Genomic DNA, 121,851 nt, shown 5'->3' with positions numbered 1-121,851 from the left:
TTGGGGAACCCGAGGGGGCCGAAACCCTGGAAAACTTCGGCTGGTGGCAGCGAGATAAGATCCAAGCTGGGTATAAGCTTGGGGAGGTTCACAGTAAGCACCCAGATTTTGTACGCTAAGGTCCAGATTTGGGACAGACGTTTACCACACGTGGGAGCAGCTTCGAGACACAGTCTAGCCACTAAAGGGGGACAGAGAGATGGACCGTGCTAGTGTAGTTCTGCTTTTCTATGTAGCAATGGCTGAAATAAAGACAACCTCCCCCACACACACACGCTGAGAGGGGTAGAATGAAGGGGAACACTCCCATCTCCACCAAGAAGAATGACCAAAGCTGTGCTGGAGCCCAATGGGCCTTCACCATGAGGCTGTGTCCTGAGTCGATTCAGGGCAGGAGGAGAGAGGCGGCGCATTTCAAATGGGCACCCGAGTGAAGGAGCGTCAGGGGAGCCGGGAGTCCCTGAATGGGTGCAGGACAGGGCTGGGTGTGCCCAAGAACTTGGCAAGAGGGAGCACGTGGAGAAATACTCTGAATTTAGTTGGGTGTGTGCATGCATGTGTGAAGTGCTGGACTGGGCACTGAAGAACCCTCTCTCCCCGCTGTATAGGTACAGCGAGGCAGTGACAGCACAAGCCTCTGTTACCCTGCCTGTGCAAGAGGCCAGCTAATTCCCCATGGCCCTTGGTGCCAGTCCTGACGTGCCATGGCCCAGTTTGTTCTGCCAGGTAGGTACATCAACTGGGAACTTGAGACACCCAAATTCATTAGGCTCCCTCTTGCTCTTACTTATGCCTCTGTAAATCAAGGTAATGCCACTGGCTTTATGTGAGTTCTTCTGGACTCACACTGAGCTAACGGAAAGCAAAGCCTTTTCCATTGCATGTCTCTTCGTGAAGGGTCTACTCGTGATCAACACTGGGCTCATGCTTTGCTGGACTGGGGCCTTGGCTCTCTCTGTCTGAGATGAGCTCAGGTGCCAGAGTTTGTATCTGGACATGAATCTGGGTCACCCCCCTGGGTTCTGGGATAAGGGAGTGGGGTGGGGTGTGGGGGGCACTTGGCTATTGGGTTTTGGTTTGGGCTTTGGCTATAAGACTGCAGCTCTACAACCAACAGGAAAGCATGTATTTAAGAAAAAGCCCTTTAAGCTGCAGAAAACTATGAAAGTGGTCTAAGAATAAAACATTTATGAAAATAATTAAAAGAAATATGGGCCAGGGAGTCAGGCTTACAGGAGGTGATTTAAACGTGCACAGGGATCTTTCTCCATATTTTATAGCAGGCCACTCTCAAAGGCCTCCAAAATCTGGAAGAAAGTGTTTTTGTTGCCAGGAGGAATATAAGCATGAACTCAAAAAGCTTGGTACATTCTCCCAGGCCCACAATGGTCCATGCGAGTTGGGGAACCTCCAAATTCACATGCTCAAGCTTTGTATGGTTTTCCTGGGACAGGATTATATTTCCTGAAAATTAAAATGGAAAGGCATTGTTCAAAAGACTGTTCTGGGGGGCGGGAATAACCTCATTTCAGAGTTTATGAAACCAGTGTATGGTTTGGTTTTTGCTGGTTTTGCAAGGACTGTCAATATTCCTTTTGCACTCTTTCTTCCTCGTGTGATTATTCATTTTACCACTAGAGCTGGGCCCAAACTAAAACCCCAAAGCCAAAAGCCTTTGAATGTGAGGGAAATGTGGATCCTGATCTGGATCTTGATCTACATTTTGCAAATCTGTGTCACAGCATAACATGAGGGCAGAGCACACTCTGCTCCTCCATGCTCCAGTAACGATTAGCCAAGAACACTCTCCTCCTCCTCATTGGGATGCCATTAGTCAAGGAAGCAACCAACATGTAGCCAAGCCAACAGCATCGGCCCTTGTGCCAGCAGAAACCGATGGCTCAGCACTTGACACGACTGGCCAAGGAGGACATGTTGTTTTTCAGCTCCTGAAAGGGGGTCTGAAGCAACAGAGGTGAACAGGAAAAGCAGGGGGGCCAGTGCCATTTCCGTCTAACCCCTTGTTTCACGCTTCCATCACCTCCTTTCTTTCCCCAGGCCCCACTTCTCAGCCAAATATTTTTTCATTCGACAGAGGCTATAAACAAGAATCATCCTTCTCTTTCTGGAGTCCGTGACGGAGAGAACTTTTGGTCTCTCCATTGAGCAGTACAAGGTGTTCCAGTGATTATTACCTTTAAATAATGTGGCTTAACAATTAACAGCTTGTTTGAAGAACATTTGCATTTTCCCTGCTGCTAAACAAGAGAGACTTTAATCTCCATGCAGCAGCTCTTGTTGGAACCAGCTACTGAAACCCTGGGCCGCACAGGTGAGTGCAGTATGTTTTGCATACCTCATTGATGTTGCTTTGTAGGTTTAATAATCAGTGAGCATGGCATCACCAAGAACTACTTTAACGTGCTCTGGGAACATCTGGATTTACATATTCCCCTTCAGAAAAGGGAACATCTTCTTTGTAAAAGAGAAGAGCCAAGCTCCCTCCAGGCCTGCAGGACCTGGACCTGTGCAGTCCCCTCTTGGCACAGATGGGAACAGTGCTGTTCAGTTTCTGCGCTCATTGATTGCTTGGCCTCCTTTGAACACACACACACACACACACACACAGAGTCAATTATCTCTAATGACGTGGGGTGTCTTTTGAGCCAGAATCCTTTGAACCTAAAAGAGAATTTGTGCCATTTCAAGGTGAGGAGCAGCAAGCCGACTAAAGCCCATTAAAAGTTTATATTCTGAAACTATTAAAGAAATGCCTTTTAACAATTTAATATAATAGTCAGTGTAGAAATGATTTCTCTCAGATGTCAAAAATCCAATCCAATAAATTATTGGTCTGACAACCAATTTCCACAGATGTATCATCAGGGAATGATTTTCTGAGACAGCCTGAGATGTCAATAATAATGGAGCCAAAAGAGACCTCGGCGTGGGTCATTATTGCTTTTACCTGTGGTAATGAAGGAATTGAGCCACGTTCTGTGCTGACTGAGGCCTGGGATACAGCGAAGGCAGCATTTTGATCTCCTGTGTTCTCTTATTTAGTCATTCTGTTTGATGGGGCCTTGTACCATTCCTGCTTTCAGCACCTTTCCCTCTCGTCTTGAAGAGACATGGGAACTGGTGTTTCAGCAGATGCTGGAGGCTGCAGCATATTTAGAGGCATAATGCTAGGGTAATATTCCTATTTATTTCAAGGACACTAGTGACCTTTTACAGATAACGCAGACAAATGCTAGACCCAAGCTGCATCATTCTCGCTTAAACCAAGAAATAGAAGCATTAATCATCTAACCAGTCATTTATCATGGTTTGGGAGCATTAATTTGATGGTATGTCATTTTCCATTTGGTTTGTGTGTTGTGGAGGTTGCATTCCAAGCACCGTCAATTAAATGTAACTAATGATTTGGAGCTATTTTTAGGAATGATGAGTCCTTTAAAAAAAAAAAAAAAAGAAAGACACTAACATACATAAAACGTTCCAGTAATTGACGTGATCGTTAAAATGCTCACCTCTGCCACCTATTTAAACTCTCCTCCACTAGGAGAGAGGCTGACAAGGTGCCTGCTGTGGTGTAGGCAGCCTGAATGCACAGGCATTGTTGCTTTGGTTAAAAAGACATTTTTAAGGCCTGCACAAGTGATCTACTGTTTCCAAACTGTATTGTGGAAAAGCTCATTCCAGGCTCTGAGTAAGCCGATGATTTCCTGGGGGAGAGGATGGGAGAAGGTCCCGGCCTGTATCCAAAAAGTAAATAAATCTCCCAAGGCCCCAGAACCGTGTAAGAGGTTCAGCCCTATGGGCTGAAGTGGAATTTAAGTGGTTTTTGGCCCTTGTACCAGGCCAGCTGCATGAGGGTAAATTTCTGCCCAATAACTTACAGTGACCAGGAAGAAAATCTGGTCTAGACAGTCTGTATGTGGGAGTTTAGGTACAGAACAGAAAATTAACCGGCCACTTCACCTTGAATGGTCCCTTAGATAGAATATGGGCTAACTACTTAGAATAAACAGTCTCTTCCCCCTTGTGAAGCTCTGAGCATCTTTTCCAGCCATGCAGAAGAGCCTCTCTGTAGCTCGGAAGCTTGTCTGTCTCCCCAACAGAAGTTGGCCCAATAACAGATATTCGTTTGCCCACCTTGTCTCTCCAGAACAGACGGTTGGCATTCAGGCCGAAAATCCTTTGCACTCCTAACCACCATTTTTGAGGCTAATTGAGGTGCAAATGTAACTGTTGCTTTTTGAGCTATAGGCTGTCTGGATTACCTGATGCAGAGAGGATAGAAGCATGGGTCAAAGTCGAGGGCCAAAGCACCTGAAGAGAAGAGCAGTGGCCTTCTCCCCAAATGCTGTCCCACAGGAGTGGGGCTCTGTAGGTCAAGGAGACAGTGATGGGATGGATAAGAGAGGGAAACATGGTGCACCTGCTTTCTGCAGCTGGAGGCTTGGCAGGTGTCTCGGTTGCTTAGTTCTAGCACCAATACGGAACATATTAGGTTCCATGGGTTATTTGAAGAAAGCTAGTCCAGTGGGAGACCCCAGTTCAAGTCTGCTACACCACAGATTCTTTACAAGTCACTTAGCGTCTCTGTGCCTCGGTTTCCTCTCCTGGGGATGATAAATGCTGCTGTAACTCACAGGGGTGTTGTGAGGCTAAATGCATTAAAGACTGGGAGGTGCCCAGATACTGCAGCGATGCGGCCATGTGCCTTAGGCTGTGTCTACACTACAGACTGCACGGCTGTGCCATTGTAAGGTCTCCTGTGTAGCTGCTCTTTGCTGGTGGGAGAGCATCTCCTGCCAATATAGCTCTGTCCAACTGGCACTTTTGTCGGTGAAAATTATGTCAGTCTGGGGGGGGAGGTGTTATTTTTCACACCTCTGACTAACAAAGGTTTTACCAACAAAAGTACTAGCGTAGATCTAGCCTTAGATAGAGGAATCCCAGCTTGACTCCTCTTTTTCAGACATGTCAGTGCGCGCACGGCTGCACCTCACGGGCTAGTGATTGGGGAATGGGGGTTCTGTGCCCTGCTCAGCTGACTTGCCCAGCTCCTGTAAAGAGCTCTTACACTGCTGAATGAAAAAGCGCTCCAATGGCTAGGTCTTCTTAACGATGGCTAAGGAGCAACAGCACCATCAGGCAGCCTGGAGAGAAACACCTTGCCATTGCATGCCACATCTAGCCTGCAACACCCTTATCTTCCCCAGCCTGGGACTGCCGCTGGGTCAGACTGCACAGTGAGGCAAACAAGCATTCGTTAGGCACTAGGTGGAGATGACCAAACCCATATTCAGTGGAGACCTGAACCACTGGACATCAACTTGAACTGTCAGCATCAATGGGAATAGCCTCCCTGCTGTGGGCTTCAGCCAAAGGTTTGCCATCATCTGAGCGGGAAAAGGGAGCGCCCTCCCACGGAAGTGGAGGTAAGTTACATACATGTCACCTTGCTGCGCTTGGAAACATCCAGAATGCTCACTGGAGAGGCCTCTTGGAACTGGTCCAAGCTAGTGACAGGAGATGCAACCACAGGCATTTCAGAGAGAGAGATGATTTCATGAGGATTCAACAAGGGCTGTGTTAGTGGTTTGGTCAGGGCCGTCTCACAGGTTCCTTGCCAGGCTCTTCATTCCTCGTTGGCCCCAAAGCCCTTGGGAGCTCTAAGCACTAAGACATTCAGGTTGGCCCCTGCTTGCCTGTGCCCTAAGTGAAATTTTTAACCAACATTTTCTGGTTTTAAATCCTTTCCTAGAGAAGCCAGAAGGGCAGTACGCTTTGGGGACCTGGCTAATCATTGGGTGTATGTCCCCAGGGCACTGGCTAATGGACAGGATTTAGGGGTGGACCACGTTCTACGTTGCCTCGTCCCTGCTCAGAACCACCCTCCTGCCCTGGCTGCATCCCAGATTAAACCTACCTGCTGCCAACTCCTCCTGAGGGCTCCCTTAGGCTGGCAGTGAAGGGAGCAGGGCCAGCACTTCCATTTAGGTGACCTAGGTGGTCGCCTAGAGCGCCAGGATTTGGGAGGGCGGCATTTTGCGGCCCTCGGCGGCAATTCAGTGGTGGGGGGTCCTTCCGCACTCCGGGTCTTCGGCGGCAATTCTGCAGCGGGTCCTTCACTTGCTCTGGGACCCGCCGCCGCCAACAACCAGGAGCGCGGAAGGACCCCCGCCTACGGCGCCAAAAACCCTGGCACCGTTCCTGGAAGGGAGAAAGAGGCAGGTTGCATCAGGACAGATCCGGTGAAGTAGAAAGAAACCCACGTTGAGCCCCGAGTGGCCTGTGTAGGGCTGCAGGAATGGTGGCTGAGATGAGTGGGCAAGGGAAGCAACCTGCTGGCCTGCATTGGCAGTCTGCAGACAGGGAGGAGATGGAGGTTATGGACCCTTCAGGCAAGCGAGGAGTGAGCATTAGTGAAAGCCATTGGACTCATCCAGCCTGTTGTAAGGGCTTGTCTACGTGGGGTAATTGACCAGAATAGCTAGTGTGAAATAAGCTATTCCACACTAGCTATTCCGGTTCATTTCCCTGTGTGGATGAGCCCATAGCCTTAATTCACATTGCAGGATGACGTGGTGATGCTGGTGGGGTTGGTTTGTTTTTTAAATAAAGCAACTTTGGATTAAAAGAACTGACATGCTCACACACGTTTGGCACACCAGCTTCTGGCTTGTGCTAAGTAAATGTGGGTGACTTGATTTCTGTAACTAGATAGAAAGAGAGAAACTCAGTCTTGTGTTGGGACATCGTATGCCAGGTCCGGCTCCTTGCAGTTGTGCGTGGATGACATGAAAATCCCTGTGAGCTGGGACTTGTCATGGGAACCCTGAACTGGAGGCTTATCTTCAAAATTAGGTGAAGAGTGTTGGCCAAGCCTCTGAATTTTTTCAATCTGTTCAGGCTGTTTCCAGAGTGCAAGAACAAGTCATCATTGGGCTGTACACCCATTCAAAGACATCCTTCGGTCTCTGCAGTGGGCAGTGTCTTACACGGGTAGACATCAGGTGTCTGTTTTCATGCCAAGATTTACATGGCTTTTCCTGCAGGTGCCAGAACTGGCAGCAGCATGTTGACAAGTGGGCTCGGATGCATCTGCGACTGGATGTGTCAGAATGCGTCAGAACTCAACTCTGAGCAAGGCTTGAGTTCTCCTCACTAGCCTGAGTTTCTGCTTGTGGGTTTTCTTCATTTTAATTATGTTCACATAGCTCCATCATCTTCATTCAGAAACTTGTGTGGCACCATGAAACCCCTTCTTCCAGATGAATTTGTGATAGGTGGTTGAGACCGGCCCTTTAAGACATTTGCAAAAATACTGATGATTTTCTTAGGCTCCTGGCAAAGGAAACACCAGCCAGCCTGGATCTCTTGACCTTTACCTGCTCTGTTCATTCCCTCTAAAGCACCTGGCATTGGCTACTCTCAGAAGACAGGATACTGGGCTAGATGGACTTTTGGTCTGACCCAGTATGGCCGTTCTTATGTTCAGACTTAAACCTGCCCATCTCTGATGGTCACTAGTTTGCTTGGACACAGGTTGATCAGATACGTTCCGCAGCACTGACTGTTCAAATCCCATGTTCGGGGGCCTTCCTGCCCAGGTATTGTAAAGGCTTCAGCTGCTTCAAAATTCCACAATAACGCTGCTGTTGTTCACAAAACCACCATGTCATGTTTGCCCCTGCTCCGGGCAATGGATTAGCTCCCTATAAAGGGTTAAACTGATTTTAAAACTTCCCAGTGAACATATAAAGCCCTTCATGATCCAGTGACCCCAAGTATTTTCTTGATCTTTTGTTGCCATGCATTCTTCCAAGCACAAACACCTAAACACACATGCATCATTCTTCCCAGGAAAGCTTGCTTGTTGTCTTCAGTTATAAACTAAAGTTGACAAGTGTCAGACCTCTTGCCAAATTTACAGGGAGACTGTGGCATTCTCTCACGAGTGGTGGTCAAACAGTCAAGTCTATTCATTTTTTTAAAAGCAAACTGACAACATTCTCCTTGTCTCAGGCTTAAATTAAGTCCCTGCGTGTCTGATATGAAAGCATTTCATACAGTTTGCTGGGCTGTAGAGTGTCAACTGGATCTTTATTTGGAACCCTTACATCAGTGATTGCATTGAAGTCTGGGCAGGGTATTAAATGCAAAAGGCGAAGGGACAATGAGTTCCCTCTGGTTAAAAATGTTCACAGATCCAAGTCGATTAATGTTGGCAAAGTCCTTTGAGATTCTTATTTGAATTGCTCATGAATTAGGCCCCTGTGAGGCAGATGAATGTGATGATCAATGGTCCTTCTAGCCCAATATCCTGTCTTTGACAGTGACCAGTACCCGTCTTCCCCTCCTGTCTACTGGCAGTTAGAGAATTAGGGTCACCCCAAGCATGAGGTTACATCCCTGACCTGATTCTATCCTCCAGGAATGTAGCTAATTCTTTTTCCAACCCAGTTGTACTTTGGGCCATCACAACATCCCATGGCAATGAATTCCATACATTGTGTGTTGTGTGACTAAGCGTTTCCTCTAGTTTGTATTAAAGCTGCTGCCCATTATTTTTGTGGGATGACCCCCTGGTTTTTGTATTGTGGGAAAGGGTAAATAACACTTCCCTAGTCCCACACTGGCCATGATTTTATAGCCCTCTATCATATCACCCCTTAATTGTCTCTTTTCTAAACTGACCAGCTCTACGCTTTTCAGTCTCTCCTTGTATGGAAGTTGTTCCATTCCCTCGAGAATCTTCGTTGCCCTTCTCTGAACCTCTCCCAGTTCCACTATATCCTTTTTGAGATGGGGTGACCAGAACTGCACGCAGTACACAAGCTGTGGGCGCACCCTGGATGCATATAGTGGAATTATGATATTTTCTGTCTTCTTTTCTATCCCTTTCCTAAGCGCTCCTAACATTCCATCTTCAACACAGAAACTGAGGCAGGATGATTAGGTAACATTCTCATGGTCACATAGGCTCAGCTCTTCGACCCTAACCGCTAGGCATGTATCCTCTCATTCACCCTAAGGATGGAATTTAACCCTTCAAAGGTTGTTTCCTCCAACTGACAAGTTCTCACTAAACAGACACTAGACTCCTCACACTGACACACTGATGCTTCTCCTTTCATTTAGCAAATGAAGCCAGGCAGGTGCTTTGATCTCTCCGACCACAGACATTTTAGGGAGGGTTGCGGCTCCATCTATTTATTCTCGCAAATTATGTAAGGTTTGCTTGAATCTTCATAAATGGCTTTGCTGACAGCAGACAACAGGAATTGATACTTCCTGCTGCAGGAGATTGATGTGTTGCACACTCTTTACATTTGATTCAATGCTTCTGAAGAGTGAACTGCTTAGATTTCAAAACCAGCAACAGAAGCTTGCGCACGTCTTTTGGACTGTGTATCCTTCTGGAGGTTTTACGATGTGTTCGGAAGAGGGCACAAGTAGCAGGAAAGTTCTCTTTTCACCAGGCCACTTTAGCGAGCAGCTTGAGCTTAGCTTTCAGCTGAAATAAGCCATGACTCTGGAGGCCAGCCTGCCAGACCCACTGCTCTTGGTGCACTAGAAGTCGGATTTGCATCCTTTCCTTGGAGGTTGAAAATAGTAACTGTGGTAGGTGCAGAAAGATCCCATCAGCTTACCTGGCAAGCGGGAGATCTTTCTAAAGTGCTTACTGGGGGCATGGGTGCCAGAAGTGAAGTGGCTTGCTGCCCTGTCACTTGAGGAAGCCACTGAATAAGAGCCAACTCTGGCAGCTGGGCCCCTGGCCCTGCAGTCCCTGGAAAGGAGAACAATGAATTGATAACTAGAAACCCTGGGGGCAGGGGGTGGGGTCACTGGCCAGGGAACAACTGAATTCCATCAGCAGACCCCAGCAAGAGGCAGCACCCCTGTCCCAGGCCCCGTGGGAGCCATCAGGGGGTATTTCTGAGCTCCGATGGATACAGCTGAGCTGTTTCAGAAGCAGGGGTTCTCTGGGGAACATTTTGACTTTTCATAAAAAAAAAACTCCAGACCCTGAACATTTCCATCCGCCAGCTCTTTGGTGTTTGTGTCTCTGAGGAAATGTCTCAGTTTTTCACAGAAAGCAGACCTTGGTCACGAAACAAGTCATCTTGTCGAGAAACTAATTTTCTGAGGAAAAGCATTCCCCACGAATAGCTCTCGTAAAAAGTTTGCTCGATATAACAAAGTGGGAACACTGCTATCAGGCCTGGGCCTGGCTTGGGTTCTGTCATGTCCCTCCCCTGGGCCAACGGGGCTGAATCTCTCCAGAGGGACATTCTCCCACCATGAGGGGATCACTGGCTGTCAGGTAGTTGCTGAAACTGTCTCCAACCATCCCCTTCCCGAATCCTCAGATTATGGGACAGATGGCATGACCAGAGCACGGCTGATCCACCAATGGCCACAGGGTCCCAGGACTGGAAAGCGGCACATGGCTTCTTTGTAAGTTACACTCAGCTGTACCTGGCAGATGTTGGGCACATCTGGAGACTGAGCCCAGTATCTCTTATTTCAGCCAATTAGCCCTTCACCTCTTTCTGGTAAATGTTAATGACAACTTCAGCTCCCCTGTGTGGGAAGGTAGGTACTAGCCCCGAAAGAAAGGCAGAGTATTGAAGTCAATTGACCGGTGTCCCAGAGACAAGGGACCTCATGGGCACCCTGTCCCGTTCTGTACTCAGCCCACGCCTCTCTTCCAAGGACCAAATCCTCCTCCCTGTAACAAGCCCAAGGGTTTGCTGTGGCGAGTGCTGCTGGAGGGGCGAAACAATCAGAAAACTGACATTTTTTAAATTAGGGTTTTTTTAAAAATAAGTTTGAGTGTGTCCCTTCCACCTGTGCCCAAGTACTCCTTGCCTAATGCTGGGGGTGAGAAGAGAATGTCTGGTAATGGTTTGTTTGCACATCGAATTTGTTAGTCCCCAAACTTTAGACTGGGCAAGGCAACTAAAAATACCCAACTAGAGCCCTCTGTATAAATGTCAGCCGGCTGGTGAATGTGTGGGCTGTCTAACTGGGATCCTTTGCAGACAGGGTTGCTTTAGCATGGAGGAGAGAGAGAGAGGGTCTCTGGCAAGCGTGGTCAGAGCCTGACCTGTAAACACAGACCGAGGCCCCTGCAAGCGGATCCATGCAGGTGGCTCTCTGCCCTCATTAACAGCTATGCTCACTTCAGTTCCACCTTCTGCCCAGCTGGAGGATTGGCGCCTTGAACTGTTTGTTCCTGCATAAGGAGGGAAGGATGAAAAACTACCCAGTAACTGACTGACAGTTCATACTACCTCCTCTACCCTCAGGCCTTGTCTCCACACTACAGTTCTGGCATCCGGATTTCTCGGGGAATCCCACCCCTTTGTTTAACCTTTCCGAGTGGAATTTCCAGCAGTGCTAGCTGCCTGAGAGGGGCTTTCCTACTCCTTCCAGCCAGCTTGGCACCAGGTGCAGAATTCCAGGTGCAGACTCTTCACACGTTTACTTTTAAAGTCACTGATTAGTGGCACAGCAAAAATAACCCTTGTCTTATTGGAGCAGTCAGTGATCCCCTCCCCCACAAACATTTTGCAATGCCCTCTAGTGTTCATCAGCAGCAGAGAGAGAATCCACAAATGCCTGAGAAGAGAGAGAGCCTTGGCTGTGGAAAAGCAACGGCCTCCCTGCCAGGGATTTGAACAGTCATTATTCCTATAAAAAGAGACCGCAAAATAGTTGTTATGGGACAAATACTTGTGGGGCTGCAACCAATACTGAAATATTACTAACACCAGCTCTGCAGTCGTAAACCCAGATGATTGTGTGCTGCTCGCCTGTGTCAGTGGTAACTGTCTTCCTGTTTCAAAGCTCTCCAAATCACAGGGGTAGGTGGTTTTGACATTTGATTAGCCACAGAGAACAACTTGTGCGTGCTTGACAAAGTAAGTGGGCAAGCTCAGAAGCAATCATGGTGCTGAATACTTGAGCCTGTTGGAGATTGGGCCCTATCAAGGGAGAGTCATGGTGGGCACGGCTCCAAAGGGAAGACAAGTGGGCTGCTGGAAGAGATGAATATGAGGAAAGAAAGCGGTGAGTGAAGTCAACTGAAAACAGTTTCTTATGCTCTCCATGACTCATACGTTTCATTAACACAGGGGCTTGCACCGGAGTGAGCAGACTATGGCTGCTAGAAATACCATCTGGGGGCCGGAGGTGGGGAGCAAGCCAGTATTCTTTATCCTTAGCACCAACCTTCACAACAGCAGAGCACTGCCCCACACAGCCTGAGCCGCTCCGTTGTTATTCCCGTGGATTCCCAATGCAGGGCTGGCCGGGGGCCATCACGCTGTGCCAGATGCCGGTGAGCGATATTCTGTAAGGTGGATTTATTAACCCATGCGGTGCAGCTGCTTTGCACTGAACCATCAGCACAGCCTGGGCTTAGTCCCAGCAATAGCCAGCTTCAGGGGGGTCTTTGGGTGTAAGGCGATGTCAGGGCTCTTGGGGAAAGACACTTAGCCTGGATGCCCCTGCATGACAGTGAGATCTGGCTGCAATGTAGGCCCCTGGGGGCTGTTTGCAGCCGCCACACGCTAGTGCAGCCCTGCAGCTGCTCTAAGTTGATTTAATGGAACCAGCCCTTCACACAGCTATAGCTGAATTAGAGGAGTGAAAAGACAAGCTTTTGTATGCACACACAGCCCCGCCCAACCCTAAACCCTGTGTGATTTCACTGTAGCTAAGGCCCTGTCCTATCCTCTCCTAACAAGTCACAGTAATCCTTCCATCCTGGCCTGAAGGTCTGTAGGCAGAGAGGGAGAGTTCAGATAATCATGGCGGAGCCTCCATCTGCTTTCCAACAGAACCAACCCCAAAGACAGGGCCCAAGCAAGGGAAGAATCAGATCATCGGTGTTTTTTATGCTCCCTGCTGTAGAACCCTGACAGTGGCCTTATCGACAGCAGTGACTGGCTGTTATTCTGGTGTAACTCCACCAGTGTAAAACCTGTTGCACTGGTGGTAGTGGTGTCGCTTCGAGTGCCACCTACCCTGTGAGCCTTAAAGGCTTTATGGGGGAGGGATAGCTCGGTGGTTTGAGCATTGGCCTGCTAAACCCATGGTTGTGAGTTCAATTCTTGAGGGGGCCATTTAAGGGTCTAGGGTGAAAAATCTGTCTGGGGATTGGTCCTGCTTGGAGCAGGGGGTCGAACTAGACGACCTCCTGAGGGACCTTTCAACCCTGAGATTCTATTATAAACAATCCGGGATCCCAGCTTCAAATACTTCTGTGTTCCTGTGCAAGTAGGGCAGATGCAGCCTGACTTTAAAACCCAATCAGAGAATACAGGGAATCTCACTTATGTGCATAGGAGTGGTGGGGATTCAGTGCCTGGGCCAGGAATGCTTTGCTGGAGCGGGGAGTTAGCAGTGCTAGGTCGCTAACTCAGGAACCCAGCAGCCCAGGCCTCTCCTGAACAGCCAGATCATTTGGCCACATGATCTGCTGGGCTTTATTGGTGGGCACATGTCTTTCACAGACAAGACTGAGGCCTTCAAACCCTTTCCCTCTGTGAGTGGAGCCAGGCAGTCAAATCTGGGTCCCATGAAGAGAAAAGCTAGTGTTGTCTCCTCCCCTACTCTGCATTCTCAACCCTGGTCAAAGGTATTTTAAATGACTATTAAATGGATCTGAAAGTATCTCTGAATTCAGGCAGCAAAGCAGCCTCATCAGTTCATCTTTGCAGAGAGAGATTGACTGACTGATACGGAAAGTCCCTGGTGCAACATAACCAAATACCAGCCCAGACAGTCATGAACTCTGGCTCTCTCCCCCCCCCGCCCCCGCCCAACCTAAAACCTGTTGTGTCAGGCTGGTCATGATACTGTAGGGTTGTTTTCTTTTCTCTTGCTATCGCTGCTATCAAGTAGGACTTAACAGCTCTTGTTTATACAATGACAATCTGGCCAGAGGCTGATTTAATACCTCCCACTTCTTTTAAGTGCAAATAGACTCTAATGTGTGTATTAGGCTACTTGAATGGCTGTTCTGGTGAAATAGTAGGTTTCCAAATAATTTACTCCCAGTTAGTACTTGGGTGGTGCAGGGAGGATCTATATAATGTATCTAAGCAGCTCTACAAAGCTCCAGTCTATGTACCCTGAACAGAGAGAACCAGCATGCTAACGGATTGCCATACAAAGATTGTTTATTATCTTTTATCAGAATGATAAACTAACCAAGTCAGCAGTACACCATGATACCTCCTGTTAGATATGTCTGGCTAATGCACTGTTTTCTCTATGCACCCTACTTACATGCGGTAATGACCAACCTATTGGCCCCGTTATGCTGGGGAACAAACAGAGCTACCGTTATAATATCTAGCTCTTGTATAGTGCTTTTCATCAACAGCACCTCACAAAATCCCCATTTCTCAGATGGGGAAACTGAGGCACAGGCCATGTCTACGTTGCCACTTACAGCGTTGAAACTTTCTTCGCTCAGCTGGTAGCTATTCCCCTCGCAAAGGTAATTTTATTACAGTGCTGGCACAGCTCTCCCAGTGCTGGAGCCGTGACTTCACAGCCACATTAAATTTAACATCTGCTGTGTAGTCATACCCACAGATGGCGAAGTGACTTGCCCAAGGTCACCCAGCAGAGCAGGGCCAGAACCAAGACTAGAACCAGGTCTCCTGAGTCCCAGTCTAGTTTTCTGTCCACTGGGCCATGCTAACTGTTTCCCAGTAGACAAGCCTTACCCCGAGGAGCTTAAAATGGAGATAGCCAAATGGTAGAGGAACGGGATTGTAATATACAAGCATGGTGAATAGTGTATGACCTGAGGTTGTAATATACATATATAAAGATATGTAGCTTACGTGATACAAATAAAATATTCTGGACATTGAAGCATAAGACTAAGAAAAGTCAGCAGAAGAGCATGATCCACTAAAGACTTCCTTTGGGATCCCACGTGATACACATTATTATGCACAGCCGAACAAAGCTGCAGTAATGCCATGGCAGGAGTAAAGATGGCGCCAGGGTGGAGAGATGCAGTTAGTGCCAGCAGCACTCCTTCAGGTACTCGCTGCTGTTTGGGGGTGTGATTGAGTCAAAACGTATCTTTGCCTTAAGCTTTTAAAGCCCTTGCTATTTAAAGCAGAGATTGAGGTCAATGCAGAAAAATGTTCATACATTAAAGTGCAAACCCTTACAGGATTCCTAGTCCCCTCTGTAAGCTCTTTCTCATGTAGGGCATGATCTGGCCCTAGATAAAATAACTCTAATTGCCAATAAAATGCAGGTAGAAGTGACAGATTTTCACTTAACACGTGTTTTAAAAGGTATAATTTCTTTGCCTGGTACTTAGAAAATTCATACCTATAAAATTCAGCTTTCTGTTCCATGGCAATTTAAAAAGACAAAACCGGGGGGTGGGGAAGGGAATCCTTAGCAGAAGTGTGTAAACTCTCCTATCGCTAACTTGTGCGCAATTTGATGGACATTATGGCTTCTTCAAGGTCACTTTGACCTATTATATGAATAGGAAGCTAGCATTAAAAAAAAGCGAAATCTGCTCTGTAATTCTATAATAAGTGCCCAGTAAATATATGTATTGAAAAGTCTGGTAATACAAGTATGATGTGTGTGGTGAACAGACCTCTTAAACCTTCCATGCCACAATCATTTTCTTTAAGACATCATATGCATACAGAACAGCCTCCCAAACTGGAGTGCCAGAGGAAGTTGCTATGGCATGGTTAATCAGCCTGAGCTATTCTCAGAGTTGAAGACGAATTTGCCATGCAATGTTTGTGGTTGGCATCGCCCAGTGACCTAGTCCTTTTACAATCAAACTCCCACTGCCTTCACCTTGTCTGATGTGCTGGCGTAAAGACTGTCGGGGCCCAGCCCAATGTGTTTTTCTATCAGCAAGATCCCAGCCACAACCGAGTGACCTTCATGAGTGGCTGTGCAACGAAACCTGCCCGAAGGAGCACTTGAGGGACTGAGGAAGAGTGGGTGCTTAGTAAAGATACAGCAGAAAGCCTCTTTATTTGGCAGCGTCAAAGGGCCTTAAAACAGGTATGAATGTGATTTACTCCAGCTTTCAGGCCCCTTGGTGATGCAGTGGTGTAAAGGGGCCTTTGTATAAATAAGAATCAGACCCTAGAACTTCCATTCCTTGCACCAGCCCTTCTCCCTCTGGCACTTCCCTAGGGGGTGAAGTTTTTTAAAGGAAAGGAAACCCACTGTCCCCTGAAATACTAGGAGAGAGGCGATTCTTCCTCTCTCTTTAAGAGAACTCTCTCATTCCATGGTGTCCATTTTGCATGCGCGTCCACGCTAATTCCTCCTCATCTCTCTGGATGCAGCTTTCTTCCTGAATGCAGTTTCTTGCTGTGTATAGTATACTGCCATTACTGCCATTGCCTTAAGCATGTGGGAATTTCAAATGTAGTGAATTCCACTTCTGCCAGAAACAAAGGAAATCTAGCTCTGTGTGCCATCAAAGTTAGGAGCACTGGGGTGTTTGGAGCGCCAGCTCCTGCCAATTTTCTTTTCTTCCTTTCTCTCTAGTTGTTGGGGGAGACTGCAGAAGGTTCTCTCAGTTTAAGGAGGTTAGTTTTTCAGCTCAAGGGAAGTCCAGCATCTTGAAGGATAAACATGGTTGGGCTCAGGATGGCTTTAAGCCTAGCTCCTCAGAGCCCTTTGTACCCACTGCTCTTTTGAAAGCCCACCTTAGTAGCTTGTTTTGCTTGAATTGAAGTCCAAGATACTCCTCCCTGATAAATTCTAGACCTTACCCACAAAAGTGTCCAATCTGCCAAGGAGCATGCATGCTCCTGGGTGGGGAACAGTGGCATCCTCTTTTACCCTGATGCTGCAGCCAAACTGAAAACTGCCTGCTGCCTATGGAGCACATGACTCCAAGCTCAGAGAGGCATGTAAAGCCAACAGGTGTGTACGCAACATGCTAAACAGCTGAGAAAATAAGGCTTGGGATCTGTGCCCTGAGAGTGGTGGAAAGGCCTGGGAACAGCAGCATAGTGACACTACGGAGGGCCATCTCTGTCTCCATGGATCTTTACCTTGCAGCTGAGAATAGCAGCTTACCTCATGCCCTGCGTACACATCGTGGGCCTTCCAATGGATACTTCTCCCATTAAAGCCTTGCTCTCACCAGACAACTCTCTAGGCTTACAATGCCCCCAGAGAAGATTCAAAGCCTCCACACGTCCCATCCCTAGCCAGCTGCAGGAAAGAGGTTTGCTCTTACAAAAGTTCTCAAGGGGCTGAAGTGAGTCATGTACTGACAAGATATCCCCAGACCCTGTTTAAAAACAAAACGCTAGTTTCATGCACTGTAGGAGGTGACTGCTGGATTGTTTTCAATCAACTGCATCAAAACTGTTTGTACATTTGAGAATTCTACATTGTTTTTCTAAAACAACAACTGCAACAAAAACCCAGCATGTGCAAGACATGGCATAGCAATCAGTTTCCAATGTATGTATGCAGCAGCCCCTCCCCATCCACCGGGCCATTGAAAATACTTGGGCTTTTCACCTGGTGCCTCCCATCTGCAGATCTCTAGGCACCATACAACACTAACAAAACCAGCTTCCATCCCAGCACTGTGGGAGACAGGGGGATATTGTTATCCCCCCTGGACACAATGGGCAGGTGAGACTTGTCTTTTCGGGTGTCCCAAGTTGGGACCTAAAGATAAGGGGCTGCTCTTGAAAAGATTGGGCTAAGTGACTTGTCCAGGAACAGAATCTAATCTCTTGACTCACCTGTCTGTGCTCTCAGCGTTCGGTCCTGTGCCCCTTTCTCCGATACCCATGACATTAAACAGTGGGCCTTCCACTGTGCATGACAGTGCACACTGGATATCTTTAAATATAGAGATCTGGGAACTGTTAAAAGATACAGCGAAGGACAAATGGAATTGTGCCGAGGAAGTTCAAATGAAACTTCACGGCGAGTCGAGTACCAGGAGCCAAGATTCCTGGATTTTGGCCCCATCCTCTGCCATTGACTCACATGGGGATTCTGAACAAGCTCTTTAAACCCCACCTCATTTTACGCATCTATGAAATGCCAGGTGTAATAAATACATCTCCTCCCTCACAGCCATATTGTGAGGCTGAATTGTTGGTAAGTGCTTGGAAATCCTCAGCTGAGAGGCATTACAGTACACGTGTGAGTTCAAATATCATGACTACACCTGAAGTCCAAAAAGCAACACTTCCTGGACAAAGCTTTCTCATAAATGTATTTGGTTGTTGTTGCTGCAGCGCTTAGAGTGCTGAGAAAGAGAAAATCTTGCTAGACTCCAAAAGGAGATCAGGTTCATTGGTGCTCATATCCTGCAACGCTGCATCTGGAATTTGGATGCACTAGATTTATTTTTCAGTCCCAATCGGAGACTTCAGCATTCCCTAAAAGTGAAGAGGGAAGTTGCACCGGAAAATCTCAGTAGTATGGTACGCTGTGACTCAGATGCTGTCTGAAATTGATTTACTTCTGCTAGACTCTGAATTGGGACAGATCTATATGGGACCCATGCGTTGGAGCATCATTGTCTTGTTTTCAAACTGTTGACCGTGAAATGTTAGATTTTGTTCACTCTCCTGGATCTCATTTATAGCTGCAGTGAACCTTTTGCCAAATGTTTGTGTGTGGTTCTGGAGTAACAACTGTTTGAGCTACATTCCATTAGCTCATGCACAGTGTGTAAACATGGCCAGACATTCAACCTGAGCACTTCTCTAGGGACATGACTTGGCTGCTCTTCGGACGGCCAAGAATCACCTGCAGTTTGTTTCAGAGTGAATAGCTCAGCTCAGTCTTTGCTGTATGTTGTCTAATTATAGACATTATGTTGCAAATGGCTTTTGAAGCTGTTAATGGTATTACTGGTGTTATTCTTCTAACTTACAATTATAACAGATTTGTTTGGGATGCTTTCCTGGTTTTCAGCTGTAATTGCTCTCCATGTTCCCTGATGTCTTGCAGTTCAGGGTAAGCCCTGTAGTTTTGGCAGATGATGTTCACCTCCCCTGTTGAAAATGGTTGTATAGTGTTACTTGTGAAGAATGGCTGCCATGTTCTACCCCAGAGTTGGCTGCATTCCTGCAATGGGCAAGTGCTGCAGCTATAGGCCCGGATTCAGCAAGATCCTTATGCCTGGGGCTAACTTTACTCAGGTAAATCTCACTGCATTTTAAGTGAGGCACAGGCACAAGTTCCTTGCTGAATCAGAACTGCGGTCCATAAAGCAGTATAGGATTCTTCCTGCTAAGTCAGCAATCTAAGGTGTTATTACTAAAGTGCTACATAAGAGTCGGGCATTATTAGTAGGTAGGGAAATGGGAAAATATTAGCTGGATTGTTTCTCTTTTATTATCATTAAGCTCTAAAGGGGCCTGTTCACTCTGCATAGAAAACCCCAGATTTATAGAGCAAGCTGCCTGGAGTGCTTTTGTTTTTTGAGGCTTGTTCTTAAATTTTCACAGTGCCAATAAAGCAAACACAGAAGAAAAGACTGGGCCCAGTCCTGCATGCAGGGCTTCTGCTGAGCTCCCCTGGGATTTCAGTGCATGAAGAACCTACAGGATTGTACTTTCGCTGCTGTGAGGCCTGTAAAGCTTTACCACCAAGAGCTCATAAAATTCAACTTCAAAACAAAGCAAAATAAACTTGCTTTGATTGATAGCTTTCCTAGCTCTCCTCCATTGTCCCTCATTAGTATGCTTTCCCCTGCCTTTCCAGCTCTGAAATCCTTGTTTAGATAAACTTGAAAGCTAAAGGAAATTTGGCAGGCAGGGTCTTGCCCTATGGGAAGGGCAGATAGTGTCACCTTTAATGTAAACACGCACTATTGACTGGGGCTGGGAATTACTTGTCAACGATAAAGCTACCTTATGTGGTGGCTGTGTGCACACAGTTGCATACAATGAACGGGGCTTTTATGTTTGGTGAGCTAACCTATTAAAGCAGGTCAGGAAATGAGATGGGGAACAGAACTGACTCAGTAACTTGACTCAGATTAGTGGATGTACCCGCTGGTGCATTGTTTGCAGTGTTGTTGCGGTGTTTGTCCCAGGATAGTGGAGAGACGAGGTTGGTGAGGTAATATCTTTTATTGGACCAACTTCTGTTGGTGAAAGAGAGAAGCTTTTGAGCTCAGCAGGGAAGATATTATCTCACCCATCTTGTCTGTGTGTATGTATATCTATTATAATAGATATTTATGTATTGAGACTTCTATACGGCTTTTAACAATGAGCGTAATTAACGACTGGAACAACTTACCAAGGACCGTGGTGAATTCTCCATCACTGACGATTTTTAAATTAAGATGGGATGTTTCTCTAAAAACTCTGCTCTATGAATTAGTGTGGGGCATGTCTCGGGTGACCAGATGAGAGATATGAAATATCGGGACATGGGCAGGGGAGGGGGGTCACCACTGGAGCATAGGAAAAATTGGTGGGGGCTGAGCACCCACTGGCAGCTCCCCGCCCCCCACAGCATCAGCTCACCTCCGCCTCCCCTGAGCGGGCTGCCACATCCTGCTTCTCTCCCCTCCCTCCAGCACTTGTGCCGCCATACAACTGATTCCTGCAAACCTGGGGGGGAGGTGGGAGGAGGAGGAATGCGGCATGCTTGGGGAAGAGGTGGGGCCAGGGCAGAGATTTGGGGAAGGATCCAATGGGGCAGGGAGGGGGAGGGGCCAGGGCTGAGTGGAGGGCACGAGCCCCCTGCGCCTGTGCACCGAAGTGTAAGATATCGGGACAAACTAGTAAATATCGGTACAGTCCTGATAAAATCGGGACATCTGGTCACCCTAGGTGGGTCTCTGGCCTGTGTTACGTAGGAGGTCAGACTAGATGATCACAATGGTTCCTTTTGGCCTTGGCATCTAAGGATCTATTAAACCATTTCCCAGCCTCTCTTGGCTGCATCCTAACAAGCAAATCAACTGGATCTGATGGAGCTGGGGTTTGACTCTTACCTGGCTTATTTAGGGATGACGAGAATAAACACGACTCTGAAGGTGAGTACATATAACAAAATAACAAAACTTTCAACACGGTGCTAGAGTAAGCCAGGAACTGGGCAGTACAGCCAGTGGAGTATCAGGTGTACACCAGAAGTGTAGCATCTGGGCCAGCCCCTCAGCTGGTGTAATTCAGCATGGCTCCAGCAGGGCCCGCATGGAGCTACGTTGAGGTGTACGAGCTGAGGATCTGGCCCTGAAACTTTGGGTTCTCCATTCTTTGGGGGGGGACTTTCCAAACTCTCCTTCGGAAGCCTTACAAAACTGTAGTGACCACGGCTTTCCTTCCACACCAGTGATGAATTTGAAATGTCCTGTTGCCAAGATTCAACCACCTGTGGGAACTATTTCAGCAGGGCTTTGTGAAGGATCCAGAGTTGAGTAGGTGTCTTGCCTACAAGGTGGTGGTGGTTGGTGTACCGTTGGGTGAAAGCACCAGCCGGAGCAGCTACTGCACTCCTGTCGCCACCAAATGTTTTCATGATGCAAAGGCCGTTTGCCAATGGGAAAAACTGCTCATGCTCTCTATCTCAAAGGGTTATTTTGTCACAAGAACAGCGCACCGAGTCTTGCCTTGACCCTTATTCAGTCTGCCCAGTGGCCCCTGCAAAAATCCTAAATACAAATCTGCACATTGTTGCTTCAGAGAACTGAAGTAATAGGAGAGGATGCGGGTGCACAGCAGCTGTGGATGGCTCTGAGTCTCAGCCCACTTGTTTGAGAGTAATCAAAGGCTTAGTCTACATTACAGACTTATGTGGGTGTATAACTACCCCGCAGTTATACCGACCAAACTCATGGTGTAGACAGCTTCTCCCGTCCACATAGTTCCTGCCTCTCAGGGAGGTGGAGTTCCTATGCTGATGGGGAAGCTCTCCTGTTGGAGCAGGTAGCGTCTTCACTAAGCGCTACAGCGGTGTTGTATGTGTAGACAAGACTTGTGCAGGGCAAAGGATCCCTGGAGAGCAGGGGAGGGGCCAATATGGGGCATAAATAACAGTTCTTACCCATTGTCTGCACCCAGCTCCTTCCCCCACGTGCCTGGAAGAGTCAGGTAGAACATAGCTTGCTTTTCTGGTTTAACATTAAGCCATTGTATGACTGGAACATGCTGGCTTTTCCTTGATTGAAGTGACTCACTCCTGAAGGTTGCATGAGTGCAGGCAATTGGTTAGGTGCTTTTCTTCTGCAGTTACTCCTGTGATCCTGGCCCTCACATTCAGACCATCATTTTTTCTGTCTTTGTTCCTTCCTGAGTGCTGTAAAGCTCTCTCTGGTGCACCGGTTGTAGGTACAGGCTAGATGGGAACTGAGCAAACACCCCTCCCGCCCCAGCTTTCACAATGTGCTTCAATCCGAATTTGGAACACGGTTGAGTGTCAAGCACCAGACCAGCAATTATGCAAAATCACAGGCAGACCATCACATGCCCTCTCCTTGTATGGACACAGTTCTCCAGAGACTAAAAAACACGGGGTGACCCCACCTTCCCGCCCCCCCCCCCCGTATCTCCATCTCCCGACACCGACATCGGTGGTGTGTGGAGGTTGTAACTGTCATGCCGTTGTTTTCCAAGCGCTGTGCCTTTCCATTATTACTACAGCATCTTTCTGGCTGCCATTTTGTGACCGATCTGGCGCATGCTTTGCCGTCCCATGGAGACTTCACGTTTGCTCTTCATTGTGCGTCTGCAGTTTATTTAATCCAAAATAAGCCATTTGGGCTGGTTCTTCTCTGTCTATGGAAAAGTGTAACAACATCCCCTTGACCAGGTGGGAGTCAAACTCTGAGTCTTGGCATGCCATGGGCTTCAGCTATTTAAAGGCTGAATTTTATTTCAGACATGTAGACCCTGTGCCACATCCTACCTGTTCACCCTCTCTACTGAGATTAACATCCAGCTGGAACAGAATCTTCACCTACTTATGTGCCCGGCAAGCCTTGCTCTTTCGTAAGCACTCCCCTTGGATACCCTTTGAACCTCTCTTTGCACTCTGCCTTGGCCTTCAGATGCCATTCTTACCTTTGTCAGTTCCCTGAGTATCTTCAGAACCTCATCCTGGCCGACATCTGCTACCTCTTGCTTGACTCAACCAAAGGAAAACCTCTCAGAATCCTCCAGTAACAGTGCGCTCTGCAGAGAGCTAGTTAGGGTTATTTTATTTCTGGTTTTGTTTTTTCCTTCAGTGTCAGGAGTGTTTACACACTGTCACAAAAGGGTGGGGGGGGGGCTTTCAGATGCCTTACTCTTCTCCGGGTTCAGCACTGTTTGTGTAGACTTAAGAACAGAAGATGCAACTTCCCATGCTCCAGTCACGCTTGTTCACATTATGTGGGCTGATCACGTTTGTTTCATATTGCAACCCTCAGAGCTTGACTTTGCAATAACCCAGGAGCTTTCAGGCTTAAGGGAAACAGTATGTTACTACTAATATGAACTGGAAGGAGTCTCATAGCCCAGAAGAAACTAGAAACAAGTTGACAGTACAATACACATTATCATCCTCTTATTTTCTGAGTGTAGGGTTCCCTCCCAGAATCCATGTCACAGGAGAGAACGTTGAGGCGCCTTTAGGCAGAAAAAGTGAAAGTTAAAACTGTTATTTTTATTGTTATTGTTTTGAAAGCTGCCATCTAACACACACAACACATTCAGTTAAAAATGTGAGATTTTCTTTTCATGCTAACTTTCTGTCTGGTCACATGAAAACACTACGTAGAAAAAGAAAAATAACTTACCGGGAAAAAGGTAGGGGGAAAGCCCGATGTATAATGAGGATGTGAAAGCATCCATTTAAATAGACTTTTAAATCCATGTGATCCAGAACACTTCCTTCCCTCTCCAATGGCTTTTTTTGAACCAGGTAAATTTTAATAACCTACAATCAAAAATCTGCTATTTCAGTATGGCACCGGTGTGCTAAGTATCAATTAGCAACGGACATTCTTGGTCACTTTACCGCATCTCAACAGGACTGGAGCTAAGATGAAATGAGAAAGTGATGAAAATTGTAATAATTTTAGGGAAATCATTAAATAAAAATCAGAATTGCTATGTAAATACCATGGAATGGTTTGTGTAATGTGTTGAGCCAGCGATAACTTTCAGTGCAAAAACATCTTGTTTCTCACCCTAAAAAGGTGGGGGAGGGAGAATGCTTTTCCTTTTCCTAAAAAGACTAGCTCTTCAATCAGTTATGCCTCCCGATATCCTTAGGAGCTGGGAAATAACATCCTTGTTTTACAGATTGGTTTACTGAAGCACAGAGAGATTAAGGCCAAAACTTTCAATCCTGAGTTCCTAAAATCATCCATCTAAATCCACATTTAGGCCCCAATCCCATAAGACAACCCAGGCAAGTGGACCTTACAGCTACACTGAGCCCTACGAAAGTCAACGGGTCCACTGTGCAAGATCAGGGCCTTATGCACCTATATGAAAGTGACCTGATGTCCCAGTACTATATATGATCTGATGCTAGGACAGGGAGACAGGAAAAGTTACTTAGCGTGTTACCTCTTTGGGGGCAGAGCCTATCCTTTGGTTCTGTGCTCGCAGAGCACCCTGCACAATGGCGTCCTGGTCCAGGAGACAGTAATACAAATTATAAAATTATTGCACTTTAGGCCCTGATCCTGCAAGCCCCTATCTGCTCCCACGGTTCCACTGCTACACGCATAACTGTTTGTGGGATCCAGGCCTTCCTTTAGTAAGCTAGTTCTTCCTACTTCAAACAGCCTTAGCTTCTGGATGTTTGATTCTCAGCGAAGAGCCTGATCTTACTCCCACCCGTGTCAATACCAAAAATCAAACTCTCTTCAGTCAGAGCAGAATCAGGCTCTGTGAAAGCACAATCATTTTCTCTATTTCACCTATTTTCAGCAAGATAGAGGATGCTCCCAACTCCAGCCAAAGTCAGTGGGAAGCGTGGCTGTTCAGCAGGCTCTCACTGACTCTGCTGGGCCAAGCCCAGAGGACTGAAACACACTGGCTAATCAGTCCCACTGAGTTCAGCAAAACAAAGGGACCTTTCCGGAGTAGCTGCACATACAGCACTACCGTGAGCCTGCCTGCTGTAAGATCAATTAACCTTTCCTATTAGTGAAAAATTAACAAACGTGCAAACCCAAAGCAAGCACTGAGGACAAAGGGCAATTATTTGGGGATTTATCATAAATCATTACTTCCTTTGCCAGGCAGCAGGGAACCTTCTCCAGCTTTCTGAAGCAAGCTGTTCTTGGTCAGCATCTTTTGCAGAAGGCTGGGGAATGTTGAATGTGGCTAAGGGTAGTTTTTCCTCAGGGCCGATCTGAACACTTCAGGATAGCCCCCAGTACTCCTGCATTGCCAACGACAAAATATGTCACTGCTGGGGATGGGTTTCAACTCTTGCCATCTTTGCTTGGTAATATTCCCACCTAGCATTGATCAGACACTATTCTAATACCGTACGATTGTTGATTAGGGTTGTGGTAGCCGTGTTGGTCCCAGGATATTAGAATGACAAGGTGGGTGAGGAACTATCTTTTATTGGGACCAACTTCTGGTGGTGAGAGAGACAAGCTTTTGAGCTTCCACAGAGTCCCTGTCACCAACCAAAGTTGCTCCAATAAAAGACAGTTCCTCACCCACCTTGATTCACTAATATCTTGAGGTAGTATTGACCGCCTGCTTTGGTTTATGAGTGTGGAGTAACGTAAGTGGAAGCACTGGCAAACCTGGTTTACTACTGTCTTAGGGCCCAAGCCTGGAAGCAGTTACTATACATATACTTGCTTCAAAGAGACAAGAAGCGGGAGTAAGCAAATGCATTGGAGTAACTCCTTGGTAGGATCAGGCCCTTGGGTATCATTCCAGTGCAGTAATGTTCTCTCCTTGGTACAAATGTAATGAATCCAAGCCCAGGATTTGTATCAAGTTTCTTGCCTAAATAGGTGCCACAAACTGCTATAGATGCAAAATTAACGTACTGGAAAGGTGAGTACCAACCGCACTAGTCACTGGGCCGAGGTTCATATTTTTTTTAATTTTATAACAATTTACATAACGTGTTTTATCTGAAAGGATCTGCCTGCATCTGTCAAACTACAGGATTGGAGCATATGGGCACAGTCCTCCAAACACCAATACAGCTTTGCCTGGATGAGTAGTCCCTTCATGATCTCCTGATGTGCACAATGTTTACAGCACTAGACCATGCATGATGGAGCTGATTGTTCAGAGGTGCTGAGCACCTATTGACTTCAATTGGAATGTCGTCTGGTTCTGACAATAAGGCCGATAAGCACGAGCGAAATGCAGTCCCAGTTCGGATGCGGAGTAGTGCACAGCACACAAACTGCAGAGTGCACAATGCCAGACTTAGCAGAGGCATAAACAATCCCTGCAATAATGATCTCAATACATAATTCACGATGCCTGGCCCTTCCATAGCAATTTCCTGATGAGGATCTCAAAGTGCTTGTCTCGCTATCTGTTAGCGAGGGCAAATCGCCTTATTTTGGGATGGAGAAACTGAGGCACAAAGAGTTTGAGGCCAGTATTTTCAAACCTAAAGTGAGGTACCTCAATAAAAGGAAAGTGCACTGATTTTCAGAGTTCCTGTGCAATGCTGGCAAAGTAGGTTCCATGCTCCTCTCTGCTGGCTCCTCCCCTAAAGGGTAACACCCTACTACTGCTACCAGCCAATGAAGTTGCTCCTTTTAAGCTCAAGGTGGTATGTGCTTGTGATGCTGACACCAGTCCCCAATACAAATCTTTCCAGCCAAACCCACCCAGGATGCCAGGGCAGTCAGAGCTCCTGACTTCCTTGTCCTGGGCTTGGCTGCAGATAGGGTGACCAGACAGCAAGTGTGAAAAATCAGGATGGGAGTGGGGGGGGGGGGTAATAGGCACCTATATAAGACAAAGCCCCAAATATCAGGCCTGTCCCTAGAAAACAGGGACATCTGGTCACCCTAGGTGCAAATCCTGAGCTTGAGAGAAGTTAGAGCGACAACCTCGAGAGGAGGCGGCGGGAGATAAAGCACAGGCGGCAGGTGGCTGCCTTGCAAGGCTGCTGCTGCTCCAGCTCCCGGGCTCGGGACTCCAGCCCGGACTTTCCTTCCCGCTTCGGTGACTGGGTTGATGATTTTGTGTGTGCCAGGAACTCCGCTCCCACGTGGGGCGGACTCCAAGGTGCTCCATGGAGCGGCCAATGGAAAGTCCGCGCTCCAGTAGCAAATGACCCTGACAAGTCTCGTAACATAAACAGTGGCGAGGCAGCCAATGAGAGGGGCAGGCCGAGAGGTTTGGACTTTGGGAACCCATTGTCCGGTCGATGCATGTTCCCCGCCGTGTGCGGGGCCTGCCCCAGCCGGGCTGTGTTTGCAGCCAGGGCTCTGCTCCTGCTCTGGGTCTGACCCCCACGCTGAAGGGCTGCAGTCCGGCGGCGGGGAGGAAGGGGGCTCCCCTGGTCACTGGGGTTCACGGTTCTCCTACAGCCTAGGAAGGACGAGCCCGCTTCCGCCGTGCAAACGCCAGGGCCCCAGCTCCTGCGGTGCTAGCCCCGAAGTGCACCTTGGCGGCGAAAAACCTGCACCCGGGGGCTGGTCTTCTCCTCCCTCCTTTCTGGGGCTGGGAAATAGCAACCAGGTCCGCTCGGACTCTGTAACCACAGGCCAACAACCCCCTCCCCCAGCGTCGGGCTCTCTCCCTCCCCCCCCTTTCAACCAGATCCCTAAATAGGGTGACCAGATGTCCCAATTTTATAAGGACAGTCCTGATTTTGGGGTCTTTTTCCTATATAGGCTCCTATTATCCCCCCGCCCCACTCGCTGTCCGGTCACCCTAGCCCTACACCCCCCCAGATGTTGCAGGGGAGACGTGTTTGGGGGGGCGGGGGGCTGTTTCATGGATGTGCGGGACTTTTCTTTTTGTGCTTTCCCCTTTTATTATTTAAATTGATGTTTCATTACTAGGGAGAAAAATAAAATATTCCTTTGATACACAAAATCAAATTGATATTTAGCCTCTGCTTACTTTTTTATGCATGGCTCCTTTTCCCCGCATGGTAGTGACAGATTGTTTGAGCTGGAAGGAAAAGCCATTCAAAGCTAATTAAGCAGCCATTCCAAGCAGTATTTGCAAGCGGGAGGCTGAGAAGCGGCAGCGTTTGTCAGCGCTGGGCACCCGCGTGGCTTTGACTGACAAGGCCGGCGCTGGAGTGGCAGTCCGGGGAGCCTCCGCCAATGGACAAAAGGCAGCCTGCTCTGCCCCTCGCCGATTGGTCGGATGGATCTTTTTGATGGAAGGTTGCTTTTTGAAGAAAGGGGGTGGTGGCACGGTGCGGGCCCCACGTGGGGCGAAGGCAGGGCGGGTTGTGCCTGTGACGTGGGGCGCGAGGAGCCATTTTGTGCTAATAGCTGCTGTCCTGGTGGGGAGCTGAGGGTGCATCTACGGAGCCCCGAGCCCGGCCCTGGGTGCAGGGGCGGGCTGAGCAATGGGGACTAGCCGTGCAGGCCGGGGGCTGCTCTGAGCCCTGCCTGGCTTGCACCCTTTCCTCTCCAGAGCAGGTGCAGGATTCCCCCCCGGCTCATTCTCGCGTGGGCAGGACCTCGCCCCGCGTGTTTCTCTGCTGGGCTGCGGGGCCTTAGCCGAACGCCCTGTTCCGCGCGTGGAAAGGGCCGGGCCGGGGTGCTGCTGGTGGAGCTTGCCCCGGCTGTGGGGTGATCCCTAGCAAGAATAGCGGGGGGGGTTGGCCCGCAGCCGGCCCCACGGGGGGGGGGGCGGTATTCCTCGGGGGAGCCAGGGCCCAGCACCCCGGGCAGGATGGGCTGGGAAACTGACCAGAGCCCCGAGGGCTGTGTTCATGGATTCCCACCTCTGGGCCTTGCGGCGGGGAGAGCTGGGCGCAGCCAGTAACAAGCGCTCCCGGGGGCTGGCCAGACCCGCAAATGCCTCCTCGCCTGTTTTCAGGCGTGTTCCCATCAGCCAAGCGGACTTTATTGACGTTGTCCCTGTAGCCTTTGGGGGACGCCGGAACAATCTCCGGGGGGGAGGCAATCCCCGCTTTGCATTGGTAGGCGCTCTGTTTTGCTAACCTAATAGGCCTTGGAAGGGAGAGATGCTAGAAAGCAGAGTTTGCAAACACCGAGCGTTTAAAGGCTGCTGCAGATAAAACCTTTGCAGTGGACTCTTTGCTGCTGGTCTCTTGTTTGATTTAAAGGCTCAGTCCCCCCCCCCCCCCCCCAGCAGTTACAATAAACACAGCTTTGTATGGCCTGTAAACCCAGTGATGTTCAAATCAGTTCGGGCCGGTGCGTAACTTTAATGACATTACCCGTGTTCTTCATTAAAGGGGCTCAGACTTGAAAGGAGCCACGGGGAGGAATACGAGGGGAAACAGGTAGTGAGAGCTGTAGCAAGGGCCGTTCCCCTTTGGATGAGCACCAGGCAGACTTTCTCAGCCTCCTCCCGGAGTAGGGCACATCAAAGGAGATGTTTGCTTCTCTTGTTCTTTAGGGTGGAGGAAGGAAGGAAAGCCAGTCTGTGATTCCCCAGCAGCCTTTCGAGGCGCTGGTGGTGAGGAGGAATGGCCTTTCCCCTTCTTCTTATTCTTGTCCCGATTATTTTATCAGTATTAAATCTTAAGACGTGAAAACGTGAAAGTGACCGAGCGCTTCTGTTTGCTTTATAGTATCTAATTAGCCTCCGTAGACAGGAGTTTAGCAGGCCATGGGGAAGGTTCTCGTTCACAAGCGGGATCAGACACCGAGAACTCATAAGCTAGAGCTGTGGAGTTGGGGAGTTCCCCCCTCCCCGATCATTAACTAATGGGAGTAGCAAACCCCTTGCAAAGCAAAATCCATCCCCGGGCTGCTGCTTTGCAGGTGAGGAGTTTGTGCTGGAGGCAGATCGGCTGCCAAGAGCGATGGTTTGCGTTCCCGGGGCTGGATACAGGATTTGCTCGGTGGACAGGGGGCGGCTTTCTAGATGCAGAGCGAATTGCCCAGACCAGATAAGCAAAAGGCTCTTGCCCCCGACCCTTGCTCGTTATTCGGGTCCGAGTTGTTGCCCCAGTTCTGAGCTCCAGGGCCCCGGGTGCAGGCGCGGGGTGGCGCCCCCTAGCGAGCCCCGCGCCCGGCCCGCCACAGCCCCCAGGAGCGGGCGGCGCGGGCAGTGCCAGGGCGCCTTGCCGACACAAGATGGCATTTGTGACGTTCCCGCTGCCGGCGCCCATTCGCCGGCCGAGCCGCCCCACCCCACGTGGGCTCCCGCGCTGCCATTGGTCCGGCCCGGGGACCGCTGGGCTCGTTTTTGTTACCCTTCCTCGCGCCGTGGAGCGCTCTCGCGCGCGGCCTCGGCCCCTCGTGCTCTGCTGCGGAGGCTGTGGGGCGGCCCAGCCGGGGGTCCGGGGCGCGCGAGCGAGCGAGCCAGCGAGCCAGCGGGGGATCCAGTAGCAGCCGCCGCCGTCTCCTCCGGAGCATGTGTTCGCGGCGCTCCGGCTCCCGGCGGCCGGGGGTCCCCGCGGCGTGAACCGCCGCCGGCCGCCCGCGGTCGGAGCCGGCGAGGATCCTCCTGGGAAGCGGAGCCGCGCCAGCAGCAGCAGCAGCAGCCAGCAGCAGCCGCCGGCTGCGGAGTTATGGGCGGCGAGGCGCTGAGCTGACGCCCGGGAGGGAGTCGCAGCAGAGCCGAGCGGCTGGCGGAGCGCCCGCCCGCGCGCGGAGCCCGGGAAGTGGCCTGGCTTGGCCCCCCCTCGCCCAGCGGGATTGGGGGTTTTCTCGGCGGCGAGCAGCGGGGCCGGATCGTGCGGAGCGCGCCGGAGAGCGGCGGTGCCTGGGGCGCCCCTCCGCGGTCGGGGGCCGGAGCCCGCAGACCCCCGTGGGAAGCAGGGAGGGGCCGGCGAGCAGGATGCCCAGGAGCGGCCGCTGCCCCGCGCCCCCCGCCATGTGCGTCGTTCGCCCGAGGGGAGCCCGGCTCCTGCGCCCGGGACCCGCCAGCCTGCCCGCCTGCTAGGCGCCCCGAGCCCGCCCCGCCCGGGACTTCGCTGCTTCCTTTGTTCCAGTTTTGGTCCCTCCGGGGCAGCTTGGCGGCCGAGCCGCGGCCCGGGCTCGCCGGAGAGCAGACGGCGCTTGGGGCCGCTGGGGGGTGACGTGGTGGCCGGTGAACTCCTGCGATGTACCCCCAAGGCAGGCACCCGGTGAGTCCTCGCTGCCCCCGGGCGTTTCCCTCCCCCACGCGCGAGCTTCGCGGGGGGTCAGGCTGGCCGTGCGGCGCCGTGGTGCTTGTGAGCCCGGAGCGAGCCCCCGGCTCCGCGTCTCCAGACAGACGAGCCTGGGGAAGGCAGGAGCTCTCCCGCCCCGACCCCTCTGCCATCCAGGCAGGGGGGATCTCAGAGCCCTGTTGGAGCCTGTTTGTTTGGGGGAGGGGTGTTGGGCAGGGACTGGGGGGCCAGGCATCTTCTCCCCGTCTGTAAACGGCTTGTTCTCTCCTGTTCCCCATAGGCGCCCCACCAGCCTGGCCAGCCGGGCTTCAAATTCACGGTGGCTGAATCCTGCGATAGGATTAAGGATGAATTCCAGTTTTTGCAAGCCCAGTATCACAGGTAACTCTCCCTTGTCTGCCTGTCTCCCTCCCCTGCTTAACAAAGGTTAAATGTTTAATGACAGATTTTAAGTGCACACTAGAGCATGTATTAAAATGTCTTTAGAAGAACAATTTATGACTCTGTGTTGACTAGCATCAATCGCCAGCCCAGGCTCCTTTTGTTCCTCCCTGTTTGTCATTTCGGAACTGCCCCAGTTTTTAACCCTCTGCCTCCTGGGCTCATCGGAAAAGCTCTAGTAACCCCTCCAAATCCCTGCTGGCTGGAACCTTTTATTTGTCACTAGGGGTTCCCCCCTTGGTCCATTCCAAGAACGCCCCCCCCCCCAAATTATTACTCCTTTGTTCCGCTGAAATTTCCCATCTTACTAGCTTGCAAGACTTCTGCTAGCCTGCCATTGATTGAGCAGAATCCTGGGAGTATTAAGGGGTAAATTTCTGGAGCTATTAAAAAAACAAACAAAAACCTAGGGATCTCGAGTGGCATGTTTCTAAGAAGTATTACTCAAGATGGTGTCTCTTCTCTTCGGCCCCCCCCCCCCCCCGCTTGACTTTTCACTTCATCACTGCGGGATCTTAAATATATATTTATTCTGTTTTATCCTCTTAGTCTTAAAGTGGAGTATGATAAGCTTGCCAACGAAAAGACAGAAATGCAGCGCCATTATGTTATGGTAAGAGACTTTAATCAGATTTTGCATCAGGCTGCACATGGCATTCGCTGATAACGGAGCAGTTAAATGGGCCAGGCGGGAATGGTGCGAGACCCTTACAATGAATATTGCCCATTCAGAACAAGTTGTCTTCCTTCTGTGGCTTGTTTGGGGCTGGATGGTTCCTATCTCTAAACATTACACTGTCCCTTCATTGTTATCTGGCTGACTGGTTGTGAACCATCCTCTAAGGAAAGAAACAAGAGTTTTGGTGACCAGTCTTCCTGCCCTGTTTTGACAGGCGCTGATTATCTTGTGGCCTCCCCTTAGATTTACCAAATATCTGACTTGTGCCTGAGGACAGCAGGCTTAAAAAGATTGGAAACCTAATACAAGTCTCCTGTTAACTCTCTCCCTTGACACCCCCAAAGAGGACTTTGAAGAATTTAGAGGCAGGAGTTCTGCTGACTCTGTATCACAAGAGTCCATGTTTGTATCGTTGCCTAGTTAAAACTTCAGCCCCTTATAAGAACGTATTTTGCAACTTGCTGAACCTGGAGTGTTTGGACTAACTTCTGATGTTAGGAGACGGGGTCAGACTGCTCCTTGTTTTGCCTGAGGCCAGAGAAGGCCTGTTAGCACATCATCATCTCTCAGTTGCTTTGAGGAAAGTGGATTCTTTTGTTGCTGCAGAAATCTTTTCGCTCTAGTTGCATTACAGGGGCAATAAGTGAGGTGATTCTTTTGATTTGTATTTCTAATCAATTTAGCGTGACCAGCCTTCGTTTTCGAAGCATGCGGAAAGAATGCTGGCCCGTTCCCTGACTCCAAAAGACACAGTGCAGAAAGAACTTTTAAAGGAAAAAGCATAAGATCATTTCCAAACTGCAGTGTATTAACTTTTCTATTCAAACTTGCGCATGCTGGTCACATACAGCTCTGGGGAAAGGGTAGACTGTTGTTCTGTTTCTTCTAACTAGCTTATGGAGAGAAGAACGAAAGAAAGTATCCTCTTAAGTGTGTGTCTGTTAAACCCTACGTGCATGTGGCTATTACTTATGATTTAAAATGTCCTTGTGTAATATGCTTCAAGTACAGTTCTGCCCAGGAGGTTTTTCTGATAATGGTCTTATGCAAAATCAATGACAATTTTTTTTCTTCTTTTTTCAGTACTACGAAATGTCATATGGTTTGAATATTGAAATGCACAAACAGGTGAGTGATTCTCTTCCATATCCTGTCTCCCTTCCCTGAACCACGAAAATGAAGTCCTGGTTTTGAGAAATAAAAGCTAGCTGCTCGGTTGGTGTTACACCCCATGACCATGAGTATATATGAAATTGAGTTGATGGAAGTCCAACATTTTTTGCATATGTTAGGGAACAGTTCAGATTTTTTTTAATTGTTTACCTGGAGAGATGAAAGTAAGGCTGAGAACTTCTCGTATGAGATGCGTACCTGGATTAGTACATCTTGTGTATATGATTAAACATGGAAAAACAGAGCTAATTAATACCGATTTGATTGTTGGTACAACTCCGCATTCTTTAAGGTCATACTTCTAATTAATACAGTACTGGATGGATGACTTCAGAACAAATCGTCTTGTAGGATTCTAGCAGCCACTGCAGTGTGGCTCAACGCTATGTTTTACATCCTACATCTGGAAGGTGAAGAAATGTTTGCAACTTTTGTCTGCTCTAATGTATAATTTGCCTAAAGGGAAAACATGAAGGACGGTTGCAGAATGTGATGTGCTGCCTTGATAAGATTAAAGATAAAGAGCCTGAAGGCTGGGCACAGGATGGTAAAACTTAAAGGAATGAAGTTATTATTGAGATTAGACCTGATTATTTGTGGTGGTGGTGCTGCTGCTGCTTATTGGTTTTAAAAGTAGTTCTAAGAACTTAAGATAGAGATAAAGTGACATCTTTGCAATTCATGAATCAAACCAGTTTAACCCAGTGTTTTTGGTAATAGCGATGTAAATGATATTGACACTCTCCTAAATAGCAAGGTACTGCTAGTGGACTAGATTCAATCCATGTTGTTTAAATACACAGTGGTACATGCCTTATTATTTCTATCTTTTCTCCTCTTCAATTCATACAGTCTTGCTAGGTATATATAATTATTTAAATAGTGACAAAAATAATTAACATTGTGTTTAGTCTTGCAAGGTTTCTTCTTCCCATGCTGACTATCCTTACTTTTTCTTTTTGTTGCTTCCCCTCTGACAGGATCATTGCCTCGGATTACAGACCTATTTTGATAGTTTATATGCATTCATCTGTGAGAAAGTTGTAGATTAGCTAGCATAGTTAAGTGTCCTCTTGTTTGAATAGTGACCTGTGTGGGGGGAAATGCAAAGACCTGTGAGACTGTTCAGATTGACTTCGTGGTTGAGTGCTTTGGGAGAACCTATAGCATTTTCTGACTTGATAAAGCCAAAGAGACCTGTAAGGAAAGCACATTGATCTCTTTGGGTGATAGGTGCCTTTTGGTGCAGTTATATCCCATTGCTAATGGGAGCTGTATGCATCTGTCAAGAGGACAATAGCCCCTGAACATTTTTATGAGAATACATTTAGGGACATAGAACAAAACAAAATGTGCTGCTTTTATTACAGGATATGTTTTACCTCTACAACTTACGCTAGAATTCTTTTTCCTCTTTTTGGAAATCTGTGACGTATGCAGTGACAAAATGAAATGCACCTTCTTGAGCAGCATTTAGTGAGGCAAACTCTGAGGTGTTCATCCTGGCTATTCTCTTTAAAATGCTGAATGGCAGAGCTGAAGGTTGGCATTGATGTATGTTACTAGACTACTGTTTTCTGCAGCATTGTGAGCTGTGTTAGTTTGGTTTTTTTTGTGAGTGTAAAAGACCGTCTTCCCTTTGGTGGAATTTTGCATAGTGGTGCTATTAAAGTGTAACAATGTTAGTTATGTACAAGTGTTTACATCTTGGGGCACTATTCAAAAACATCAAACCCTAACAGGGAAGCCTGGGTGGATCTGGTGTTCCCTGTCTTGCATTCCACCATCTTAAAGGACTAAATAAGAATATTCTTCAAATGGTTCCTAAGTAGAACCTTTCCTGGCTGTTTTCATCATCACTGGTGGCTGCATGTGCAGTACCTTATATTAGAATTGGGGAGGCTCTCTGAGGTGAAGCTGTTTTTTGTTGGTTGATCACCAATGGTGTGCTTGATGCTGCAGAAAATCAGAGCCACCAGCCCTGCCTTAGCAGCTGAAATGAATGTATAGTCTGTTTTCTGAATCTCACAATTGGGTGAAATGAGCAAAGAAGACAAGGGGGAGGGAGGGCGTGAGAACTCAGGAGAGAAGAGCAAGTATAATCTAAAAGGGTTTGTCACTCTTCCTAACTGCAAGGGCTTTACAAAATAAATCCTACCACTAATTGCAGTGTGGGTCCTGGGTGCATCTGGCTGAGGGTGGCTAGTCCTGAACAAACAAGTTTATCAGCTGACCTGTTTAGCGGTTGACTTGTGTTTATCTGCACACAATCAAGTAGACTGGAGTGCTTGAATTATTCATGCAGTGTCCTGCCCTCCAGACTTGACTGCTTGTGATTACATCTGCCTGAGACAAACGCTGATGGATACTTCATCTTTAAGCAAAAGGGGATTGCCTGTCTGTAGGCTTATATAACAGATTATCTCTTCTACATTGAATATTAAAAGTGTGTGTGTGTGTGTGTTTTTCTCTTTATCAAATCACAAAGAGAGGTAAGAATAAAGGTGATTTCATGAATGTCTCCATAGGCTATATGCAAGGAATTATGTATGAAGTGACAACTCACTCTATTGCATATGATTCAGGGAATTACGCCTAGTGTCTACCACAAAAGATTGTGGTAAAATGCTATGTTACGCAAATTCAATCTTCTTAAATACAAGTTTTACCTGCATAGGATTTAAATATATATTTGCTGCCTAGTCAGTTTTTGAGGCTTTTTTTTCTTTCCAGCATCGATTTTCAATTGCATCCATTTTATTGGTCCTATTTTGCTTTTTATCATATAGAAAGATTTGAATGAAATCTAAGTGAATAATCCAGAAAAGCATCTAATCATGTGTTGGGAGACAAAACACCGGGTGGTAAATATGGCTAGTTTCTAGGTTTGATGGCTAGGAGCTCAGCACATAAGCATTTCTTGTTTTTAGAGTTAAACTAAGACTTTGGCTTGGAATGCATTTAAACCATATTGACACTTTCATGAGAGACTCCTGCTTCTTCTGGAATATTCCAAGAACAGAGTATACTTTTATCATTCTGGTTAGCAAGGGGTGCCAGATAAAACTCCTTAAACACTTGAGAAGCCAAGTAACTGCTTTCTGATACTTTCTTACATCTTAAGGTAGAAACAAATAGTTTCCAGCTCTTTTAACCCTTAGTGATAGCTGGCTCATGAATTCCCACCTTTAAGTCTTGTTGTTTTCTGTATTAATGTCAGGAATCCTGGCAGCAGATCAAAAGATACCTGTTCTGAACTTTCTTTCCTAAAGTAGCCTTGTTTGCCTTCTGCTGTTGCGGGTTGTGGCTCGCCCCTCCACACCCCCGCCCTGAATTTAATTCTCATCAGTGAAGCTCTCCACTTTGCTAATAATGATAGCAGCCGCAAATAGCTTTCAACATGCCATTGACAGCCTGTTTGGAGAGAGCACTTGAAATAGTGCTAGACAGCTGAAAGTACCCATAATTGTGTACCAGAGTGAGAACCACACTGCTCAAGGACCTTATTTTCATGTGCTTAAAGAGACAATATCCTGGTTTCAACAAATGCCTCTAGTGCTTCAGGGGCAGTATTTATTCACCCCTCCCTTTTTGATTAAGGTTTCATGGGGTGGGAGGGCACAGATAGCAACAAAAATCCCTGATTACTGATGAGCAAATGGTATAAAATCAAACCAATCTGAATTGTATGCTATGGGTAATTGAGAATGTTTAAGAAAGATAGACCTTTCCTTTCAACAAAGGTGAAAACTTGGCTTCACTTACACCAAAGAACTGCCAAGTTTAGATGGGAGTTTGAAAGATACTGTTTTTTCCTGTGGACACCTTTTTGTCTCCTTTTTTTGTTAGTCGCTGAATAGCATTGGGGTCATGTTACAGCGTGGCCAGCAGAGCATATCGCAAGAGGCTACCCTAGTAATCCGTGGAGTTTACAGTGTTTAAACACCAGATTGAAATCTGCTATGGAAAAAGCGAATATTTTGGCAAAATTGTGACTGGTAAAAGAAAATGGACTGAATTCTGCCCTCGGTTGTACATATGACCTCCCCCCACTGCCCCCATTGAATTCAGTGAGGGACCTTTGGTGTATAAGGGTATGGATACACTTGAAATTTCAAAGCGCCGCCGCAGCAGCGCTTTGAAGTGTGAGTGTGGTCAGAGCGGCAGCGCTGGGAGAGAGCTGTCCCAGCGCTGCGCGTACTCCACATCCTCTACGGGTGTAGCTTGCAGCGCTGGGAGCCGCGCTCCCAGCGCTGCGGCACTGTTTACATTGAGGCTTTACAGCGCTGTATCTTGCAGCGCTCAGGGGGATGTTTTTTTCACACCCCTGAGCGCGAAACTTGCAGCGCTGTAAAGCGCCAGTGTAGCCATGGCCTAAGATAAGAATTTGGTTTTTATTCCTTTGCCAAACTTGAGCCAAAAGAGCTTATTTTTGGCAGACCTATTTGAACCTCCTCACAGTGATTTAGACTTAAAGTGCCTCCTATCAATGTACAGGGGGTGCTGCACACTCAGATATATGGAGTAATGCATTCAGGCACTTGCTAGGGTGGAGTGTTCTGAATGTACTTGAACACAGGTTTGAAAAATGGCTACTGGGTATGCATGTTAAAAAGTTATGAAAAGCAGTTAAGTATCAAAATTCCATGCAGTGTGCTCCTCCCCAGGGCAACTCCGTTGACAGCAGCAGACATACCCATCCCAAGGATGAATTTGATCCAGTATTTATAGTATCCTAAATCCTATCCCTTTCCAGTCAGTTTTTGCCATGAGATGCAACATGCTGTTGTATGTGTTCTGGAGGAGAGTACGCTGTGATGTTGGAACAGTCCAGCTTGGGTGCCTTCACTGGCTGCGTGTTGCTAACCTGCTATATTCTTACAGAAAATTCTGAGTCTAATTGACTTGGTGCTATGACTGTTTACATGCCAGTTGGCAAGCCACTTGCACTGCAGTTGTTTGGGTTGTAGCCGTGGTTGGCTTTAAAGGTGTATCGTAGGGGTGCTCCAATGTTCTGTGTACTGACGCCGGCTGTGCGCCAAGATTTCAAGTGGGTATTTGTGGATGGTCAAGCCGGTGAAAGGTTAGACTGTTAGAAATGCAGCTTCACTGGCGCTGATGCTTGCACAGACATTGCAGTACTCCACAGCCCATGACATCGTTTGTCCTCAGTCAGTTTTGGCTTCTGAGTTTTTTAGTTTGCGTCTTAAGTCAGTTTATGGGAGACTGTCAGTGTTTCGAATCCAGTTCTATGTATTTCATATGATAAAAGGTGATTCATGTTTTTTAAACTTCACTCGGTCTTGTCCATTTCTGAAGATGGAGCAGTAGATGGATGTGTCTGAAACCAAGAGCAATGGCTACTGTGCAGGGTTAAAGTCCCTTAATGCAGTAGCAGCATTAGACCCTGCTCTCTCCAAACTATTTGCATGAGAGCCCTCTGACTTCACTGTCTGCACTCCGGTTATGGTCTGTCTGTGTCCTAGAGTGCTGTGGGTTCTGGTAGCTCAGTGAGAATAACCGTTCTGCCCATTTTCAGAGAGGGTGACCTGTAACTGCCCCTGAGGCAGGCTGGCTGGCTGTGTTCTTGATGGGGCAGGATTTATAACTTGTGCAAATGTTCTCTCTTTCCTTTGTGGCTCCAGCAACCCCTGCCCTGACTAGAACCCCAAACCAGAGATGGGACTTGTGTAGCTGGTCAATTTCCTGGGAGGGCTGGGGAGAATTCATTAAGATTCAAGACTTGCCTGTCTCCTTGCCCTTTTTTAACAAGCAGTTTGGATTTGTCTCTGGAATTCTATGGTACAGCCCCATATGCACTTCCATATACACATTTCCCCCTTCCGCTCCCACCCAAATTCCCAGCCCTTCCATTCTGCTGCATCTCCCTCAAGTCAGATGGGGCTCTGCAGGGCTCTGCTGCACCCAAAGGCGCTTTCCTCCTCTGGCAGAACTGGGCCCCATCCTCCTCTGCTCCCCTGAGAGCCAGGCTGTGTGGGAGCTGGTGGCTGGTTCGAGGAGTGGGAGGAGCATGTCCCCTAAGGAAAGAGGGCTGGAGAGGAAGGAGCCCAGCCTCCCTGCTGTGAAGGATGTAGTAGCTATGGGCCTGCACTCCTCTTGGGAACCATGTATCTGCTTCAGCTCTTCCTTCCCTCTTCAGAGGCAGCATGGTGCCACCTCCCTCAAGCTTCTATCCCCAGAAGGGGGGAGAGTAGAGCCTGGGCCCAAGCCTTTCTGTGCCAGAGCACCAGTGATTTGCGGTGAACCTGGAGTTTGGATTGCACCCCGAAAAACTCACTCCCGGGCAGCCGCGCCAGTGGCCTGCCTACCTCCCCCTGCTGCAGGCTCCTGGAGGATGTGATTCGGGGTCAGCTAGCTGGAGTGCTGTGTGGTTCCTGTGAATCTGTGTGCCACGTCTCGGGGTGAGGCTTAACCTCACCTTTGCATTGCCCTGATCCTTTTTCGTAACTGGGCACCATGTCAAAGCAGCCAACGAACTGCTTCACCTTAGCCCAGGCTGCAGTGGCTACAGGGTTGCAGAAGATTCCTGTAGCACAAGCATCTGACCATGCTTTCCCCCACGTCCAGCCGTCTCTCTCTCGCCTGCACTAGCAAAGCAAAGTGCTGTGGAGCGTGGCTCAGATTTGCCACTGGCGCAAGCTGCAGTGGGGCTGGGCCTGTTTACCCCAGCAGTGACTCTGGCCCTGCACACGTAGTGATCACTCATCCGTGGCTGAAACGCAGCTGTTGCTCCGCAGTGCTGAGCTGGCGTTCTCAGAAGTGAAGAATAACAGCTCCAGTCAAGACTACAGAGGAAGGTGGCTTTTTTTTGGACAGTTTAACTACCCAAACTAGGATCTGGTCTGAATGGAAAATGCAATGGGCTATGAAACGACCACATGCGGTCAGGTCCTGGACTGATACCTCTGGAAAGCACACAACCCACGCTAATTTGGCTGCACTGTCTGAGGTCTCCCAACGAAGATCAGCTCAGACCCTGCAGAGCCTGTCTTAGCTAGTGAGACCACAGCCCAAGCTTATGTGACTGCAGGCAAGAACTACTGTGGGCTGAAAATGAAGACCGTCTCTCTGAGTCCTGCTGACTTTGGTGGCACACTGGTTAATTCCCCCTCGACGCCCCCCCATCTTTTCTAACAAAAGGGCTGTATTTAAGGCCATGAAGCTGCACTCAGGCATGGAAGCCGGGGAGAGCTGCCCTGACAAAGTGTCTTAGACTTGCTGTGACTCAAGATTCTTTAGCAGCTGACACGTCTGTCTCTTTCCTCCCCCACTCTCCTCCAGCTATACCCACCTGCCCTGCAAAAACCCAGTCCTTTTTATCCAGCATTAATTTGTGGAGCCGATCAGATTGGCAGCCCAAAAACTCATCGTAATGACCTTCCTTGGCATGGGTAATATGGGTTTACAGCCTGTTGCGGTCAAGCAAAGGCGCAATTTGCATAATGTTCTGAGGGGATTAGGTTGTTGAGGTTGCCATGGCAATCTAACGGAGATGAATTGAGATTTTTCTTGGCAGGAATTGCCCAGTGGCACTTGGGGGAGAGCTCCGTTGCTTTGGAGGGGAGTTGATGAATGGGTAGTGATACTGGGAAGGTGTATTGCATGAAACCTTCCCCTGTTCTACGCCAGCCAGTGGTCCCCTTTAGAGCCCTATTCAACCTGAATGGGGACAAACAGCATTTAATATGCTTGGAAACTGCAAAATTAAAGTGAACAAATATTTAAAGATTATGGAATCTTATGTTAACAGGAAACCTAGCACTCATAAACATAACATTTCTACAGATACTGGTTTTCTGTCTTTTTTTCCTTTCTAAATTCCACAAAGAAAGTGTCCTTTTTGAAAAACAGAACTGAAGTTTGGTTCCCAAATCCTTGCTGGAAGTTTAAGCAAAATTTTGATTTTTTTAAAGTACTGGTAATGGAAAAAACAAAACCAAGCTCTGAAGTAGCTCTGAGTGAAAGCAAGTGCCCCCTTCTTTTTCTCCTATACAATGCTGTCTTTGAGAATTGGGTGAAAATGTGAAGGGTTCTTTATTTTTGCACAGAGATGACCTTGCAGTAACACTACCGGCTTATGACCAGAGGGGTGTCTCTTCCAGCCTGCAGTGAACAGTTGGGTCCATGTCAAATGAGGACCCTGGCTATAGGATTTGTTAGGGCTAGGAAAAACAAAACTAAACCCGCCCCCGAGAAGTAATCACACCGAAAAGAGCAATACATTTAGTGCTCGTTGCGGGAAGGGTCCAATAGGCTTCATTCGAAGGCATAAATATTTAATGGAGTTGTAATTTATGTATAGTTTGATCAATACGCCAGTGCTAAAAGAGCCATTAAAGAGGCTTACCCATCACATAGCAATTTGTGATCTAAGCAGAAACCTTGCTGCAAGGCCCCACGATTGTTATCGGCAGCACTACCGCCACTGCAAAGTAAAACATGTGCTACCTTTCTGATTGAGCTCCACGGAGTGCAACGCAGGGCAATGGAGAGGCTGCCCAGAAGAGTGTAAAATGTCAGCTGACTGTCAATATCACTCTTCTGTGTACTGCGCTGTACACTGCAGACAGTAGCACTTCAGAGTTACAAACTGACCTGTCAACCACACACCTCCTTTGGAACTGGGAGCATGCAATCAGGCCGTAGCGGCGACAAACAAAGCAAATACAGTACCGTACTGGGTTAAACCTAAACTACTAGTAAAAAGGGAAAGCAGCATTTTTCTTCTGTGTAGTAAAGTTTCCAAGCTGCATTAAGTCAGTGTGGAGTTCTAAAATTTGAAAGAACTTCTGTTCAGAGTTATGAACATTTCACAATTATGAGCAACCTCCATTCCTGAAGTCTTTGACTCTGAGGTTCTCACATATGTACCTTGTCCTGGCATCGCTTTTGTAACAAGAACAAAGATAACCAACAGCTGGGGGTAGGTTAACTGGAAGAGAGGGGATGGAGAGCCAAGCCTTTAGATAGATTTCTTGCTTTGGGCTAATTCCTTACACTTCTGAGACTCCCTTTACTGTCTGTAAACTGGCCATAATTTCCCTCCCCATCAGCGATGGTGTGAGGCTCAATGTTTGCAAAGTGCTGTGGAATCTTTGGGTGAAAGGTCCAAAGTTATTTCAGATTAGTCAACTGAAATCACAGGTGCTTACACCTTTAAAAGTTCAGTAGATACAGAACCTCTTTGGGGCAGGGACTATCTGTTGGGTTTGTGCAGTTCCTAGGGTGTTGGAAACTTAAGTGGGCTGATTGCCAATGGCTTGACACCACATTGTCTAGCAATGTACTTGTATGTACAGGCTTCAGAATGTAGTAACTTCAAGAGGTTTATGATTCAAAACAAAGAGCCAAGGAGCAGTGAAGACCTCTGGAAGAGCTAGTAAAACCATAGGGTGCAATCAGATCAGTAAGGCTTTTCTGAAATGTCACTGTGGATTTGGAAGTATACAATGGTGATGCCAAAAAAGGTTGACTTTTTTGAATGTGGGGGGGCGGCAGGGGAGAACAGGGTTAGTAAAATTATTTGCACGTTGGGGGAAAAAAAACCCAATGGTTTGTAAGAACTTTTTCCTTGAGACAATTTCACCAGCTGTCATGAGGTATATAGTTACTTCCTGGCTCTTTGGAAAGGAAAGAGGGACCTATGTTAAAATGACATGAGTCTCTCTAAACATCTACCTGCTGTAATAATCTTCACTGACTTTACTCAGACTCTGGGTGCAGCAACTTAACTAACAATGTCATGCAACCTTCATCTATAATAGAGTTGCCCAACTACTTTGTGTGGGGGGGTTGTTTTTGTTTTTTTCTTAACTAAATATTTTGGAAGTTGTTTAACTGAAATGTCTCTGTGAAAAGTGTGTAAAAAATGAGGGAGCCCAGAATTCAAATGCATGCCCCTCTAATGTTGTGACGCTATAAACTCTAATCACCAATCTGTTAGAAGTCTTTGAGGATGCCAACAAGCATGTAGACAAGGGTGATCCAGGGGATCTAGTGTACTTGGATTTTCAGAAAGCCTTTGACAAGGTCTCTAACCAGTGGCTCTTACGCAAAGTAAGAAGTCATGGGATAAGAGGGAAGGTCCTGTCATGGATCAGTGACTGGTTAAAAGATAGGAAACAAAGGGTGGGAATAAATGATTTTCACAATGGAAAGAGGTAAAAAAGGTCCCTTAAAGATCTGTGCTGAGACCTGTGCTGTTCAACATATTCCTTAATGATCTGGTAAAGGGAATGAACAGTGAAGTGCAAAGTTTGCAGATGATACAAAATTACTCAAGATAGTTAAGTCCAAAACTGTTTGTGAAGACTTACAAAGGGATCTCACAAAACCGGGTGACTGGGCAAGAATATGGCAGATGAAATTCAGTGTTAAGTGCAAAGTGATACACATTGGAAAACATAATCCCAACGGTACTGGGTCTAAAGTGGCTGTTACCACTCAGGACAAAACTCTTGGTGTCATCCTTGGTAGTTGTCTGAAAACTTCAGCCCAGTGCACAGCAGCAATCAGAAAGGCTAATAAAATGTTAGGCGCTATTAGGAAAGGGATAGGATACTGTGCCAATTTCTGCTTGCCCAGTCATAAAAAGGATATAGTGAAATTGGAAAAGGTTCAGAGAAGGGCAACAAAAATGAGCAGGAGCATGGAACAGTTTCCACAGGAGGAGAGACTAAAAAGACTAGAGCTGGTCAGTTTAGAAAAGAGACGATTAAGGGGTGATACGATAGAGGGCTATAAAATCACGAATGGTGTGGACAAAGAATAGAGAAGTGTTGTTTACCCCTTCCCACAATACAAGAACCAGGGCTCACCTGATGCAATGAATAGGCAACAGGTTTAATACAAACAAGAGGAAGTGTTTCTGCACACAAGGCACAACTAACCTGTGGAACTCCATCCCTTGGGATGTTAGGATGGCACAAAGTATAACTGGGTTAAAAAGAGCTAGATAAGCAGGTCCATCCATGGCTGTTAGCCAAGATGGCCAGGGATGTAGCCCCATGCTTCGGGTCACCCTCGGAGTGACTGCCAGAAGCCGGCAGGGGAAAACTGGTGGATCTCTCCAAAATTGTCCTGTTCCATGTACTCCTCTGGAAGCTCCGGTACTGGGCACTGTTGGAGACTGGATACTGGGGCTAGATGGACTATTGGCCTGATCCACTCTTGCAGTTTTTATGTTCTTAAACTGCTATTTTATGTGCTTAGATACTACATGGCTGAGTGCTCTAGAGAAGCCTTTGCTAGATGGAAGGTATATGGGCTGAGTCTTTGCAGTTTCAGGGAGGATGGTGAGTTTTCTGGAAAACTGATTCCTGTTTGCCTTCATGTTGCTTTTCTAACGGGGAGGTTTTTTCTGGCCATCTTGTTGCTAAAGGAGCAGCTTGCTGCGGAGAGGCTGACGGGGAGGGGGAGATGCAGGTTGACTTAATTAATCATTTCTCTTTTATTGATAACAAGAGGCTCTGAATTATCAAAAGGAATTTTTAAATGTTTGATCGTGTTCCAGTGTGCTTTCGGCTAACCTCCATTGTTGAAGCCGTATTTTTTGAATTCTTACTGATGTTCAGACTGTGTTTAAGTTGGATCAGAAACTGTTTTAACAGCTGTCTTAACAGGCAAGGCTGCTGATATTAACCCTTGGAATACAGGGCTTCTCCCCCCTCCCCTTGCAATCTTAAAAAGAGCAGTTGTTTGGAGAACTCTCATGCCCCCTTTGGGTTTGAATGCTAATGTCTTTAGTATAATATGTGACTGACCGACATCAGTTTGCATTACTGTAAGCTCCCTTGGCCAGCAGGCTCTGGGCTTGCTGCAGGGGTGGGCAGCCGGATCAGGAAAAGCTATCTCATGTCCGTCACCCTCCTGTGAATGGAATCCCATCCAGTCGACAGAACGGATGGTGCCTACAGCGCAGGCCTTCAGCTGTGCATGGTATAACAGTTGGGTGAGTGAACCAGGGAACAGAGAGGATGACTCTTCCTCAGGGCTTTGCTGTAGCTGGGGCAGAGCACGGGCTCTTCCCCACTGTTTCAGAGCAGGCCACGTGCCTGGTGGGTGGGTCTAATGCTGATGTATTTTCAGTGCCTCAATACTTGGGTGATCCTCTGCCTAGGCATTTATACTGTGATCCTCCTCTTAGTACGGGAGCGCTTGACTGGCACGCACAAATCCCTAGGACTGGAATGTTGCTTATAAGTACAAATTTCAAAAAGGATGAAGTCCTATTGGTTTTTCACTAAGAGCTAGAGTACCAAGTATCTGAGTTGCTATTGAAAATGGAAGTTAGATCGTTTTGAAAATTTTACCCGTAGCTTTTTCCACTGGACTGAAGCTGTTGTGGCAAAACCCACTTTCTTGAAACACCGTTAATGTGACGCTACAACTATTTTGATATAGGGCTTTGTCGTTTCTTCCGTGCAGCCTCATGATCACACAAGGTCTGGTGGTAGTTAAGTAGTCTCTTGTTTCTACCTCACACCAGGGCCCTAAGAGTGAGACCCAGAAGCTGTTCTTTGATACAGGCATGTAATTTCGGAAAGCTAATGCAACATTTGATCTACTTTCTGTTCCATAACTGATTCACTTGGCATTGAACTGCCCTATAGCTAGGATTTCTCCTTTCTGGGTAGCTGAAAGTCTATCTGTGTCTTAAACTTAAGTCTACAGCCTACTTCTCAGCTATTCCAAGACTCAGGGCTTTGCTACATTGGCACTTTACAGCGCTGCAACTTTCGCGCTCAGGGGTGTGAAAAAACACCCGCCTGAGCGCTGCAAGATGCAGCGCTGTAAAGTGTTCATGTAATCAGGGCGGCAGCGCTGGGAGCACAGCTCCCAGCGCTGCACACTACACCCGTAAAGGATGTGGTTTACGTGCAGCGCTGGGAGAGCTCTCCCCCAGCGCTGCCGCTCTGACCACACTCACACTTCAAAGCGCTGCCGCGGCAGCGCTCCTGCAGCGCTGACCGGGCAGCGCTTTGAAATTTCTAGTGTAGCCAAGGCCTCAGTGCTTAAGGCCCATTCACACTGCCAGATGTAGATGTGCATTACATTCACTCTCACTTTAAGGTCCTCTTTCAATGGTAGAGTGGTGTACAGGGATTTTAGTGACGTCAGGTCTATAATATTTACGTTTAAAATATGAACTGCTGACTCATATGAAATCTAAGTTTTCACTTAACCTAAAACATTTTACTCACAGAGATGTTGCAAAAACCACAATTTGACAGTGGAGAACATTATTATTAAACTTCTGAGTTATGTGGTCAGCTGACAGGTGCAGATGGTTTCGGGTTAAAGTTTTTAATGTGATGTAAGTGCTGCAGAATTAACTAGAATGACTTTAAAAAAATTAATGGATGAGAGTTGAGATCAGAGTAAAATGTTGGTTGTTCACAGTACTACCTAAGATTCGCCATTGACTATCTGTGCAGGGTTTGAATGTGAAGCTTTTCTTTAATTAAAGAAAGCCCATAAAACTTGGAAATAAGTAGCATGAATGCAATGTGATCTGAACAAGCTGTCATATGAAGATCTGAGCTGAGAATGCAGAATTCATTTTACCTTTGAAAGACATGAACTGTTGTAAGCAAATTTCTTCAAAAACTTCAGAAATGTTTAGATTAACATAATTCTGAAGATTTATCAGCATAGCTCAAAGCCACCTCACTTTGGAATTGTATATAAGCTTTCTGAGTGCAACAGTGATCTTTTAAAGTTCCCTTTCAAATAAAATTATAACCTAAAGTGAACAGATGAGTTGAGAAATGCCATGGTGATTACATGCTTTGTTAGATGCCTAGATAAATGGACAAAGATCACAACTCCATGCTGGGATGAAGCTTAATTGCTAAAGTATGAATAAAATCAAGTTGGTCTTTGTGCTACTTTACAATCTAGCTTATTTAAGTGTATGTGTGACTGGGTTCCACAAACTGGTGGATGTTGCTGTCATTTAAGTGATCTGCCAGAGTAACCACAATGCCCTTGTAGCAGCTGGAGGGAGATTGATATGAAACTGACACGTTAGGCTAATAATTTTTCACATGCTCCCTTGCTAATTTGGATAACATCAGTATTTTAACCATTTAGATTATTTTTTCTTGAGACCGTTGTGGTAAAAAATACAGACAGACATGAAACTGATTCAGTTTATCCCAATCTTGTTTTCCATATTTTAGCTCTTGTCAGGGAAAGGAATTCAATATATCATTTATTTCCTCCATGTACCTGCCATGAAGGATTTAGAGAAGGTATAGTTGTGTGCTCTTGATGCCTCTTTAAAATTTGTTCCTTATTATGTGACGTGATCTATGGAAAGGGGGAAAATGGTTGGTTTTGGGGATGAAGTTTTTTTATTCCAAGAAAAGTCTTGCTTTGATTGTTTCTAAATGCTTTAATATTTCTGACATCCACACAAGGTGATTTTTGACTAAACTAAATGCAGTCTTTTCTTTTCCTTTTTTTTAGACCGAGATTGCTAAAAGATTGAACACAATTCTAGCTCAAATCATGCCTTTTCTGTCACAAGAGGTAAGGGAATGGATGTGAATTGTTGTTTGACTGTCTGCTGTTCACATAGTGCTGATATTGATGAATACTTTGGAAAGTCATCTTGGGTCAAGGAGTGGTTAGGCTAGATGTGACCCACTCGTGCTACAAGTCTTTAGACTCAGGTTCAAATTCTGACTCATGGCACAAGTGAAAAAGGTCTTGGACTGGGTTTAACAGTTAGCTTTGCAATATGCACAATCACAATGTGGCATGACTGTCTGCCTCTGTTTAACAGAAGCCACGGATGCAGACATGACAGACAGTGCATGTGCATTGTCAGAGCAGTAAAAGGAAACTTGCATAGTGTCCAGCTCTGTTGTGTGCTGCTCAAGGCTTCTTGGACCAATGCAACTCCCAGTGGAGGCAGAGAGTCTTTTCTGTTTTCAGAGGGAGCTGAATCCAATTGGTCCTTTGCTCCTCATTTTCATGAGCAAATTCACCAAGTAAAGTGGTGGCAGCTTGCTGATGCCTTTGCCCCCGACTTGGCTGTCTAGGCTTTCTTTGATCTTTCTTTACAGTCCCTGTTTGAAAACATTCCTTATTCTAATGTGCCTTTGAAATTTTGTTCCCTTAGCACCAACAGCAAGTTGCCCAGGCTGTTGAGCGTGCCAAGCAAGTGACAATGACAGAGCTGAATGCTATCATCGGGGTACGTGGACTTCCAAATCTGCCTCTCACCGTGTGTATACCCCTTTTATTCCTATCATTTACCATGACCAGAGACAACCCTGCACTTAGCTGGCTTTGAAGAATGGCAGCTTGCAAATATACTGACAATCAGGAACGTTTCTCTGAACCTTAGTCACTGCCAGAGGGTTGCACATTACTAATTGAAATTCCCAGTTTGATCAAGTAGGTGTTGGAATCAGAAAATTGATTCAGGGCAGGGACCATGTCTCTGTATCCCAGCGCAGTGAGGCCCCGATCCTGAATGAGGTCTTTGAGCACTCCTGCAGTGCAAAGAAGAATGAGTGTCTTCTCTAGGCTCTAAGTGTTGTAACTGACTTTAGAGGTGGGTTTAAACAGTGCGAGGTGCTGCCAATGTGATGAAAACATCTTTTCTTAGTGCTTCACTTTGTACTGTTCTTTCAGAGCCTCATCAGCCATGGGAAAAGGGACTGATTTCTGCTTTTAGCAGTTGGTGATAATGTTGCTGCTGCAGATCAAGTCACTGAGATCAATCAAAATGCAAAATTTTTGTAAAAAAAAATAAAAAATAATAATAATCTATATTTGAGCACAATATGGGAAACTAGCTAAACCTTTCTGAGATTTGGGGCTGTTCTTGATTGTTTTTTATTCTTTTAATTGGTCTGGATGTGTTAGCCCTTCTTCTGGCCACATGAGATCAGGTATGTCTCTGTTGTATTGTTTATGTGAAATGTGCTGTAAATATGATTGACTTGGTGTTCCATGCATTAAGTTACTCATGTAAATGTTACGGGTATTTATCACTAAGATCCCAAAAGTTGAACACTGCAATGGTTTTAATTGTTTCTAGCAGTGATAGAATTACTGTTGCCAATTGTTCTGCTTAATCGGGCCTCAAAGTAGGCCTTACGTTTGATGTACTCAGGTATTTACTCAAAATCCCAACAGAATGTGCAATAGTTGAGTACTACTATTCCACTCCCATCTGTAGACAGAGCCCTTGTGTCTATTGAAGCTAGACGCACACAACTATGGGGTCAGTTAGAAGTCTGATTTTTCAAAGAATAAACTTCCCCCAAACTACTGTCACTTTCATTCTGCCAACACTCAGTTCTTTCCATTGCTCTTAATGGAGCAGAGGCAAACCTGGCTCCTCTTCCCTGGTAATAGCCTGATCGTTGTTGTCTTGTGAACTGTTGTCAACATGGGACTCTCAGTAATTGCTGTGTCCCCCAGGAAAACAGTGGCTCTCAAAACAGAGTCTGGATTGATGGTTTTAACTGGGTATTTGGCCCCAAAAATCTCTAAGGTAGATCAAAGCTTTGGCTCGGACTCCTTGATGTTACTTCTTGCGAGGGCCAAGTTTGAATTACATGTGCAGGGACACATGGAAACACTTTTATAGACTCAAGAATGTGTCTTGTTTGTTTGGCATGGGTGTCTAGTTCTCAAGTGGTTTTTAATGTTTTGCAGTGGTGTTTGTGCCTTGGCCGCCGATGGCAGAGAGAGCATTGCAGGCGATTTGCCATATCATTTGCAAACTTGCCTCATTACAGCTCTTCTGAAATCAGGGTTTTAAAATGACTTTTAAAGAGATGAGCCTGCTGTGTCATCTGCCTTGCTGCTGACTTTCTGTTCTCAGCATTTCTGGTGCCAGTGCACTGGGGTCGTGCGCTCTTGCTCCGCTCTCTGGCCGGTGCGCAGGGTGATCCTGGGGCTCAATAGTGTAAGTGTGAAAATGGAGACGTTGGCTTTGATTAGCTTCTTTTAAGTAGTGTTTAGGAGGCTACACGGCAGGTCAAGGCAGCTTGAGGCAGATATTGGAATTCAATTAAGGTAAATGAGTGGGGCCTGTGACCCCCATTTCCTAGGTAATTGCTTCCTCGGATCAGAGTGAATGCAACTGTCGTCCCATGGTTAAGCAGGCAGCCATTTAATCGTTTTGCCTGACACATTTTCACAAGGCAGGAATTATGGGCAGTCGTACAGTGCGTTAGCTTGGGGGCTGTGCTTGACTGCACACTTGCAAAGGATAAAAGCTAATTCAGTCAAGCGTTTTTATCTTGTCAAGGAAGGAACCCAAAAGTGGCTGCTGTCAGAGAAACAGCAAGAGATCACCATGAGCTTTGATCGTGCGAGAGGAGAGAGGGTTCGGCATTAATGCAGTGTGTGGCCCGCTCCCAATGGCTTAGTGGATACACTCTGCGATATGGCAGATCTGCTTGGTAGTGACCTCTGGCTAAGGAGGCGTTGCAGAGGGGGAAGGGGATCACCCCAATCTCTGAGGGGCCGACTGGCTCGTGTAATTCCCACTGCATTTTCATGCCTATGAATAGCAAGCCGCAGAGCAATACTGCTGCTTTGGAAGAAGCGAGAGCCTGCCTCTCCAGGGGTGCTGAGCGTGACACTTTGAGAACTTGGGGTTGGAGGGGGAGGGGTTCTGTGGGGCAACGGGCAGTCCAAGCGTGAAAGGCTGTTTGAAAAAGGCTCCCTGGCCTTTCTAATGTGGGACCCTGCCTAGTGGGGGGAAGCCAGCCCTTCCCTTGATAGGTCCCTGCTCTAGAGTCCCTGGGACAAGGGTCTCGAACTGCTCAGCCATTGAAAGGAGCCAGCTAGTGTGTCATTCGCCACCTCAGAGCTCCTTCAGAAACAGGGAAGCTGAGAGTTGGCATCTTCAGCAAACTTCCTGTCTCTCCATTGTGTGCATACACCCAGCTTATTGCTGTAGGGCTGTTTGTGTGGGGCAGGGTTGCTTGTGCTGGCTTTTTTGGGGGAGAGCGAGAGAGTGTGTGTGTGTGCGCATGCGTGTACATAAAACCCCATACCTAGAAAGTAACATGGCCTGTGCCAACAGATAGAAGGAAAGGGGGAGGAGATACCAAATTTGATGCCTCCTAAACTTGACATTATTTATGGGGAAGCAGGTTTGCTATAGTATGCAAGTAGGACTTCATTTATAAACATCTGGAACTTGTCTTTATAAGCTAGTGAAGGAATCATCATTTTAGTTCAGATGTTGTAAACAAAAGTGACAAGTATGAAGATGCAGCAGATCATTAAAACCTCTTTCCCCTCCCCCCCCCCCCTTCTGAGGTCAGGAACTGTTAATTTTATGCATCTAGGTCATTGTCTTACAGTTCTCCTGCTCCAGGCTTCTGTGAAATTGAGCCCTCGATTTGGTTCTAACTCTGGAAATGATTAGACTACTTTACTAAATGTAACGCAAGTGGTGAACTTAAGTGGTGAACCATTAAATCGGTTAACAAAGGCATGAAGCATGATGTACATAATCCAATTAAAAACACTCTACATACAATTTACAAGAGAGTAAATTGTAACCTTCTCATATCTTAACCATATTTGTTAAGACCCCAGAAGGAAAACAACTTTGTGTCTGTGCATCTCCAGAAAACTTCTTTTTGGGATTAGGATTTAAGTGAGAGAAGTATGAGCTCCAGCAGCCATGCTAAATTCCAAACTTCTGCTTTTGGAAGTTTTCAGCCTAGGTGCTAATAGTCACCAGGGATAAAATCAGCAACCTTTCCCTAGGGTGAAGGCCCAGTACACAAGAGAGGCCTCTTGTTTTACCTTCCTAATTACTCTGTGCTGGTGGTTACCATTGGGTTTGGAAGACATCTCTGTTTCCAGTGCCACCTTACTGCAGTGATGGTCATTCCAGCCATTCTTTTCTAGCCTCCCTGTCTGGGGTACAGGCCATGTGATGCACACGCTGCACCGGTGCACACTTCACAGTGTAGTGAAAACCACAATCACACTAGCTGGGTGTCACCATCTGAGCCACAACCCTGCTAATAGCACACCAGCACTGCTGTACTGTCGCTGAAGACAAAAGTGTGATGTCTCCTACCCTGTGCCCTCCACTTGCACCTAAGGTGCTAATTTCAAAGCTTGGGTAGGACCACTGAATGGCTAACCTCAGCACACGCACTCAGATACTCATTGCTGCATTTGCTGCTGTGTTGGGAGATAGATTTTTACATGGCTTCTCACGCCAGCCATGAGGGCAGGGAGTAACTCTTCAAACTTGCTTTTAAGAGCATTTTTTTAAAAACAGCCCTTTTTTTCCCAAAGCAGAGAAGCTTTGGGGACCATTTCAAATAAAACAGGAGAAAACCCCCACATCTTATTCTCTTGTCTACTACATTTATCAGCAAGTATTTAAAAAAAGAAGAGGAGAAACCCCCCTGGCTAGTATAACAGAGAAACATAAAACACATTCAGATGGAGAGCCCATTAGACATGTTTTCCCCTCTTTTGTCAGTAATCGGCTGTGTTGTGCTTAATCTCTCTGCAAGGAAGTTGAATCTTACAAATAATACAAGATAATGTCATCTCATGAAGTGCCTAGATACTACAGAGATGGGTGCTACCCACAACCCTAAGTCGGATGGAGGTAGGCCTTGGCTACACTGGCGCTTTACAGCGCTGTAACTTTCTCGCTCAGGAGTGTGAAAAAACACACCCCTGAGTGCACCAAGTTACAGTGCTGCAAAGCGCCAGTGTAAATAGTGTCCCGGCGCTGGGAGCACGGCTCCCAGCACTGTAAGCTAATCCCCTCCGGGAGGTGGAGTACGTGCAGCGCTGGGAGAGCTCTCTCCCAGTGCTGGTGCTGCGACCACACTCGCACTTCAAAGCACTGCCACACTGAGAGGCACTGACTCCATGGGTGCTCCAGCCTTGGAGCACCCACAGGGAAAAAATTAGCGAGTGCTTAGCACCCACCAGCAGCCAAGCTCCCCCTCTCCCCAGTGCCTCCCCCTCCCCGTCACACCAGCAGCCCTGCTGATTAACTACTTCCCGCCCACTGCAGCCAAGCTGTTCTGTGGCATGCAGGAGGCGGAGCAGGGGTGGGCATGCTCTGGGGAGGGGCGGGGGGAAGTGGCCTTGGGGAAAGGGGTAGAGTGTGGGTGAGGCCTGGGAGGGTGAGCACCCGCTGATAGAGAGGAAGTTGGCACCTATGGATTCACTTAAGTCATTCTTTATAGGTGAGTCCTTCACGCTAACCCCCCGGTCTGCAATATTCCCCACAAATGGGCCATGTTGGCCTGGCTCAAGAGGGGATGGGTTTGTGGGGAATGGAGGGCATGTGAAGGTTTGGGTTTAAAGAGCTTCATTGATTTTGGTAGCCAATTATGGTTCATCTTTGTCTGTCAGTCTCTCGTAAGTCAAAACGGTGGAGTTAAATATGCTGAGAGGGGGCCAGTATAGGGAGTCTGGATTTCTGCAAGCAAAGCAGTGATTCAAGAGGGTGTAGCTAAGAATAATAGGATGGTGCTAAGAACTGCCAGCCAGTGGGATAATCTGCTGAAGGAAGTGGTGGGGGTGCTCAGCACATCTTCGACTCAGCTGCACCAAACCCTAGTGAGTGCCCAGCCAGGAGCCATGCTGCAGAGGCAGGAGGCTGCACTCAGTGACAGAACACATCCCTCCCATTTCCACAGGTGGTGATTCCGAAGGTGTCTGGTCTTGGGTTCCCATTGCGATGAGTTGGTTTTGGCTAACATTATGGGCAGTATGACCGGTCGCAACCACCGCATAAACTGCTGCCTGCTTTTATCTCATGGGAGGCAGAGGGGGAAGTTACTTTCCTGCTTGCAAAGCATTGTCCTCGCCACTCCATGACGACGGGGCCGAGACTATAAAATGCAGATGTGTAGCTGCATGTCTCTTGCAACCTGGGTTCAAGCCTATCCCCTTTAAAGCTGATGCCACTGAAGTCAGGGAAAGTATTACCATTGGTATCAGTGGGTATAGGATCAAGCCACCCGTAATGCCCACACCCTTTCCCCTCCCCTATCCGCTACCAAAGCACGTAGGCAGGTGTGAACTTTGAGAGTGAAACTACTTTTGAAGGAACAGGTCAGCCTCTTGCATGGCAGAGAAGTGACATTTCTGGAATAGGCTGTGTTTTAAACATACACTTCACTCTGAAGCAATAAATAATGCAAGCTTTCAAATCACAACCCTGGTCGGGAAGTTGCATCCCGTGTGGGGATTTTCCCCTTTGTGAAATGTGACCTGCTGAGAGTGCTAGAAACAGAAAGCTTTCTGTGGAAAAACTCAAGTGCACCAGGGCACCCACACAGTCATGCTTCCCCTGTCCCCCATCCTGCCCCTTCGCTCTGCATTGCCTCTGGGCTTCCCCATTTCCACTGAGCCCTGGGCCTCTTGCAGCTGTTGAAAGATGTCTGTCCATGGGTCCTAGCCTCCACTCCATGCTAATTCCGTATGGTGGCCTAGACAAGCTAAGCTGCACATGTTGGCACGTCACTAATTTTGGAGACTCCTTAAGATGGATCATCTTTATGGGAAATGACCAAAGTGAAAGGGGGGGGAAACGGCACCTCCTCAGAAATGTGTGGGGTGGGGAGAGAGGGTTAGTCAGCGCAGGGCTTCTGAAGGGTCATGTGCTGAGCTCTCTCACCTCCTGCTGGCCTCTGGGGGAGCAGACTGTGGTCAACATGTGGTGGGATCAGGGCCTAACAATTCAACTCTCTGGGTTTCTGGGGGAGGCGGTGCAGATGCAAGCAAGACAGGGTTCGAGGAGCTTTCCTGCAGTCCCACTCCAAGTGTCTTCGTGCCCTTATGCCCTGCTCAGCAGAACATCTGTCCTAGTGCTTGTGAAAAAGCAGGGACTCCAGCCCTGACGGCAGGGTGAGGTCGTGCTTAGCAGAACTGGGCTCGGACGGGGTGGGGGGCATGTTGCACCCCACAGAAGGCTGTAACAGGTATCTCTGGCTCTGTGGGTTCCCTGCAGGCAGCGTCTGGGCAGGCTAACCCAGCATGTAACTCTGCCCTGAAGGAGAGTACTTGCAGCAAGCTCAGATCCTTAGGGCTGCAAAGGGTCCAGACTCTCTTCCCTTTCCGCAGCCACTATCCCTCCACATACTTTCGCTGTTGACACAACAGGCTCTAATGGTCCCTTTCAAGGAGTTACTGCCTTAGAGTAAATAACTTGCGTGCTTAAAATGACCCAAATAAATACGGGCGAGGGAAGCAGGCAATTCAGACTACAGCCAAACCTCTGTAATTTCCCCTGTGTGAATGGACAATGCAGTGCGAGAATAAAAAAAACCCATTGTTCCCCGGCCCCCAGCAGAGCTGAGGTCAGAACTGCACAACTAGGAGTGCCCCAGCTGTTGGCGTAAGCCAAATTCGTTTTCTTACGTCATGTAGTCCATGGACCAGCATAAACTCAAAGCAAGCCATTGACTTCAGAGGAGTTTCTCCAGTTCTTTGCCTAGCAGCAGAGAGCAGAAGTTGGCCCTGCAACTTCATCATTTCCAGCACTGGCTTGTGGGTCCCTGGGCATGCAGCATGCAATGGAGAGGTCCCCACAGCCGTCCCTGGGCGAAATTGTACCTATCAGATGCATTAGGCTTTTCATTCAGCTGCACCTGGGATCTGCTTCTGAGAGAGGCCCAAGTCTGTGGCTGTTCTCCATACTGAAACTGGGACCTCCTGCAAGGGTAGGAGATGGACATCCTCTCTCTGCCCCTGTCTTCAGGTATACATGAATATTCAGGTCTCTCTTTCATTGGGTACCTGGTGTCTAGATCCATCAGACCTGACTGTTTCTGCCTCACTGAAATCCTTGTGTGCCCTGAGCCATTCCGGGAAGCTTGGCTGGAACAGGCTTCAGCAGAAAGCCTGCTCTGATTAGGCCTTGCAGTGGGTTCTGCCTCAGTTGGGTGCAGGATGTCAAAGCAAGGAATTGTGGCTTTTCTGCTGTAGCGGGGAGGGTCAAGGGGAGGTATTGGGCTGAGGAAGTGGTAGCTTCAAAGGGATTTGGATAAACATCAAAAGGCTTGAGTGCTTCTCCACAATCACCCAGCTCTTTCACCAGTGCTAGTATTCACCTGCCCCACAGGGAGAGTTTATAGATACAGTGTGTTGCTGATGCAAGGCAGTGAGTGCTCTCCAGCACCAGGCCTGTGCTGAGGGTCCAAGCTCAGGCAGCTCGTGTCCTTGTCACAGACACTTGCAAAAGTCCACTTGGGGCATGTTAAAATAAAACAGAGGGAAAATCCTCAGCCAAGCTCTCCCTGGGGTTCCACCTCCTCTCCCTCGAAGCCACCTGATATTTGAAACACGTTTGAAAATTTCTTCCCCCTCCATATCTCCCGGCCATGTTTTTGTTTAGCTTCTTCCAGCCAAAAAGGAACTAACTGTTCCCACCCCTGGAATGGCACCTGCCTGGACAGGTGGGGTTCTTGACTTTCCAAACACAGAACAAGAAAGAGCAGAGAAACACGTGTCCACTGTAGCCTCTGAATTGTGTCCAGCTGCTGAGGTGCAGCCACATGCGGTATGGTCAGTAACCCTGTCGGCGAATCCTAGGCCCCTCTTGCTAGTAGCCCAGGCTGGTGTGTGGGTGACAGCACCCTGACCCAGGCTGTGGTTTGGCCAGTCCTGTTTCCTCCTGCTGGGCCGTGCCCGAGAGCTGTTGGTGCAGCACTGTGTGCACATCCCCTGTCTCTGTTGCCTGTTGATGCATGATGGGACTGCTGCCCAGAGCACCCCCACCAGCAGCTTGAGAGGTGTGGCCATGAGACATGGTTGTTCGGTGAGGACGCAGCTCAGGAGTGTAACAAACTAATTACTAGCCCATTGCTGTAGCGTGCACAGGCCCTTTGTTCCCCCCACCCCAAACCAGTGTTCTGCAGGTAAAATCTCACCCCATTTCCACCCTCCCCCATCTGCAACACGACAGGGGGAGAGTGTCCCTCTCACAGATGGGCACAATTACCGTGTATTGATGGGAGCTACACAAGGCCTGAGCAAAGGAGGAGCATGCCCAGGACCGAGTTATGGCTTGGGCATAGTTTGCCCTGCCTGCCCTTAATTAGGGGGGCAGTGAGCGTTGCCAGGCCCTACCCCTGGTGCATATCGCTGCCCCCTTTGCACTGGCTCTGCCTGTGACCGACGCCCCTGTGGGAGGGGATGTAGAGGTGCCAGAGAGGCTGCTCTGCCCCCGGTGCTGCGACTCACCATGGGAACATGGTGTGTCCCCTTGCTCCCCTGGGCAGGAGAGTGCCAGGGTCCTGATTTGGCACTGTGGCTGGAGAAGCCGGATTGCACACTCCCTTTTGGAGTGACTCTCCGAGCAGCCCGTGCAGGCCACGCTGTGCCCGCCTGCTCCCATCCAAGCACCAGTCCCTCTGGTGGCAGCGCCTCCAGCACCCTGCTGCTCAGGGAGGAGCGGGGGAAGTGATGCTTCCTGGATGGCCAGGCCTGCCCCTGCTTGGTCGCTGAGCCCCCAGGCTTATGTCTGCAGGCACTCAGTGGTGAGTAATGCTTCATGTTCCATAAAGCTAAGTGAGCTTGGAATGCCTTTCATCCTATGTGCGAATGACTCCACTGAGTCCGCAGGCTGAGCCGTAGCTCTGGCGGGGAGAGAGCTGCGGGATTAGACGGGCAGCAGCTGAGGTCCCCCCTTCGCCCCGTGCTGTTCTTGGGGGAGAGGAGATGCTGCCAAAGCCAAGTGGCTCCCTGCAGGGGTGGGTGTCGGGCAGGGCTCGGGGATGCGGCTTGCACTGTCTGACCCGCCTGCCTTGTGAGCTGACCTTGCTCAGGGTGTGGCATTGGCGAGTTCAGGCCACTCGGCTGCGGAGCCTGCATCAAGGCTGGCAAAGGGGCCTCTGAACTCTGTGACTTGGTGTTGCAATGGCAGATGGGGGCCCTGAGTGGGAGGGGTGGGAGGTGTCTGTCTACAGGGAGCCAAGGAAAACAAACTGCAGGCCGCTGGCAGCAACGTCCTTTCCAAACAGGGGCAGTTACCTGGAGTGTCACAGCAAGCAAGCTGATTCAGCGCTAAGGGAAACACCCAAGGGCTTCTGCCTGGCTCGCTGCCCCCATCTACCCACCTGGCTGGGTTTTCCTCTCTTCTGCACTCTTCTTATTGGGTGGTAACTCCTGCCTTGTGAGCAGAGCTGCTTGACAAGCTGCAGCGATACAGCCTGCCAGGAGTTACCCCCGGGAGTGTGACACTTCCAGTAAGTAGTAGTATGTTCTCCTTTCTGTCGCTAAACAGAGTTAGCCAAAAAAACAGATCCGTAACCCACCTCCAGGCCAGCTTCCCCATGTGCTGCTGTGGTGGAGACAACACTTAGCCAGAGCTGAATTGGCCTGTTTGTTTTAGGGAATGGGTAGAGTTGCAATGAATCTGGACACTAGAAATGCCACTGTTTTGTGGGGGACTTTGGGGGAACGGTGGCTCTTCCTTGCTATATGCAAAGCTCATAACAGTGGTTCTGTTCCATGGGGAAGTCTGGGCCCTTGGGCTAGCTCAGCGATACACAGAGCTCAGGGTTTCAGGAACCAAATTAGTGATCAACATTACCCAAAAGAGCCACAGTCATGGGAATTCATTGTTTCATTTGCTGTAGAACTATCTAGTCCTTTTTAAACTGTATGACATACATATAAATAATTAAAACAAAAGCATCCTGATTGGTTAATACTTAAATCACATGGTGTTTTGTAGCAGATGACACAAAATAGCTGCAGGGGACACGTTAAAGAGCCACTTGTGGGTCCAGGTCATGCCCCTCAGTCTGAGTATCGATGTACTGGCTAGAATACTCTCGTGCAAGTGCAAAAAGACTTTACAACTTGTTTTTTGTTTTACTTCCAAATGCCTTAAAATTACTCCTCAGCAAACAGCAGGAACTGCCTTCTGAGGCAGAGTGAAAGGACAGCTGGATGCTTTTCCTTTCTTCCCAGATCGCATCAGTTTTAACATCTGGCAAAAACAAGCCTCAGAGTTGATGTGCTGGTGTAATTCTCCCCCTCCTCCCCTTGTTCTGCTTACATCTCGGGAATGCCAGGTTCTCTCAGTGGATTGCCAGGAATGAAGTGGAGCCCCCAAGTGATGGTGTCTTTCAAACACCTGTGCTATTTATCCCTGCCTCAGAGGCTGCAATTATAAGCTCTGGCCTGTGTCTGTGCCTCCCTCCCTTCAGTCTGACTCTTCCTAACATGGATTCTCCTTGCAGACAGAGAAATATGGTGTTTAAGCCAGTTTAAACTTTTGGCAGTATCATAACCAATGAAGTTAATCTGAGGTGTGATTATTGCTAGTTGAAAACTTTTCCCCCCATAATGTTCTGAGTGTATGAAGCAGGCTCCACCCCTTCCAGTGACTCCTCCCAATGTCACATGACCATTTAATATCTGCATGACATGCCATTTCCCATCAATTGCTTACCGCTGATTTTATTGCAGCAGCAGCAGCTCCAGGCCCAACACCTCTCCCATGCTGCTCATGGCCCCCCGGTCCAGCTGCCTCCTCACCCTTCAGGCCTTCAGCCACCAGGAATCCCTCCTGTCACGGGGAGTAGCTCAGGACTGCTGGCTCTCGGGGCCCTTGGGAGCCAAGCCCACTTGACCGTTAAAGATGAGAAAAACCATCACGACCTGGATCACCGAGGTGAGAACAAAAGCCCTTAAAGATACACATTCTCGTCTCCCTCTGTCTTCATCTTTGCCCCTCGGGGCTGTTCAGAAACACTCCTTTGCCTCTGCTGGGCAACAGTATGGTGAAAGCACTGTTGGGCTTCGACTCCTTAGACAACCAGGGACCAAACCTGGGGCACCCTCTGCTCCTGCAGGAGGTGCCGAAGCAGCAGCGGCCAGAGCCTCTTAGTGTGGAGACTGCTCATCTCACGGCACCCTCCAGAGATCTCCACAGCTTCCCACCCTAGGGCGCTTGCTTGGCTTCTGAGGTGCAACTGGTTGGTCTTTGCACTGATGGGATCCCCCTGCATAGGGGAAGCAGTGGACCATCTCTTCTGTTCCACCTGTGCCTTGTAGTGCCAGCTCTGGCCTGGCTATCTAGGCAAGCTGGGTGGTAGGGGATGAGGGTTTGTTCATTAACCCTCTGATGTGCTTGTATGGAGCAAAGCTGCTTCCATGTGGTCCCTGGTCCTTTTCCCCAGGGTTGGGCCCAATTGGCTATAATGGATGTGGGCAGAAAAAATAGAACGAGCGAGGCTGCATGTGTTAGAGGAGAATGTGCACTGAGATGCACTAATGCGTTTTTCCAACCGTTGCACGTTTCCGATACGGAAGTGGATTGGCAGCATGTGCAGCCTAAGGGTGAACTGCAGAGAGTGTGTCTGCTCCCCAGAGTTCAGCAGCAGGCGCTAGGGAGTGCGTTGGGTGGCGAAGTTTAATGCCAATTAAAAATAGACTGGCACCCACAATACATCGTGCTGCAGATGTCAGCGCGACCATTTGCCCCAGAGGGAGTTCGCTACATCCCATATGTGTGTGTTTTTAAACCAAACAAACAGAAAAACCACTGCAAAGATGGTGGTGTGTTTTGCTTCCCAAAGGATAATGGGAAAAGAGACTATAGCACTGCAGTTATATTAAAAAAGTACTTACCTGGCAAACTCAGAGTTAGTGTAGCTTCATGGTAGCTCTGACATCATACACCCCAAAGTTTCGTAGTGGAGTAACAACCGGTTGGAAAAGTCAGTCTTTGATTTGTATGCTGACTGTATGCTTTACACTAGACAATAAAAGTGAGGGTAAGTTTTATACGGTCACTAATACTCCTTGGGGATAAGCCAAGCCAGCCCCAGAAATTTTTGGCTGGGACATCAGGGATACCCCATTTGTTACATAAAGGCCACAGGCTTGGTCCTCTGTGCAGAGCAGGAGACTCTGTTCCTGAGGTCTTGTCCCAAAGACGCTAAGCCGTGGTGGGCTAATTAGTTTTGTCCAGTTCCAGACTCCAGAGAACATTCAAAAAACAACAAAACGATAATAAGTAAATAAAAAGATTTGGGGGTCTGTTCAAAAGCGTCTGGCGATCTGGCTTTGGCCTACACGCCGCCTATTGCCTATCCCTGTGCTAAGCCACTGTCAAGTTGGCTCTGGGGGCACTAGTGTTTTCAGGGAGTCTGGGTATGTCCGGTGTGAGCCCCCAAGGCAGCCTGGCTGGCTGGGGTAGAACATTCTCTGCAGTTCACCTGTTAATGACAATGGCAACACATACTAGCCAAACCCTGAGTTCATTTTTGGAGCAATTTATTTCCAATTAATAAAAAAAAATGTTTAATTTTTTTGGGCCCTCGGCCGTTTTCTTTGCCCATGGGTAATAGTGAGCATGGTTTGATGACAAGCTTTTGTAGCAATTTGACTGTATGCTGCCTGATTCACCCCTGCTGATAGTCTATTTTGTGTCCGTAAGTTTATATGCAGGCCTGTTATTGGAGGCTTAGTTGATGCCTTTCCTAAAATCAGAGCCTCTCACTCCATTTGTGGGATCTAGCCCTAATTGTGTTCTCTATTTGAGGATCTGAAACAGCTACACTATACACACTCAGATGCTTTGCAGGTGTCCTCCTTTACGAGATCCTTACAGGGTCACTGAGGTGGCAGAGAGAACACCTTCCAACAAGCTTTATATCTGGATATGGACACAGCAAGAGTTATTGCTTATAAATAAGGTGCCAGGGCTTAATGAGTCATATGAAACCACACAGTCTCTCTCTAATTGCAAGAAATCTGCTTGGAAACTTGCACTCATCTGGAAATAAACAATGCTCCCTGCCAAAGTCATTTTTTTTTTAATCACTAGAGATAATAAGAGAATCTTTGTAGAACAAAAAATGGTGGCATCAAGTCAATGACAAACCAGTTCAGTGCTGGAGGAGTTCCACGTGTCTCTGCTCTCTATTAATATATCAAGATCTCAGATCTCTTCCCCTTATTTGTATCAACTTTTAGAGAGTTACCTTGTGCTTCTTCTAACCTAGGAGGTTTCATTTTTGTGGGTATTTTTTTCCCTGTGAAAGTTTCAGGAAAAAATTCTTGAAAGTTGTTATCAAATTACATTCATTTTTTCTACTTGAGTTTAAATTGTCAGGCGATCTAAGGGGAGAATGGGCCTATTTATGTATAAATTAATGACTAAACCTCTGACCCCATCCCTTTAAAGTGGCAACACTTATCTTTGTAATTCTACAAAGAGGATGAGTCTGGATGTTCAGTATCTTCTCCTCCTGGATTTATGACTTAACGTGTGTAAATAGTTTAGTTCCTGCCATTTCTCTTTGTATTTCAATGCATTTCCCTTTAGACACTGTTTATTTTGCATAATTCACTTAGACAAAAAAAAAAGGGGGGGGGGGACATATTGGATTGTGAGATTGGGCAAGGGAAAGTAATTTAAAATGAAAAGAGCCAGAAATGCTTTGATTGAATTAAGCCAGAAGTCACTATGTGTTGAGGAACTGCGAGGTTTATTTTCTGTTAAGACTTATTTGAACTTGTTTTTATTTTTCTGTCTTCTCTTTGTCTTGGCTGGGACCTTACCTCTGACACGGGCCTCATTCCTAACAGAGCGAGACTCAAATGCAGTAAGTTCTGTTATGTTCTTTTTCTTAGTTTTTTTTTCTTTTTTATCTTGGTTTCTAATCGCTGTGCTTTTAATTTATCTATTGTTTTTAAAAACAGACTTCCGGGTTTAGACTCTCGAGTGATCTCTGTTGGACCCACACACACACACAATCATATGGGTGGTGCTAACTAAAATAAATTTTTTTGTTTGACTCTGTTCCGCTTCAGTTCTGCTGAAGTAAACATTCAGCCAATATTGGCACATTGTCTGGCCGGTACACTTTCTGTGTGCCCGTTATGAGATTTGGTTTAAATCTTTTTGATTGCCGCACAGCTTTAAGATTCTGTTTCAATTGACTAAGCTTTGTGAATGAGTGCAGCCAAGTCTGTAGGGATAAAACTGCTTCAGCGATTAGGAAAGCTATTTTATTCCTGATCACTGTTCTATTATCTTGGGTCATCTAATCTATTGGGATGGCTTTGGCTATTACATTGTGTTAAGTAGGACTTGGAAGGTCAAGCAGTTAACTAACCATCTAAACAGCAATGGTTGTGGGCAATTGTTGCCTCTAGCAGCTTTTTGTTTAGTTCTTGTTTTGACTTGGTCACATCTTAAAAGACACTCTGGTGTTTGGTGAGAAAAAGGGGAGGATGATTCCAGAGAGAGAGTTTCTGCCCATGCAAAACCAACACAAACCTGCTGCCTCACTTATTTTTTCTTTAATATTTTTTTTTGTTGAAGAACAGTCCACCCTCATCCCCTCCTCCTCAGTCCTCTGTAATTCTGTCCCCTGCCCCCTTGCTTTGGGCCTTATCCCAAAGTACACAATGCTTTCTGTTTAAAAGAAAAGCTGGCAGGACAAAAAACAGTTGAGTCTTCACTTTGCACTGATTTCCTGTCGTCCATGCATAGCCGACTTTCACAGTGCAGAGACCACAAATGGGCCTTTTGAGAGTCAAATGCAGATGGAAATAAAAGTGCTGTTTAAGGGGGGCTGAAGGGAGGGATTGGCCATCATTAAGTTGCTTGTTAAGGTTGTAGGGAGCTGTCAGGGAGGGTTTTGTATGAAAGATAAAAATGTTTGGGCTCCTTTTTCTCTGGAATTGGGAAAATGTTCCCATTGGGGGTTTAATATGAACTATAAGCAAAGCTAGATTCATTCATATTTCCTAGCCCAAGCAATAAAAAATACTTAGTTACTTGGCAGTGCGCCAAGAAACAGCTGAATGGATCGATGCCTCTAAATGCTTGACATGATTCTCTGGTAGCTGCGAGCTTTTTCAGCATGACTGCCTGAGAAGAAAGGCCCTGGTGTTATCCAAAGCAGCTTATTGGGTACTGAGTAGAAACATGAACTGCTTTAGTTCTCCTTTTCAGACACCAAAGAAAAGGAAGCAGAGGAGCTTAAAAACATTTCTATGTAGCATGGGGTGGTAGGCACTCCTATAAGAAATGAAATGATGGTAATTTCTGCTGCAGCTTGTAGAAACTAATTGAATTGCGTCTCTATAAGAACATCCCCAGTTGGCACTGCTGTAGTTAAGGCCAAGTAGCCGTTTTTTTCCATGCTAAATTCTGCTCTCCGAAGACTGCTTTGCTCTGCCATTTTTGCTCTTAGCTAACACTTGGCATGCAAGAGGCCTTGCTGGAGGAGTAGACGTACTGAATGATGTTTTCTGAGATCGGATGCTGTTGCCTAGAGAAAAAACAAAGCAAAAATCCCACCAACCTGACTACGTGAACATATTGACATCATGTCAATGTTCATTTTAAAAATCTTTTCTGCGTGTCTTGTGGCTTGGCAGAGATCGGTTCCCAGCGTGGTCCAGTTACAAGTGATGTAAAACAGTTCCAGTGCAGCATGTTGACTCTCTTGCAGTTTGCCTTCTAATAAACCCAGCAGATGAAATCCTGGCTCCATTGAAGTCTATGAGAATTCTGCCACTGATTTAATGGGAACCAGACTTTCACCCAGAATGCATAACTTCATCAGTAGGACACTGCAAACCCTTTAGCAAGTCGTAACCTTACTAGGGCACATAACTGAGTGAGGACTTCAGTGGCGCTACTAGCTAGAAGAAAGTTATTCACGTACTTGCATTTTAGAGGAAACGAGTTCCCAAGTACTGGCTAGTTTTGGTGAGCTTTCGTTCTTTCTTTTGTTCTTTTCAAATGTGTATTGATTTTACTTATCACGACTTGCAATCAACTGCAGGAGCTGCATTGGAGAAATACGACTGCCATTTTTCTTTTAAAATTTTAAATGAGGATGTTAACATCCCCTCCCTCCCATGAACAATTTTAAATGCACTCGAAACTCAGCAAGCTATGCCATGAAGCTGTGGGCTGCTCTGCACTGACCGACCCTCGTGCCCCTCACAAAGCCTAGCTGATGTCGAAGGGGCTCCATGCAGGCTCAGGGTCTCACCACATGGAGCTGTTTGCAGGATCGGGGCCCTGGTTATTGAAAAGTTCAAGACAACTGTCCATAGTCCTACCCTACAGTCACGTCATGGTGCAGCTTCAGGCTTCGTTGTCTTTCTCTCTGGAGCTCAGTAGTAGTGGATGGTCAGGGCTAGCTGGGCTGCACCTGCCAAAGTCTGCATAGTGTCAGAGCCAGAGTGGGTTCCCAAGTGGAGAAAGCTGTAGTGCCCACCTCTTCTGACCTGTGGGGGGAGAAGAGGGGCATGAGCAAGCCCCTCTGTTGGTGCAGCATGGCCTGAGGCAGGTCCCTGGCCATGGAAGGCATGACCCCACTAATTAGGCATTCAACATCCTTCCGTGTATTTGTAAAGAAACCTATTGGTTGTTTATAAAACTGGTGCCCTGAGCTCTCTTATGGATCCCATCATAGTTCAGTTACTTGCATTTTGCAGGGCTCTCAGAATAACATGAAAATAACATTTTAATTTGTTTGTTTGGAAAAGTTCAAGGGGATATATTTAAGACTCATCCCTGTTCAGAGAAAGTTTTAGCTGTGTATTAAAAGCTGCCACTTCGGAAATCACTTCAGACTGTGTTGACACATTTAATGTGGAGCTGAACACCTTCCTGGATTTTTTTCCTATGATTTCAGAATAATTCTGTCTCACCATCAGACAGCCTGAGAGCTAGTGAGAAACACAGGAGTTCTACAGACTACAGCATCGACGCCAAAAAGCGGAAAGCAGAGGAGAAGGACAGCATGAACCGCTATGTAAGTCACAAGAGCTTTCTTGGTAGTCACTTAACGCTTGTGTGTGTCTGAAAACGAGGTGTTCCAGCCAGATGGTGTAACATGGGAGAAACTATCTCATAGTGCGGGATGAGAGAGCTCCTTCTGTTAGGGGCTTCTTTATGCTCTTCTTGGCTACGGTTCTCAAAAGCACTGAAGTCCAGTTGACTGAAAGAGCTCTAGGCTCCAGAATCCCATGGGTGCTCTTGAAAATGCTACCCCTGACTTCTGAGTTGGCGGAGTCGGCTCCTCTCTCATAGCGTGACTTGCTGTGCGTTTCAGGACAGCGACGGTGACAAGAGTGATGACCTGGTGGTCGACGTCTCCAATGAGGTGAGTGTGGGTGTCATTTTGCAAGGCTGCTGCTTTCGCTCTGGTTTAAAGCTGACTTTGAAGGGGGGATGGGCAGTGTTTGGATTGAGGCACCAGACTTGGTATGCAGGCCCTAAATCTCCATCACAAAGCACGGTCTGGTGTCAGAAGGCCTGACCTTGCCTTTTTCTTTCCAAGAGCGGCCATATTGAGAGCCGAGTACTGTGTCCCCACAGGCCAGGGATAGCTGTGGCGGGGGCAGGCCCAGTCCTGAGCTGGAGAAGGCTGTCCTGTTCCCAGGCCTGTCCTTCCCTTGGCCTGTCCTGGCTTAGCCACGACGAGGCGCTGATCAGTCAGACTTGTCAATGCGTCTGTGTGCAGACGCCCAGTCGCTACGCATTGTGTTGAGGCCCCTCCTGCACTAGCTCTTTTCACATGGGCCACACGTGTCCCCTCCCGCAGCCAGTCCATTTCCCACTTTAGTTTAAACACTCTCTCTTTGGGCTACCTTAAACTCAGGCCCTTCCCGCTGTATCTGAATGCGACAACAGCATGTGAAACGAAGAATTGTGTGGTCAGCATGGCCATAGCCCTCCTGCACTTTGAAAACTGGGACAAGTGAGTCCTTGAAAGCTTTCCCTCTCCTCTGCCACTGGGCAGGTGCTAAATGCCGTCCTGTCTTTAGGATCCAGCTACACCCCGTGTCAGCCCAGCCCACTCGCCGCCTGAGAACGGGATAGACAAAACCCGAGGGCTGAAGAAAGATGCTCCAAACAGCCCTGCCTCTGTCGCCTCGTCCAGCAGTACGCCGTCCTCGAAGACTAAAGACCTGGGCCATGTAGGTGGATTGGCGCCCAGTATGCGGCAGCCAGGCGCTGCAGGGAGGGCTGGGGCTGTCCCTACCTTTGGAAGGAAGTTGGTCATGTGGTGTCTAAACCTCTTGGCCACGTCTTCCCAAGGGAAAGGTGCATTCTTAGCTCGAGCTTGCTGGCTTGAAGTGAAACCACAGTGAGTCAGCGTGTCATCGTCGCGAGAAACCAGCCTTTCACGTGACCCTGTGAACTCAGTGGCAACAACACATGGCCTTGTCCTCACTGGTTTTCGCCTCCAGTCAGTGAGCTTGAGCCAGGCACACACCTTTCTGTGAGTAGCTCCTCAGCACTGCTGGGGCCTGAAGACAGGGCAGCAGGGCATAGTGAAAGGAGAGGGGTCTCTTCATGCTAATCACTAAGCCACATCCCTTCTTGGGTTTTCTTCTTTCTGGCCAGAATGACAAATCATCCACGCCTGGGCTCAAGTCAAACACTCCTACGCCAAGGAATGAAGCCCCGACTCCTGGGACGAGTACCACTCCAGGCCTTCGGTCTGTGCCGGGCAAACCAGCAGGCATGGACCCATTGGGTATGTGCTTCTAGAGTAGTTGGCTCTTTAGGGGAGAGGCCAGGATTTGCTTTGTGGTTGCTAGCGCAGTGCAGCTCTGACTCTGACTGGGGTCTCCTACACGCTAAATGCCAGAGGGTTCGATGGTTTATGGCAGCGATACTCAGTCAGCCGCTGCAGAACCGCATTGCAGTCTCCGTTGCCGTGGCGTCAGAATGGCAGCGTTATGCTGCCGTGTCACCGAAATGTGCTGGGGAGGTTGGAGCCAAGCATGGCAGAGCCCTTCCTGGGCTTTGTTCCTCTGGCAGGTGGAGCTCTCCAGCTCTTCACCCACCACACGCTGCTAGTTTGTAACTTAATGTTCATCCCGATAGAGCTGCCCGTTTCCTGGGAGACAGGAGCACAGGTGGGTGGATGCCCCTAAGGACTAGGGCATTGTGGATGTAGTTTAGCAGGGTACAACTTTCCCAGGTGCCTGATAGGTGAATCTAGTAATCGTCAATTTCCTTCTCTCCAGCGTCTGCCCTGAGGACCCCCATCTCCATCACTGGCCCCTATGCGGCTCCCTTTGCCATGATGGGACACCATGAAATGAACGGCTCTCTGACGAGTCCGGGGGCCTATGCGGGGCTCCACAACATCCCGCCCCAGATGAGCGCCGCCGCTGCCGCCGCCTATGGCCGATCGCCAATGGTGAGCTTTGGAGCTGTACGTAGAACTTTTAGCTCCTTCTTTTGGTCACATCAGGGCGGGGGGCATCGGGGGGGGGGGTGTCTTCCCTAGTGGCTGCCTTCCCAGCTCAGGCGATCTAGAGTGCTCCCATCAGCTGTTGGTGTGCTCAGCTCTGGGCTCCCACCCAGTCAGCGTCATACAACTAAAGAGAGACGGGAGGGCGGCGGCGGAGATGGTAGAGTGAGTCACTACTGTGAAGCCAGATGCTTTCAAACAGCTGCCTTGGTTCTGCTCCTCTAATGGGCTTTTGGAGAACAGCCTGGCTTCAGTGCCAATGCCTGCAATGTAAACCCAGCAAGCCTCAATGCTGGGACTAAATGTCTGTCCGGGGGTCTGCGGGCACCGGGAGCGCAGCCTCCAACTGAACTGGAGTTAGTGGGACCCACCAGGGCACCGCGCCCCTGGGGACTAGCCCTGACACCTGTTTGCAGGGGCGTGTAAATCCAAGCATGTGTCTTGATCTCGGAATCATCTGCTTGTGATCAGATGCCGAGGTTTCAAACAATGCTAGGAGGGTCTGTTTTTGTGGGGCCAGATCCCAGGGGTCTCTGCCCACTTATAACCAGTCCGGTGCCGTGCTCTCCTGTAGGCTTGTTGGGAGCTTGCCTGAGTATGGGCTGATTAGAACATGGAGAGAGGACCTTGGCTTTGGCCCTGGGGTCCCTTGCCTTCTGGAAGCAGCAGGACATTGTGGAGCAGCTGTTCCCACTAGATTTCCACTCTAGTTCTGCAGATCCCCAGACCCTGGGTAATCCTGGGAGTAGCTTCCCATTTCTGGGGGAGGAAATCAGTATGGAATTATTATTAATCAGCTGTCCTAAGGGCATGAGGAGTGATGTGAAATGCAAAAAGCCGGGGAAAGCCCCAACACGTCTGTTCCCTTCCACGTACTCCAGTGCCGCATGGGGGCTGGCTCAGTATCACTGCTGGTGTGTATAAGAAGCAGGGACATTTCATTCAGTAGCCAGCATCTGAGGCAGTTTCTATCTCTTTTACAGGTCGGCTTTGACCCGCATCCACCCATGAGGGGCCCTGGTCTCCCCACAAGCCTTGCGTCCATACCTGGCGGGAAGCCGTAAGCCACCCCTTCTGTTCCTATGCTGTGTTATGGTTAGGTGACACGGGGTGTTTGCTCCCTCCCCTCGCCACCACTTTCCTGCTGCTTTACTCCTGTATGTGCCCATTGTCCCGTTTTCTCCCCTCCTCCCCCTGGTCAGAATCAGTACAGGCAGGTGTATGCTGCCTGGCCTTGGTGTGAAAGATACGTGGCTTCTTCCAAAGTGCTCGATGCCTTGTCCCCAGGTTTGCAGGCAATCACATCACTGGGTGTACAGGGCACCCAGGTGGACGTTTTCAGAGCTGCAGGGGCTGTCGTAGATTCCAGGCCAGAAGGGACCATTGTGATCTTCTACTCTGGCCTCCCTTAGCGCCCTCAAAGTCCCCGCAGAAGTCAGGGACTGACGGACGTGCTCCCTGGGAAAGGGAGTCTGACCTTGCTGTCTGTCCTGCCGTGTGGTGCACAGTCCAGACATCAGAGCAGTCAAGCAACTACATGATGACTGCGGGTTCTGTACCTCTTTGCCATGTGTGCAAACCTCTCTCCCCTCCACCCCGCCTTCGTCCTCCCCCTACAGAGCCTACTCTTTTCACGTAAGTGCTGATGGGCAGATGCAGCCGGTCCCATTCCCCCATGATGCCCTTGCTGGCCCCGGCATCCCAAGGCACGCTCGGCAGATCAACACACTAAGTCACGGGGAGGTGGTATGTGCTGTGACCATTAGCAATCCAACCAGACACGTGTACACTGGAGGAAAGGGATGTGTGAAGATCTGGGATATCAGCCAGCCAGGCAGTAAGAGTCCCATTTCGCAGCTGGATTGCTTGGTAAGTTGCAGATGGAATATGTCGATGGGTGTGCGTGTCTACTGATGCTTTGCCGTGTGTGTGCTCTTGCTAACCTTATCCGGTCTGACTAGCTTTAGAACCATCATGAGCTTGCTCATGCTGACCATGCAGAAAGAATGTCACTTACTTTCCCCTATGCCTGTTACAAGACGTCTTGGACGAGAATCTCCCAGTAACCTTAGCACCGTCGCTTATTCCTGCAGAACAGAGATAACTACATCCGTTCCTGCAAACTCCTCCCCGACGGCCGCACCCTGATTGTGGGAGGGGAAGCGAGTACGCTTACAATCTGGGACCTGGCATCCCCGACGCCAAGGATCAAGGCTGAACTGACCTCCTCTGCCCCAGCATGCTACGCTCTGGCAATCAGCCCTGATGCAAAAGTCTGCTTCTCCTGTTGCAGCGACGGCAATATTGCTGTGTGGGATCTCCACAACCAAACACTGGTTAGGTGAGTCTTCAGAAATGGATGTTGCCAAGACGCCAGTGTGAAATTGTGAGGTTGGTGTTTGGAATTCTGTGCTTTTCATACCGAAACATTAATTTTTGGACATTCTTGAGTTGTTCAAGAAGGCAGATGGCAGAAAGTCTGGCAGGAAATAATGTTAGTTTAGGTTATGGGGGCAATATATAAATAGTGATCAGAGCTCAAACTGGGCCAGTATCCGCTGGCATCTCTCTCAAGCTTCCTTCTTGTTCTCAAATCTCAACTTTCATTGAAAAAGGAAAGCAAATTTCTAGCTGCTACAAACCCTTGAAAATGGGAACTGAGTGCAAACCGGTGGAGGTGTCAGAGCCTGAAACATCATCTCTCAGAGATGGGAGAGGTTGTTTTGTGGGAAGAGCTTGGAAAAGCCCAACTGCTTCGTTTCCCAGTTAAGTCCCTGCCAGTACGTGGCCTGTGGAACAGACTGGAATTTGTGCAGCTTCATTTGTTGGATTGTATCGTCTCACACGCACAATTTTCTTTTCTATAAACATGGCATCAAGCTTCCTTATCAGCAACTGTCTCGGCTTTGGAGTGACTGTGCAGATACTGATGGGTTGTTGTTGATCCCTGAATGTAACGCAAAGCAACACAAGCGTTGAGAGAGACACAACTGTGTTTGGTTGAGATTTCTAAAGCCCTTCCTCTTGTGTGTTGGATTTTTGCTTCTCAGGCAATTTCAAGGCCACACAGATGGCGCAAGCTGCATAGATATCTCGCATGATGGTACAAAGTTATGGACAGGTGGTCTGGACAACACAGTGCGTTCCTGGGACCTTAGGGAAGGAAGACAGCTCCAGCAGCACGATTTCACTTCCCAGGTAAGCCCTGGGTTCCTCTTGGCCTCTAGAGGAGGGAAGACTGCCTGATACTGGGCTATTGCAAATTTCATCTTGTTGTGGCTTCTGATGAATGGGGGGTTTCTTTCCTTCGGCACTGATACCGGAGCAGAGTGGGCTCTGCTCTAACCAGTGGGTTTAAGGTTATCTGGTATCACCAGTATTTGGCTGAAGTTTGTGGCTGATTCTCTTGTGTTGAAATGTCGTTCAAGGGTCTCCATGGCAACTGGCAGGGTGCATCTTAATATTCTTATAAATCTAAACGGGAGGGTGCCACAACTCTGGCACCTCGAGTGTCTTACAAAGGGGGGGCAGACCCGACTGGGGTGCTTGAAGGTTTGTGTCCCTAGTGGGCTGTGGGTGGGAGGGGAATGATGCTTTTCCTTGTTAGTATACCAACTAGCGATGTCTAGATTACACACTATGGTCATTCCTTTGTCAATAAATCAATGACATGAGCAGTGGTTGCCATTAAGAAGCCAGCATTTGTCAACAAGTGCCGCACAATTGCCATAGTTAAGAACATGAGACTGGTCACACTGAGTCAGTCCAGTGGTCCATCTAGCACGGTACCCTGTCTATGACAATGTCAAGTGCCAGATGCTTTGGGGGAATGAACAGAACCGGGCAATTTACTGGGTGATCCATTCCCTGCTGTCCAGTCCCAGCTTCCAGCAGTCAGAGGTTTAAGGACACCCAGAGCATGGAGTTGTGTCCCTGCCCATCCTGGCTAATAGCCATTGATGGACCTGTCCTCCATGAACTTATCTAATTTTTTTTAAACCCTGCTATACTTCTGGCCTTTGCCACTCCTCTGGCAAGGAGTTCCACAGGTTGACTGTGCATTGTGTGAAGAAGCACTTGCTTTTGTTTGCTTTAAACATACTGCCTCTTTAGGGGTAAACTGGTACCTCAGATCTTACTGTTAATAAATGCTGTTGTCTTAATGGTGAGCAAACCCCTGCTGGATTAACCAGGTCTGCTGCTGCTGTAAGTGATACGAATTCCCAACTTCCTGTAGGATTTCCAGTTTCTATTTAACTGAACGCCCAGTAGTCTGAAGCTTACTCCAAATACTTGAGGCGGGGCGGCCATTGTCACTGCACATCAGTTCCCACAGACCCCATATCACTAGTTAAACTTGTAAGTGCCTGAGAAGGGAATAGAAACAATGCATGTCTGAGGGCTCTGCTGAATGAGAGTGTCTCAGCTGCTAAACCCCAGGCTCTACCTGTCAGGAGTTCCCGCTGTATTAATGCTTGGCTTTGGGAATCTGGCCAGCCTGGTGCCATGCAGTCAGTGCTGCTGTGGCTTCCAGGCCATGACCACGCAGGGTTTAGAGCCCAGTTAATCTTCCTGCTTTCTGGGCAGAGTTTTCCGATGCTGGGAAATGCTGGAAAGACGCATTCTGTCCACCTCCATAAATACTCTGGCTGGAAACCTGTCCCTGGAGTAGGTTGCATTTGAGGCTACAGTGCTAGATTCAAAAGAAGAAAATCCCTTGTCGCTTGATCATGTGGGTCCTGGTTTTGTTGGATTGGAAATGTCAATAGTTTAGGTGATTGGAGCAGACTCCTTCCAAACTCAGCAAACCACTTTTTGTGTTGAATCGTGGATCTTGCTGTCAGTTATGGTAGCAAGGACACACATCTAATACCAACCCAGGGCATGTCTGCCCCCTGGTATAGGGGAGAGCATGGAGGCCCTAAGTTTTATTCAGTTCTACTGGAACTTGGAATAGCACAAGGCTATAAATGAAGAGCAGGGAATTTTCTGCCATTCCAGGGAAACAGTGCTCCTGACCCACTCCAGCTCCATCAGTGAGGTACCAGAATCTCTCTGAACAAATCTCTGTGTTTAAATAAAAAGTTCCTGTTTCATGATGTGCCGTTTGTATTGATCCTCTGCTTTCAACAGAGCTGGAGTCAGTAATGCCTGGCTGCAGAAGCCATGGAAAATCCAGCACTTGCAGAAGCTTAGTCTTGTATTTAATTGCACTGAAGCTTAAGTTAAGAAAAACAGGATAATCAGTGTTTAGTTCCTGGTTACTAAGATTCTGCGTGTGCATAGGGGTCTGGGAGAAAGGGCCTGCGGTTTCCTAGATAATTCTCCATTGATTTTTTTTTTTTCCCTTTCATTTAAGCAGATCAATTCATACGTTATGTAAACAGTTTTCCTCAGCAATTGCTGCTCTTGGACTCTGTCACTAGGGCTCAAAGAATTTTTAGCTTTGGGTGGCGATGGAAATATTTACTTTTCTGGGGTGGGGGAAATTCATTATATGGAACTGGGCTCATGTTTCTGCCAGCCCCGGAAGTGTGCAGTTATTTCTGTTCTTGTTAGGTTAGGACTAGTCATATCCAGAGCAGTACCCAGTCAGGAGGAAAATACTCACACTTCAGCAACCAAGGAGAGGCATTCTCAGGGGACTAGGTAGTTCCAACTACAGAAATCTTCGCCTTGAGATTGCTTGTTTAAATCTGGGTGAGGTCTGCGATGACTAACAACGGTTGCCATGTGGCTGCTGTGGGATAGTTGATGGTGCGAGTTTGGGCTGTTGCTGATGGATGTCCACATCACAACTGATGCCAAAGTAGCTGTCTCAGCTACTTCCTTGTTGTGACAGTGACCCCAGCATGGTTGCGGCCTGCTACGTGGGCCAGGCGGAGAAGCGTGCCATGCATCTGAGCATACTATGGCTACTCTCTCGGGAAATGAACACCCTGGTGGTCTCCAGCACAGCCTGTGAGTCTGCTACCTTTTCTCTTTGCAAAAACCATGTCTGTAGCAAGGTGGGTTGCGGAAGGTTGGCCGGTGAGGAGATGAATGACAGTTCTAAGACTGTTTTGTTTGAATATCCCTTTAGATTTTCTCGCTGGGTTACTGCCCCACCGGTGAGTGGCTTGCCGTGGGCATGGAGAGCAGCAACGTTGAGGTGTTGCACCACACCAAACCGGATAAATACCAGCTTCACCTTCATGAGAGCTGTGTCCTTTCACTGAAATTTGCCTACTGTGGTAAGTTACCTCAGGGTTGCTGGTGTGTTCAAAGTTGGGCATGTGGGTAAGTTCCTGCTGAATTGGGACCTCTCTGAACTACCATCCTGAGCAGTTCCATAAGAGATTGTGTCTATTTGGTCCATGTGTAAATGACTTCCAATAGGATTTCTAAGGAGGATGGTTAAATTGTAGGTTCTAGTTGTAAAACAACCTCCCTGCTCAATCAAACTGAAGGTGTGTGTGATGTGCTAAGCAATATCACTGAAAACTGTGTTAATCAAAGTCCTGCCCATACATTAACTCGCTAACCAAAGCAGAGGGAAAAAGCACTGATTGAAAGCCAAGGCTTAGGAGTGGTGTATCGTCTTACTAAAAATGTCACATTTTAAGCTACCCCAGTTTGCTGCTATCCTCAAAGACAAGCCAGTTGCCTTCTGCAGTGACATGGCCAGCAAATGGTGGTAGTCATTGTATCGAAGCGGTTGATTAAAAGGTACTAACGATAATAAAATGGCCTTTTCTGTTCTATAATCCCACACTGGTACATATGTAGATAGCAAATACAAGGAAATGTAGTGTCACTTGCCAGGGTTCTGCCAGACCTTTACATTGGTAGGAATTGTTAGTATATGTGTGCTCAGCTCAGAAATGGAGAGGGGCAGTGTGTGACCTTCCCTACCGTGCATGCATTGATTTCACAGTCACTAATAATCTCCTGCTTGGGAGCTGACAGAGGCTTGGCTCAGAAAAGCCCCACCATTGGAATAATGTTCCCATTGTGAAACTAACCTACACAATATAAGTTGCAGCTTTTGTGTCTGACCTGCTCTGGTGTGAGAGAACTGACGCCATGCTTTGTGTGTTTAGGTAAATGGTTTGTGAGTACAGGAAAAGATAATCTTCTCAACGCCTGGAGAACGCCATATGGAGCAAGCATCTTCCAGGTAAGAAGGCGCCCTTGCTTGGGCCTTTTGGATGTCTGTCCCTCTTGTACCAGCTGTGCAATGGGGAGAGCCATTACAGCCGCAGAGCCACGTTAAATGCTGCCCTGCAGCGAGCCAGGTTTGAGCAAGCATGGGGCTAACACCATGGTCTGTGCAGAGCGGAAGGTACAGAAACTAAAAACTGGGCTCACCTACCTCAGGAACGGGGCAGATGTAACATCTCGCTCTTCTGCAGTGAGGCCAGGGATGTCTGCAAGCCGTCGTGTCAGTGTTTCTCAGAAAATGTGGAGCTGGGAAGGGAGAACCCACTGGCTAAAAATGACTGATAGTAAATATAAGTGAGTGTGGCTGAAAGGAACTTGACAGAAAAGTGTATTTTGGTGCATCTGAAACTTTAAAGTTTATCACTGTTTTGCATGTAAATAACAGCAACTGTCTCAGCACAAAGAAGCTTTTCTCCTTAGTCTAATGCAGTTGGAAATGGAAGATCTAGAATCTGAACTGATTTTTCTTTTCTTTTTTTTTTCCTTTTACAGTCGAAAGAATCCTCCTCTGTCTTAAGTTGTGACATTTCAGCGGATGACAAATACATTGTTACAGGCTCTGGTGACAAGAAGGCCACAGTCTATGAGGTCATCTATTAAACAAGGATTTTAACAGGGCTGTCAGATCTGAATATTAGGCTCCAGTCTGACAAGACAATGGCAAAATTCTGAAGGATGTAGGAAAACAAAAGGGGAGCAGCCATGCATTGAGAGGCTGTGTAATATGGATCTTCATGGACTCAGAGTAATGTACATGGACTGATGCGTTTCAGCAATTTTTATTTTAAGCTGTGGCATATCTGGATTTATTTGGAGGTCTGCGAATACGACACACTTTGAAGCCCTAAACAGGTTTTGTTTTGGTTTTAGGGGTTTGTTTGTTCTTTTGTCTGCGCTTTGGTGGCACTATAAAGGACTTATTTTTTATTGTGATTTTTTTTTTTTGCGCTCTATATAAGACTTGTGAAAAATGTAAATAACGGACTAGTAAATAGAATTGAAAGGGTGAGGTTAATCCTCCTGGTACACTAGTTGTGTATTTTTTTATTTTTTATTTTTTTTTTTTGTCTGCTGTAATTGTATTCCACTGATCGGTTTGGTGGTGGCAATTCTTCCCCCCTCCCCCCGTATCTATTTGAGATACTACTTCGACCTGCAGCTTGTAACCAGATTGAGCAGAGATGTCCACTGGTGAAAGTTGTTCCTACTGTCGTACATGTGAATTGTTCAGTGTGTTAGTCAAATGTTTGAACACTGTATGGACTGAAGTTAAATTGGTCAGATCTTCAGCTACTGATGTGACATCGGCAAAACAATCAAATTTTTCTATGGATTTTTATGCTCATATGTTTGAAGAAAACAGGAAGTCCATGTTCTAAGAAACTTCTGCTCAAGCCCTTCTTGATCTTCGGACATAAACGATGAGGAATAATTTCAAAGAAAGCATAGTAAAATTCAGCTCAGGGAGCCACGAAAGATAATAGCAACTTATGTGTTTTGTATTCAAATGAAAGTAAAGAATTAAATTGATAACCTTTAAAATACAATTCTTTTTTTAAAAAAAGTTTACTAACAAGTAGGGTTTGTGTGAGGTGGGGGCGAGGGGCTATCTCTGGTAGGGGTCTGTGGCTTTATGGTCTTGTCACTTTTTTGGTGTATTGGTTCCAACGGAGCAAAACTCATCCCCACACAGGCCAGTGTGTCAACATTTTGTACTAAAAGGTTAAATAAATAAATGGGAAATAAAAATATTTGTGTAGCAGAAGTGCTCACCCTGTATTGTAGCATATGGAAGAGATTTTTTATACTACATTTTTATGGATTATTTTTTAATTTTTGATTTTAATCTGGTCAAAAATAATTAGGGTTACGGTGAAAACTACCTGTTTGAAAGCGATAGTACAAAAGAAGAAACGGACAATGAAGTTGGAGATGTTCTTTAACTTTCTGTTCTTGGACGTCCATTCAGCATCACGTCTGAATTGTAAGTCGTCAGCAGTACCCTCCAGCAGTAGCCATTGGTCTGGGGTGGAGGAGAACATAGATTTGGGGGTGCAAGTAAAGTTTGTAGGAATTTTTTCCCCAAAGTCTCACATTTTAAGATTGGACTTTTTTCCCCCCAGAACAAAAACAAGGGAAATTTCAAAGACAAAGAGTATGTACCCCATGAGACTTCAGTGGTGATGCACCTCTGGTTCCAAGAAACTTGCTTGTCATGCAAAAAGTGTAAATTTTGATTTGTTATGCGCTGTCACAAAAAGCTCTTAAGTAAAGCATCTTTTTAAAAGAGTGGTTTTTTGAAGTGCAGTTATGTTCAGAAAATGACTGTGTAAAGATGGCACCATGTTCAGTGGATCTGCTTTCTGTGCATATGAGAGTCAGATCTGCTTATTTTTAGTGGCTACACGTTTTTACTCTTTTCTGTTCACTGTATTGTTCCGCAGTGCGATAGCAGAAGGAGACGGATTTTTTTATGGCCTGCTCATCATCTGCGGAATGATTTTAGTAAGTTCCAGTTGCAGGATCGTTATTACTGGTGGTAATGTGAGAGTGCTAATGAACCCAGCTTGACTCTCAGACCCCCATGTGCATTAATCTATTGAGAATCAATGAACACAGAGCCTGAGATTGCCATATTTAGAGTCACTTTTCAGTGTACAAGCCACACTTTACAACCAGCTTGGAATGAGTTGGAAAGGGTTAGAGGGTTTTGGAATTTTCACTCGAAGTTCCACTTTAATAACACCACAAGCTAATGTCCCAAAATGGTTGTTTGCAAGTTGGTGCTTTTTAAATAATGATTAAAAAAAAAAATCAACTGGGTTTAACTAAGTAGGCGGAGGGTTACTAAGTCACACTATCTCAACCTTACACCAAAGTATGTAGCAGAATATGTACAGCTGTTAATAACTACAACTGTTTTTGTAAAAAAAAAAAAATAAATGTAATGAAGCTCAACTGAAAACCAAGTGTCTATAAACCATTTGCTCTCTGAAAACCTGCACTGAGTTGTTAATAAAAGCAAACAAACAAAACGGCCGTTGTTGTTCTTACGGGTGGTGAGCCTCCACGTTGGCTGGTGAAGGGATGAAACCTAAGGTCAGTATCTGTTTCCTGCTCACCATGGTCACAGGCTGGGCTGCTGCTGCTAAGCTCAGGTCTGATCCAGAGCCACTTGAAGTCAATGGGAGTCTGCACTGATGTTGAAGAACTTTGGAATGAGGACCCCCAGATGAACGTGCGCTGTTCTGTCTCTGGTTGTGAGCACAGTGGCTGGGTAGTCGGACTTGAAGGGACAGTGAGGAAGCAGAGATCAGAGGACCAATCCCCTGGGCCAGCTCCTCCTACAGTGCGTAGGGTTGTAGCTGCTCCTTCCCTACTCTTGAGGCTGTATTCCTGTTGCCACTGTAGAGTAGCAGTTTAGAGCATGTGGCTCATGTTCCTCCTCCCAAGGTGACTGGTGGGCAATGGGTGTGATTGTTCAGTGTTAACGATATGTAAATGACTGCTGAAGTCAGCTGTGAAAGACAAACCGGCAGCAGAATATGTTAGAGCTGCTAAATGAGACTTCAAAGTACCTCTGCAGCATTTTCCTTTTTACTTTTCCTGTGACAGACATTTCTAAAATGCTTTTGATTCCAAACATAAGTTATGAGAACACTATAGCCAGGCCTTGAAGCTGGCTGCGTGCTGTAATCCAATAGGTTTGGGGATGGGATTTCCTCCTCATTCTTTTTTTTTTTTTTTTAAATTCAGTCTTATTTCGGAAAACATCTGTTCTGTACAGAGCTACCCCTCTCCTCCCACCTCCCCAGATGAAGAGACTAAAGAAGTAACCTGGGAGGATGATCACAACTGCTGCTAGTATTGGCAATACGATGGTACCCGCTTCAAGAGACCGGAGAATTGGCCACCATCTACTAGAGTTTGCCTTTAATTAGAAGTTGAACAAAAATTAATACAGAAAATCTGGATACTTCAAAGTTCGTGGTGCAAGTTTCTCCTCAGAACCATCTTGCCCCAATTCTGCACTGATCAACCCCGGGATGACCTTGGTCTTCACACACATCTGTGGATGTAGAATTAAGTTGGTACTTTAATTTTGGTTGGTTTCTGTGACCTAGCACATGGGCAAACGGACACTACTCTTCCCCTTTGATACATAAATACCTGCTGCACCCCACATGTTCTGTCTGCGTGGTGAGTGAGGCCACTGTTTCCATTAACAAATGGAGTAATGCAATGCCCAGTGCCATTTGCGGGGAGGAGAAAGTCTTTGGGTTCTGTAGGTGTGCGACCAAATTCTTATTTCTCAGATGGGTGGTGATAAGTTGGTTTCTCTGTGGAAATTATTTGATGCAAATGTCTAGTGTTCCATTGCTTTCAGAACAGGTGTCCCCTGATAGAGATAAAGTACTTTTCTTGAACTAGGACATATGTAACATCCTACAGAGGTTTCCCCAGTGATGTATTGAACATGACAGAGCCTGCTGGGAGGGAGAAATAAAAAGCAGGAGCAGCACTCTAGCGGCTTGGGTTTCCGATAATGTACAGCAGTAAATGGTTATGAGTGCATTAAATCTGATTTTAAGCTGAATGGAATGAGGCACTTACACACGGGGCTATTAAACGACACAAAAATCACCAGAAATTCTTTGTTGTAAACTTTGGAAGAATTTAACGCACAGGCATAAAAATGTGTTTGTACGAGGCCTGTGAGTTGGGTCGTTACTAAAGGACCAAGCCTATGCTGCACTATTGATGATGATGTATGTGTATTGTGATGTTCTGCTTTCAACAACTTCCAGCAATGTGTTGGCCTTTATAATTTGGCTTGACTGTAACCTTACAAAAAGTACTGACTAGAGAAGGTGATAAATTTTTTAATAAGCTAATTCCACTTTCCCTCTGGCAGCAAGGCCCTCTTCATGAGCTGGGTTTTCTCATCGCTTTCCAAGCTGTGTGCACCAATTTCTTATCTTGCATATTAATAAGGGCTTGTAAAGATGCTTTTAGTTCCGCTTTGGACTGATGTTGCTATAAAATACCGTAGAGTAAAGTGAAGACATCACTACCTCACTTGGCAGCTTAGCAAATGGTTTGACCATGTGGAAGCCTAGCATGTCCTATTTGTCAGTTACTGCAGGCTGGGTGTTGCTCTGAATACCTGAGTTTAAAAGAATAGCTTATTTCAAGTGAGAGCCATCCCAGGCTGCTGAATTAGACTTGCGGCATTTTTGGTGTTTGTTTTGATGAGGTGCTTCATTGGGGAAGCTTTGTCCTTTGATTTCAAAGGTCATCTGTAGCAACTGTTATTTGTTTAACACTCTTTGGTTCAAGCAGCCCCCGTATATGAAGCAAAGTAAATAAGTGTCAAAAAAGCATCCCGTTTCCAGGGGAATGGAAAAAATGTACCTGAAAACACTTGGGGGAGGGGGGCAGTGAGGAATCTGTTCCTCAGGATCGATTGACTCTCTGCCTTTTTGTTTCTATTTCAGCTCGTCTTTGCACTTTGTTCTGTTCCTGAGGATTTATCAGGAGAAAGCTCACGTCCATGGCCTCTTGACTGCTGACATTAAATTGGTCTTATAGATTTTGTTGTGTCCTGTTATCTTCCCTGTGTGGTGTTTATCGTGGTTGTGTTCTCTGGCAGGGAGGGAGCTGTGCCGCCCCACTGGAGAGATGGCAGGCAGCTTGCTTTTCCACAGGTTTTCTGCACTGTTGCTTGATGAGATGCTGTGAAGTCATCTGTTCTGTCTTTCAGAAGTCCCATGCCAGCCTCTGGCTATTAACTAAGCTAAGCAAGTGCTTGCTGGAGCAGTGGGAAAAGCCAGACCCAATGCTACCACGTCTAAACACGCTCAGGCTATATTTGGTGAACAATAATTTTCGTTATCTTCATCTGCTCTTCATCCATGCCATCCTCTCATGAAAGCAGCAGCAGTGTCACACACACGCGCTCGCTCACTTGCATAAGGGCTCCACAAAGAGAGGGAACATAAGAACGGCCGTACTGGGTTAGACCAATGGTCCAACTAGCCCAGTATCCTGTCTTCTGACAGTGGCCAGTGCCAGGTGCCCCAGAGCGAACGAACAGAACAGGGAATCATCAAGTGATCCATCCCCTGTCACCCATTCCCAGCTCCTGGCAAACAGAAGCTAGGGACACCATCCGTGCCTAGCCTGGCTAATACCCATCGATGGACCTGTCCTCCATGCACTTATAACAGGGTTCAGAAAAGAACTTGATAGTCTTGGCCTTCACAATATCCTCTGGCAGTGAGTTCCACAGGCTGACTGTGTGTTGCATGAAGAAATACTTCCTTTTGTTTGTTTAAAACCTGCTGTCAATTTCATTTGGTGACCCCTAGTTCTTATCTTTATGAGACAGTCAGATGTGCAATGCTGGCAGCTTCAATTATGCTTCGCTGAACTCTCCATGCCCATCCTGACACTCCTGTAGCTGCCATTGAGGCACAGACCAGGAAACCGGAGCCTCCACCAGTGTAGCTCGAACTTGACCTCTCGGGGTGGGGGGAACCTTAGTTTCATCCTCCTGTTCAGTTAGCACCAGAGCCTCCTCCCTGGGGGAAGCTTGTGTTGGGCAGCACCTTCTCCAGCACTTTAGCACCAAGCAGGGTGCTCCTGAATGTCAGGAGCAGGGCTGGCTTCAGGGCCCAGCTGCTGAACCAGGTGTGGCCAACTGTCTGGCAGGGATTAGATTAAGAACCTCCCCCAATTCATTTTGCATCAGCTAGCCAATGGGCATCAGCCAGTGCCAGCTCTGTCTGCGCTGGTCTGAATTCAAGCTGGCATCCTGCAGGAAAATTCCTGCGCCTATTGCCCTGCTGGGGCCAGCATCCCTGGCTCTCTTCGGGCGTGATGGCGTGTTCAGTGAGCTGGAAGCAACCTTTATGGAATCCAGCAACTCCTCACTCAGAATGCAAGCAGCCGCGTGGGTAGAACGTCGGGCAGGCCAGGTATCGCTGCAGTCTGGGCGAGTGTTTGCTTATTGTCTCCGCTCCGGCTGTTGCCGTGTCTAGGAAGTTATGAAAGCCCTTTTTCTCCACCCTACGCTCAGTTGCTGTGGCACCTAATGCCAGTCTCTCAGCCTGGGCTTTCGGAACAGATGGCAGGAGGAGGCGCTGGGACGCCATCAGCTCTTGTTATCTCTAGCTGATGACACGGAGTGTAAATTTTGTTGGCACTACTCCCTTCATCTGTTCTGCTGCTGTATCCTACCAGTTTTAATTACTGTAATTGAGTTATAATGAATGATTGTGCGTTACCATTGTCTGAGATGTGGCAGGGAGTAGTCTCTTCGTTAGACACTTCATTTAACAACATACTCCTCCTCCTTACTTTGTTTATTTGGTTGAAGGGTGTCATCACTTCAAATGGCATAGATAAAACAGTCCTCACAGTGTCGGCTGTTCGATGTTTATCGTCTCTCCGGTCCCAAGAGCTAGTGCTTCGCTCAATCCCAGTGGAAAATTGCAGTACTAGATAATTAATTTGGCTTAATCCCTCCAAAAACTGCAGCTTGCTTTGCCTGCTGAAAACTATTAGCTGCAATTGTACAAAAATACACACACATTTACATTTATCAAGTGCCCCTCCCTCTCATCCGCCCCGCCCCCTCAGTCTTCATAGAGAGTCTTTGTTTGACTCTCCTATAGTGAGTGTTTCACCCGTCCTAAAGCAACAGAATCAGCAACTGGCTGCAAGTACATTTTAGCTGCATCGCCCTTAAATCGTCCCTGGGGCAGTTTAACAGATTAACAGGTGACTCTGACTAATGCACATGGATACCTCCTAATACCTTGTAAATATATGTTTAATCAACTAGGGGCTCATTGCAGGCCTTCTGCCCAAATGCTGCCTGTTGAAGACGCATTTTTAGTGGCACTGAGGGTATTTCTGCATTTCTCATATCACCGCAGCCTCTGCAAGTGTTTTAGAGGGGCTTTCCTCTGGCTGGAAAAAATAAAAGCCATGGTCAGGGCTCAAATTACAGGGGGTGGCAGAGGGAATTGGTGATACTCACCCAAGTTCCAGCCCCGAGCTAAATTCCATGAATTTGCAGTGCAAAAACGAGCTGCCACACTCGGCTGGTGCAAGGAAGTTTCATGCCCTGGGCAAAACTTCCACCTTGCACCCTCCCCCCGTTGCCCCTTGGCAATTAACTCTCCCTGGGGAGACTTCCCTCCTTCCCGCCCACCCCCAGCAGCTGACCCTGCCTGGGGATGGGGAGACCTCCTGTGGAAACTAAGCCTGCCTGGGTAGCCCGCCCCAGCTCACCTCGGCTCCGCCTCCTCCCTGAGCACACCGGCGCTGCTCTAATTCTCCTCCCCGCCCAGGCTTGTGGCGCTGATTGGAGGAGACTTAGTGCTGGGCTGTGTGCTCGGCGGAGGAGCCAGAGCGGAGGTCAGCTGGGGCGGGGAGCGCTTCCCCTATGCATCCCTCCTTTGTTATTGCGGGCAACACTCTTCGCGTGCCCCCCCACCCAGTTCACCTCCACCTCCTTGTCTGAGGGGGTTTTTAGGTGCCCCCAACTACTAGGCACCCTAGGCAGCCACCTAGTTTGCTTAAATGGTTGCACCGGCCCTGTGTGGCTGGGCTGGCTGTTTGGAAGACGGGGAAGCCCTGAGCTCAGCAGGAATATCTCCCCCACAGAGGGACAAGGATCCCTGCTGGCACTGGCTTCTCCTTGGTGGGGCTCAGATGCACGGCCGTCCTTAGGCATAGGCAGAATAGGCAGATGCGTAGGGCCTCACTCTGCCTGGGGGCACCACTCTGCAGGCAGCCCAGACAGACGGGAAGCAGTGGAGCATGTAGGAGCAGGGCTCCTAGAGAAAGCAGAATGCTGCACAGTCTGAGGAATGGGATTTGCTGCTGGGGTCTCTGGGAAGGGGAGGGAGTAGGGGTTGGGGAAGGAGCTCACCTGTGAGTGTGACTCTTTCCCCCCGGCTGAGGTGAGGTGAGGTGAGGCAGGCTCTGCGGCTCTGGAACCAGTATCCTTTGTTGTCCCCCATAACATCCATTCTTCTCCCCCCCGCCCCATGGAGCACCCCCTCCTTTCTCCCTCCTCCCCAGGAGCATCCCTCTCTCTCTCCTCCCTCCCCTCCATCAGGACTGGGTTGGGTGAGGTGCTGGATTGTTTTAATTTATCAAAATTTTAATTGGAAATTATACGAAGAGGTATTGAAACAAAGATTTTGTTTTTAATTAAGCATCTTTCTGGCTTTTTTGGCTGCAAAATCAGTAATATGTCATTGCATGACAAAGACAAAGTTTGTGTCTTGTTCGATTGCAAGAATAGCAAGACCAGTTAAAGCGTTCCTGACTCATTGTAGAGCGGAGATAGTTTTTTAATGAGCTTTAGTTTTGAGAAACCCGTTCTCCTGATGCTGCTGTTACAGGAATTGTCAGTAGAATACGAGTGGCAATGTAATATTAGTGATATATGTCAACAAGTTTGCGGTAATGAAATAAACTGTAAATGTTCCATCACGATTTTGCATGTGGCAACTATTGATAACAGTGTACTCAATTCTTCATACAAATTCAAGTCCATTTAAATATCAAAAAACTACACCGTGCTTCAGGAGGCTCTCTAGGTTTGCACTTTGTCATTAGTTGCTCTTGTTTTCCTATTTCGTTGAATTTAGTTATGTCATAAACAAAACCAAACTGTGCATGGTGTACTTGCAAGGTATTAAACCTTCTCATCAACAGCAGATACCGCTTTAATATCCATCACAACATTAAAATTCAACCTCAAATCTTTTCTGGATCGTCTATGGGCTTCATTGCTCCTTCATTACCATTTGTCATTTTTTTCTCCCTGAAACTCGTGTCACATTCGCAACTGGAAATTTTGGTTTCTACACCGAGTGCCTGTGCAAGTCTCTTTGCGTAACCTGTGCTTCTTTGAATCCATGTTTCTGTATTTCACTAAAAAGTTCTGTGTGTGTTTAGTAAGGTAAGTGTTGACTGAGCTGCATCATTGACCTTGCATTATTTGCTTAAACTGAGATTTAACAAGAATGTCATATCCAGATTACACAACAGATGTTAGAAATTTGAAGCTGGATTATTTCAGAGACCATGAAACTGTGCTTCACTTTTAGTAGCTTTTGGATCTCTGGCTTCTTCTCTCTTCTTCCTCTTTGTTCGAAATAGGCACCAATTGGCTTCATAAACTTCCTCAGATTGCTCTGGGGTTCCGGCTGCTGCCCTATTGCCAGCTGGGATACCAGCCATCGGCCCACTCAGCACCTGCTGCTGGCCTGGGGACCCCAAGGAACCCCAGGCTGGCAGTGGCTGAGCAGGCCAGCTGAACCCTCAACCTGCTGTCAGCCTGGGGTTCCATTCACTCAGCGGCAGGGGCTGTGTGGGCTGGTGGCGGGCTGAGCAGAGCCGGTGTGGGGTTGAGTGGCTCAGTCTGCTGCCAGTCTGGGGTGCCAGCAGCACTCAGCCTACTGCTACTCCGGGGTTCCGGCTGCCGGCCCCTTGCCAGTCAGGAGCTCAGCCGCCGGCCCCACTCTGCCTCCTGCCAGCCTGGGTGAGCAGAATCCCAGGCTGGTAGCGGGCTGAGGGGGGTTGGCGGCCGGGATCCTGGCTGGCAGGAGTTGTGGTCAGAACCCCAGACCAGCAGCGGGCTGAGCAGGGCCTGGGATCCTTGTCTAGGGTTCCAGCCACCAGCCCCGCTTAGCCCACTGCCGGTTTGGGGTTTCATTTACTCAGCTGGCAGTGGCCTGAGCAGGATTGGTGGCCAAGACCTCAGATAATTGTTTTAATTTATCAAAATTTTAATTGGAAATTATACGAAGAGGTATTGAAACAAAGATTTTGTTTTTAATTAAGCATCTTTCTGGCTTTTTTGGCTGCAAAATCAGTAATATGTCATTGCATGACAAAGACAAAGTTTGTGTCTTGTTCGATTGCAAGAATAGCAAGACCAGTTAAAGCGTTCCTGACTCATTGTAGAGCGGAGATAGTTTTTTAATGAGCTTTAGTTTTGAGAAACCCGTTCTCCTGATGCTGCTGTTACAGGAATTGTCAGTAGAATACGAGTGGCAATGTAATATTAGTGATATATGTCAACAAGTTTGCGGTAATGAAATAAACTGTAAATGTTCCATCACGATTTTGCATGTGGCAACTATTGATAACAGTGTACTCAATTCTTCATACAAATTCAAGTCCATTTAAATATCAAAAAACTACACCGTGCTTCAGGAGGCTCTCTAGGTTTGCACTTTGTCATTAGTTGCTCTTGTTTTCCTATTTCGTTGAATTTAGTTATGTCATAAACAAAACCAAACTGTGCATGGTGTACTTGCAAGGTATTAAACCTTCTCATCAACAGCAGATACCGCTTTAATATCCATCACAACATTAAAATTCAACCTCAAATCTTTTCTGGATCGTCTATGGGCTTCATTGCTCCTTCATTACCATTTGTCATTTTTTTCTCCCTGAAACTCGTGTCACATTCGCAACTGGAAATTTTGGTTTCTACACCGAGTGCCTGTGCAAGTCTCTTTGCGTAACCTGTGCTTCTTTGAATCCATGTTTCTGTATTTCACTAAAAAGTTCTGTGTGTGTTTAGTAAGGTAAGTGTTGACTCAGCTGCATCATTGACTCTTGCATTATTTGCTTAAACTGAGATTTAACAAGAATGTCATATCCAGATTACACAACAGATGTTAGAAATTTGAAGCTGGATTATTTCAGAGACCATGAAACTGTGCTTCACTTTTAGTAGCTTTTGGATCTCTGGCTTCTTCCTCTTTTCTTTTTTTGTCGAAATAGCAACCAATTGCTTCATAAACTTCCTCAGATTATATTATTTGCATCATTCTGTCATATCAGAATTTTTTCTATAGTGCTGCTTCTTTAGTGCTAGTCCATCAGCATTACAGTGTGCTTAATTAAGTTAAACTGGTTTTAATAACGTGAATGTGGCAAGTTTTCCAATACTGTAAGCTTATGTTTGTGTTGCTAAGAGCAGATCAGGCACAGGGGTACCAGTTTAATAATCTCGCCTAGGGCACCATAAATCCTAAGGCCGGCCCTGCTCAGATGGTTCCCACGCTCTGTTCCTCCCGTCTGGCCTTTCGGCTGCATGGTTTGGATGGGAGAGAGCTGCTAAAAACAAGCGGCCCTTCCCTAAAAATCATCCACGATGAGGTCCACTCCCAGTAGCTTGTGCAATCAGTGATCCTTCTTCCCCTCTCATGCTGTGATCAGCCATGAAATAATGTAAATGTCCACATTTTAAACTATCATCAACAGCATCTGAGTTAACCTCTCTGGATACAAATGGGGAAATTCACCTTTTCAGAGCTATTGTGTCAGGCTCTCTGCAAATGCAGGCAGGAAAGGCTGCATCAGTTTACACTCATTCACATTGTCAAGGTTCTCTCCGTAACCCGCAAGGGCTAGACTTTGCTGTGTGTTTTTAGTGAAAGCTCAGATTCTGGAGCCCAATATGAGACCTTCAAAAGTATGTGTCAGGTCGCTGACCTGGCCCAGTCCAAGCCCTGACCATGGCTGTTTTTTTCAAAAGTGACTCTTGCTTTTAGCTTGCCTCAGTTTTAGGTGCCCAACTAAATACTAGATGTACTTTAAAGGCCCTGATTTTGAGAGAGTGCTGAGCACCTATCCGTTGAAAATTGGGGCCTTTAACAATATCTCCAATTGGACTTCTCAAATCACTAGTTTATTTTGAAGCTCTTGGTATTACTAAGGTCTCCATGTCTTTTGGAAAAGAAATGTTGTTTTTCCTAGGAAACCAGTAAAAAGAGAAAGGTCCACCTGAGGCCACCCTTCTTCATGGACAGTGTCTGATTGGCTCTCAAATATCACTAAGTTTTGGGCAATTTTGCCACACCGGACATTCCTCATACTTACATAATTTTGCCATGAAGCAATAAAGCTATGAGTGTGTGTGGGTGCACTTGTCTGTTTTAATCTCCTACCTTCCTTTGTTTCATTCCAACTATCCTCTCAGTTGGCTTGAACACCATCTAAGCCATTTCAGGTTTTACAAACTGAAAATGTTGGGCTGTGGTCTTCAGGCTGTAGTATTTTTTTTCCATGTTAGTTTATAATCTGACTTGATTTCAAATTAATGACCATGGGCTGATGCTGAAAGCTCCTTGTTAGTGAATGTTGCATTGGCTTTAGTATTCAAGTTGCTTCTGTTGGCTACACATTTTCACTGAATTTTGTCTCCTGTTACAAGAGGACATGTTGCATCACCTGAGACAGTGAAACCACATACTATAATGCCACACATTAAAAGCATTTCTCTTTTTCTTGGGTACATGGAGCAAGTACAGTAGTTGGCAAGGAGTTGCCTGCCAATTCTGAGCTAGAAAGCTATGTTCTTTCAATTCACAAGCCATTCAGTTCACTGATTACCCAAGCCATCTCCAGTACCTGCTGAACTGCTTATAACTCAGCCAAGAACAAATAAAGGCTATCTGCAACCTGGGAGTGTAGGTCATGGTGGTTTCCTAAAAGTGCCAGCATGTACTGTACCTGCTTCTATTAAAAACACCACTGAGTATTGAAAGGATCTGTGCTAGCTCAAGCAGAACTTATGAGTGTGATGCAGGAATCACTGAGAGAGCTTCTATGGCCTATGTTATGCAGCAGATCAGACTACATGGTCATGAAATGTATGCCCCAAATCTTTCAAGTTGCATTGTGATGAGTAGACATAAACACCTCATAGCTAGATTGCGGCTGAGTTGGAGAAGCTTGCCTTGTCCAGAAGCCATGTGAAGGTCCAAAAAACTCTGCTCCAGCAGTCGGAGACACTAGCTCCTACCAATACAGTTCTAGCTCAGAGTCGGTCAATGGTGAGATGTTCGCCAACAGTGCTGATGGTCCTCGGCAGCAAAGCCAGTGAAAAACTTTGTGTAGAGACGTGGTTGAATTAATGATGTTGTAGCCTTAATGGCCCGCGTCTACCATTCTCTGACCTGTCCTACAGGGGGTGAGGGACCAATCAAAACTAGCTGCATAATGTGCAGGATGGTCGCTGAATCAGCTGCCGGCTTGAGCTGCGGATACGAACATCCAACGGAAGTGGATCACTAGCAGCTTCGGGTAGCATTCTGGAGGAAGTTTAGAAAGGAAGATGGGTAGCAAGGCAGGGTCTTCCTCTGCAGCTCTCCTGGGTGCAGCCCCCACTGACCACTCACTAAGAGTCATAGATGCCATCTGAGTGCAGGCTCAGAAAGTGCTGCCCAAGTCCACTGAGCTGATGGCGCATTTTCTTGTTTAGGGCACCAAGCTCAGTGACTCCTAAGGGCTTATCGATGCTCAGGAGATTTTTTTAAAATGTCCCGCTGTTCCGTCAGCCTGCGCAATGATGAATGCCCTAGCAGAGCCAAGGCTCCTGCAGCTACTTTCAACATGGCGTCCAATAAACATGTTCAGAGCAAGTCTAGTTGCTATGGTGGTAAAAAGGGCTGCGGAAGCCTCGTCTCCATTAGGGCTTTGGGATGGCTGCCGCTGGTGCCACAGTGGGAAATCGGAGTGGCAATGTGACGAAGGCCTGCTAATGTAAAGAAAGGGTCTCCGAGCGATAGTCTCTGTCATATTCCACTGAGGGGTTACACACGTGCCCCATGTGGCCAGAGCTGGAGGATTTTAAAGGAGTCCTGGCTGTTGGTCTGCGCACAAGCCCTTGCCTCACCTCAGAGTTTTGTCCTAGGAGCTAAATGGCAGGGAAGACAGGCTGTTTCTCCAGTTCCTTCTCACTGCCACGTGGTCTGAGTCAGAGTGGCTAATGTCCTCTTGTTTCTGACACACTTTTAAAAGACACAAGTTTTAGAAATTGGATAGAGTTTGGTTTTATTCTACTGTTTCTTACGTAGTTTTGTTTTTAGGAGGAGTTTTTGTAGGATTTGGACTTTGGGGGAATCTGTTTTCTGCCCCCTCCTCCCAACCCCACCACTCACACCTAGTTTCTGAATTATGCAGAAGACACCAGGATTCAAGCTCTGTGCCTCCTGCCCACGTTACAGGTAAGTAACCCCCTCTTTGCAGGGCTGGGCCCCATTCGCTGCCTTCTATTGGCTATTAGAATTTGGGTTCTACCATTAATATGCCTGCCTTGATTTCTCTGCATTTGCCAAGATTTGCTAGTGTTCTGGTTTTGCCACATATGCAGATGCCTTCAGAAATCCTCCTCCCACTGATACAGAGATAGGGAGCTGTGCCTCCTCTAAGGGTACGTCTATACTACCTCCCAGATCGGCGGGTAGCATTCAATATAGCAGGGATCAGTTTGTCTCATCTAGACATGACAAATCGATCCCCGAATCAATGCCTATACTCCACCTCGGCAGGAGGAGAAAGTGGAGTCGACAGGGGAGCTGTGGTGGTCGACTCACCCCGTGAGGACAGCCAGGTGAGTTGAACTAAGATACTTCAACTTCAGCTATGCAAATAGCGTAGCTGAAATTGATTATCTTAGTTCAAACCCTCCCGCTAGTGGAGCCCAGGCCTATGGAGTCCTAAGTGATTGGCCTCCTTCTCCTGGGACGGTCAGTGATCTCTGTTCTTCTTCCCAAGACAAGCACTCTGAGGGCAGACAGCTTCCTTACGAACGAGCATCAAGCACTATGCCTCCCTGCGAGTGAAATCCCACCTTTTAATAATGGGTGGATAGCCCAAGTCAAGTAATGAAGTGTTCAGGCTTATCTCTTCAGTATTTATTTAATTTCATACCAGAGCTATTTATGGGCAGTTTCATTTCCCTTGAAACACACATCCTGCTGTGAGTGCCACTTTGTACATTGTTGGAAAAACCCATCAGCAAAGAAGGAATTTGGCAGAGTTGCAGGAGGTGGAAGTGACTAGATCTCGGGACTAGATTCACAAATCAACCTGGCGTGTCATGGGCAGAGTTAAGGATAGCAGTGGCTTCAGAGCTCCTGAGCATGCTCAGTGCCTGCAGGGGAGCCCGATGGAAGGCCAGGGCGGAGCATAGTGCACACCGCGGGGGAGCTGCTGGGTGCAGCAGGGATGGCTCCATAGGAACTGGTGGTGATCAGTTGCATCCTGCTGTAGCCACTTGAAATGCTGGGAGCTCTGCAAAGCCAGCATGCCAGGTAAGGGCCACCTAGGTTAGCCAATGGGAGGTGCCAAGCGCAGGGGGGGGGTGCTGATCCCGGCCCCTCACTGCCACAGGCACCTCCCTCTGGTTGGGATTCTTGGCTGCAAACCCTCTCTTGGCATTCAGCACCAAGGCTGTTGTAGGAAGGCAGTGGCACTCCCTTCTAGCCCAGTGGTTTGGGCACTTGCCTGGGATGGGGAAATCCCTGGTTAAAACCGTTTCCCCCCTCTGCCTGCAGAAGAGAAGGGATTGAAAGTGTGCTCCAACCACTAGGCTATGAGATATTCTGCAGGGGCTACCTCAGTCTCCCCTGTTGAAGCTATTCCACCACAAAGAAATACAGAGAGAGAGCCCTCACAAGCTGCAGCTTGGTCATTTGAGCACTCAGCTGGGCGGGGGAGACCCAGGAGACAGTCTCCTTGCTCCAATGACTTTTATTTATTCACTATCCAGAGCAGAGTGGCTTCAGCTGGCCAGGCTGAGGCATTTGCCACAGCTCAGTGGCATGGGCCCTCACCTGAGGGAGGTCCCACTCCCCTGTCTGGGGCCCAAGCTGGCAGGCAAGGTCTGAGTGTGGTGACTGGCATGGGCCCTGTAGGTGAGTTCAGCGGAGGAGCACCTATCTTCCCCTAGTGCGTGAATCACTCCAAGCCTTGGGCGTCTGGCTGCCTGGCGCGGGGCAGCACTGCATACGGGTACAGGAAGAAACGTATGTGCCTTGGGAGTTTCACTGCAAGCACGTGGGCCCTGAGAGAGTTTAGATGCAATCAGGGTTCAGTGGTAGCTGAGTGGACTTTTGTGAATCCCATTGGGGCCTGACTCTGGGATTCAGGCTCCTGAAGTGGTCATTAGACACCGAAGTCCTGTATGACTCTAGTCCTTGGTACATTATGTCCAATTCCCTTACAAGCGCGGATGGATGAGCTATTAAACTAGTGTTGCCAGTGCCATGGTGCTCTCACCCACGCCCCCTGCCCCAAACTTCACTGCACACACTGCTAATGCCCCTAACATGTGGCAGGGGTTCCCCCATTCCACATTGGTTAAAGAGAGACCCTCGCTGGCCATCAAGCCTTTCAATAGCGATTTCCCTCAAACCCAGCCATTTTGAGGCCCTGCCCTGTGCTTTCACCAGGTTCCTGTGCAGCTGTTGCTAACTGGTGAGCCATGCAGCAGAGAGGACATGAGATAAATGAGCACAGTCAATACACATGCTCAGAGGAGGTTTCATTTTGGGGGCAGAGGCTGAGATTGTATTAATTTTTGCTTTAAGCTAGATCTCGAGCCCTGTGCTCTGAGAGCATCCATCACTCTGCGGGGCTTTTAGAAGATAATGTGCTTGTATGCACCTAATATTTCTTTTAGGTTGTGGTTGGCTTAGAAAAACAGTGAGAGCTTTTTTTTTTTAATGAAGGATTTGGCTGTACCTGTGCACTGTCAGTAAATGGATGAACTAATGAGCATGTTGTAATGAATGGGGCCATTTGAATGTTACTTCCCTCCCCCCCGCCTTTATTTCTTTTTAAAAGGTAAATTCCAGCGGGCTCAACACGATACAGGAATTGCCCCAGAGGCAGTTGGCAGGTCACCAATTCATCTTGTAAAAAAGAGTCATTATTGCTCTTGAGCTGAGATGAAACAACCCTTCGGAATTCAAGTGTCTAATTTTGACCAGCCAACATTCTGCTACAATACACGTTATTGTTGCACTTAAAAGTCAAAATGCAAAACTCTCCACACCCTGGGTCGTGATGGGTGAGCTGATAACACGACTCACTCGCTTGCACACAACTGAAACTGAAAATGGGCGAACACTTGCCAACCTAAACACAGTTAAAAATAGCTCTAGTGAGAGGAGCAGTTCAGGAGAACACCCAGAAGCTGTTGATTGTTCTGCTGACTTAACTAATCAAACCCTAAGGCTCCAACAGCACTGTGATTAGATGTACAAGAAAAAGCTCCTATGGAGCGCCAAGCCCCAGTAAGCTCTTTGTCAGTTATGTAAGGCACAGAGGAGTGCCAAAAAGTGGGCCGGGGAGTGGAGTGTGAGGGTGGGAGGAGGGTCGGTGCACAGTTGGGTGCTTTCCTCTTTCTTCTGCAGCAGCAGCAGCTCTTGGCCATAGTCTGGAGCAGAATATTGGGCTCGATGGGCTAGGCCGTAGAGTGGATGGTCTGGTCCATGGGAAATCCCAATTCTCTTTGTAAAGCCAAGGCAAGCAATGGAATGGAAAAGGCTGGGCTGTCTCATGAGTGGGGAATTGGGCAGGAGTCTTGGATTCCACACCCCAGCTGGCTATTACTGGCTATACCTGGTGCTAACATTGAATTATCGGCAAAACTATCCCTATGAACACGTCCTCTTCCCCTGCTACAACGCTCGCCTTGTCTCCTGTCACACATACAGAAATTGCTCATCTGCTCTGTGCCTTCCACCTGCCTCAATGATCCCATCCCATTCCATCTTCTGCTCTGCCTCGGTTCCCTTGCTCATCCCTTCCTGTGTTCTTCTCCTTAACCGCTCCCTCCTCTGGCTCTTCCTCCTCCCCACACAGGATGCTCTAATTGCTCCCATCTTAAAAGCCCACCCTTCACCCCCTTGCCTTGCCAGCTACCACCCCATTGCCCTGTCAGCTCTAAGCTCACTGAACATGCTGTCTACACTCACCATCTGGGGCTCCTCTGCTCCCATTCCATCCTGACCATCTCCAATCTGGCTTCTGCCCCTTGCACACCTCTGAACCTGCTCTCCCCGAGGTCATGAATGCCCTCTGCCTAGCCAAAGCTCAGAACCAGCACTGCACCCTCATCCTCCTTGACCTGTCAGTCACCTTTGATTGATCACACTCTTCTGGAACTCTTCTCCTCCCTGAGCTTCTGTGGCTCTCCTATCCTGGTTTGCCCCTAGGGTGGCTCATTCCTTCAGTGTGCCCTCTGGAGGCTTCTTCTCCAGACCCCTTCTGCAGGGCTGTGCCTTCTCTTCTTCCTCCACATCTTATCTCTGGATAAGCTTATCTGCAAACACTCATTCAGCTACCCCCGCTGTGCTGACAACTCACAGCCAGACTCGTCTCTTTCTGACCAAACTAAAACCTCGGCTCTGTCTCTCCAACACCACCAGCTCAAATCCAACCTGGTTAAACTCTCCAGACCCCTGCTGCTACCTCCTTTCTCGCTTACCGTGGGCAACAGCATCATCCTGCTTGTCCTCCAGCCACAACCTGGCATCATCTCAGACCTCTCTCTAGGGCCTCATATCCATGCTATGGCTAAATCTTGCTGATTCTTTGTACATAACCTTGCCATAATATGGTCTTTCCTGACCATCCACACAACTAAAACTCATCCAAATTTTCATCATTCTGCATCTCAGTTACTGCAACATCTTGTTCTCTGGCCTTGATAAATGCCATCTTGCCCCACTCATACCCAGTCACGCCCTTGAAATCCCAGTGCACATAGTTTGTTCATTCAGTGGCTCTGCTCTCTTCCAGCTCGTCTTGACCCTTCGCCGGTGTGTTCTGGTGAGAGGTGCCATCCTAGCTGGTCACATGGCCCTGAGTTTACAGGTACAAATTACAAAAGTGCCTAAGGATGCATCTACACAGCAACTAGATGCCCACAGTTGAGCTGTGCCAGCTGACACGGGCTTGTGGCCTGGTGCTTGGGCTGCAAGGCTCTTTCATTGCTGTGTAGACTTCCAGGTTCCAGCTCCCATCTCACAGGGTCCTAGATCCTGGGCTCCAGCCAGAACCCGGAAGTGAAACAGCCCCACAGCCCGAGTCAGCTGGCATGGGCCAGCCGCGGGTGTCTAGTTCCTATGGAGACAGACTCTAAGAGCTCTTGGCCCCTTCAAAGTCCCATTAGGTGTGTTTGAAATCTCACTCCTCCTCAACACTGGGCACAGTGAAGGAGAATGATAAAATTATCAAAATGCTGCTCACCCTCCGGAGTAAATTGGGAGCTGAAAAGCCAGAGGCAAGGAGACCATGAAGCTCATTGTTACTTCTTTTCAGCAGGCCGCTCGGACATTTCACCCACCACTAGACAGCAGCCCCCTCTCATGAGGAATACAACAGCTTAAATGCATTGCAGGTGAATTTTAGTCCCCATGTTGAAATTGGAAGACACCAAGGATAGCCAAGACCCTCTTGTGAAATGTAATCTAAAGTTTTAGCGAGCCCAAGCAGTCAGGGCCTGTGGGTTACAGCTGTCCTACCAATTGCCCCCTTGTCCAGCACAGTTCCAGCTGCCATGACACCAGTTCAGTATCACTCAGGCAATGGCTACACTTAAAACACTACAGTGGCATAACTGGGCCACAGTAGCGCTTCAGTGTAGACTCTGCGTATACTAAGGGGAGGGGTTCTCCCATCAGCGTAGGTCCTCCACCTCCCCAAGAGACGGTATCTAGGTTGACAAAAAAATTCTTCTGTTAACCTAGCACTGGCTAAATTGGAGGTTAATTTAGCTTAACTACATCTCTCGGGGGACGGGAGGTGAATTTTTTGCTGTCGCAAGTGTCTACTCTGACGTGCTGCAGCTGTAGCATTTTAAGTGTAGCCATCGCCTCAGGCTCAGGCAGGCTTCTAACAGCATGTTTTACTTGGGCATCTCCTACTTTCCTCCAAGCCTTTTTCCATTAGTAGTCGTTTCGTGGCTGCGTTGTTTAATCTGGTTCAGCGCGTTCAGCACAGGATTGCCCAAGTTTTCATCCTTGGTAATGCGTGGAGTGTGCTCGCTTTGTTGACTGTGTTAGAGCCTGTTCTGACGATGTTTGCTTTGCCTAAGTTTGCAATTCACAGTGTGTTTGGTTTACGGGAACTTGGATTGTGTTTTCATGTAGCTGAAGGTGGGCGGGTGTGTGTTTGCACAGGGCTTTGCTGACTGGAGTTCACCTAAGCTGGCTTTAGTTTGCGTTTCTTGCTGTGCAAAAGTCCATTTTTGTGTTGTGCCTATGGCTGAAGTAGTGCGTAAGTGTAACTCTCCAGCCCACGTTTCTGCACATACAAAACTACACATGACATCCATGCACCCAAATTTTGCAGCTGCAGTGTCTGTCCCCTGGGACACTTCCATCACTTTTGCATGCACAAGTGTTAGAATTTGTACCTATAACCCCCCTAGGCAGATATCAGAATAGAAGCTGGGGAGCACATAGCCCCATTCCTGAGTGGCAGATGAGCAGAGACCCAGCTGAGAAAGTGGCCTATAACCCATTGTTTCAGGAATGGTGAGTGCACACAATTAACAGCAGTCTGGTTAATAATGACAGCAACGATCCATTGCTTTTGTCTTATGATTTATGGGGTAAGGTCTCACCCTGACATTCAATGGGCATTAAGTGCCTAACACTCATTCGTGTCTTTGGAAAATCTCCCTCTGCATTCTAAAATTCAGGGGCTTGTGCCTGGAAAGGACAGGAGTTGAATAGCCTGACTTTTTACTTTGGAAACCTCAATATTTTTTATTTCAAATCGTCTGGCCCTATTTTGACATGTAGTCACTATTCACTCAAACATGTGCTCCCTCCTCGGTAACAGACAACAATCTCCTGGTCATCCGTGTGCATTTCTGGCTGTGTTACCCTGGCTATTATCCCCTGGCAGTGTGCACAGGTTGGAAGGCAGTGGAGAGAAAGGAAAGAGGGTAAGAATAGAGTGCAAAAGTTCAAATGACACCAGTTAATGAATCAAAAATATTAGCCATGGTTTCTGGCCGTTGAGGGCTTGCCTGTCGTTTAGGCAGCAGATAACCTCTGGGCATTCTAGCTCTCATAGCCAGTTAGCAGCACTGTTGCCATTAGACTAAGCTTACAGTGAACAATTCCTCACGTGTATTGGGCACCAGTGAGCTGCCATCAATATCAGGCATGTGTCCTTGTGCCTTCTCTTCTTTTCTTGAACGAATTTAAGCCTAGTGGCCAATGGGCAGAAAATCCCTCTCAGTGCTTCTTTCTGATGGCGTTGCCTTTTGGTAACTTTCTATTACTCTATGTTAGACTATTGTGGGAATGCAGGATCAGGGTGCTTTGACACTGCCACCATGATCTTAGGAACCACTTTCATGACTATGCGCCAAAGAGTACCTGGCTGTCCTTTGGTTCCTTATTCTGATGCCGGCACAGTTCCTAGCAGCTAGCTGTGCACAGGGCTGTGTAATCATTACTGAAACTGATCACCCACTGTCCATTATTTTCTTCAAGTTAACCTAACCCTAAAACAAGGAAAAATGTGAGGCGTCTCCTCCTCCTCTTTCCCAACTGTTTCCTTCCTCTATTTCTGAATTGCCACATGACACAAACCATGGTAGAGTCCGCATCTGGGAAAGCTGCTGCTCAGAGCAGCAAATAAATAACAAAGCCAGCATTGTGTCCACACACGCAAAGCCTACTTCACACACAGTGCTGGCTGGCTCTTGTTTGTAAGAGTGTTAAAAATTGTACACCAAGATCACTTGAATAAAAAGGCTTCAGCCTTTTCTCAAAAATCCTTTTGGCCCCTATAGTGTCACTTGGCTCTCGCCAGTGGAATCAACACAAGTGTGAGAGAGGTTTTCAGGGTGGCTGACAGTGCTGGCTCATTTCCCTAAGGGGTTAATTTCCCAGGAAATGTAACAGGAACATAACACTTTCTCCATCAAGGATGAGCGAAAATGATCTTGTGCTACTGTAAATGGAGTCCACAAGTCTCTGTGTAGCTCTGAGTATTGAGAACAAAATAGTTTAGCTCCGAAGGAATGCACAACACTTCCCCAGTCACCAAGCCTGAGTCATTCTGCACAATGGCCCCACAGTGTTTAATCCATGGTGTTTGGCCTATGTTGACTAGCAAAGTCTATGGCATAAGAATGTCATGCTACTCACGCATGTGTAACCACTCTGTCTTTTTAAATCTAGCTCATTACCCAGGTAATGCATTAGCTACCTGCATCTATCATGGGAAGCATGAATAGGAGACACACAACTCTAGCCTGTTAGTGCCTGTTTGTCAGGGAAATAGTCTAACTTAATTACTCCAGACTGGAGCCCCAGCTGTCCACTGCTCCTCATGCACATCCTCGCTCACGTGTTAAACATAATGCAGTCAAGCGTATTGAAAATGGAGCGGGTCTGGCTTAGGTGGGTTCTGGGTACTAGAGCTGTCTCTGAGACCTGATGAGCCATAGTGAAGGCAGATCTGCCATGGAAGAGATGTTGAAGGCTCTTAAGAAGCGAGAGGAAGTGTGCGGGGAGAGGGCTTCAGACCCACAAGTAGTAGGAATGGTGAATTAACGTTTGAAGGAGAAAAGTAAAGATGGTAACACACTCCCACCTCCCCTGTTGACTCTGCCTGCACCTCCCGCGGCACTGGCGTACAGGAATCGATGGGAGAGCACTGGGAGATCGATTTAGACATGCTAAATTGAGCCCCGCTGGATCGACCGCCGATCCAGTGGGTAGTGAAGCCACATCCCCAGAGGATTTTCCCTGTTGACTCTGATAGTAATGGCCCATGCCTTTGCTGCTGTACTGCTGAGACCAACCCTAACGATACTGTAAGACACATTGCCAAGGCTAAGCACGGCAGCATGCTAATAAAGAACTACCTTGACTGATAATTGCTATTTCATGCATGTAAATTTGACAGCATCTGCCGAGCGGTTAATTAACAGTGCATTTAGCCACCGCAAGTACTAAACACGACTCTATTGAAAGGGTTGTGCTCTGAGGCCTGGGCTACACATCAAACTGCACTCTGCCCAGCTCCAGCACTCGATGCTGGGGAAAAGTTGTACGCTGAGTGCCATAGTTAAATTGACCTAACCCCCACTTTAGATGCAGTTACATCAATGGCAGAATTCCTCTGTCAACCTAGCTACTGCCTCTTGGTGAGGGGGAAACCTCCCCTGCCTCCACTGATGTAAGAAGTGGCTCTATTATGGTGCAACAGTGGTGCAATGTAGTGCAGCTGTACATGCAGTGCTGTATTGCTGTATATGCAGTGCAGAATTGCTGTGCATGCCGTGCAGTATAGCTGTACATGCAGTGCTGTATTGCTGTGCCTGCAATGCAGTATGGCTGTAAATGCAGTGATGTATGGCTGTACATGAAGTGCAGTATAGCTGTACATGCAGTGCTGTATTGCTGTGCATGCAATGCAGTATGGCTGTATATGCAGTGCTGTATGGCTGTACATGGAGTGCAGTATAGCTGTATATGCAGTGCTGAATGGCTGTGCCTGCAATGCAGTATAGCTGTACATGCAGTGATGTATGGCTGTACATGCAGTGCAGTATTGCTGTGCCGCTAGAGTGCAGCCAAACCCAGCACTGCACGTTCACAGCAGCATGTGGCGTAGGTTCAGTGCATGCATCCCTGAGTGACGTGCTAAAAATATTAATTAATATACACGTCTTGTAATTAAACCTAGCAATTAGCGACTAGCGTGTATTACCTGACGATCTGCACCCAGTGCTGAGCAGGGTGCAGTTAACGTAGGCTGCAGTGCAAGCTAACCGGCCTGAGGTCCTTTCCTCTATAGCAGAAGCAAGTCCATGAACCACACATGGCTTTGATGAGGCCACGCACATGCGCGTGCCTGGCTCTCGCTCACTTTCCCCTCAGACATCTGTAACATAGCTCAGCCCCAATCTTGACAACCCCCAACATCCAAACAGGGGAACCCACCCCCCCCAAGACATTTTCCCCGCGGCGTACAGTCCTGTGGCGCCATCCCACTGCAGCTGCTGACCTCAGTGGCTCAACGTAGCTCCTGGAGCCAACCTTTGCTCTGCACACACGACACCCCCCCCGCTTCCCCCCCAGCTGGAACTTGCCCTGGGCTGCTCATGTGCTCCCTGGCCTCCAGGTGCTGCGGCTTTATGCCGCCCCCCCCCTCCCCCAAAGCCCCACATGGAGTACACAAAAGGGAGTTGTCATATAGCATAAGTCCCAATTCTGAACCTTAGTGTCCAAAATGTGGGTGCCTGCATGAAACCTCCAAGCTTAATTACCAGCTTGGATCTGATAGCGCTGCCACTAGCCAGAAATTCCAGTGTCTGGCTCAGTTTGGTCTCCCCAAAACCTTCCCTGGGGGCCCCAAGACTCAGATGCCCTGAGTCTCACAACAAAGGGAAATAACCCACTTCCCTTCCCCCCCCTTTACCTCTTCCCAGATCTTCCCATCCTGGGTACTCTAGGAGATTACCCTGCTTCAATTCCTTGAAACACAAACACAGAGAGATCAGGTTTCTCTCACCCTCACTTAGACTCCCTGCAAATGCCAGCTTTGTAACTCTAACACAGAGAGATTTTCCCCTCCCTTCGTTCCTTAGCCTTAACCAGAGAAAAAAAATCAAACAGGTCTTAAAAAGAAAGCTTTATATAAAAAGAAAGAAAAAGACATAAAAATGGTCTCTGTATCAAGGTGACAATATACAGAGTCATTGGCTTAAAAGAAAACAAAATGAATAAACAGCCTTATCCAAAAAGAAATACAATTTAAACATTCCAGCAGACTACAGACATGTAAATAAAAAAACAATATAAGCCTATTGTCTTCTACCTTTGTACTTATACTTGGAAACAGAAGATTAGAAAGCCTGGAGATAGAGGGATCACTCTCAGAGCCGAGAGAGCAACAGAGACAGAACAAAGGACACACATCCAAAACTCCCCTCCCTTGAGATTTGAAAAATCTTGTTTCCTGATTGGTCCTCTGGTCAGGTGTTTGGTTCCCTTTGTTAACCCTTTACAGATAAAAGAAACATTAACTCTTAGCTATCTGTTTAATGACAGGAGTGACCCAGGTGACTCAGTGACACCACCGCGCAACAGGAGCAATTCTTTAGCCATGCGATGCTGTGGGGTGTGGCATGCACCCTATGACCAGCCCCAGGCCCTTCACACCCTATCACAGGAGCAGAGCAGCTGAAAGGACCCTTAAAAGCCTTGAGTGGGGCTGACGAGGTGCCCTCTGTTGCAGTGGGTGTGTGAAGGGAAGGGTTATGGGCATGGGGCTGACTGGGGCATGGGTGGGATTGGAGTGTGCCCCCCCCCCCAAACGCAGGGCTGCTATTTCTGTGCATTGACAGTGAAATGGGAGCAGGGGGAGGGTGCCGGTGAACATGATGGCCGGGGCTCCAGATGTCTCACAATAGGCCTGGGCAAGGCCCTGTCAGTGGTGGGGCAAGAGTATGCGGCACTGGGCAACTGCTGGCACTTAGAGGGCTAAGTTAGGCAGGGCCTTTCCAACCCACAGTGCAGCCAATGTTCAGGAGGGAGCAGAGGTGGCTGCAAGCTGCTGGTGCCCAGGCTCGGTCGATGCCCATTCTGTATAATTGCAGGGCTTGTGCCTCGCACTGGGCACATCTGTGCTGCGCTGCACTGCAGCAACGAGGGGGCACATGGGCATGTACGTCAGCAATGCTTTTGGCTGTGTGTTTATACAAGGCAACACGGCACAGCTAATTTGTGAGCTGAGCTCGTCACCCTCCCAGCCCAACAGACACTGACTGAACCACAGCACCCGCGCCAATGGCCCAGCAGTTTTAAATGCTTTGTGGCAGCACACTGCAGCTGGGCTGAGCTCAAGGCATATGGACGTGGTTTAATTACATTTTGACACTAAGAGCTGTTTTATTATCCCAATTTTTTCTGTATAAATAGCCCAGGCCCTGGCTTGCAGAGTGGAATCCATTAATGCTCACATGGTCTTACCCCCTCACTTGCAGAGCACTAGATTATTCCGCTGCACAGTCCGGCTCCAAGAGCCAGAGCGCGGTGACACGGCTGGCGGTTAGTTAGTTATGCCTGCGCGGCACTGCACACTGCTAGTGGGCAATACGCTGTGCATTTGAGTGGCTGGTGCATTTACGTGAATGTGGAACGCTGTGCATTTAAGTGGCTGATGGGTTTGTTCTAAGAAACTATTTCAGCACGAACCAGCCCACATGTTCCTACAGCGGAGGGGATGTTTAAAGCCCGGGTCTGTGGCAGGGGTCTCAGCAAGGTAAAGCACAACAGTAGCACAGGGGAAATCAAGGCGCAGCTGTGAGGGGTGTGTTTATTACAGGTTAGATATGTGATGGACTAGGGGGCATGACCTTAATTCTTAGCTGCCCTCCCCGCCCTGCCGCCATGCACACATGCTGGTTATCGTGTCTTGTGTGACACCTAGCTTGTGAGTGGTGTGGGGCCAAGTCCATTCTGTTGGTTATTTCTATGTACAGCACCTGACACAACTGGGCCCTGATCATTGCATGGGCCCGTTACAACTTCTTCCAGTGCTGTTACATGCCCCTATTGTGGCTTAGAAAGAAGGCAGGTGGTGTACTTCCTCAGCAGGGGACAGGGGGAGAGTGTAAATGTGTAAGTTTGCTGGCACTTTAGCAGGGTTTCTGCAGGGTATTTAGGACTAAGAATGGGCCCCTCCGTTTTGCTCAGTTCTGAGCAGCAAGGCACTTTGAAACTAGGATGCAGAACCCACTGCTCGCATGCTGGATAAAAACCTGTATAAGAGCAGGGGAAACTGCCCTCAGCACGCCCAAGGAACATCACAGAGGGTCTTAGTGCCAACATGCCAGATCTGCAAAAACTACCATCTGGCTCAGCTGTGCCTTGCTGTGGAGGACTCCAGGGTCCTTGTGCTGGTGCCTTCAGACATGAAAGCTTGCAAGATGTCGCTAAGCCAGCCTGATTCCTGCTAGGACCCAGAGCCATGAGCTTTCGGGCTGAACCTGCTCCAAGTTTGGAGGGGGTGAGGCGAGGTTTGGATCAAGGGACCCTTCTCTCCCCTCTGGGCCAGATGCTGATGGCCCCGCTCACTGTTACTCGCACCTTCCAGCCTCTGATCAGCCCATTGGAGTCAGTACCCAGAATCCAGGTTAGGAGTTAGGCTCTGACTCAGCAAGGTACGTATGCTTGTGCTAGGGCCTAGGCTCATTGACTTCAGTAGGAGTTAAGCAGAAGCATGAAGCTAAGCACATGCTCTCCTGAAATGGGGCCTTAGGAGGAAATAAGCAGGGTGGAGCCCTACGTACCCTCAACTTGAGTGACGAGTTGGCAGAGCAGAGGAGACAGAGCTTGTGTGGGTCGGGTCGGAAGTAGGCCCTGCTATAATGGGCTGGGCGTGGAGCCCAGTGGGAATTTGTTTCCACTGGTAACTAACCACAACAAGTCCCAGGATGAGAGACCATGTCTTGCCCCCACCAGCTTGTTAGCAGCACTGTCAGCCTAGGCTTTAGCCTGCTGCTCCACGGGGGCCTGGTCCAAGTGCGTGGCCTGTGGGAAGACTGCAGGGCACTGCCCCTCTTTGCACAGCCCAGGACAGAACAGGGAGAATGGCAACAATGGGATTCACCGAGGGGTTTTAGGTGCCTAAGTCCCATTGAACTCTGTGAGAATTAGGCACCTTAAGAGCTTTGTGACTCCCCCCTACCTCCCCAAAGACACGATGAGGGCCATGGCTGCCCCTTCACCCACAAGCCCCCAGCAGAGCTGGCTGGCTCGGCACAGGGAAGGAAGCTGAGCCCCATGCACGGAGGGGAGGGAGAATGGGGGTGGGCAGTAGTGAGTGTAGAGCTCCTGGAGGCATCGCACAGAAAACCTCCCAGCAGCCATCGCTGTAGGCAATGGCTAAACGACACTGTCTAGCCCTGAGCCACCAGGGTGCTGACTTGGAATGGCAAGAACATGGACAATCCACCCCTGCGTTATCAAGGTGGTAGCCTGTGGACAAGCAGCATGGGCTGTGGATAACGCACTGCAGTGGGGCTTGGCAGGTCTGGGGTCTCTTGCTGGCTTTGCCCCAATGGGCAAGTCACTTATCCTCTATGTTGCTGTTTCTGTTCTGCTTACCTTTTTGGGGCAAGGACTATGGCTCACTCCGAGTACGTACAGCTCCTAGCTCACTGGGGCCCTGTTTTCAGCTGTGGTCTGTAGGTGCTATTGTAATGCAAATAATACATTGTAACATGGAATCAAAAAGGTGTGTCTCAGCCACGTGTCTCCTCAGGTCGATTTCCCCTCGAAGGACTCCATTTGTCTAGTGGCATTTTCCCAGCTAGCCATGATCAATCTGCTTCTCATATTGGTTATCCGAGTGCAACGAGGGGCATTGGCTGCACAGCCCTGGAGAGCTCCTTGTCCACAGATGCTATTTAAATTCATGCAGCTATCATCTCCCTGATAGTGCGGCTATTAAAAATAGATGAAAAGGTAGAAACGTTCAAAGGAAGGATGACTCTATCGTCTCTAGGGTAGAAGGAAAAGGGGGGGCTGGGCGTAAGTGAACATGATGGCTGTCCATCAAAGTCGGCCTCTAAGCCTCTGTCTTCACCTGGTAAGGACAGCCTGTCGCAGCACACTTGGCTTATTTATGTCGTCCTATTACCTTTGAATAAATCGTGAAGGACTGACGGCTTTCAACTTGGGCTCCGGTTGGCTAAGAAATTTAAAAAGTCAATATGTTGCTAAAAAAAAAACCAACACAGAGTTTCAAAGAAAGATAAAGATCAAAGCCTGAAAGGTCAAAGCATAAAATGCAATATCACCGCCAAGATAAAAGCAGGAGTGGCACAGAGCCCCTGCACAGCTCCTTTGCCTGCAATCCCTTGCAAAGGGGAAGGCTGCAGCAGTGAACAAATGGCAGTGCCGCTGAATTCCGGGGGGGCAGAGCAGGGAGCCAGGAGCAGGATCTGGAGGAGCCTTTAGAAGCTAGAATACCATGGTGCCATGTTAACTAGGAATTTGCTGAGTACGCAAAGCCAGGGCTGAAGGCGTTCAGCTCCCTGATTTAACATCCGCTTTGAGCTGCTGTTTTCAATGTAATGAGCTTCATAAGACAATCTGTTCTGAAGTCTGCAGCTGTGATTTTAACAGGAACGGAGGTCAACCATTTCCCCAGTGCAAACGTCTGTGGTGTGTGGAGCACCGTGGCACGCCTTCTTGGGGGTGCATGGTGCTTTTCCTTGTATGAGCCGTCACACAGAGCCCATCGAAAGCTGGGTAAGTTCTTAGGGAAAGGCTTAGGGCCAACGTTTTCCAAAGTCCTGCATTTGCCTTGACTAGAAGGAAAATGGGTAATGAGGCACAGGAGAACCTGCTCTACACATGCCAGCGTGGACTTTTGCATTTACAGAGAGATGCAACGGCAAACGTCAAGAGAATTTTTGTCTGCCACAGGAAACCACCAACGCTTGTGCAATATGCGCCCCGTCCTCCCTGTTTCATTGCAGCAAGCCATGGGCAGATATACGGCTCGGTTGTCGGCACTGCTCAGCTGAGCTGTACACTCCCCAGTCCAGTGGGGTTCGCAAGCACCTACCTAATGCCCAGCATGTGAGGGTATCCCAATGAAGCATGATTTGGGCCTTTAAGGAACACAACAATTCAGCCCACTGATGTCAACGGGAGGCTTGCCATGCATTGACGCCAGTCAGAGTGTTGGCTTGACGCTCTCTGGCTGAAGATGTGCTCGCCACACCGCGGTGCTGGAACCTTCCAGGGTTTACCCTTGATGTTACCTGGATACGAGACATTCTGTGCAGTTTATGGCTAAGCCTGTGTGCAATTGTCTCCCTTGGCATTAACATAGGGTGTTTTTAATGCTCTCCGTTTAATACAGCCTGCGTTACAATGAGGCCAAAGGCAGAGTCAGATTTTATTAGCTGCTGGCTCCACTGTGCTGGGCAGTATTCTTGTAAAGGGCTTCTTGGTTGGCTTCACACTGCTGACCATGTGTCATGCAGCGGAATTAAAAAAACGCCCCCGCTTTGCAGGGAAGTTGGTAACAATGGCATCCAGAGGGCCATGAAAAGCAGACTCCCTTCAGTTGGAAAGGGCAAAGCAAAAAGGGCAGGAGTGAAGGGGTTGGCCATGGCATGTTTGTCTGCTGGCTCAGGGCTTAAAGATGCATCGGACCTGTGACTCTAAAGCAATGAGACCCAATTGCTTGACAAACTGCTGCAAATAGTGAGTGAGCATCGCCTAAAACCAGTTCTTCCCAAGACACCAATGGCTGCAAAAGGCAATACCATCAGGGGGATGCTGTCTCCTTCCCCCACCCGCTGAGGTTTTCTTAAGGAAAAGAGGTTGGGATTTTCAAAAGGGCCCAGGGGACTTATGAGCACAAGCCTCATTGCTTACCAAAGGGAGTTGCGCTCCTAGGTCACCTGGGTGCTCATGAAAAGTCTCCCCCATTTCTCTTTTAGGGGCTAGTTGTTGTTGGTTTTCCTCCCTGAGCTCCACTCAGTCTCTGTCTCTGACATGTCCCAGAGCATGCACACAGCTCTTGCCTTGTCCACCTCATGCTCGGCTTTAGCTGTGCGACTCCGATCAGCCCAAACCTTCTTGCTCAACCCACAGACTTGGGGAAGACCCTGGCTTCAGCCAGGTAAGCTAGGCCCTCTTGACACCTTGGATTTGATTTCTCAAACCCATCAGAAGGTTTCTCTGTGCTGCTTTTAATAACACCGGCCCGTGTATATATATGCCGAGCACAGCACATGTATCTTAGCAAGTCCATGTAGGTATGAAGAATTGGGAAATAGCTGGATTATTTGTGCTGACTATGGGGCACGCCTCTGTACGTATGGTTATGGTGGGTCACCTACTATGGAGTGAAAGGTGTTAAGGACCCCAAACCCTTGAGACAACCCAACAAAGAGGCAAACACAACAGGCCACAAAGAGGCCCCAAGGCTGTGATGCAAGCAAAAGGAACCGTTAACTCGCCTAGAAAAGCATGGAGGGTACACGGAATTGCCAGAGGTTGCCTAGGGAATGTCTGCAAAAGCTGCCTGGTTGGCGAGAGGACATGCAGACAGATAGCAGGCTAAGGAGCAGGACAGCCTGCTTCTCCCAGTTGGAGCTGGGGGTTAACTGGGCTCTGGGGAGCTTACGAAAACCAGCCTGCAGTGAGGAAGGTGTAAGACAGATCCAGGCCTAGAGGCCAGTTGGTGTTTAACCCTTAGCACTACCTGCCTGCTACCGCTGGGGGACGGAATCGATAATGCTTTGTTTGGAAGATGCTGTGTGTCTCCATCCCTTTAACCAGTCACTGGTCACAGGTCCCCAGAGCTAAAGGACTCACAGGTACCGCATGCAACTGGCCTGTCACACTAATGCAGCTGAGACATAGGCAGCTGCAGCCCAGAGGCCCAGTCGAAGAGTGGCTGGGCCAAGCGGTTGCACCCAGAAGGAGGTGCAGGAAGCCAGGCCTGAGAGGGAGTGAAAGGGGGTCTGAGGAGCCGTTTGCCCTTCAGCCATGACAGAAGGACACAGTCAAGTAACCTAATGCAAGATTCCCCTGCACTGGGCGATGAGACACAAAGAGTCTGCTCCTCTTCAAGTGGTGTGTGTCAGTTAACGGGAATGTTGCATGTGAGACGTGGGCATGTGGCAAGCGAGGCTGTGCTCTAAGAAAGGCACCACTGGATCTCTGAACACAAGGCTTAACTTTCATGAAACAAAGATGAGGCTCTTCAAAACCTAGGGGAGACATTGAAACAGCTGCAGAAGCAGCTTTTAGGCACTTCTCTGTGCCTAATAGCGCTTTGATGGACGCTATTCATTGACAGCTTTGCCTGCTACCTGGAACTGGCTGTACCTAGCTTAGCCTATAATCGAGTTCAAGATACCCTCAGGACAGCAGTTGGCCCTGCAAGACTTCCAGCCCCTGGTGCTTTATCCAAAACGGATCGGAAGCCAGATCCATGAGAGTTTTGACTCTAATCCAGAGTCTCCACCACAGAGGCAGGTGTGCATCTCCTTTGCCCACTCTTCCCCCATAAAAAAGATTGCAGTAGGGTTCGATTGGCGGTTCCACTTGAAGCTTGAATCGAAATCACTTCGGCTGTACCTGAAGCACACCCACTTCTGGGGTAGAATGCTCTTTTGCCACACACACCAGAAATACAAACCCCTTTTAGGTCAGGTGCTTAATATACAACGTCAACTTTGGGGGAATTGTAAGTAGGCAGGGTGGCATCTGGCCAGGAAGACACCAGGGCTAACATCCCTGGTCTAGTGAAAATGACCAGACATTCTATGAACACTACACATGACCTTGGTTTTAAGTCCTATTCCAAAGCTATATTAGCATTCCCTAGCTGCTTATGCTCATTGGCTTACTCGTCCAACACCACTTAGTGAGGGTTCTCACACCACTGTAACCCAGAGCTGGTTAGATTGCATTGTATCAGGAGCTGGGTTGAAATGTACGTGTGAGAGGCTGTAGGTTCATATTTCTTTTCACTACAGGTCTCTTTATAAAAGACAAATGACAAATGGGCATGAGCAGCGTTGCCATTCTTCCATTATTAGCACTCAGCATGAACGCAGAGGAGTCGTGCAGACAGAGATGTAAAGGCATCCCAGATTGTGTGTGTGTATTGGGAAATATACGTAATCAACAAGATTAAGCACCCTAAGGGTAATGCACTGGGGACATTAGAGCTGTGATTAAATGTTTGCTGCATTCTGGACAGGCATAACCTGATACAGTGCAGAAAATAAGGGGTGGATGCCGGAGAGCAACTTTAACTTACCTCACGTATTAAATAGCTTCATTCAGTCAATGAATTACTTACTGCTGCTTCTGAGCAAAATCTAAATGGACCTACACCACCAGCTCAGCCACTGACCCTGAACGCTGCATTGCTAACACCCAGTGGTGGGACTCTGCTAAGGGCAAGTTCCTGCCTTTGCCATGTACTCTGGACAACTTGAGTGAAGAACTTGATTTGCTAAACCTAGAACACATTGGGAAATTGGGGGGGTGCGGGGAGGGGGAGGCGAGGGAAGAGGGTCTTGATTTTAGAACAGAACACGAAGCTGTTGGGGGAGTTTCTAACTTCCAGCCCCCTGGGCTACTGCAGGTTTTAGGTTATTTCCTAGAAGCAGGACAAAATACTGTCTTTAACATTTGAATATCAGGGGCTTCCAGGGAGTGGGAAATTCATGGGAAATTCCTCCCCCACCAGTATAATTTCCATTAGGAAAAAATATTTTGAACCCCCCCCCCCCCCGCCCCGTTTTCTTTGCAGTTCTCTTGGTCTCACTAGCCATTAACACTCCACTGGCTTCTCTCTTCCTCCCCCACTCCGAAGCAGAGTTGCCATATGCATCAATTTGCACTTAGCATCGATGGTTCTTCACTCAGTCCCTTTTGCTGGATGTTCTAAACAACTAACTTCTCCCATCAGCGTCCACTAACCAGAGGAAGGCTCACCAGAAAGAGGCAGGAATCATGGCTTACCATCGTTCTAAGATCCAGCACCTCGCAAAGCATGTTTCACTCCCTTTATTTCGTGTTTTCGGGCATAACAATGCAGAAGGGAATTCTGGGGATTAAAAAGTAACAGAGAAAAAGGTAGAAGAGAACATTTACAGCAGTTTAACATTTTTTTTTAAGCCTTATTCTTTTCAGTTGCACATATTGATTCTTATCTTTTATTTGAATGTTCCTTCCACATGAGTGATGGGTAACATACCTTCCAAAGGGCCGCAGCAACTGAAAGCAACATAACACCGTCAATGACGTGTAGCCAATAAATGTTCCACTGAGGCTTGTGTGCCAGAGAAGTGTTGCTAATAACTAGCACTTATATAGTGCTTTTCATTAGGTGATCTCAAAGCACTTTACAAAGGTGATCAGTATCATGAATCCCATTTGACATATGGAGAAACTGAGGCACAGAGCAGGAACATGACTTGTCCAAGCTGACCCAGTATGCTAATGGAAGAGCCAGGACTAGACTCCACTATCCCTAAGGAACCCGACCTGTTCAGACCTGAAAGTTGAGTGTTGAGGAATTAGCCCAATGGGCAAAACTCAGCCACAGTGGAAGCAGCTGTAACTCCTCTGGTCTCGGATGGGGTCAAATTTGTCCGAGATGTTAAAGTTAATTTTGGTTGTGCCATCAGTGAAAAGGCTATTGCCTAGTCCAGCGCCTTTCTCCTAATACAGCTCCTGCTATCTTCTACTTGGCTGGAGTCATACAATCAGTATGGAAGTATAGGTAGCAGTCGTCATTGTATGGCATCCACCGGAATGCTTGGTGATCCACAGAAACCACACAGATGACAGATCCTTGTTCCTGTTGCCCCTTTACCTCCACCCTGACCTCTGTCAGAGACAAGGCTGGGCATGCTATCGTGTTGCTCTGCTAGCCAGGCACCACCATTTTTGCCTAAACTGTGGCGCAAACGGGCCGTAGTAGGCTTGATGACCTTCCCCCTGGTTGTGCCTTTGTGACACTGTCCTGCACCCACACAGCTGCCAACCTAAGTGATTTTTAGCTGCACAGGAACTTGAAAATTCCTCAGATCAAAACCATTGCTCTGTATCCCAGTGGAGGCATGTTGGGTTAACCAACACATCCACCATCCACCCAGCACAGTTCCACTGCAGATGACTTCGCAGACACAGGGGCAGAGACAAGAAAACTGCTTCACTGTCTGCCCCGAGTTCTTAAACATATTCCTTGTGTAGTCTTTTCCTAACACTTAACCTTGTGATCTTCATTCTTTGAACACCCAGTGCTTTGGCAAACAGTTAGCCTTATGGACCACCCTCAAAAAGCAAAGATCTCTAATTTATGGAGATACTTGCCTTAAATCATGAGGTTTTTTTCCCCTATGCAGTTTGTCCTGACTATAAATTTTTAATGACAGTTTAGAAAACATGAGCAAATCTTCCATGACATTTTTATCACCTGCCTAATACTTTAAATAAAAGGTTGCACAGAACTGCATTCTGGGAGCTATACAGCCTAGATATCATCAGTCTAGCTAGCCAGTGTTCCAAATACCAGCACAATAAAAAGGAGGGGCCAGCTCCTCAGTCTTGCCCGAGCTTAAGTGTAGCAGCACTTTTTGTGTGTGTGCAGCAGAACTGGACAATCCCCTGCTGGGTGCAGTGTTGAATATTCATAAACCTATAGTAATAGCATGCAGTGATGACTGGGACATAAAGCAACATAAGAAAACACATACACCAAAAGTTTTCACTAGGCTTTTGCCCTCCAGATTCCTTGAGTACCAATCAGACTGATCCATAGCATAAAGAACCCATGTTTGAAACCCAGAACACGTGTGTGACATTCACAAGTGTCATAAGTACCCTGAGTTAACTGGCAAAAATTGTTAATTGCCTTGCTTGGCACCAACATATTATTAGGCTGGAAGTCCAGTGAACTACCAAGTGCGTTTACCAAGGGAATGCTGCTACATGGCCGGGGATTACAGCCACCAAGAGCTTTGGTGGCGTAATAAGATTGTCACTGCCGAATGTAGCTTGAGTAGCCTAGCCAGACCATTTTAAGGACAGCTGCAGGTGGTGCTCAGTCTGCTCGTTAATTGGCTGTTATAAAAGTGCTGTGAAGACAAGCCCATATTAAAGTGATCTCTCGGCTCATTTGCATACTGCAAGCCTATTGGTTGCAATCAAAAGAGTTGGCATGTGAGTCAGCGGGGTGTGGCACAGAGACAATGCACAGCATTGGCTTGGCCATGATGCCTGGCTACCAGGGGCAGCAGTCACCATGGGGGAAGGGGAGCAGTTGTACCCTGACCTTGGCTTGCCCCTCCCAGAACGTTTCTGAAATGATGGCTCTGCTCCCTGCCACTGAGCAGTGCGGGGCCCACAGCTTTTCCTCCACAGCCCCTGCCCATTGTGTGTGTCTCTAGCTTGGTCTCTGGGAGAGCTGTGCTGGACAATTGAGTGACAGCTTCCAGCCAAGCCATGTTTTGAGAGTGAAAGGCAAGAGGCCATGCTCGAAACACACTGACCGTGCACCAGCCTGGCCCTCTGTGCCTGTGCTGGGGTTGAGGGGAGCAGGCAAATGTCTCCTAGTGAGTTCTGCTGGCACTGCAGCAGCCCTCCTGAGCTTTGGAAGGAGCGAAGACAAGGGGGAGCTGCAGAAAAGATACCTGGAGGAAACCAGTCAGTGTGGGTGGGTTTACTGCACCGACCAGTTATTTATATAGTGCTGGGAGCATATGTGGCAGTTCTGCATAGATACAGGCAAGCAGATGGTTTGTTTCTGATTTAATAGGGCTCAGCGTTAGCATTTTTCTAGTGTCATTTTCTTTGTACACTTCGGCAGAAGGAGGTGGCGAGACTTGGCACTAAATTCTGGGCTTGCCAACAAGGCCCAGTGAAATCAAGGCGGCACATAACTGCACATGCATCTTAGGGCACAGCCTGGCCTTCAGTCTTGGGGCAGAGTTCAGCTTTGCATCGATGGGGCTTTGAGTAGACCCCAGGAGATGGAAAGGGAAAATTCTGATGCTTTGTTTCTTCTCATACAGTTATACTGGGACCCTGACTGGCATGTGCTATCTTACATGGGTTTGCAGTCACAGGGCAGGCTACTAATGAGACCCCCATGTGTTTACTTCTAGTGTCTTACACCAGTATCCCTCCTGGCCACTGCTAATGAATCTAGCTGCATTAGGTCATTGAACCTGATTCTAAGGAACTATGGACTTGATTTTCAGAACTGCTCAGCACCCCCACCTCCACCTGGAAAGCCAGCCTCAGCCCTCCAATATCCGGCTGACACAGAGTCTAATTTGACTTTGGTGTAAATTAAGTGTGATGCCATCACAGGTGTGGTCCGCTAATGTAAAACCAGCAGAAATCGCCTCTCCCCCAATTCTCTCTCACACTGGATTGAAAGACTCTGAGCTCCATTCAGCACAGGATGGCAGCTTCCACCCCCCCTCCCACTTGGTAAACAAACAAGCACATTCCTGCTGTCTCCCACGTGGCTCCCTCACACATGTGAGGTGCTCCCCATATACAGCCACAAAGACTTCTCACGGGCCTCTTCCAAATCCCTCCATAAAACTCAGCTTTGCCAGGATGCCTACAAAAAAACTTGAGACCAGGCCCCTGGTTTGCTGAGATCACTGCTTGTCCTGCTGACCAAGTGCATCTCATTGTTTCCTTGGGCTCCCTGATCAGTCTGCCTGCAGCCAGACGTTGTCTCTTTTCTTATACTTGCCTTGCAAAGTCTTTGGGGAAGAGACCATCATTTTGTTCCAGGTTTGTACAGCTCCTAGCACCATGGGGCTGTTATGTGCTGTAGTAATCTAAATAATAACAACTGTGATCAGACTCAAACCCTTAGGCACTTTGGGATTCTCCAGTATGCCAGTGGCGTCATCAAACAACTGTATTTCCTATATGACAGCCGCACTCTAAATAAAGAGTTAATGTACATTTTCAAAGCGCACCACAATCCCACCCACACTTCACAGTCGCAATTGCTTGAACAGACTGAGATAACATTCATTTGTCTTCATTAGGTGCAGGAAGTACATGGAAAGGATGGTGGTGTGGCCCAACAAGGGGGCCTTTTCAAGGGTCATCATGCTGTTCGTCCATGTAATAGAGACAAATGTAAATCACACTTAATCCCCTGTAAGTAATGCTTGCTGTAAATTCGGTGACTGTCTCCTTTTAAAAACTGCAGTTCTGATTGATTGGCCTGGGTCTGCCCCTGGGATGTAGGCCACATTTAATTGTTTCCACAACATAGTTTCATTGACACCATTTTCGCTCTTAGCGAATGGCTCGCCTTGGGACTTTGTGGTTCGACAGTCAGCCTGCTGTCCGTCTTGAGCGGAGTAGCCTTTGCGTCCATTGATGTCAGGTTCTTTAGCGGAATGGCTGCACCTCAGGATTCATAGATTCCAAGGCCAGAAGGGCCGCTGGGGGATCATCTAGTCCCTGGGTTCTCAAACTGAGGGGTGCTCCTCCCCACCAAAGAAGGGGTCAGAATGTATTCTGGGAGGCATGAGAAGCTTTAGGAGAATGGCGGCTGCTGGCCAGGCACTCAGCTCTGAAGGCAGCATCGCCACCAGCAGCAATGGAGAAGTAAGGGTGGCAATACCATACCATGCCACCTTTACCTTTATGCTGCTGCTGGCGCCAGTGCTGCCTTCAGAGCTGGATGCCTGGTTGTCGGCCACCTCTCCCCACTCTGTCATCAGCGCTGGGCAATAATATATGTACGTGCGTGGTGGGAGCAGGACAGGGGCAGAGCACAGATGCCTACAGACACAAAGAAGGGGGGACACGATCAAATACGGCCGAGCCCACACTGATGTCGTCTGACCTCCTGTGTAACACAGACCATAGAACATTCCCAAACTAAATCCTGGCATAGATCTTTCAAAAATCAATCCAGTCTGGATTTCAAAATCATCACTACCTCCCCAATTGGGCCCTAAAACAGGACCAGGCTTCATGGGGAGGAGGAAACATCTAGAATCTACCAGCCAATAGAATTACACGCCTCCTCACAGAAATATCCTATAGCGCAGAGACGTCTGCAGAGCCAGATGGTCACATGCTACTGGCTCCGCCTCCTCACTTCCATCTGCTAAACTGCATTAAAAGACAGGTGCATTAAATATGTCTCTGATGTTATTTTTCCACGTAAGCATTTGTTGTAATAAATAATAATAATTATTGGAGATATACCAATCTCCTAAAACTGAAAGGGACCTCGAAAGATCATTGAGTCCAGCCCTCTGCTTTCACTAGCAGGACCAAGTACTGATTTCTGCCCCCGATCCCTAAGTGGCATCCTCAAGGATTGAACTCATAACCCCAAGTTTAGTAGGCCAATGCTCCAAACCACTAAGCTATCCTTCCACAAAAATGCTGTTTGACAGGTGACATCAAGGCTGGTGCAACCATTTAGGCAACCTAGGTGGTCACCTAGGGCACTGGCATTTGGGGGGGCGCCATTTTCTTCGGCAGTGACCGCAGTGGCCGGATCTTCGGCCACCTCGTTAGCCGCAGGCATTTAGGTGGAGGGAGCTGGGCACAGGAGCATGGGGAGGGACGCCTGCAGCAAATGAGGGGGGCGGCATGCAGGGGAACTCCCCACCCCAGCTAGCCCCTGCCTCGCCTCCTCCCTGAGCACACCATAGCCGCTTCACTTCTCCAGCCTCCCAGGCTTGCGGCGCCAATCAGCTTAGGTGCCGCAAGCCTGAGAGGCAGGAGAAGTGAAGCGGCCATGGCGTGCTCGGGGTGCTCATGCGTGGAGCGGGGTGAGCTGGGGCCAGGGCGGGGGGGATGCCTCAGGGCAGAGGGTGGGAGGTGAGGAGCTGCCGCAAGGGGGAGTTACCTCAGGGTGAGGAGGAGACCTGCCGCGGGGGTGGTGCCTCAGGGCGGGGGTGCGGCCGGGGGAGGGCGCAAGATGGAATTTCCCCTAGGGCACGAAACATCCTTGCACTGGCCCTGGGTGACACTAGACTGCACCACATACAGTACTTTACAGCACAGGGATAAATAATGTCAGGTGGGGTAGCAGAAGGCATAGGAGGACACATTTGGTGGGGGATGTTGCGGGGGGGGGTGGAACACCCCCACTTGCTACCCCTTGGTGTCATCCCTGGTGATTGTGCCTTTGCAAATCTCCCTTTTCAAACCCGATTCTGATCTCACACCAGTTTCACACTGATGTAAAGGCACTGACATTAGTGAAGTTACTCTTGACTTACACCAGTAGAAGAATCAGCCCCCGTCTTCCCCCATCTATATTTCCTGAGTGTGTGTCTCTCTCCCTCTTGTTTAGTTTTGTTTAGGGACTTGGCTTTCTCTGTCTCTGGAAGGAGCCAGAGAGGCACCAAAGAACATGTACATCTTGTTTGGTTATCTCTGCTGAATTGGAGGATTGTATTGTTTTTGTCATTCATTTCCAGTGAACTGAAGGTCCTTTCTTTTGCTGGTAGGTACTTATTGTTGGTATGCTCTTTAGTGGCTGTTTGCTTATGTTGTCAGGCCACTATGACACCATAAATCCAACAGAAACAATAAGCAATTGTTGTTTAACATCATCAACTCCTTTTTAATCATTAGGCAATTCCCCCAACCCCCCGGCCAGGCAGTGGCTCTAACCCATGTTTATATCACAAACATGCACTGGAGGTCACCTAGTCTCCACACTGCTAGAGGGACGAGGCTTGGTTTATTGTCTGGCTGTATATTTACCCACAGCTTCTTAGCTGAGTCCTAACAGAGTCCCACAGGAGGCTACAGCTACATCAGAAAGGTTAATTGCTTTGGTCTGGCGTGTGCCTCCGATGCAATAATATTCCAGCCTGTTCAGAACAGGCCTGAGTCAAAATGTAGGATTCAAACACCCCAGCGTGTGTTTGGCGAAGTTCAGATCTGCATTCAGGTCTATCTGTGTTATTCATTACTGAGGGAGCCATCCCTACCTTCCAGCCTACAGGGCCCAGTCCTGCAAACACTTGCACACATGCTTAACCATATTGACATGACCAAACACCAAAGTCAATGGGGGGACTTGCAGAATGAAAGGTATGCATAGGTATATTCAGGATCTGGGTGTAAGCAGTTCCTTTCAACATACGCATCTGCTTATCTACCATCCCACACCAGCCTAGCTTTTCCAAGAGCACCCTCTTTCCAACTGTATTGCATCATCAACCACGGTACCTTGCACTTAGAGCATCCTTTGGGAAATAAACATTTTAGTTCGTTAGTCTCTAAGGCGCCACAAGTACTCCTAGTTCTTTTTACATTTATTTAATACAGCAAACAAACTGACCACAACAAACATATAATTATAATTATGGATGTATTCACTGATAAGTCTTCTCCATCCACCCCGCCTAAAAATCACTGCTGAAATAAATTAGCCAGACAAGGTGGGTGAGGTAATATCGTCTATTGGACCAGCTTCTGCTGGGGAGAGTGACAAGATTTCGAGCTTACACAGCCCTGCTCTTCAGGGCTGGGAAAGGGACGCCGAGTTTCACAGCTCTAACAGATTAAATTAATAACTTAGCTAGACACTAAAAATCATGGTCTTAATAAAGACACCAGATTTATGGCTCATTATAACAATCTGTAACCCACTAACTCCTTTCTGTCCTATGATTACAGGCATGTTAATGGACCACTCCACCTTGAATGGCCTCTTAGAATATGTGCTAATTACTTATCCTAGACTATCTGTTAGAGATTGTATTGAGCTGTAGCCCCCGGAATACCTTTCCCAGGCCTGAAGAAAAGCTCGTTATGAGCTCGAAAGCTTGTCTCTCTCATCAACACAAGTTGGCCCAGTCAAAGATATCACCTCACCCACCTTGTCTCGCTAATATCCTGGGACCGATATGGCTACAACAACATTGCACACAACATGTTGAAATAACCAGCTGCGTTTTTTTATTATAAGGAAATGCGCTTTACGTTCTGTTGGGTTGTAAAGTTATGATGTCTCATCAGGGCCGGCTTTAGGCTGATTCGCCTGATTCCTCAGAATTGGGCCCCAACCTTAGGCGCCTTTTAATTTTTTTTACTCACCCCGGTGACAGTCTACTCCGCTGGGATCTTTGGCAGTCCCACTCCCCTGGACAGAGTGCCGGCCAGAGCGCGGCAGCCCTACAGCCCTACTCTCCCGGCTGGAGCTCCGGCTGGAGCGCGGCAGCCCCACGGCCCCGTGACCCTGGCTGGAGCACGGCCAGCCGGCGGCCCCGCTCTCCTTCCTGGAGCTCTGGCTGGAGCATGGCAGCCCCACGGCCCCATGACCCTGGCCGGAGCACGGCAAGCCCCACGGCCCTGCTCTCCTGCCTAGAGCTCTGGCTGGAACGCAGCAGCCCCATGGCCCCATAACCCCTGCTGGAGCACTGCAGCTCCCCGGCCCTGCTCTCCAGGCTGTAGCTCCAGCTGGAGCTCAGCAGCCCCACGGCCCCGCGACTCGGGCCAGCAATCAAAGTGCTGCTGAAGACTGGGAGAGCCGCCCGGTGAGTACAAGGCCTCCCCCCCCCCCCCCGGAATCAGGCCCCACACTTGCTGAAGCCGCCTTGTGTCTCATCGTTGTGGTGGATAATTGCAGTGCATGACTCAGAACATGATCAGCACTGCAGAGTGTTTGTCTTTTTCTTTCATGAAACACTCCCATGCAAGAACATGAGCTTCCCTCTGATTTAACAGTGGCCCTGTGGAAAGGGATTGGTGCTATAGCTAATGACCTCGCTGATGGGATATTAACCCCTCTTCATTTCAACCTGTGCACAGATTGCACAGTGAGCACTGGAGCAGTTTAGTGAGGAATGAGGTAGATTCGCCATCACTTGGAGTCTTTAAATGGAGGCGGGGTGTCTCTCTGAAAGACATGCATCTAAAGGAGTGAGGTTTTCTACCCTCCAAAGCTTATGCCCAAATCAATCTGTTAATCTTTAAGGTGCCACTGGACTCTTTGTTGTTTTTCTGAAAGAGATGCTCTAGTTCATGCTGCAGTTACCGGGGCTGGATACAGGGATCACTGGGTGAAGGAGGTGTTATCACCTGTGTTTTGCAGGTGGCTAGACTAGATGATCATATGGTCTCTTCTGGCCTTAAAAATCTATGACTCTATGATTCTAGCTACTGATGGGGAGAACTAGGGCTGTGTCATTTTCCTGGAGCCTGGACCCAGTCTCTCGGCAAACCTGATAAACTTGGCAGATTTGTAATTGCACTAGATATGGGAATAGCAGATATTTAAAATGGCTGCTAAGCTCATAGTGGCAGCCATTTTAAGTAGGGTCAACTTCCCTCCTGACTCACTTCTGCTGCTCTGCCTCCCAACACCCTCCCTTGGACCCAGACAGTTCTTCCCCCTCCCCTCTGCCTTCCCAGCTTTCCTCCCATCAGCTTCCTCCCCGCCTTTCCTGGACCCAAATAAACCCTCCGCACTCGCTCCTGCTGCTCAGCCTACTTCCCAGAACCCAGCCCTGGCTCCTAGATTCATGCACTGCTGCCTCCCATCACCCACCTGAAAGCATCTAAACAAAATGAAGAAAGGCTCCCTCCCACACCCTTGAGTTAAAATCACACATTAAAGTATATGCCTATGCTGACAACTTCACACAGTGTCCTGAAAACATGTCAGCAACACCCTTCCCCCAAATGAGCCATTAGAACACAAAATGTCACCATCATTGACATTTGTCAGAGGGGAGGAGGGATAGCTTAGTGGTTTGAGCAGGACCGGGACCAGCGGACCGTCTGCAGAAATGCCTGCGGCAGGTCCACTGGCGCCGCGGGACCAGTAGGCCCTCTGCAGGTACGACTGCGGCAGCTCCACGGGAGCCGCCTGCCACCCCCTCGGCAAAATGCCGCCCCCGCCCATAATGCTGGCGCCCTAGGCGACTGCCTAAGTCGCCTAAATGAAAGCGCCGGCCCTGGGTTTGAGCATTGGCCTGCTAAACTCAGGGTTATAAACTCAATCTATGAGGGGGCCACTTAGGGAACTGGGGCAAAACATCTGTCTGGGGATTGGCCCTGCTTTGAGCAGGGAGTTGGACTACATGACCTCCTGATATTCTATGATTATGCATAGAAGGGCCCCACTGGTGCTATTTCCTGGACAGATGTACTATTTCTCAGCCTATAGTTGGATGGTCTTGCAGTTCATGCCTGGGACTGACACTTAGAAGAGAGACAACATCATTGCAAACAAACCAACTTGCCGTGCAGACTCCAGCCAGGTGTTTTGTGCTTTAGCCAGCTCCATCTTGGAATGTCTCATCCATCAGCCAACTGAGGGCTCCCTCCCTCAACATGCTGGGTTCAGTGTCAGGTGCAGTAATGGATGGAAATATTAACCATTTTTGTCTACCCAACTCAACAGGGTTTAACCAGAGTGGAAAGGCCTGTGTTGAGGTTGGTTAATTATCACTATGGCTATGTACAAATTACTTTGGTATAATTTACATTGCTCAGGAGTATGAATAATCCACCCTCTTTGAGAGACACAAATCACACCAGCCTAAGCACCAGCGTGAACAATGCTGTGTTGGTGGGAGAGTTTCTCCCACAGACATAGCTCTCGCTGGTCATGGGGACTGGAGTTATTAAGCCAACCACAGAGCTCATTCCCATCACCTTAAAGCGTCTGTGCCACTGTAAATGACTTAGTATAGACACAGTCTGAAAAGGAAATGATAGCACTTTCCTAGAAGTAATTGGTATTGTGCATAAAAAAACACTTCAGCTGGACTCCACCGCAAGTGTCAAAGGCAGGAGCTTAGCAAACAATTGCAATCAAGTGAGATATCTTACAATAATTGCAGCTTGTAAGGAGCCAACTAATTTCTTCTGAAATCAAATGGCAAGAGAGGACATTAATTCCTACTGGCTTTTCAAAATACAAAAGGCTACAATTAGCAGCATCAGCTAAAGTGTTATCAGAAGTATGCTACACATTCTGTGTAATTTACCTCTGGTCTGGCTCCTCCAACCTCCTTTCAAAATGTTGTTGTTCAAGACATTTGAGAGTTCTCTCTTCCCTGATCAGAACCTTCCCATCCATATGGCAAAATATTACAGGGTTCTGCAGCAGTTGTCCAAAACATGATAGCTCATGCCAAACTTTGGCCGTGAGTGCCTGTCCATTGTTTACAGGCACTACATGGGAGCCTGAACTATAACACAGCCTCTGACATGAATGTGTATTTTGATTTCTTGTCTTAAAGCTGGACAATCAAGTGCCAGTGAAATCACTGGGAACTGGTGCATTCAAGACTGCCTGGCTGCGAAGATGGTGTCACCAGGAGGGCTTTGGCTTCCTCGACCATGGGATACTATTCGAGGAAGGACTGCTAGGCAGAGATGGCGTTCACCTTTCGAGGAGGGGAAAGACCCTATTTGCACACAG

At 47.9% G+C, this 121,851-nt stretch overlaps 1 protein-coding gene, 1 long non-coding RNA gene and 1 pseudogene across 10 annotated transcripts; 2 read left to right on the top strand and 1 right to left on the bottom strand.

Moving 5' to 3' along the window:
- Positions 1-16,449: 16,449 nt before the first annotated feature.
- On the bottom strand, positions 16,450-28,341 carry LOC116815737 (uncharacterized). The gene is made up of 3 exons (XR_004371556.2): positions 28,104-28,341; positions 23,822-24,063; positions 16,450-17,344 (listed from the first exon to the last, which is right to left on the bottom strand). It is a non-coding gene; the product is annotated as an uncharacterized LOC116815737 (long non-coding RNA).
- A 2,646-nt stretch (positions 28,342-30,987) lies between these two features.
- TLE3 (TLE family member 3, transcriptional corepressor) lies at positions 30,988-79,073 on the top strand. Of its 9 annotated transcripts, none has more exons than XM_032764296.2 (20): positions 30,988-31,263; positions 31,568-31,668; positions 32,278-32,341; positions 33,491-33,535; positions 48,074-48,136; positions 48,732-48,836; positions 60,056-60,260; positions 63,185-63,201; positions 66,259-66,378; positions 66,679-66,729; positions 67,394-67,546; positions 67,977-68,109; positions 68,606-68,781; positions 69,819-69,895; positions 70,455-70,704; positions 70,929-71,176; positions 71,886-72,033; positions 74,918-75,068; positions 75,918-75,994; positions 76,531-79,073. In XM_032764296.2, the coding sequence occupies exons 1-20, from the start codon at positions 31,240-31,242 to the stop codon at positions 76,636-76,638; spliced, it is 2,316 nt and encodes a 771-aa protein (XP_032620187.1). In that variant the 5' UTR covers positions 30,988-31,239; the 3' UTR covers positions 76,639-79,073. The 9 variants fall into 9 exon arrangements, with proteins under 9 accessions (XP_032620187.1, XP_032620185.1, XP_032620191.1 ...); XM_032764294.2 differs by having other exon boundaries at positions 68,606-68,796; XM_032764300.2 differs by having other exon boundaries at positions 31,032-31,263; positions 48,732-48,806; positions 60,059-60,260.
- Positions 59,851-59,932, top strand: LOC116815773 (U4 spliceosomal RNA; annotated as a pseudogene).
- Positions 79,074-121,851: the final 42,778 nt, after the last annotated feature.

Source organism: Chelonoidis abingdonii, chromosome 9 (genome assembly GCF_003597395.2).
Source record: "Chelonoidis abingdonii isolate Lonesome George chromosome 9, CheloAbing_2.0, whole genome shotgun sequence".
Taxonomy (NCBI): domain Eukaryota; kingdom Metazoa; phylum Chordata; order Testudines; family Testudinidae; genus Chelonoidis; species Chelonoidis abingdonii.
The sequence above is the reverse complement of the archived record's forward strand: the minus strand, read 5'-3'. Positions and strand labels throughout refer to the sequence as shown.

Bases quoted from the DNA above. Each gene is read 5' to 3' on its own strand.
- TLE3 (XM_032764294.2), top strand. From the start codon at position 31,240: ATGTACCCCCAAGGCAGGCACCCG. The intron at 31,669-32,277 runs GTAACTCTCCCT...TTATCCTCTTAG, and splicing joins TTGCAAGCCCAGTATCACAG to TCTTAAAGTGGAGTATGATA. The intron at 69,896-70,454 runs GTAAGCCACCCC...CTCCCCCTACAG, and splicing joins TCCATACCTGGCGGGAAGCC to AGCCTACTCTTTTCACGTAA.